The sequence below is a fragment of the Adiantum capillus-veneris genome, chromosome 2 (assembly GCF_014529385.1).
Source record: "Adiantum capillus-veneris isolate H3 chromosome 2, ASM1452938v2, whole genome shotgun sequence".
NCBI classification, from domain to species: domain Eukaryota; kingdom Viridiplantae; phylum Streptophyta; class Polypodiopsida; order Polypodiales; family Pteridaceae; genus Adiantum; species Adiantum capillus-veneris.
The window spans coordinates 140,701,544-140,817,460 of NC_140932.1; the positions used below are offsets into that span (position 1 = coordinate 140,701,544).

Sequence of the window (115,917 nt, forward strand, 5' to 3'; positions counted from 1 at the left end):
TGATCCATGTACCCTACAATATTAGACAGTGGTAAAATTAGCCCACAATTAGATATCTCCTTGGAGGTAGTACCCTATAAATTTTAGAGAAAATGGACATAGAATCACCCCAAAACCATGGTAAAACAAAACAATTAGTTTGCAAATGGTCATTTTGACTTAAAAAGTGAAAAAATGATCCAAATTCAAAAATATGGTGACCAATACTTTGGAAAAAATCCAGGACCCATCCCACTAAATTTTGGTCACATACGGTTGTAAAACATGGATCGCAATCCATGTACCTCAAGAGCAGAGTTGTGTAAGCTGAGTGAAAAGTCATTGCACATGTCAAATATGAAATTACATAGCAGATTTTCAATGTTTTAATGCTCAAAATGGTTCATATTGTAAGGTCATGCAGTTTCAGAGTGCATATGTTTAAGTCAAAGTATCTAGTAAATCCAATGGAATGAACGATTTGGTATGTTCAATGTCGTCCAAAATAAGGCAAAAAATGCTTTTCAAAGGGGCCAAACTTGCCAGCAGGGTTAAGATGGTTAAGCAATTCCCAAATACTTTGAGAGACAGCTACATGATGGAGGGATCTTCTTTTTTCACAGTAGTGCCTCTTGCTTCATCAGTGGCATGGGGATAATCTTGTTGCTGAAGTTCTTGACCATTTCATCTGGCTTGATCATTAAAGGTTCCACTGACTCCAGTTATTTGATCTCATAGCTTAAACTCTTTGTGAGAGTGATCGGGATGTCTTCTATCCATTTCTTGAGCTCTTCTCTTGCATCTACAATTTTTGTATCTTCTTCAAAATCATGTAGCCCAACCCTTGTCAATGTGCTCGGTATGTCCAAGGGGGTAGGTCTACTCTTTCAAAATCTACTAGTGGTGGTACAATTTGTTGGTCTGCCACACCACTAACTATTTACCTTGTAGGGAACTGATTATTTGATCTTTAATTTGCACCTCATGAGCGTGCTTCACCTCTTGGCTTTCTAGATCAGCCTTTGCCTTTGCCTTGGCCAGCTACTCTTGAAGCTCCTTGATTTTGTGATCTTTCTGGTTTTGGATGGCCATTTGGTTGGCTCCCATCATCTGTCTTTGGTACTTCTCTTGTGTGAGCTCTGCTTTTAAATCTTTGAGTTCCTCCATGATAGAATTTTTTGTCTGAGAGGTGGAGGCTACAACTAGTACATCTTGCATGGATAGGAGACTCGAGAGTGTATGTCTCACTACATCATAAGATTCACTTAACTTTGTGTACCTTTGTTTCTCTCTTGCTACCTTTTTCTCCAATGCTTGTTGCTCCACCTTAAGTTCACTATTAGCCGCAATTTGATCTTCAAGGTCTTGAAAAAGACTTACCACATCTTTTTTTCTCGTTCTAATGTAGCTTGTAGACTTTTCTTGTCATCCTTGAGACAGTCAATCTGTTGTCATAGCCTTGCTTTCTCTCTATTTTCTACATTTGCCTCTTCTTTAGCATCTTGGTCATCCAATTCCCTCAACTGGGACATAGCTCTTTGGCATGGGAATTAGATCCTTATGCATTCCAGATGATCCACCAACTCAAATTCTCTGATAAGCTTTTTGGCTTCTTCAATGGTGGCTCTAGAATGGGATGGAACTTGGCCGTCCACTTGCATGATTGGTTGTCGTGAAGTTCTCGGGCACTGACTCTCCTTTTTCTTCTCTTTTCTATGGCTGGTCCATTGTCTGTTCTTGTTTCCCTTTTCTATTGTCTTGTGCACTTGTCTCCTTTAGATTTTTTTCAACCTTTGTTTAGTTTTCTTGGTCTTTTAGCTTCCTCTTTTTCTTCATCTGTAGTTGAAGAGGAGATGTCATAGGTTTTGGAGAGATCTATTGTTGTTCAGTTTCTACCTCGATCTCTTGATGTTGGACATTGGCATCTTCATCTCTTGGTGGTTCTTCATGTGAGGACTGTTGGATCTTTGGTGAATCATCAAGGATCCCAAATCATTTATTTTTTTCCTTTTAGAATCCTGCTCTTCTCTTTGTTCCACTTTCCTTTTGAGTACATCATGTATATGTTGTCTAAAAGAGCCCGCTAATTCCACCTCCTCTTCAACTTTCTAGCGTCAATTTTGCTTGATCTTTTCCAATTGTTCGGCCTTGATCTTATTGGGATTTTTGTCAATATCAAGGTCACCTTCCCCATCACTACATCAAAACCTGCTTCTTCCTCTTTTTTCTTGTCCTTCTCTATCTTTGCCAATCGCTCCTCTCGCAATCGTTGAGCTTCCTCCATAGACCTTTGAACTTGTGTTTTTGGAATCTGCTCAATTGGTTGGTTCCTTTTATGGATAAGTGGAAAATGATGTCAAAACCCTCTTCATCTTCTTCTGTTGATTGGTACTTTGATATTCTGTCATGGTTTCTAGGCTTTATCTCTCCACTTAGGTCAATATCCAATTCCATTGCTTTGCTTTCTGGAGTTTTAGCTCGGGAACTCTATCCTTTGGTCCGTCTCTTAGTGGGTGTAGTGGAAGGACTTCCCACAGACCAGACAACATGCTTTTCTATGTGACATAATTCTATATGGGATTTCGTTTTTGGAAGCTGGTCGATCATCCAAAGGGCTTGGTAGGCTATCCAAGTGAGGACCAAGAATGCATTCATATTTGTCTTTTTTCTTTCACTACCCTTGAGATTGGCTTCTATTAGGTTTTCCAGTATATAAATTGCCAAGGTCACATTTGATGACTTTGCTTTCAACTAATCTCATGGCCATGACTGGCACTATGTGTAAATTAGGCTTTGTGTAGCAAGGTGTCTTTGGACTTTAAGGTGTTGGAATATCAACCGTAATGGCAGCTCGCTCTCTGAATAGATCAGATCCTTGTAAGTAAACTTATGGCCTTTCTACTTGATGCATGACTTGTCTTTGTCAATTGCTTTGTTTTTGTGCATGAGATTGTGGTTTCGTACTGGGATATGGAGTGCTTGGTTGATCAACTCATTTGTGATCTGCACTTCAATCATTGCACCATCGTGGTTTGTCAAAGTTTCCTCCCCATTGTATTATATGGAGCTCATAAGCTCATGGGATCTTTGAAGATCTGTCCCCCATGGTGGGAGTCTAGAAAATCTATTAAGCTATAGACACCTTGAACCACATCAATATCTTCCCTTTGTTGGTGAAGTGTCCATAGGTCTCTTGGGAATTAGTTGTCTTTACTTTTGTTCCATCAGCTGCTTGGAACTTCCCAATAAACACATTGGTTGGAATCTTTGACAACTCTCCGTCAAGTGAGCTTTCTCATTGGAAGAAATATATACTACCTTGTACGGAGCAGCTTTCCACTCCTTTTGAGCGTTCCTGTGAGGCATTCTGTACCAATTTAGCTTTGAAATTTGGTTAAAAAGTTGTCAGAATGCTGAAAAACGTAAACTTGACCATAAAATAAAGAATGAGCATAACTTCATCAAAACAACTCCAAATTTATCCAAACTTTGCCAATGCAGCTAGAACAACTATGGACACTAGGTCATGTGGTTTGGATCACGATCCATGTTTGGTAGCCTAAAACTTGGCATGCATGTCCCTATAGCCTATCCTAGCACGTTGGTAAAATCTTTTCAAATTTGAATAAATTTTTCCTAAGTTTACCCAAATTTTCAATTTATGGCCCAATTTAGTCTGACTTTGCCATATTGGAATTTGAATGCCAACTTTGATGGATCCTTATGGCTAGACTCTTTCAGATTTTAAAGATTTTATGACTAGAAGTTGAAGTCCACTCCCCTAGCCGAATCCAAAGGGAGATTATGAATATGTGCCAATCAATGCAGATCAAGTGCTTCTAATACTATAGAGACAACCACTCTAGAGAAAAAAGTGGTTTGAGAAGCAATCACAGGATGAAACTACATACAACAATGATCCACACCATGTCAAGATCGACCCAACCTTCTATCCGATTCCTTAACAGTGATCTTGGGACCTTTCTGGATAGTTATGTTGTAGTTTTCATGACTTGGACCATGATTGATTGGGGTGCCAACACTCTTAAAATTAATTTCCTTAGTGAGTACAAAACTAGCATGCTCTCTAGCATTTTGTCCATCAAAGGGAACCTATTACTCATAGTTTTATCAAAGGTATCCCAAACCTTGAGCAAGGTAGTGAGTAAAAATATTTATTTGAAAGGATCTATGTTCGTTAGAACTCTTTATGCAAGTCAATGATTAAAGATCAAATCGAACTTAGTTAAAACAATTTGAGACCACTCTTCCTTGCCACATTTGACAATCCACAAGATACTTTAGCCAATAAACTTGAGATGCAACAATCCACTCATCATGAAGATTGCACAATTTCCCCAATGTGGATGAACATCCATCTACATCTTTGACATTAAAATTTACCAATTTTGACAAAAAAGTATTAATAAAGAACTTTGCTAGCTCTTGCTAATCATCTTACAATAGATCTTCTCATGTTTCTTGATCCAGCTTGATCCACTTAAGTTTTTCTTATAATGAATCTACAAAACCTACACTTACATACATGTTCATAGTTTGCTTAAAGGAATCTTGCCTATAAGTGGGAGGTCATTGAAAGTAAAGAGTCATGTGCCTAGCTCAATGGCCATGTTTGAACAATTGCCCACACTTATTGACTAATTAGCTCACATACATCTCTTGATATACATTAGGAAAAGTTTGGACTCAAAAATGGGCCTTGTAAGAATTGTTGATGTGGCATAGCTTTCAAAAAGTGGGGATCAGTAAATTTTTTGCAAATAAGATCCAAACTTGTCAGAGGTTGGATATTTAGAATCTACTCTTCAAATGCTATCTATTGATATATAGCATGCATGTATCGGACATTGCCTTCATATAGATCTAGAAAAAGGTGATTTTAGACAACTTTGATGATGTGGCACTTTTAAAAGGCCCAAAAATGAGTTCAAAATTTTCCTAATGAAGGAAGTACAAGGAGTAAATCCTTCTTTGTTGATCACCCATTTATAGCAAGAACCCAGCAAATGGGTGTTGGCTAGCATGCCCATTGTTCTATGTCTACGATAAGAACTTGCAGTGCTCAACTTTTATAGACTTTGGTGAACAATCCACTTGACTTTCTAGAATAATTAGGATGATGTTTGAGAAACTTTCCAAATTTATTAATGTGGAATTTACCTAGGCAGTTTAATGATATAAAAAGTCTAGTAGTATAACATCTACTTTGGACACTGACCATGATCACTTCATGAGAAAGTTCTTTGACCTACTTATTTTCCCATGAGAGGTTGACTTTGAACTTTATACTGAAGGAAGTTCTGAAAAATCATAGGCCTATAAGAAGCATTAGTTTTTATTTCAAAACCATGAGAAGATGCTTTTTAGTCTTGTTAGTTTACAAGATTATGTTAAGAATTGATGATGGAGTTTTCTCACATCTAAAGGGTTCTAGTTTTTCATCATTCTTGCCTTTGTTGTTTCTAGTTTTAGGAGGTGTCCACTTGTTTTCACGAGATAGAATTTTGATATTTTCAAGTGTATAGGCTCACTCCTAGAGAAGAGAGTCCTTGAAGTGATGGGACAAGGCTTTTCCGTCATTCCCAAGGTTCTTGTACACTTTTGGTTTTTTTAAGCTTCCTAAATCCTCTAAATATATGTTTTTTGCTACCATTTTTTCTCTCCTCCCAAAGTTGTTTTGTATGTAGGCTTAGTGATTGAGTGTGTGACATATTTTTAATAAGTAGAGATGGTTCCTTTAAGCTATTGCAAATTAGTGTTAGGGTTTTATGCAAGGACTTGGGATTGAGTAGTATAGTATTAGGGTAGAAGGAGTGCTATATCATTACTTTAATGGGGGAGAATGCAATGCGTGTCGTTATACTAGATTGGGCTTGTTTAAAAAGGATAGTGATGAGAATGTACAAGGTTGCATGATGCAATTGACAATGGTTTGTGTAAGGTCTTTGGCATCTTCCTTGGTGGAAGAGAGTTTTCCCAAGTTTTGCATATTTCTTGGTTATGTATGTTATTGTAATGAACACACATAAGAACACCAAGGCACTTGTTTCCCTTGTTTAGGAGGTTTTTGTTGAGAGAGAGAGAGAGAGAGAGAGAGAGAGAGAGAGAGAGAGAAGACAAGAGATACACCATGTATGCTCCCAAAAATTGATTCATATTGAGGACAAGATACATATATATAGGTGAGATTGAGCTGATTAGAGTGAGCCATATATAGCTCCAACACTCCCACTAAAACAAAGGTCTCTAGCTTTGGATGAAGAAACCCTTGGGGAGTACAAGGGAAAAACCCAAGCCCCTGTACAAATGTGAAAATATGAACCTTCAATGATGATGTGATAGTGCATTGTGTATCTATGTATAAATATACAAGTGATCAAGAGGTCACAATGGAAATGTGGAGTATGCATAGTGCATCATACCTATATGATTACAATGTCATATGTACAAAGCTACCATAATAGTAGGGAGGCTAATCTAGAAAGAGTGAGGTTGAAGAAACTCCAAGCTCCGAGCACAAGAGGATAAAGCGTGACATTTTGAGGCATTTGGTAAGGATATCTGCAATCATCTAGTCACTTGGACAATGTTCAATCATGCAAAGTCTTTGTGTAATTCATATTGGACATAATGATAATGCCCAACAATATGCTTTGACTTGTTGTGTTGAACATAGTCGTTTGCAAGACTAATAGCACTCTATTATCACATCACAAGGACGTACTAGAAAGAAGAGAATGACCAATATCAACCAGCATTTGTCAAAGCCAAATCAACTCACGAGCTACAGGTGATGTGGCAACATATTCAGACTCGGTGATAGAAACTGCAACACAACGTTGTTTCTTCTTGGTCTAACAAACAAGACAACCATTAATAAAGAAGCAATCACCACTAGTAGATTGCATAGATAAATGTGAGCTTGCCCAACCTGTATCTGTGTACCAAAAGAGAGAGAGATTTCATAGAGTCCAATGTCAATTGTTGTTGGTAGACCAAACCAAAATATGTAGTGCCTTTTAAGTATTTCAACGCACGCTTTGCTACATACCAATGCTTAAGAGAATGATGAGCAAGATGTTGGCCAAGATAATTAGCAACAAATAAAATATCAGGTGAGTGTTCATGCCAACAAATAAAATATTAGGTGAGTGTTCATGCCAACAAACTGAAGACATCCAATCAAGTTAGCATAACGTTGATTTGTGACAAGATGACCACCACTTTCAAAAGTGTTTTTCATAGAACTCGCAAGACAAGGAGTGTTGTCCCAATGTGCAAATTCCAAACCAAATTTTTGAATAGTGTCTGCAATAGACTTTGACTATCAAAGTAACAAAATATGTTTTGTGCGGCTCCTTTGAATTTGAATGCCAAGATATGAGTGAAGCTCTTCAAGATCCACCACATTACATGCTCAAGACAACTTCTTGACTTGCTGAAGAAATCCCAAATCATTAAAAACAAGGATGGTATCATCCATATAAAGAGCAAGAATCACAAAATTACCTTGGCATTTTATATATAATTTGGGGTATAAAAAGAAAGAGATAAATCTTTTAGAAGTGAGAAAAAGATCAAAATTTATATACCAGGCCCATAAAGCTTGTTTGAGACCATATAATGCCAAGTATGAATTTGAGCAACAAGTTCTTCCTTGCCTGGAATAACAAATCCTTTTGGCTACTCCATATAAATTTCCTCATTCAAATCACCATTCAGAAAAGAAATTTGCACGTCCATTTGGTGAGTCTCTAAATTAAAATCCAATAGAAAATGTCAATGAGACTTGAACACTTGTAATATGAAGAGTCGATGAAAAAGTCACTTGATAATCAACATTAGCAATTTGACAATAGCCTTTGGTAACTAAACATGCTTTGAATTTATCAAAAGATCTATCTGCTTTTACTTTTGGTCTTATACACCCACTTACACTTGATAGTTGTACGATTAGGAGACAGTTCAATTAGTATCCATGTACCTTTAGAGATAAGAGAATCGTAATGTGCTTCCATAGCCTCTTGCCATTGATCTTTTTTTTTAGAAGAGATAGCTTCATTATAAGTGATAGGATCTTCATAAGTAGAGAAAACATTATTAACAATATCATCAACATAAACATAACAAGAACCATGTTTGAAATCAATAGGCAGATCAACAAATATGTCAACAAAAGAAAAGCTGCTCTTTAGGAAGAGATTCATAATCTAAAAGAAATGGAAAATCTTGAAGCAAAGGTTCAGTATCATCAGCATCATCCATGGATCATGAGTTTTCCATAGGTTGTTCATTAAAGTAGCATCACGATTCATGATTACTTTCTTGAAGGAGGAGTCATAGAATTTGTAGCCTTTAGAAGTGTTAGAATATCCAATAAAAACAACTTTAAGACGAGGAGCATCAAGCTTTGTTCATGTTTCTTTGAACATGAATTTAAGCAATACATGCAAAGGCTAAAAAAATGAAATACATAAGGAAATTCACATGTCCATGTTGTGATGGATATCTTACTATAAGGAGTAGCAGTAGGAAGATGACTCTAAATAAATACTATTGTCAAAGTAACATCAGCCCAAAAAACACAAGATAGTCCACAATGAGTCATCATACATATTATAGCATTGAGAATATTGCAATTATTTCATTCAGCAATACCATTCTATTGAGGTGAATATGGAATAATATGCCTCATTATGAATATCACTGTCAGCACAGTAACTAGTAAACTCTCAAGAAACATATTCACCTCCATTGTCACTGCAAAGTTTCTTGAGGTGACGACCAATTTGAAGTTCTACAGCCTTGTGAAATTGTTCGAAAATAGATAAGACCTCAATTTTTGTCTAAGCAAGAAAAATAGTGGTATACCGTGAGTAACCATTAAAAAACATAATGAAATAACAATGTTGTGATATCGATAAAGGTAGAGATCCACATATATCAGTATGAACAAGATTCAATATATCATGATAATGAGTTTTATTTGAGAGAGGAAAGGGTTTGCAATTGTGTTTCCCATTGAGAGCACAAAACTCATGGTTTCCCATCGGGGATGAGCTTGAAGATCATTACCATGAACAAAATCACGACAATGAAGTCCAAGGAGATTTGAGAAATCAGCATGAATAAAGCGATGATTCCATGCCTTGCAATCATGATCACCTGGGGAGAAGTGACAACATTTTCTACAACATCATTGAGAGAGAGTTCAAACAAATTACCATTTTGAGAAGAAGTCACAATAGTCTGTCCATCTTACTCAATATGGCATTTAATAACATTAAATCCAACAAATAGACCAAGATCGATAAGTCTATCAACTGAAAGAAGATTACTTTGAAGATCTAAAACATGTAGCACCCCTCTCAACACTCGAGTGGAAGAAGATAAGGTAACAAGATATAGATCTCCAATACCCTTTACTTGACAAGTTGCATCATCAGCAAGATAAACAACATGCTGAACAAGTAGTGGACGATAGTTATGTAGCCACTTAGATTGATATGTCATAATTCATGTAGCACCAGGAGTTGATAATTAAAAGTGAGCCATCACGTACATGAAGTATTCTATCTAGAGGAACTGATCATAAAACACAGCTTATTTTTTGTACAGTATTAGGATGATGTTCATCAACAAATTGGTGCTTGAAGCACATGTGAGTGGGATGATCAAACCATCCACAATAATCACAAGAAGAAGAAGAATCTCTAGATAAATGCGGTTGTTTAGTGGTAATATTGTGTTCTTCATCATATTGACGTGGCTAACAATCATCTTCAGTATAGCCATTTTTGTTGCAATAAGAAGAATGCTTGTTAGAAAATTTAAGATGAGAGAAATTATTACCACGACGACCACCTATGCGGTTTCGTCGTTAAAATGGACACCTTCAAACATAAAAAACATATTCCAGCTATTGTGACTCGGTCTCTTCTTGTGAAATCATAGTTGCATCATGACCAACATTACAACGTTCTTGACATTGAGAGTATTCAATTAAATATATGCAAGTTTGATCAAAATCCAAAGTGTCCTTATTAGAAAGAATGGTAACAATGTTATCATAGGAAGAGTCCTTCACCGTATCAAGGAGAAATGTAATAAACTATTTTTGTAGAATAGAATCACCGATAGTAGCAAGTTGATTGATAATAGATTTGAAAGACTCAATATGTCTCGTCATAGTAGTATCAATTTTTGTAACTTGTAACTTGGTAAATAAACCTCTCAAATAAAGTATTTATGTAATAGATTTCTTCTAAAAGTTTACAATAAGGTACTTTCATATGTCGTGGGAAGTAGGAAGTTCATACGCATCAAGCAAAAGAGAATTAGTAAGAGCATACCGATGAGATGCTTTATCATGCCATTGCCAATCCATATACGTAGTACCAAAATCATATTGTAACTCGGTAAGAAAACCTCTCAAATAAAGTATTTCTGTAAGAGATTTCTTTTAAAAGTTTGCAATAAGGTACTTTCATATGTCATGGAAAGTAGGGAATTCATACACATCAAGCAAAAGAGAATCAGTAAGAGTAGAAAGAATATATCGATGAGTTGCTTTATCACGTCATTACCAATCCATATTTACAAGATGTCAGTCTTCAAATACAGGTCCTTCAGTGATAAGAACGTTGTCATGATTCGGATCAATAGGTTGAGACGGACGTAGATGATTTCCAAGATCAACATCAGAGAGTTCATCGCCTTCAAGAATTAACATATTTTCTTTCCAACCAAAAAATCATTGGCCTTGAAAAGGAGAAATAGAATCATGGTCAGAAGGAAAACCATTGACAAGAATAGTCATAGCCATATCCAATTGTAATAAGTCGCATAAGATAAGATCGCAAAATCTACACACCATATATGAGGAAGGCCGTAAGTTAGGACAAGAGAAATATCACGATCGTACTTTGCCAATAATAAATAAAAGAAGTATGCTAGAAAAATGTTGATGAACGTTCAAATATGGTGAGAAATGGCACCCAAAAAAGGAGATAAAAGGAATGTCAATAATAAAAGAGTCCTAAAAAAAAAACTGACGTGAGACTCAACATTGGCAGCCACAATATGATTAATAAAATTCTAAATTTTCTTTAAAAAGTTGATGTTAAAAATAGCAAAACAATCATAGATGCTTCATGAAAACAAAACTTGCATCAAGCTCGATTGTACTAAAAACAACATAACTTTTTGCTACAAACTTAGGACTCAAATTGAAGAGCGCAAGTAGGCAAAAATGTTTTGTCTTCCCGTTTGTCCGAGCAAAAGACCCTAAAAATTTGAGATAGAATTGAGGGTGTCAAAACAAAAATTGATAAGTAAACATATTTAAGAATTTACCACATCAATGACCAATAAATGCTACATAAAACACTAATTATATTCCTCTAAACACAAAAAAATCACTATGAACAAGAATCAATCCTCAAAAATAAAATTTGCACGAATTATGAATCTTAAAAGAAAACCACATATATATGCTATGTTTCTTCACCATGAGTCAAATCGCGCGTGATCGTTACTGCTCTGATACCATGTTGAGATGTAGAGAGAAAGAGAGAGAGGGACGGAGAGAGATAAGACGAGAGACACACCATGTACGCTCCCAAAGACTGATTCATATTGAGAACAAAGATACATATATATCGGTGAGACCAAGTTGAGTAGAGTGAGCCATATATAGCCCCAAAAAAACTTGCCCCTTGACTTATCTATATGCCTATCACTATAGGGAAAGCTTATCTTTGTATTGACACACTCATCAATGCTACTTCTTATGCTTTGTGCTTTTGAGCTTCCCCTTTATCTACTTCATCTTCAAGTGTACTCTAGAAATTGTGTTTCCAATAATTGGTTCAGAGTAAGCTTTGACATCCAAGATAGCATTGCCAACACCCTTTTGGCTTACATTCTTCAATTGAGGTTATTTTTTGGTGAGGGTTTATAGGGTGACATAATCTTTTGGTAAGATATTTCATTCAAGGGCTATCAAAATTTTGATTCAAGCTCACTTTGAGCTCTTTTTCCACTATAGGCCCTTTGTGTAGCTTTTTTGACAATGCATTTTATTGCAAAATAAACACTTTGTAGTATGATGTGGGTTGTGGTATATAGCACATGTAAGCTTTGTGTAGTTTTTCTTTGAAATAGGAAATTCTTGCATCAAAATGTAGTCACAGACCATGAACGATGACAATGATGTTTTTTGTATGTTGTCTATTGAGGAGAAACTAGATGGAGACAACAACCCACTTTGGGCATACATGATGCGACATCTACTTGTTATAAAAGACATTTGGAACATTGTAGGGATATTATGTAAGAAAAGTTCTTGTTAAAGTTTAAAGCATCTTAAGTGAATAGCCCCATGTGATCCCGATATTTATTTTGAATGTAGGTATTTTTCTTACTTATTTGTCAAATCTTGGGTAGGACAATTTTCTAAGGTGACTATATAAGCACACCTAGCCCCATTTGAAAAACATAATAATTCATTGCCAAGGTTGGTTGGTTCAAAACTCTCTCTCTCTCTCTCTCTCTCTCTCTCTCTCTCTCTCTCTCTCTCTCTCTCTCTCTCGTACTTGCTTGTCCTCCTTGGTTCATCGCTTCGACATTGTCAACTTTGAGATTTTATCAAAGGCTTAGAGGAGTCTAGCATGTGTTGAGAAGATCCGGAGCCCTTTCGTCCTCCCCTCATCCCTTGGCATTTCTACCCCCTCACTGGCTACATTTTAAAATGTTGGGGTTTTCTTGGCATTTTTTCTTAATGCTATCAATGTCCCCTTCCTTGGAGGACCTTGGCACTACACCCCCTGACGGTAACCAATTCCCCCCCATTGCTAGCATTTTAAAATGATCCCAGTTGAGCTCCTTGGTGGCAATGACATTTCTTTCCCCCCTATATGTAGTGTTTCAGAATGTTGCATCTTCTACCCCCTCACTGTCAATGGCATTTTAAAATACCTTCTTCTTTCCTCCTTGTGGTCCCCCTATTACTTGATTTGAGCGTTTTCAAAATGCTGTAGAGTTGCCTACTTTGGGAGCTGGAGTTCAGAGAGGAGCATCAAAGGAGTTTTTAATTGGCTTCAAGATTAAGAAGGTGTCTTGCAAGGGGGAAAAAAGCGTTTTGAGGAGCATCTTGGGATATTCTTTGAGGCCTCTTTGAAGTGCAAGAAGGGACAATATTTATTTGAAGTGCAGGAAGGGAGAATATTTATTTCTAGGTCTTGCACTTGCAACACGACGTCCCCTTGCTTGAGCACCAGTGACAAACTGAACGGTGATAATTATGCTCATTATAATTTGATCATGCGACTCTATTTCATGTAGAAAGGCTTATGGGATATAGCTGATGTCTCATAGCCTTTTCCTATGAGGGATACCAACAGTATACCCGCCTTCAGGATGAGAAGCATCTAAATCATGTGTTGATTGGGATGCAAGCAATGCAAAGGCAATGTAGGCCATTGCACAATTTCTTACGAAGGAAATTTCTCTAGCCATACAAACTTTGAAGGCTGCCAATGATATGTGGTTCAAGCTTGTCAAAAAATTTTGATCAAGATTCTACTATGCAAGAGGTCACCCTTCTTGGACGGTTATTTTCCATCAAGTTTCCAACCCGGAGTTCCATGCACTCTTTTCTTATGAAGGCTAAGGTTATTCATGATCAACTATTGGCTATGAAAAACGCAATGATTATTACTCAATTAGTTGCTTGGTACTCACGAAATTTATTGAGGAGTACAAAATGGTGTCTAGGACACCGACTACAAATCACAAAGGAAAAGCTACAATTGGATGATCTTATCTCTTTTCTCATTGAGAAGGAAGACATGTTGATCACTCAAGGCAAAATTCAAGTTGTTGACAAAGGTGGCGAAGCACTTGCTGCTTTGAATTCTGGAAAGAAGTCCACTAGCCATCGTTACAATTGTGGGAAGCGTGGTCATATACTTAAAGATTGTAGATTAAAAGGCAAAGACAAAGGAAAAGGAAATCATGATGAGGAAAGCAGTGATAATGACTCAGGGAAGGATACCAAGGGGTCTGCTGGTATGGTAGAGAATACACATGCAAGAGCTTGAGCCTTCTAGTCAAGTGGATGTCATTGCCACCACTAGCTTCAGTCGGGGAGAGGCTTGTGAGTGGTAGAGAAGGGCCAAAGAGTGCTTCCTACAAATAATTTGGACCCATGTGTTGGACTTTACCATGTTTGAGCCTGTGGGTTGAAGTTCAATGCTTATGCATCTAGCAAGGAATTAATTTGACGTATCTAAAACACTATGGGTGTGCGTGTCAATCCATTGTTGTTGGCTGGATTCTGGACATGATGTGTTTCAAAATTTATTATCTACGAAATTTTGGTCGCAATGTGTTCACAGTTTATGAATGGGGATTCTTGCACATTGTGTGGTCTACATTTCAATTTTCTATGAGACAACTAGTGTTCAAGATGGCATTCTTCTTAGGTGACACATTGATAATAGCAAATAGCTGTTGTTGAAGTGTCCATGGTAGCTTCTTCATTGACTTGGTCTCACCATTTATGTCCACTATGAGCTACAAAGAGGGTGTTAAAGTTTATAGCATCTCAAGTGAATAGCCCAATGTGATCCCAATATTTATTTTGGCTTTAGGTGTTTATTTTATTTATTTGTCAATTCTTGGGTAGGGCAATTTTCTAAGGTGAGTATATAAGCACACCTAGCCCCAATTGTAAAATATACTAATTCATTGCCAAGGTTGGTTGGTGTAGAAGTCTCTCTCTCTCTCTCTCTCTCTCTCTCTCTCTCTCTCTCTCTCTCTCTCTCTCTCTCTCTCTCTCTCTCCCCCCCCCCCCCCCCTTGGTTCATCGCTTTCGCATCATCAACTTTGATAGTTCTTTGGATGATGGTGCAAGTCTTAACAGTTCTATTGCTAGAGTTGTTTTGCCTACTACTGAACAGGCATGCTAGGATGCTAGGGATATCTAGGATCATGCATTGATTGTGTTTTCTGCTAAGCTATTTCTCCACACATTCACTCAGCACGAATAACAAAACATGCATGGGATAGGCTAGCTTCCTTGGATGCACGTGTGCAAATTTGTCAAATGTTGCTTACTTGGGGGATGCAATGGAGCAAGTCACCCCCCCCCCCCCCCAAAAAAAAAAAAAAAAAACCCCACCTCCACTACCAGGTTTCCACCAACCTTGAGCTCCTCTCACCCCCTTCCGCCATTGCCAGCCAAACTCCCCTACCACCACCCCCTCTTCACCTATAGTCGCCAACCCCCTCCCCCCCAAACAAAAACAAATTTAATCGTGTAGGGATATGATGTAAGACAAGGTTTTGTGGATGATGGTGCAAGTTCTAGCAATTCTAATGCTGGAATTATTTTGCCTACTACTAAGAAGGCATGTTGGGATATACAGGATAATGAATTGATTGTGCTTTTTGTTAAGCAATCCATTCTCTACACATTCACTTAGCACAAATTATACAACATGCATGGGATAGGCTAGCTTCCTTGCTACTTGGGTTATTGCAATTGAGTGAGTCCCCACCCCTCCACAACCAAGTTTCCACCAACCTCCAGCTCCTCTCATCTCCTATCGCCATCATGAACCAACCTCCCTTGCCACCATCCCCCCCGCCCGGTGTGTCGTCTACCTGTAGCATCTATCTACTCCTTGATCCCATACACAATTATTTGTTTCCCTTGCCAACATTAGGTCATACACTTCAAAAGTGGTACATTGTGCACAATTTTTAGTGAGAGAGACCCCACCCACTCTTGGTCTCTCTTACCCCCTCTCGCCAACCTCACTAACACACACATTCTCACTTCCCTTTTCCTCTACTCACACCTCCCTCACTCTCGGTCTCACTCACCCTCTCTCCCCTCCCCCATAGGATTCGGCAAAGACCCATTCAAAGTGTACATAATTATGGGCATTGAAAACATATAATGATAAAAGAAAACCTTGATTATTGAACTAGAGAAAAACCATGCAAAAGATCTCAATTTATAGCCTAGAGCTTGGCATATAAGTAGGTGCAAAGAGGATACGGTAGCATCCCATGGAAGAGGCCAAAAGCCACGTGAGAAGGCTCCTAGGAAAATGGGTCAACCCTAAAAATGGGGAAAGGATTTGGAAGCTAGCACAAATGTGCATGCATCCACATTTTTATTTCATTGCATGTATTGAAGTGTCATGCCATGTAATTGTTACTAAGCAAGGATCAATCTAAGCTAGGGTGGATGGATTCTAAACTCTACCATGATGTATGAGTGAGAGAGGTGTGTAAACAAGTAGTGTGACTCAAGCGAATTAGGTTCAAAGATAGATTAGCTTGGACTCATAAACACGATCTTGAGTTAAGTGCAAGAAATCACAAGTTCATAAGAAGCATTTTACTTCATATACACAAACTTGAATGAATTTTCATTGAGGAATTGGTCCTCTCTTTTTTGCAATTTGTAGAATTGCATGAGTAATTTGGTCTTTGAGCTCTTGGATGCCATACCAAATTCTTTTTTTGGAACATCCCAAGCTTCCTTGATGCCAGCAATATATGAAATAACATCGTCGCCAAGTGACTGTGCTATTAGTCCTAGTGCTTTTTTATTTTCAACCACACTAACTGTGGAAAATGCATCCTCATGTGGCTCTATTAAGTGCCAAAGCCCTTTGCGCATTAGCAAATACATTCTTTTGCTCTGCCAAGTGAAAAACTTATCGCCATTAAAGGTGGTCATGGTGGTCATGGTGGCAATTTTTTGTTCCATGAGGTGGTCTTACTTGGCAGCTTGCATAAGCAGTGTCTAGCCTCTATAGTAAGCGTTAGAATGCTGGAAAACTTCAAATGATGGATCCAGTCTTATCTTTTTCATATTGAGCTACAAGGTCAATGTCACAATTTCCCACTAGGTAAGTGATTATGCTAATAAAATTTTGTTTTGTTTTTTGTTTTTTTTTCTAAAATTATTTCTAATATGCTATATGAGCAATATTATTTCTGAGTTTCTGCTTGAGGATTGCTTTTGTGCCAAGATAATGATGCATGAGCCTTGTAAGTTGAGTGAGCTTCTTGCTGTCCTAATGTCCCTATGAGCTGTCTGCACTGGGTAAGGGCCCTCGTCACTTTGATGGTTGTTGTGGTTTTTAGCTCCCCAAAAACACCTTGCCAACTTCTCCCCTTAAACCTAACACCGTTTCATACAGAGCGGACGCACAATGCATTCAAGTATACAAAGAAAATCAGGCTCAATCAATAAGTTGATTGCCTCCAGTCAATGCATTTTTTATTTCTAATGAAGGCTCTTGGAGAGATTTCTTTACACACACTTAATGTCGAATAAGCACATACATAACACAAGCACTTGAGAGGATGAAAATAACACATTTTATGAAGGTTGAAAGCTTCCAATACTTTTCCTATTACTCAATTAGTTGTCCGAATAGCTAATTAAGCAAGAGAGGGATATGGTCACATACTTAGGCACATGATCAAGGAGGCATTCTCAACTAAAAACACATATAACTAGCCTCTAATCATCCTAATGAGGAAAGTGGCTCACATAAGAACATAACGTTAATCAAGATAACAAGGACTAGTTTAAGAAACCCCAAAATTTTCTATTGCTAACCCTAGCTCAACTCCTAGGCTGCTCTAATACCATGTTACTAAACAAGGATCAATTTGAGCTAGGGTGGATGGATTCTAACCTCTACCATGATGCATGTGGTCATATTGACATCCCATTCTATATCCTCCACAACTTTTGATGAATTTTCATTGGAAAATTCATTTGCAATAGATGCATTTGCCTTGTTCTTTCGAAACTCTTTAGTCATAAGCTTAGAGCATTCCTTGATGAGATGATCATTTTCCCTACAATAATAATGTTTCAACTTCTTCTTGGCTTTATCACTAGACTTCTCATACATATTGTTGTTTGAAGAAGCGGTTGTTGTGAGGACATGCCCGCTAACTAAGAATCAGTAGAAGTGAAAACAACGGCATTCTTCTTTTGTTGTGAAACCACAAATGCCTATTCAATAGCATGTTGCTTATCTCTATTTCTTCTGGATTGGGCCTCTTGTAACAATATAGGGACAAGACCATCAAACAATATAGGGACAAATCAAACTTCACTTCATCAAGTTTACTCTTTGTTACAAGCCTAAATGTGGATGCAAAAGTCTGATAAGAATATAGCGAAGCATGAAGAACTATTTGCGCAAGAGTACTATCAAGAATGATCTCACCAATCGCAATTGATTGCTCATTGAGATCTTTGACCCTCATGAGAAATACTTCCATAACAATCTCCTCATGCATCACCTTGGACTCTAGCTCCTTATGCAAGTTAGCAAGTTAGGAAATGGAGCAAGTTCTTTGGAGCAAGTTGTGTTTTTTATTTATGCTTATCCACCAAGTTGCCACCAACTTCCAACTCCTCATGCATCCTTCTCGCACTATCAGCTAACCTTCCTGGGCGCCACCAGCCCAACCATCCCCCTCTACTTCTACCGACCAAACACCCTTGGTGTCACCCACACCTCCCAAACCTACCCCTATCCCCCTCCCTTCCCCCCCTCTCCCATGGGAAAGGTTGAGCATCTACAGCTTACAACATCAACTGGAACTTAATTTCTACCCTACCTCACCCCGCTTGGCTCTCTGACCAAACATCACTCCCCTCTTCCTTTGCTCCATCCACTGGGTGACCTCACCATGTAAGCCCCCTCTTCTCCTCTCTCTCTCTCTCTCTCTCTCTCTCTCTCTCTCTCTCTATATATATATATATATATATATATATATATATATATATAATTTATTTATTTTTATTTATTTTTATTTATTTATATTTATATATATATGATTGTTATGCCCCTTTGTCTTTGATACCTTTGTCTCTCTTGTCTCTATATTTATTGAAGCGAGTATATATTGCCCATACTTAGGCAAATGCAATACTCATTAAGGCTCCTTTGCTGCTATCTCCAACCATAATCCAATTATAACCTTATTATGGATATCTTTTTCTCTCTTTGTCAAGCCTCCTCATCCCTACTTTTTTTCTTCCTCTTTGTCCTCTGTCTCTCTCTTGCTTCCACTATCTCTAAATCAAGGTCGCTTTTCTACGCTTTTAATATCTCTCTCTCTCTCTCTCTCTCTCTCTCTCTCTCTCTCTCTCTCTCTCTCTCTCTCTCTCTCTCTCTCTCTCTAGCTACTTGTGTATACCACTGCAGCCCTATTGTCCATGCATGCAAGGAATGTGCCATTATGTAGGTGTATGTTGACAGCCCTACACTCCCTCCTCATCTCTCCCTTAATAGGCACACACAAGTCCAAAAAGACAAAAAATGAAAAAGAGAACCTCCCTAGGCAAACTCTCCCCAAAACTCTCTCTCTCTCTCACTCTCCCCCTCCCCCTCTTCTCTTACATGCAGGCACACACACACACACACACATGCACACAAACACAGAGGCACGCCCACATGCACGTACACAGACACATTATGAGCATCGTAGGATCTAGTCAAAGAGACCTCAAAGATCTATCCAATGAATCTTGAGCTTAAGACCTATTACTCTGGAGGAAATGGGTGTTAAGACGAGGCATTTGTTGTATCTCGTATGAATCCACTCTCTGTGCTTATGTGTAAGCCATGTAGATATAACATATGTGATATGTACTATGTGGATTGTGATTGGAAAGCCTAGTCAAACCTAAGAGGTAGAATGCTTAGAATGTGCCACATTTCTTGTGTTGTGATTATGTGACACCTGATTTACTCTCTCTAGCTCTACAAAAAAGTGTGCAGAGAATACTTTTATAGTTACTTGTTGGCTCATAACAAGACTAATTTCTAGTTCGATTTGATTTGTATGTATTTCTAGATTGATTAATCTTCGAAATCAAATTTCTTTTCAATTGCAAAGCTTTCTCTATCAAGTTTAATTTGAGCCTTTATGCTCTAGAAAAGATTAAAGCAAGTAATTGCATATCAAACTTGGGTGTTTGTGCGATTGTAAATGTGGGAACCCGCCAATTTTTTGAAGGCAAAGGAAAAGTAAACAAAGGGTTGGTGTGTGTGTGTGTGTGTGTGTGTGTGTGTGTGTGTGTGTGTGTGTGTGTGTGTGTGTGTGTGTGTGTGTGTGTGTGTGTGTGTGAGAGAGAGAGAGAGAGAGAGAGAGAGAGAGAGAGGAAGAAGAAGAGGATTTTAACGTCATACGAAAATATTCCAAGAGACCTTAAAGATCTATCCTACGAGAGTTGAACTCAATACCTGTTATTCAAGAGGGAAAAGTCATAACCAATCTACCACACTTGGGTGATAGAAAGATTATACCATTTTTCTCTTTTTACTCTCTCTCTCACACATGCACACACGTCTAGATCTTTGAGGTCTCTTGGGACAGTTCCTACGACATTATGACACCTCTTCTTCTTCCTCTCTCTCTCTCTCTCTCTCTCTCTCTCTCTCTCTCTCTCTAATTGAAAGATAATGCCACATCTACCTGCAGACAACTTGCCTTTTTTTTGTGTCTTATGTTGCTTTTTCTACTATGTACGGTGCCTTCGTTTCTTATTTCTTGCATGGTTGCATGTTTGTTAGGTTTTACGATGTGCCTATGTTTTGTTGTATGTTTTGCAACCTCTTCTATGTGGTTATGCGCGTTTACATATAGGATGCCTATGCTTGTGAGGTGTGAACTCGACATGCTTGTGTAATGAGGAGTTTTCTCCTTGTTGATTCCTCCTGCTTTTTGGGATTGTTTTGGTTTCAAAAAGAGTAGTGGTATTGGTGGTGTCCCTTAAGTATTAGTTTCTTCTCTCAAGCAATCAAGATCAAGCCGTCTTCTCAACGTATATAGTGAATCAATTAGATCAAACTCTTCCAATGATTTGACCATTGATTAGTTTTGAGTCTTCTAGAGTTGTTTTTATGGGTGCTACATCCTTTGGAGAAGCTAATTTTTCCAAATTAACAAATTGTTTTTGTACTAACATACGTTTTACACACTTTGATACCGTTGGTTTTATGGGTGCATTGAGTCCTACCACTCTCAGAAATGATGAGATCTCCTTAAATGTTGGTACTTTTAGCTACCCATATACACATAACTTTTTAATGCAAGTTGTTAAATAGCTAATCAACGTTGGAATTAATTTTGATATTAGTTTTACCTCTCAATGAGTAATGCGCCTGATGTTCATGGATAATTGTCGAATGTCTATAAACAAGGACATCAACGTGCTCCTCAAGACATCATGGAATCGATGCCTCCTATTTTAGGTCTATATTTTTTTCTTAACAACACACCAGAGGGCCCACAGGGGGAGGTGCTTATCCCTTCCAAATATTAGCCATGAAACATAAGTCAAGCAAGTGCCAAGTATTATCGGACAACAGCCACATGCAAGTATCACCATGGCCGCCTAATTCTGACCAAATAAGCTACAAATTGTTCTTTGGAATTGTAATTTTGTGCTTAACATAATATATATATTTTGTTTAGTGATTACGATTACTTGTGTGTACAAATCCTCTTGGTACATAGCAAGATAACTATGCTTACGTCAAAACAAAAGTTATAGTCTATAAGAGGTAGTATGATCGGATCCAATGATAGAAGTATTTCATTGAACCTTTTTGGACCAGAAAGAAACATTATACGTTGTTAAAAGTGTATTTTACGGCTAATCAAACATACATTAATTCTAATAGATCGTACAGAGTGAAAGCGTTAGAAACTATCATCATGTGGATTATTCATCTACGATAACTCTAGTAGATGCACCACATGTATTGGAACAACGAAGAGAACTCGTAACAAGAAGCTAAAAACCTCCTCCTCGGGTAACCCACCCCTGGAGGCAGATACACTAGGGCAAGAGCCCTAGCAACATGAATACCAAGTGAGCACAAGGAGTCCCTCTAGAGGGGACCCAACGGGGGCGTTGAACCCACACCCCCAAGGTGAGAGGCCAAAGCCTTACCATCATACCAACTCTATTGGGGTATACTCATATTCCTTTTATGGATCAATTCCTTTCATCCCTCATCTTTGTAACTGGGTTTACCTTTCGAAATTCGTTAAATCGTATACTGTTAATTAGCAATTGCCTTTATGTAATACAAAAGGGTACAAATTCTGGAGAGAGAGAGAGAGAGAGCTTACACTCATTGTGCTTGAAAATCCAAAGGTGTTTTTTTTGCTCATGGTTCTAATCTGAGTAGCATAATGTGATGTCTTGAAAAGATGTTGAAAACATGTAAGAACAAGGCTTAGTAATTAACATTAATTTCAACAGTATGACAGTTGTTCCTCAATTATTAAAGAATGATGTGGTATTAGGAAGATGGTGATAGCATGGCTTAGTACTTGAAAACAGACAAAATGCTCAAAAAAATGGGAAGCTTATCTTTTGATCCTTTCTGACCTGAGTTCAAGATAGTTCAAAGCTGCCTAACATTTACATCATGGCCTTACCTTAGGTTGTAAGTCCCTCAGCAATGTACAATATAAATTATCGTGATCTTTTACAAGCCTTTGAAGCATTCAAGTGAAATAGAATCAACCTTTACACCACCTCAAAAGGCAAGTAATAAAATCAGTATCTGAATCAAATGCCCACAATGGCAATATCCAGCTGTAAACAAGGTCAGTTAGCAGGGAATGAGTGAAGATTGTCCGTCATTGAGCCCTCCATTGGAACCTCCATGCGTGAAACAGTCCCTTGAATGTATGGATATATACATCCCGCTACAGCATGTCACCGAAAATCACGCAACGATTGCCATTGTCCCAGGATAAAAACTACTACCTTGGTAATTTACAAAGCATCTGCAAAAAACAACTTCTCAGGATTAGCATGATGAACATCCAATCATTCAAACTTTTTGAACCTCTATCATCAAACCTCAGCTACTCGGTCCTCTCGAATTCGACAAGCGTGTTGTCAACTCAACAAATGAAAGCCACAGCTGGTGCATCTTAACTATCTGTAGAAAAACAAAGCAAAGCCAGAAATTTATCCTCTTCAATTAAATGTGACTACTGTCATCATTAGAAAGAAACTTTCACACCTTTTATTGATGTCAGAAATGTATAGTCTCAGACCTGCCCTTGGCTTTGTTTGGGTTTGTCGCATTCGAGGGGAGTGGGCGGAGTGTTTCGCCTAAAATCAGAAAGCCCGAAAGCTCAGCCATGCAGATCGAGTGAGTTTTCTCCCCTACTAGCTATTTTCTTGGTGAAGGGCTCTTCTCCTTATTTGTAGGGAAAGGCAGCCAATGGAAATAACCAATTCAGAAAAAAAATTCTGCCTGTTTTGCTATGAGATTCCACCTTCCTTAGACTGCGACCTGATGGTAAGGTGACCTGCAGATAATCCCACTGCCCCTGGGGCGACCCAGCTTTAACAGCCCATATCTTTTGGCCCTTGTTTGTAGGCTGGAAAGTTTCCAACCTTTCTAATATGTTCCATTATTAGGGCTTTTTTTGGACACGTTATCCATGTCCTGTCCTAACCATGTCATGTCATTATTTGTCCACACCATGCCACAAATCATGTTTCAATCTCTCTAAGATTGCTTCTTATATAGCTTCAGCACCCGGGTTTCATCTGCCTCGAGATACCACCCATCTCCCCTAGCTGTGGACAGTGGATCCCCTCGTTTATCCCTATGTTACATAGTCCCAACACACTGCTTGTTCCATAACGTATGAACAGAATAGGCCTAGTATTTTATTGATCTGCCGATGATAAAAATAAAAGTGCTGTTACTCTTCTTGATAGCTTCTTTGCTGAAATCTTTTTCATTTTCATCACACTTAAACCTATGGAGATGGTCAAATTGTAAAATGGGCTCACAGGATTCCATATAGCTTTGATTTGTCTTTTGCAGTGCCTCCAATTACCCAGCTTTTGAGATATTTAATACATACATACATACATAAACAGAGTGAAACCGGCTTGTGAGACCATCAAAGGCAGATAAAACACCAAATGGAACCACAATAGTGAAGTTAGATTTCCTTGCAGCTTATTGACACAAAGATAGCGTGTCCTGTAGCCTGTGAAAGGAATCCAGCACTTCACAGGAAATGAGAAAGGGAGCTGCAGTGCTCCTAAACAGCAAATCAGCCCCTATTTACCATGTGGTAGTATGTGTTGTTGCAAGTAAAATATGTGATGCGAGTACACATTTGGTAACATGGGAGCCCCTCTTACAGATGGTGACCTGGCTTTGCCTCACCTTACAGAGGAGACTGGAAAGAGAGTGAACCACGGGACCTACTGACATGGCAGTGATGATGTGACGGCTGACGCGGTAGCCAGGGCCTACAACAGCTTTTACTGAGACCCCTACATGGTTTATTTGAGTCAAGTTGGTTTCTTGTAAGCCACAATTGTTAGTGGATGCTTATGATTTGCTTTTGGGACCCAGGATGTACTAATCTGGACGTCCAATTGTAACTCAAAGTTTTTGAGTGGGTTCAAAGAGTGTTTGTGCACAATCAATTGTTCATTAATATAAATGAAAATACAGGAAGGGCTGCCTGTTTAGAGGCAAGTGCTTCTGAGAGGGGACCTCCGCCCCTCGCTCTCTCTCGAGTAAACTGTACTTTCCATGAAGAGGAATGCAAGGAGGTGGAAGAGGACGTTACAAAGGAGGCAGATACTGATGAAGAGACAGCAGAGAAAATATGAGACTTGGCATTCCACTCCACCTATTGTAGAGGCTCAAGAGGCTGAGGTCAACATGCTCCTGGATTATATTCTCATCCATTCCAAGGACCCTCATTATGCAAAGTATAATGAGGCTGAGGTCAACATGCTCATGGATTATCTTCTTATCCTTATAAGGACGCTCGTTATGCAAAGTATATGCAGATCAAGTCGCTGTTATCCGACAGTTAAAGTGTGCAGGTTCAGCCAAGGTGAAGGTAAAGGCAACAAAATCTTCCGGCAACAAGAAGGGATCCAATTATTTTGCCAATTGGTGATAGTGACAGCAGCAGCAGTAGAAGCATGCCTTAGCTCTGTACAAATACGGAATTGCCCGTCACTCGACGAGGAATAAGAAATTGTTATGTGAAAACATCACATCAGGAGATAAGTTTCGACCTAAGCTTCAAAAGATAAGGGCGAACAGGCCATCTCATCTCAAGATCTACACCTTCCACGAACCAACAGATGCAAAAAAAAAGGTGCCTCCTTCTATTAAGATGGCCTGATCACACAACAGTTTGATACAAGTTCCTTTGGGATGACTTTACAAAGGCCTCCGAGGTCAGAAAAGTAGCCTCTTTTCTCAAGAGGACTGCTCAATGGTGGTGGTGTCATGTGTGCCACGTGACATGCTTCATCAACTTCCAGAGCCAGTTTTGCACAAATCTCTAGATAGGAGTGTCTAGAATCCTAGGACGATTAGTACCGGCAATTTTGTGAGCTTGTTCGCAGGACCTGCATGTCCGTACAAAGTCCATTAGATTAGGTTTTCCAAATTTGGAACCCTCTTGCACAAATGGATTGTACAAGCATTTTGACAAATGTTATTACACTTCATAGGGCATTTGACATGACATGCACGTAGGCCTAGGTTAGAGGAACGTGTCGATCCAATCCGTTCGTCAAATGATCGTCAAAAAACTCCCATGTGCGCACATTTTTCCCGACTTGACCTAAAATTCCCGACCTCGCACTCAAAAATCAATGTAAAAGGAGCACATTGGCCAACGTTTTTGCATAAGTTTGGGAGCACCATATCAGCCCAGCGTTTTTGCATCTGCATGCCTGCTTACTACCGCTACTTGCCCTGCTCAGCACGGACCTTCGGAAGCCCATTGAGCCTCTTCTCGGCCATTCCCTCGCCGCATCGAGGGTGCTCCAATTGCTGCCCATCATTGGCTCCATCATCATCTGTGTTTTCAGCCCTACTTTACGTGACAGATCGACTGCGTTTGTGTAGCCAGCTTTCAACCCTTGATTCCTCTTGCATCATGAGCGCAAATCAGCCCCAGATCTACCCCTTGGTGGTCATCAGCAACCCTCATCAAGACGGATCCAAAGGTGCATCAAATCAGGCCCGGAGGTGCTTCATCTTGAAGAGTTACCGCAACGACATTCCCCATTCAAGTCAGTAGAGTCTGCATTGAGGTATTGCATGTGTGTACATTCCATTTATGAAATCAAAAGCAAATACCACATCGGCAACGGTGTGGGGGGCCCTTGAGAGGGTTGGTTGGGAGCCCATCAAGTCTCTCTCTCTCTCTCTCTCTCTCTCTCTCTCTCTCTCTCTCTCTCTAAGAAACCATCATTGCTAAGTAGCACCCATTCAAGCAAGGAAAGAAGTAAAGATCTGTGGAAGTGTAAAGTCTAGATCTTGTCAACATTTCAATTTCGTTGCACCTGATAGGTGGTCCACCTTATCGATGCATGGGCAAGCACCTCGGGCATGGATTGGATTCAACCTATTGTTTGCTTCCCTATGGTTGACTCCATCTCAATAATGCTCTTGTAACCGTTGACAGGATAATGCTTGTGGTAGCAATATGGGAATAGTACTAAAGCATGTTGGCCACGTGGTTGCTTTCGAGAGTCTATTACAACCTCATGACATGGCGTAGCACTAACCGACTGACCGCACACACACACGATCATCCTCAGTGGGGTGCATTTGAAATCAAAGGACCTATGGCACTATTTGGATGTTGGGTTTCTTTCTGGGTGACAATTGACTTAGCATAAGTTTTTAAAGTGCTTTTAAAAGCAGTTGTATAAACAACCAGTGGTTTTTAGATTGCTTTTGGTCAAGTGCCTATAAATTAATTGACAAGTTCCAGTTGTAAAACAGAATCAGTGAGAGGTCTCACAAAACACGCGTCACTCGAGAGTTTGCTGATTAATAAATAAATACCACCGAGGACGCTCAGCTTGAGCAACACTACTCTCCGAAGGAGAACTACTGCTCCTTACATGTAGACTCAGAATTCACGTGTGAAGTTGTTTTCTCATCTTTTTCAGTTGTTTTAGTCTGTTTCAGCTGGCATGTGGTGCCAACCAGTTCCGGTGGTATCAAAGTGTCACAAACTGCCGACGTGTCAAGCCACTAAAGACCCGGCGGGTTCGGTTTCTTAGACCCAACCCTAGCCGACTTGTAGATCCCGGCCGGGGGGCCTAAACCCTAGAAGAAGAAGAGGCAGCAGAAGATTTTACCAACTTACAGATCTCCACCGAGTGGGGGTAAACCTTAAGGAAGTCCTTACCAACTTATGGGACCCCGTCCGATTGGGCCCCGAGTCCCTAGAATTAAAGCCAGCACTTACACACACAAAAATCTTGCGTAGAAACGCGATGATATGACAACTCCACTTGCAGATGGTGACGTGACAGATTGTAAGGACAGTCCTCTGCGCAAGCTTTTGGAGACCAGATGCTTTTAAAACGTGATGCTTTTCATGTACTACTTTTGGATAGGGCCAGGGCCTTTAAATATGTGCTGTGTATCAGCGTTGTACTGTGTTGAAGCAATATAAAGAAATACCGGAAGGGGCGCCAGGGTTTGGGACCAGTGTTCTTTTGGGGTGGAACTCCGCCGCTCCCCGTCTTGTGTGTTGTGCACACTCTCTCAGTTCCGTTGTTATTTGAAGTATTTAAAGTTGTCTCGTCTGTTCTTTTGTGTTGGCATGTGGTGCCCTCCTGTTACAATGGTATCAGAGCTCCAGTCGTGTGCTTTTTTGAAAGCATACCAGTCCTTCCAAAGAGCAGACAGAATGGAAGCTATGGAGTTGGCTGAAGAAGAAAAGACACTCAAGAAAGAACCTAAAGAACCTCTTCCCAGATTTTTATCAAACCATCTTCGTGCCTTGCCCCGGAATTACTAGGCACTTCCACCCTTAGTCCATCGCCCATTGGACGCACTCCCGTCTTCATCGCTCCGTCTTGAGGGGCATAAGGCATAAAGAATCCAAGACCATTTGCAAGAGAAGGAGGAGTTCGTCTCAACGAACCCTACTCATTGATGAGAGCAGATTTTGATTCCGACAGCTTCTGGCAGAGTGGGTTATCCTAAAATGCTTGCCACAGAAACCCTAGCAAATTCCAACTTGAAATTATTGGACATCTCTCAACGGGTGTCCCTTCTCGAGCTAATAACCTTGGAGGCCCAGAGTAATTACTATATCTTTAGGCTACCATCACCATTACAGAAACACTATCTGACCAAGCCAATTTTGACCTTATGGACCATGCTGCGGTCGACTACAAATTTCTTCAAGAAACCTAATCCTAATTTTTGGTGCAGGTCTTAGAATGGAAAGCTAGCCGTTTTTTCGAGCTTGACTGATGTCGAGAATGCTTTTTCAGTTTGATTTAGCAGTTTTTCAAATTTTGTTTGAGAACTTTTTGGTGATCCTGTTTTGAATTTGTTTGAAATGGATGGTATCTATTTTAAACCTCTCTTGGTGCCGATTTCAATTGTTTGACTCTGGTTTTAATACTGGTTTCAACGATTGGTGATTTACCCTTGGGCGGGATATTGATGGGAATTGATGCTTGAGAATTATTGCACATACTCATGGTTCCTTCTAGTTATTTACGGGGGTAGTATTGTTTGTGTTGTTGTTACTCATGGCGCGGACCTGGATGGTTATTCACGGGGGAAGTATTAAGAAGTTTGAGCAGTGGTTACTCTGTTTTGAACCTGTCTTGGTGCCGATTTGAATTGTTTGACGCTGGTTTTAATACTGGTTCCAACGATTGGTGATTTACCCCTGGGAGGGGTATTGACGGGAATTGATGCTTGAGAAATTCTTGCCCATACTCATGGTCCCGTCTGGTTATTTACGGAGGTAGTATTGTTTCTGTTGTTACTCGTGGCGCGGACCTGGATGGTTATTTACGAGGGAAGTATTAAGAAGTTTGAGCAGTGGTTACTCTCAGCACCTCCAAGTGAAGCAGGCTACCGTCTGGGGAGCGTTTGGTTATAAAAGGCCTCTATATCTCATGGCCTGGACCAAGATGGTTATTTGCAGGGGGAGTGTTCATTGGCAGCTATATGTTTATGTCTTATAACATGCATATGTGAGCATTCATGTTGCATTGTGATGTGCCAACCCTAAATATTCCTATAATTGGGTGAGATTGCTTGGGTATGTAATTATTAGTGCATCCAGACACCCGTTACAGATCAGCGCGGTCTGAGTGTGATGGCTAATTTTGCTACACTGGAATATCAAGAGCTCCAATCTGGAATAAGAACAGATTGTCCCTCGGAAATTTTTAAGCTAACTTGAGTAGTTTTGCAGATATACGGTAATCGCGGTCAATTACCCTTCTTTCAAGAAGGAGCGATGTCACAAACTGCTTACGTGTCAAGCCACTAAAGACCCGGCGGGTTGGGGTTTCTCATACCCAACCCTAACTGACCTACAGATTCAAGCCGAAGGGCCTAAACCCTAGAAGAAGAAGAGGCAGCATAAGTTTTACCAACTTACAGATCCTCGCGAGTGGGAGAAAACCTTACGAAAGTCTTTACCAACTTATGGAACCCCGCCCCGATGGGGGCCGAGTCTCTAGAATTAAAGCCAACACCCACACACACAAAAATCTTGCGTAGAAACGTGATGACGTGGCAAGCTGCACGGACTTCTGCAAATTGCATTGGGAGATGGTGACATGACAGATTGTACGGACAACCATCTGCGCAAGCTTTTGGAGACCAGATGCTTTTAAAACTTGATGTACTACTTTTGGATAGGCCAAGAGTCTTTAAATATGTGTTATGGCCTCATTCTTTGGCATGCTCCCACGTGGAGGTGCAGAGGATGGAGTATCAACGTTGTACTGTGTTGAAGCAATATAAAGAAATATTGAAAGGGCGACAAGGTTTAAGGCCAATGTTCTCTTGGGGTGGAACTCCGCCACTCTCCGTCTCATGTGTTGTGCGCTCTCTCTCTTAGTTTAGTTGTTATTTGAAGTACTTAAAGTTGTCTCATCTGTTCTTTTCCGTTGGCACGTGGTGCCCTCCCGTTACACAAAGCTCAACAATTTGCTTTTTCAACAAGCAAACGGGTCATCCTCCTACAGACTTGAAACTCGTACTACAACGGGGTCAAAAGCTTGCACAAGATTTCTCGCCCACAAATTACAGAAGCTTTTTTTTTCCCGAGAAAAAGATCCTTCTATTAGTTAATGAACCTGCCCAGGCCCCATAGAGCTACAACCACATCTACTAGAGAGGGCTACAACAATCATAAGGGGGAGACTCTCCCAATGAAAAACAGCATATGTACAATGAGGCTAAATCAAGAAATGGGAGGAGGGAAAAGCCACACAGGTAGACGGTAGTGCCATCTGAGCACAGCCTAGACCATGGTCCTCAAACTCAGAGCCTTGGCAAGAATTTTGTAGGCTGAGTTGAGGAAGGTGATGGGCCGCCACTGTCGAATCTCATCCAAGGAGCCATCCTCCTTGGGAATGAGGTAAATCAAACCCTCACTCATGCTGTCAGGCATCTCTCCTGTGTGCAGGATATACTAAAAAGCGCTGCAAAAATTTGAGCCAAGCAAGTCTCAGTACTCTAAGAAAAAGCTAGGAGTCAAACCATCCTCACCTAGACAGCTACCACGGGGAAGTGCTCTAAGGGCCACGTGGAGCTCCTCTAGCTGAAGAGGCAGCTCAAGCCTTTGGCGCATCTCCTCAGTCACAAGACAAGGCATCTGTGCCCAAACCACTCTCTGCATGCATCCTGACGCTCTGACTGAGGCTCTGTTGACAGCAGGTCACGGTAAAAGTTAGTGGCAACTGCTCGCATGTCCTCAGGCTCTGAAGCAACTGACCCGTCAAACCTCCTCAACTAGCTGACCCTAGCATGCGTATGTCGGGGTCTCAATGTAAGGTGCAATGGAAGCGAATGTTGAACTTTGCTCAAGATGAGTGCTCCGAACTATGCTCAAGGGTTCCTTTTACTTACGGAAGGGAGAGCCTTCCGTTCCTTTAGTGAGAGAGTGCAAATGATCACAAACAAAGTGAATGACACTGTGAATGAAGGTGTTGAGACTCAGAGAGAGAGAGAGAGAGAGAGAGAGAGAGAGAGAGAAGAATACGATACCAGACGGTTGTCAAACTCTCCTCCAAGGGCCCCCCTCTCTATGGCGAGAGAGCACGACATCATTGTTATCATCATTGTCGACGACAATGATGACGATGACGAGACGGGCTGAAATCTGAAAACGCTAGGGGCTGAAATCTGCAAATCTGCTAACTACAGAATTCTAACACTGTGTCGACGAGGACGGCGATGGCGACGACGCGACGACGATGCACTGAAAATGCAGATGCTGAAATCTGCGGACAGTGGGCTGAAACTGAAAACGCTGATTAATCTGACCGTGCGGCGAGGATCTGCTACGGGTAGGTGAGATTTGCGAGGTTTGGGGCTGATCTCGCGGAGTCTAAGTGCTGAAAATTGGAAACGCTAATGGCTGGGGCTGATCTGTCGCCGGGAATCTGCAAAATGCTGATGCTATCTGCAAAAACGCTACGCCTGATCTGGGATCTGCAAAACGCCAGGGCTGATCTACTTTACTGCTGAAAACGCTAGGCTGAATCTGAGCCAAAACGATCTCCTGTTGGCCCGGAAACGCTAGGTCACTTGCCAGTCTAGCTGAAAAGGTGCACTGTAAGTTGGTGAACTTCTGCTGCCTCTTCTACCAGAAAGTGCTAGCGCTAGGTTTCTTTTATAGAGCTTAGCAAATTTGCCCTACCCAGTTTCCCAACAGTCACTTATTAATAGTAAGTGAAAAATGGATAAAATAGGGAAAATGGGTTCTATACACTGTAAAATGCTCATGATGGGTACTGACTGAAATGCTGATCATCATGTTATGTGCAACCAAAGGATATGCAACTACTCTAAGTGCCTGGACATGCACGGCCTACGCACAGGCTCACAAAGGTGCCAAAATACTTCCTAAGTTGACATGAACCCTAGACCTAAAGTAGCTTGTCCACATGCACATAGGGTTAGATGTGCACGTGACATCCCCTCCTTTCAAAGTGAGGTACTGGTACTGAGCTGCATGGTTTCCTTGTAGTCTGCCAACAACTCTGGGTAATCTTTGAAAAACTCTTCATCGACCCACACTACCTCGTGGGTTCCTCGATCCTTGAACTTCAAAAAGTATTGTCTGACTTGCTTCTTTGAGCCATGACGAAACCGATGCAACAACACTTGCTCCGGCTCCATGACTTCAGCTTCATCGATAATCTCGGGCTCTTCTTCTTCGGAAATGTCCTTCGGAGGTGTTCCCTAAAACACTTTCAACCAAGAAACATGAAAAACGTTGTGCATTGACCATGAGTTAGGCAATTGCAATTTCATAGAAACCTCATTTATCTTTTTAATGACAGGAAATGGACCATACATTCTAAAAGACAACTTAGGACATTTCTTTCTAACTTGCTTAAGACGTTGCTTCATGATTCGTAAATAAACCCAATCCCCTTCCTTGATAGAAACATCCTGACGATGCTTGTTAGCCCGTCGTGAGTAAGACTCCTAAGCCTTGCTTAGCCGAAGCTTCACACTCTCAGAAATCTCATCCAACGAATGACTTTCAGCATTGGCATCAGACATTTGACTGATCAAGCGAGTCAAAGCCCAAAAGCTACCTCATACAGAGTTCAACCAATGGCAGAGGAAAAAGAGTCATTCAAAATAGTCTGAACCAATGGGAGAGAGAGCTCCCAATGAGACTGCTTATCATGCACATATGACTTTAAAACATCAAAAGCCGACCGATCGTAAATCTCTGTTTGACAATCTGATTGTGGATGAAAAGCCGATGAAAAATTTAACTTAGTGCGAAAAATTTTCAAAGAGTGCAACATCCCTATTTGAAACAATCGATTTTGCCAAACCACAGAGGAGGTACCAATGCTTAATGAGCAATTGTGCTACATCTTGCACGATGACTGTGGTCTTACAAGAAATCAACATGCAAAACTTGTTGAAACGGTCAACAATTGTCAAACATTGAGAGTTCCTTGAAAGCAAACTAAGTGGAAGGTTAGTCACAAAATCCATAGAAATATTCTGAAAAGCTCCATCGGGAATAGGCAGCGGAAGCAAGAGGCCTTGCTGCTTACCCCGAGGAGCTTTTACCTTTTGACAAATAGTGCACTGTGTGACATAACGAAACACATCCTTTCGCATTTTACGCCAATAAAAGAATCTTTCTATGTTTTCCAGAGTGGTGTTCATTCCCCTGTGCCCACCTGTGAGAGTCATGTGCATTGTGCAATATGGTTGTCCTAAGAGAGGGAAACACACATAGACGGTGACAAAAATACAACAAACCATCACGAATGAGATAGTTGCTAGGCCCTTGGGAAGCAAGAGCCTGCAACCATTGCTTACCAAACTCGGAATCTGCATACTGGTTCTTCATGCTGTCGAAAGACACACCCTGAAGAGAAACTGTGGATCTTGACTCAAGAGCCAGGATATGTCCTTTGCGACTTAACACATCTGCAAAACAGGGTTAGCTTTTCAAGGCACATACTCAATCAAACCTCCAAATTGCTCAAAAAATTGTGACTACCGTGCTTGGCGATCACTCCAATGTGCACTAGGCATAAACTAGAGCAACTTAAGGGCTTGGTGATCTTTGCGAACTGTGAACTCTCTAACATACAGAAAATGCTTCCAATGCTTAAGAGAGTGAATGACAGACAAAAGTTCTTTATCATAAACTGAGTAGTTCTTTTCTGCACTATTGAGCTTCCAACTAAGGAATGCAATTGGACGGCCATAATGCTGAAGCACAACACCTATGGCGACATTGCTCGCATTAGTCCAAACCTCAAAGGGATCATCCCAAGAGGCAAGGATAAGACACGGCGCTTCTGTAACCGCACTTGAGAGCTGCGAAAGCCTCAATGGCTGCCTCGGGCAAATCCACGCGCTGTCAACGAGTCTTTACCCCTTTCAAAACATCTGTCATAGGTGCGGCAATGCGTGCAAAATTCTCTATGTGCGAACTATATGCTTGACATAAACCAAGAAAAGAGCGTACATCATATGCAGTTTTGGGCAAATCCCAATTACGTACATGTTCCACCTTCGTGGGATCTAGCTTGACGCCTTCTGCAGAAATAATATAACCCAGATAAGTAACTTTAGTGAGAAAAAACTCAGATTTCTTAGCTGCAATGTACAGCTGACACTCATCCAAACTGGTTAATACCCTTTCTACATCCTTTTCATGTTGTTCCCACGACGCAGAAAAAATGAGAATATCATCAAGAAAGATGAACACACAAACACCAACCACATCGCCAAAAGGGCCTACCATGAGACGGTTAAATGTACCCACGCCACCTGTCAATCCAGAAGGCATGACCACATACTCCGATTACCCTCGCTCTGTGCCAAAAGCGGTATTGTAGATGTCGCCTTTGAATACCCTTACCTGATGGTATCCACTTTTGAGGTTGACCTTACTAAAAATCTTTGCCCTATTGAGCCTATCGAGGATATACTCAATGCAAGACATCGGAAACTTGTTCTTGACAGTCATCTTGTTCAATGCCCTGTAATCAACACACAAACGAGACGAACCATCCTTCTTGCGGACAAACAAAATAGGAGCAGCAAAAGGACTTACACTAGGACGTATGAATCCTCTGGCCACCAACTCCGTGAGTTGCCGCTCTAACTCTTCTTCCTGAGTCTTGTTCAAAAGGTAGGGAGCCATATGGACTAGCTGTGCCCCCTCCGTGAGTTCGATGCGATGGTCCTCCAGCCGCTCAGGAGGGAGACAGGGTGGAAGATTATCCTGCAAAAAGAGATGCTTAAAGTTGGTAAACAAAGCTAAATACCTGTCTGGAGCCTGAATGCTCTGGGTAATTGGAGAGGCATAGATGAAAGCCGTTTTTGCTCCTCTTCGTAATTCACGTTTCGCCTGCACATGGGAAATGAGAGGCAAAGAATGTAGACCCTCATCACCACGAATGATCATGGGAGAGTCACTTTTGGCATTTAGAGTGAGAGTATTTGTCCGCCCAATCAATGAGAGGGTTATGCTCACGAAACCATCTAATGCCCAAAAGCATATCACATCCTGAGAGAGGAGACATGATAAATTTTCTACGGAAGGCAGATTGTTGAACTATAAACAACACATCAAGGCACTCTTGCGTAATGAGAGAGTCCATATCAGGAGCAAAGCCCGACACCTCGAGAGGAGATGTCTGACTAACCTCTAGGCGGGCTCTCTCTACAAGAGAGGCACTAATCATATCATGCATACTGCATGAATCAAACAATATGACAAAACGCTGACCCTTCACATGACCATAACACTTAAAGAGAGACTCATTAATGTGTGTGTCAGAAACATGTACAGACTCAGATTGGTTTATTAAAGTACTTGTGGTAGTTGTTGGTGCTTTGGGTTCTTTAGGTGGGGCTGTCTCAGGACAAGCCGCCTTAATGTGACCCTTGGCGAGACATTGATAACAACGACCGTCCTTAGCATAACTGACTTGTCCTTCTGCCATTATATATCCTCCTATAATTCCTTTTGCGGCTTTTTCATCCGTGGATAGCTTAGGTTCAGCAAATGTTTTAGCTTTACCCTTAGATTCATTTTGTGAGTTCTTTTCCGAAGGATTAGAGGAAGATTGGCTAGAAGAGTTAACCATTCTTACCGTTCTGTGGGTTCTGAGGAGTCTGAGAGGTACTGTGAGAAGGCTTGTTCTCCTTAGGCTTTCCCTTCTTGTGCTTCATCTCCTGTGCGAGAGCAATCGCTACCGCCTTGTTGAGATCTACTGGATCGAGTACTTCGACGTCACAAGATGGGCACCACGTGCCAATAGAAAAGAACAGACTGAACAGACCTTTAGCACTTCAATAACAACTGAATTGAAAGAGAGAGAGACGACACGCGACACGGAGTGGCGGAATTCCACCCCAGAGAGTATTGGCCCCAAACCTTGGCGCCTCTTTCGGTATTTCTTTATATTGCATCAACACAGTACAAGCCGGTACTCCAGACTCTGCACCTTCTCTAGGAAGCATGCCTGAGAATGAGCCCTAACCTCATATTTAAAGGCCCTTGGCCTAAAAAGCAATTACACTGAAAAGCCTTCAAAACTCAAAAGCTCCTGGTCCAAAAAGCAATGCCAAAAGCTGCCAGCGTAAATCACGGAAATCTCCCTGCTGCCCTTAGGGTTAGGGTTAGGGTTTTTGCAGTTTTAGGGTTAGGGTTTTCAGAATTAGGGTTTGCAAGTTTTAGGGTTTGGGTTTCCAGAATTAGGGTTTGCAAGTTTTAGGGTTAGGGTTTTCAGAATTAGGGTTTGCAGGTTTTAGGGTTAGGGTTTCCAGAATTAGGGTTTCAGCACTTAGGGTTTTTGGCAAAAATTAGGGTTAGGGTTTCTGCTCTCGGGCAACCATGTCATCACTTTGTGACACTTCTTCTGTTACTTGTTCTTCTTAGGGTTTAGGCCCCTCGGCCGGTAGCTCCGTTCTTCAGTAGGTCGACACGCCAGCAGTTTGTTACATCGACATCATACTTGATATACTCGTCCACTCCATAAAGGAATGCCTCTTTGCGCTCATCATCCGTTTTGCGTAATTGGGTGCCGAGCTGCAAAACACAATTATAGAAAGACATAATTGGCATACCATTTCGCTTGAGACTGCGCCAATTGTCTTTCAACCGTGCGAGGTACTGAGATGGCAAAAACCGCGCCTTGAGCTTGTCTTGGAAGTCGGCCCAATTGAAGGAAAGGGGCGCGCCTTCTTCGGCTTCCTCAGGTGCGCAATCAATTGTGCCTCTTGCCATGCGTGGTACCAATTAATGGCATCACTGGCAAGGTACATGGCTGCCCCGTCAAAACCTTGCTATTTCCTGTTTTCTTAGTTGTCTCAAGGTAAGCATTAAGTTGATGCAACCAAGAATGAATAATAGTAGCATCCATCTTACCGTCATACTTACTGAACCTCAACTTCTCAATGACGGGGTTCTTGGAGTCCGAATCTTTGCTTGTGCTACTTGATGAACTACCAACATCTTTGACCGGCTCCGGCTTCGAGGTGAGTACTTGTAGGACCAACTCTTGCATGCATTGGTCTCGCTGCGCCTCACGCTCTAACTCCAAGGCTGCTCGTCTTTCTTCGGCCGCCAAGCGTGCTTGCTCACGCTCACGCTCCAAGGCTACCCTTCTGTCTTCGACCGCCAAGCACACTTGCTCAACACGCTCCAAAGCTAACCGTCTTTCTTCGCGCTCGCGATCCAATTATGCCTTTCTTTCCTCGGCCGCCAAGCGCGCTTGATCACGCTCACGATCCAAGTTAGCATCATGTCCATCATTGTCTTGACCAAAGCCTCCATAGGATTTGGTGCAAACCGTGGCGTAGATGGGAAAGGGGGAGGGTAAGAAAAACCTCCTGGTGGGGAAAATTCTTCTTCACCACCTCCATGCTCATCACCTTCACGCAAAGTATCCATTCCGCTTCGGGTGATGACGAAACACTGAGATCTTGGGTACTTAAGTCCACGAGGAACTTGGGTTCTTGTGGTTCTTGGGTTCTTGAGGTTCTTGAGTCCTTGAGTTTTTAAGGTTCCTGAGGTTCTTGAGTTCTTTCTTTAGCTTGCAATCTATGTTAGAGAAGGCTTTTCTCTTACCCGAGCTCTACTCTTCCTTGCGGGCACACCCCTTGGCGGCCTTGCGCTCACACCAAGGTTGCTTTTTACCACCTCACGTCGATTGGCCGGCCGCTAAGTGCACGGTCCGCTCTCAATGAGTGAAAAGAGGAACAAGGGAGGCCGGACAAGACCTTCTTTCTTGGGTTACTTGTCACTCTTCAAAAACACGATTAGGAATCGACACTCCCAAGTGGACTTGGGTTACATGTGACCGCAACAAGCAAAAGAATTTTTTTGGTTCTATCCTTGAGTGATACAGAACACTGCCAAAGCTCTAATACCAATGTAAGGTGCAGCGGAAGTGAATGTTGAACTTTGCTCAAGATGAGTGCTCCGAACTGTGCTCAAGGTTTCCTTTTACTTACGGAAGGGAGAGCCTTCCGTTCCTTTAGTGAGAGAGTGCAAATGATCACAAGCAAAGTGAATGACACTGTGAATGAAGGTGTTGAGACTGAGAGAGAGAGAGAGAGAGAGAGAGAGAGAGAGAGAGAAGAATATGACACCAGACGGTTGTCAAACGCTCCTCCAAGGGTCCCCCCTCTCTATGGCGAGAGAGGTCTATGCTATTGATTGCACAAATCTGGTACAATGGTTAAGATGCAATGGACTTGCAGATGATGTCGACGACAATGATGACGACGACGGGACGGGCTGAAATCTGAAAACGCTAGGGGCTGAAATCTACAAATCTGCTAACTGCAAAATTCTGACACTGTGTTGGCGAGGATGGCGATGGTGACGATGCGACGATGATGCGCTGTAAACGCAGATGCTGAAATCTGCGGACAGCGGGCTGAAACTGAAAACACTGGTTGATCTGACCGTGCGGCGAGGATCTGCTACAGGTAGGTGAGATCTGCGAGGTTTGGGGCTTATCTTGTGGAGTCTAAGTGTTGAAAACTGGAAACGCTAATGACGGGCGGATCTATCGCCGGGAATTTGCAAAATGCTGATGCTATCTGCAAAAACGCTAGGCTTGATCTGGGATCTGTAAAACGCCAGGGCTGATCCGGGATCTACAAAACGCCAGGGTTGATCTGCTACTGCTGAAAACGCTAGGCTGAATCTGAGCCAAAACACTGGTCTTGATCTGCTATTGGCTGGAAACGCTAGGTCACCTGCCGGTCTTGCTGAGAAGGTGCACTATAAGTTGGTGAACTTCTGCTACCTCTTCTGCCAGAAAGTGCTAGCGCTAGGTTTCTTTTATAGAGCTTAGCAAATTTTCCCTACCAAGTTTCCCAACAAAGTCAATTATTAATAATAAGTGAAAAATGGATAAAATAGGGAAAATGGATTCTGTGCACTGTAAAATGCTCATGATGGGTACTGACTGTAATGTTGATCATCATGTTGTGTGCAATCAGAGGATATGCAACTACTCTAAGTGCCTGGACATGCACGGCCTGCGCACACGCTCACAAAGGTGCCATAACACTTCCTAAGCTTACCTGAACCCTAGACCTGAAGTAGCTTGTCCACATGCACATAGGGTTAGATGCGCACGTGACACTTAAAGAAAGCCCCTATCACTCTATCACCCACCTAATGCCTGTCGATGGAAAGCAAACTCATGGCGCCTCTCCTCTGTGCTGGCAAGCTCCTGACGAGCCTACTGCAACTGCTCCTCCAACCAAGGACTGTTTGGATGTTGCTCCTGCATCCTCTGCAAGGAAGCAACGCCCCATCGGAGATGCTACTCCTCTCTCGCTGCAGCCAAGCGGGCCATGGACTCCTGAAGAAATAGCCGACTAAGCTAAGCAAGTCCAGAGGCCACTCTGTGAGCAGGTCCTGCATGGCTAAGCCCTCTGTCCCAAGAGCCATTACTCGCTCTATGAGCGCAGAGTCCAGCAAAACCCTTTCAGGGATACATAGCAATGTGCTCCCCCTCCTCTGTCTATCTGTCATTGTGAGGCATAGTCACAGGGGACGCCCATTTTTGGGCTTCCCGTCCCCACTTTTCCGTCCGCCCTCTTTTTTACACAAAATCCATTTGAGCCCCATCCTCTGTACCTCGTCCCTACTCCTCGTGATGCGTCCCTTGTGACTATGCTGTGAGGATCACTGGTGCATGGTCCGAAAAAGAAGTCCCAGCCAGAATGCAAATTGCCCCACCCAAGTCACAGAAGTGGTCACTAGTGTAGAAGTAATCTATCCAAGATAGATTCACTCCTCCCACTCTGCGCTCCAAACGAGAGAAGGCCACGTTGTCTGGGGGCCTCACAAAGCTAGAATGTTGCCACACATCTGAAACCCGCAGTCATACATAACCTCTCCCAAGTTGCCAACTCAACTCCATGCACAGTAGTATGGCTACCTCCAATCTTGTCAGAGAGGTCCTCCAATCCTCCAACATATTCAAGTTGCACCATTGCTCTGCCTACGGCCTGCGGCAGAGACTCGACAATATGAGACCAAAACTTTGCACGTGCACTCGCCACATTGGGCGCATAGATGTTCAAGAAGCCCACGAGGCAACCCTAAACCTGCATAGTGATCCACTAAGCCTTGCCTGGGACAATAATCCCTCTACCCACAACGGCCTGCTGCAAAGAATCCGCAATAGTCATACATACCCCTCCCTGGATGCCTTCAGATCCAAATGGAGCTGACCAAAACGTCTCATAGAAACCACGCAAAATCTGACCACACTGTCTAATGCGGCTCTCACAAAGATGATGCTCCTGTAGCATAAGAATGTCAATCTCACCACCCACAAGGCATCTCTGAAGCTCCTGACGCAGTCGACCCCTCTGACACTAAAACTAGGGCCCTCCTAATCTCTGCACATTCCATGAGATGATCCTCATGGAGTCGGTGAGAGAAAACAGATGCTGCCACAACAGCCAGCCTCGCTATCTTTGAGGCCGGTTTGGATGGGGAGTAATCGGCATCCGAACAACCTCTAGACAAGCGCGAAAGGCGTGACTGTCCCATCCAGGCCCAAGCCGAGCATGCAGCCCCATTGGCTACATCCTCTGTCCAAGAATCCTCATGTACAAATACATAACAAGGAGGGCTACATCCTCTGAGTGTCAGCAAACAAATGCACCACAATGTGCCTGCAACCCGCTGCATCCGGAGGCGTCACGCCGAACTTGGCAAGAGACCAAAGTGTCTGCACCAAATCTGTCACCCCTAAGTCCCCTATGTGGTGTGAGAACTCAGTAGCCTCAATCTGGAGCCAGTCAAGAACTGTGTGCTGGGTCCACTCTGTGGAATCCCTACTGCACAACAGAAAGGACAAACCCACCACTGTGTCCAAAGCCTCAATGCCTCTAGCTGCAAGAAAGAGGATGTGGATCGAAAGCAAGCCTCGTCAGGAGAAGAGTCACCCAGGAACCGTGTGAAGCTGTAGTCAAAGAAGTCCCAACGTCTACGAATGTCAAAGCTAGTCAAACCTCTAGGGACTGCTGCAAAAGGAGAAGTCTGCACCAAAAAAAGCGGCCTCAGGTGGGGCTGTCCCTCTCGAGCCACACGGCTCGTAGCGAGAGCACTACCAAGAGATTGCCTCGCGGCAGACGTATGTCCAATCCCCTACGTCTGAGGAGGAGTGGAGGGGGGGTCGGGGGATGAGGTTGTGGGCCCCACCGAGGAGAGAGGAGGGACAGGAGACGGAGACGGAGACGGAGGCGGAGGTGGGGGCGGGGGGGAGGAGGCGAGGGAGGCGGAGCGGCAACGTTTGAGGGAGGAGGAGGTGGAGGTGGAGGAACTCAAGTGGACGGGGCCTCCTCAAGCGGGTCCTACTGAAGGGGGTCAAAACAGTTCCCAGTCAGAACCCACTGCTGCTAAGCTGCAGAAGGTCGGCCACCAAGGGAGCAATGGGGCGAGTCCGCCCCTGTCGACGGCGGCCAGGCACCCACTGCCAACCGTGAGCTGTCTGATCGCTGGTCGCAGTCGAGGTACCAGCCTATGCGTCTTGTGTGTCTGGCTGCTGGGCATACTCAGCCTTGGGAGGCTGCGCAGGCGCTGTGGGTTGAGGTCTCCTGCGAGGACAGGCCTTTGCCAAATGGCCCATCTGTCTACAAATTAAACACTGATTCGGGAGGCCTGTCCACTCACCCGAAGTAGTAGGATGACCTTCGGGAGAGTGTGGGTGTCCCGAACCAGAACACCTATTGTGGAGATGCCGGTCGCCTTGGCAGCTACAGAGGCTGCCGTGCAAAGTGTCTCCAGGACAGTCCCAATCTTTGAGCCTATCCTGGACAAGAGTGGCAGGTACTCCCTCCTCAAACGGGGAAAACAGACGGAGATGGGAATGTCTGCCTCCTCGACCAGAACATCTGTAGCTGGATCGAAACCATGCCTCCACTGTCGAAAGTGGGCTCGAACTGCTCGGATGGCCAAGGGGCTCATCACGATGACCTTGGACGCCATCTCGGAGGTCTCGAAGTCTATTTAATAGTAGTCGCGTCCGAGGAACTAAACATCCAAGATCTTGCCCACCTCTGCAAGAAGGCGCGCCTGGAGAAGATCACGCACCTCTCCTCTGTTGGGTTTGGTGCCGAGAATCTTGCAGATGACGGAAGTCGCCTGAAGGCGTTCCACCTCTGCTGCGAGGCTCGCTTGCTCTGTCAGCGAAAGAGCAAGTCGGATGGTGGGCTCTGCGGGGTCAGGTGAGGGGGACTTCTTCCGAGTCCCTCTGAGGTGGAGCATGAGCCTCCATCAGTGTCTGCTGCTGTGGAGAAGGGGCGAAGTGACGTCGATGAACGATGGCCTTCTGCTGGATTGAGCACGTCGAAGGTGCTCACGAAATCAGTCGAGCAAGACCCGGGGGTGGGGGGGGGGGGGGGGCGATGCGGAAAGAGCGGGAACGTGAGGGTGGGGCGGGCGGGCTGAGGCGCAGCAGGAGGGCTGAGGCGCAGCGGGCTGGGGCGGGCGCGCTGAAGACGGGCTGCGCGCTGGGTTGACAGCAGGCAGCGGGCTGGGCAGCGCGAGGGGGGATTGGGGGGGGAGAGCGATGGCGAGAGAGGGGGATGCGTGCACACGGGAGGTGGGCGAGGGCAGCAGCGAGCGCTCGCATTTGCAGAAGAAATTAATCATGCTATGCTTTCTGTTACCAAATTACAAAAGCTTTCCAAGCATCCTCTAGGAAGGTTGCCCCACATGCAAAACTTTTCATACTTTTTGAATTACATGATTTCACCATTTGTGCAACTCCAATTGCCACCTAATCCACCCGACAATCCTAGAGCTTCGACACAAAATCCAAGAGATTCTCCTATTATTCCACTAGGCAATGTTTTTCATCCTACAGTTATAGGATCTCCACTTGCACCACCTCTCCCCTTGTTACCTCCTCCACCTCCAATGCTACACTTGCACAATCAGAACAACTCCAAAAAAATACCCACATTACTAACTGCAGATGGTCCCTCCTCCTCCACCAAAGACTTTCAAGGATGGTGGGTCCACAATCAACTTCTTTACTTTGTTTGCTGTTCGAGACAAAAGAAAGGTCTTCAGTCCCTACAACACTTTGACAACATTTACTCTCTCAGCAATCACAAAGAGGAATGCAAATTTCTTTGTGCTACAACTTTTCTCAAGGACAATGCTAGGCAGTGTTGCTGCTCTTTAGCTACAAAATCTCATGGTCCGATGGCGTGGCAAGCCTTTAAGGCGCTTTTTGAGTTACCTCACAGCTCTCTTTGAAGTACAACTTCTTGCAGATTGGGACAATTTGAAGATGTTCTTCGACGACACTTTAGAAGAAGACTACAATCAAGTTCTGGGATGTGTAACTCCAAGTTTCTTTCTTCAAATAATCAGCTTTGGAAGAGATACACTATTGATTTACCTTCACCACTATAACAGTATTTTAACCGGACTTGTGACAAAGAGGCATCAACCAGCAGAAGAGGCATTACCACCGCACATCCACTCTGCATAAAAACTTCGGGATGGTACCAGCCTCAACCCATCCCAGGCAGCAATCAACAAGGCTATGACACTCTTCAACCTACGAAACATCAACATAAAGAGGTGCAAGCCAAAGACAAGACTAAAGCCACCACTGTCACAAAATGATGGCATGGCATGACCACCGATTGGTAGGACAGAGCCCAACATACGGCCACCCGGAAAACGCCATGGAATTCAAGCTATGATTCACAGCAGGCTAACGTGGCAAATCGTATGGCAGCTGACGTGGCAACTTTACGACATCAGTTATGAAAGCAATTGCCATTGAGAGCTTTTGGGTGCCTTGCTTTTAGCAGAGTTTGCTTTTGGGCCCCATGCTTTTGGGCCACACTGCCTTAAAACATTTTAAGTGCCTTGGGGGCTGACTCTAGAAGATTCAATGTTTGGTGGCACATCTGCAGAGCTTGCTCCCAAACACTTGTACTCTATGGATTACTATTATAGAAAGAAGTACCCAAAGGGGTGCCAGACTTTGGTGCCAATGCATCTATAATTGGAACTCCGCTACTTCGTGTCTTGACTACAGTTTGTTTCAAGTTCAATGTGTTATCAGCTCTCAAGTCTATCCGTGTGTCTGCTGCGGATTCACCCCTCGCCATTGGCTTGTCGGCTGCAGTGGTATCAGAGCTTCACTCAATTCTTCTTCTATGAAGGGTTTGGTCCGACTTTTTGCAGCACACAACATGGATTCTAAAGTGACTCCGAGAAAGAGCAAGGAAGTAAGTCGGTGACAGTGGAGAAGGATATTGTTCCTAAAGTCAACAACAACTCAGACGAAGCAAGGTAGGCTTGGAAGATGAGTAGGAGGCTCAACTTGATTGGTTTCTGACATAGGTCCAAGTTAAATCTTGTGCCAATCGACTTCTCAAGTATACAAAGGATCCTCGGTATGTGGAAAACATACAAGATCAACCGCTGACCGAAGTTTACGAGAGGCGGCAGAAGGTTGCTAATCCCAACCTCAAGTCGACAATGAAAGTTCAAAGCACGTCTAGCAGGAGAAAAGAAATCTACCTTTTCTACTGAGGAGTTCGAGTAAGCAGTAGAGCGCCAAGTCAACAAGTTGATGAAGCAAAAGAAGCATTCACACAAAGGACAGAAGTCCAAGCCGATAGCCCACTTTCACAAAACTTGCAAGAATGGGTCTAAAAGGAAATACTGTCGATATGTTCACTTTTAGCAGAGTTTTGCTTTCGGGCCCCATGCTTTTGGGCCACACTGCCTTAAAACATTTTAAGTGCCTTGGGGGCTGACTCTAGTAGATTCAATGTTTGGTGGCACATCTGCAGAGCTTGCTCCCGAACACTTGTACTCTATGGATTACTATTATAGAAAGAAGTATCCAAAGGGGTGCGAGACTTTGGTGCCAGTGCATCTATAATTGGAACTCCGCTACTTCGTGTCTTGACTACAGTTGTTTTCAAGTTCAATGTGTTATCAGCTCTCAAGTCTATCTGTGTGTCTGCTGCGGATTCACCACCTCGCCATTGGCTTGTCAGTTACAGTGGTATCAGAGCTTCACTCGATTCTTCTTCTATGAAGGGTTTGGTCCGACTTTTTGCAGCACACAACATGGATTCTAAAAGTGAATCCGAGAAAGAACAAGGAAGACAGTGGAGAAGGATATTGTTCCTAAAGTCAACAACAATTCAGACAAAGCAAGGTAGGCTCGGAAGATGAGTAGGAGGCTCAACTTGATTGGTCTCTGACATACGTCCAAGTTAAATCTTGTGCCAATCAACTTCTCAAGTATACAAAGGATCCTCGGTATGTGGAACACATACAAGATCAACCGCTGACCGAATTTTACGAGAGGCGGCAGCAGAAGATTGCTAGTCCCAACCTCAAGTCGACAATGAAAGTTCAAAGCAAGTCTAACAGCAGAAAAGAAATCTACCTTTTCTACTGAGGAGTTCGAGTAAGTAGTAGAGCGCCAAGTCAACAAGTTGATGAAGCAAAAGAAGCATTCACGCAAAGGACGGAAGTCCAAGCCTTTTCCTCGTTATTTGGGCCGATAGCCCACTTTCACAAAACTCGCAAGAATGGGTCTAAAAGAAAATACTGTTGATATGTTCACTTTGAGGACTCCTTCAATTCCAGCTCTAGTTCTAGTGATGAATAAAAGCGGACATCAAGGAAAAGAAAGCATCAAAAAAGCAAATCTCAAAAGTATTACAAGCATTCTAGCAGTTCAAATGAGAATGATCTGACTACTTTACAAAATAAGCAAAGCTCAACAAGAAGAAATCATGAGCCAAGTGAAGGACCTATTGGAAAAAGGTTTGATCGAGCAGAGTACTTCACCTTTTTTTTCTCCAGTATTACTTGTGCAAAAGAAAGATAGATCTTGTAGGATGTGTATCGACTGCAAGGCTCTTAATACGACTACCATCAAGAACAAATTTCCAAAACCCAAAATCGATGATATCCTCCATAGATTACATGGTTGATCTTAAAAGTGGCTATCGCACATCACGATCCCTCTTGGAGATGTATACAAGACCACATTCAAGACATCCTTCGGATTGTACGAGTATTTGGTGATTCCTTTTGGTCTCACAAATGCTCCTGAAAGATTCAAGAGGATGATGCATAGGATCTTTCGAGAGCATAGGCAGTTTGTTGACACATTCTTTGATGCCATCTCTAAATCTAAAGCTCAGGAAAGTGATCAGTAAGTGCTCAAGGTCCCTTTTACTCACGGGAAGGAGAGCCTTCCTTACTTAGAGAGAGATTGTGGAATGACCAAAACAAGAGTGGAATGCTAACTGTGGGTGAGAGTGCTAGAGAGAGAGAGAGAGAGAGAGAGAGAGAGAGAGAGAGACGACACCAAATGGGGTCCCAAAACCCCCTCCAAGGGGCCCCCTCTCTATTGCTAGAGAGGTATTTGCTTTAAATTGCACAAATGTCTGGTACAATGCTTCTTGATGTTGTGGTACTTACTCGTTCCATAACAAATCCTGGGTAGAAAACTGAAAAAGATACTGATGTGTTGATAGTATTTTTTCTTTATGACTTTATGAACGAATAATTCCCGAAGATGACTTTGATTTGTGTATAAAATTAATGTTTTCTCAAAGATCCTACTATTTATTTGTGTACAAATAACAGGTGAAATCGAGAATGAGATGATAATGAATTGGAAGCAATGACAACTTCAAAATGAACCCGATCATGACTCGAGATAAGAATCATGAATTTTGAATGATGACGATGACTGATCATGAATGATTGAATGAAACTGTGGTAAGCGCATCAAGAGTTCTCGAGGGATGAGATGGCTACACAGCGATAAGATGACTAGAACTGAATGATTGAAACACTCTGTTCAGTATGAACTCAGTGTCTGATTGATGAACTGGATTTTTCATATAGTTCTTATCAACCATGTGTTAAGAACTATATGAAAATTGTTGTTCCTATGACTAACCAATTGAAAGCCAAGGGCAATTGGGAAATGATCAACAACAAATTTTTGAAGCACGTAAGGTCCCTCTAGCTATTGCACCTGTATTAGCTAGCGCGGATCCAAGGAAATCTTTTGTGCTTGAGACAAATGCCATTAATTGAGCCATTGGAGCCGTTCTTCTTCAAGAGGCAAGGCCAAATGCTTTTGAGAGCAAGAAACTTGATTCTATCCAGCACAATTATTCTACTTGTGGAAGAGAACTATATGCAATAGTGTACGCTTTGAAAAAGTGGCGATATTATTTGTATGGTGCTCAGTTTGATATAGTGTTTGACCATGAGAGTATCAAATGGTTTACACAACATTCCGATTTGAAGGGTCAAGAGGCTAGGTGGTGGGTTGAGATTCTTCAGGTGGGTTGAGATTCTTCAGGAGTAGTATGACGCAAAGCTCCAGTATAGTATAGGATGAAACAGTGTGGTAGTTGATGCTCTCAGTCGTATGAAAAAGATCAAATCTCTTCTATTCAAGGAGTTTAAAAGTGAGTTTTTTTTTTTCGAGAAAAAGATTCTTCTATTAGTTAATAAAACTGCCCATAGGGCTACAACCACCTCTACTAGAGAGGGCTACATCAACCATAAAGGGAGACTCTCCCCTTATGGTTTCATTAAAAGACTCTCCCAATGAAAAACAGCATATGTACAATGAGGGCTAAATCAAGAGATGGGAGGAGGAAAAAGCCACACAGGTGGATGGTAGTGCCATCTGAGCTCACCCAGGACCATGGTGAAGAAAGGCCCAGGGCGCCAGAGTCAAAAGAACTCCTCTCTACACTCCCGCATGCGGTCGGAGCTGCCCTAGAGTCTCTCAAACTGGCCCCTGAGAGTATGGATCGACTCCAGCCAAAAATCTCGAGCGGTCTCCGCTGGTGGCACAAGGCGATCCTTGAAGATGCGGAAGTAGCGGGCCCACCAAATGAACCAAAGTGTCAGGTCACAGACGAGCTCCCAACACACCTCTCGAAAGAAATCCTCTCTACGCTCCCGCATGCGGTCGGAGCTGCCCTTAAGTCTCTCAAACTGGCCCCTGAGAGAATGGATCAACTCCAGCCAGAAATCTCGAACAGTCTCCGCTGGTGGCACAAGGCGAGCCTCGAAGATGCAGAAGTAGCCGGCCCGCCAAATGAACCACAGTGAGACGAGCTCCCAACACACCTCTCTCTCACTGCACCACTCTTGTGGGGTAAGCGTTGTAGCAGGTACCCCCCTATATCACTATCATCATGCTGGTGGAGGATAGCTCAAACTGTAGTGCAGGGCTCATGAGAGTGGACCAAGCAGCTGCCCCCCAAGTGTATTGTCGTGTTGTGGAAAGAGCTGGATCAGCCGAAGGACCCGAAGCCAAACCTGTTGTGCCATAGGGCAGTCCCACAAACAGTGACACTGACTCTCCAAAGGATGGTCACAAGCTGCGCATGCTACCAAAGGGCCACTATATACTAGCTAGCTCCCTACTGTTGTAGCTCAATGTGCAACTAGCCACTGGAACATAGTGACTCGCCGCGGCTATCTGGTGTCCCACCACCTCGCCCAAAAGGCTGACAAGAACTTAGCTGTGAGACCCTCCTCCTGCCAATGAGGTGCTGTAGCGGGACGAGCATCTCTCGGTGCTGCCAGTATGTGACGTCCTAGTCGAACACTGTATTGAAAGAAAGGGACCCTTGGATGGTTGGCTGAGGAGAAAAGATCCCTCCAAAACCACTCTCCACGATCCCACTACACTCGTGCCAGTGGACAGCTCTTCCAAGCCCAAAGCCTCCAATGGCCTGTCCCAATAGCTGCTGGGTCAGGATCGATGACACGAGTTTTCCCGCAGATGCCCTCTTCTCGGATCCTCTGAAAACAACACTCTACAACCTGTGGAGCCTCTACTGAGACTCCGTGTAGTCAACCCTCGCCATGTACCTCAAAGAACATGGAGAGTACAGTCTCTGAGCAAGCATGAACAGCGATGAGAACCTCCTGTCGCGTGAAGGCCTCCATCCATCTGGGAGTTGCTGTCTCTACAGGTGTGAGCCACTCAGTTGGTACTGCCTCTGTGATGTCCTAACACATGCTCTGCACCCCTCTCATGCCCTGCAGCTAGATACTCGGTAACTCCTCTGACAAACCTGAGAGCTGAAGCCAATCACCTAGAGTGCGTGCTGGACCCTCTGCCATGGCACCCCAAGAAACATGAGGCCTACTACCAACCAAGTGGCCTCTCTGAGTGCTGACCATGGGTTCCAAACAAGGGGCAGTCTCAAGCGCTCCTCCCTGCAGATCGGCTAGTGCTGCTCCAAGCCTCTCTGCAACTGCTCCCAAGTGCAAAGCAGACTCACAGCAAAACAGTCCTTCAGTCTCCTGCTAAGACCAACTCTGCGCATCTCTGTAAAGATCCATCTAATGGAAGGTCTCCAAGGGCCTCCTGCCTGAGGCACTCGAGCTCTAAGCCGCTAAAGCAAAAACTCCTTCCAGGGCTCCTCCCCTGGAAATAGTTCTCTGACAACAAAGAAAGTTCCTGATCAGCCTCTCTACCTGGCTGATGCAGAAACTCGAAAAGATCCAACAAGATGTAATGTACCACATAGTAGCCAACAACACCTGGTTGGCCACTACAACTCTAACTGCGAAAGAGAGTCGTGCCGAACTCCAATGTAGCAACTTTGTCCTGATGGACACGAGGAGGAGAGCAATCTGCTTCTCAAGAGACAAGGAAATCCATCTAAAACCCTCACCTTGCAGCCAATCAAGCATAGAAGCATTGCCAACCCAGAAAGCCATCGTCTTCCTCCAAATGATGAGTATGCCTCATGCACAATAAAAGGTCCCTACAGTCTGCTCACACCTGTGCAGGTTGGCCTCGTCGCCCTCCAAGTACAAAGTTGAGTCATCTTCAAACTCAACATCCAGTAGCTCATCGCCCCGAATAGGGAGCACTAAGCCACACAGACCAACCTGCTGTGAAACCAAGAATCTAGTCATCGCCTCAACATAGAACAGAAAGAGGAAGGGGGCTAGAGGACAACCCTGTCTGATTAAGCGTATGAGCATTAAACGGTCTACTCTACCTCCTGTCAAAAGCACGTTCGTGATGTGACACGTACATAGTGGGAACGAATGCTATAAAATCTATCTTGTGACTTTTTAAATACATAAGTATATTTCCTATAATGTACATATGCATACCTAAGTATAATAATAAGTTTTTTATCTCATCCTATTATTTATCTCAAGAATAACATATTCTTACTTTACCGTCAAAAAGTATTATTGGGAAAGTGTCAATAGCTCCGCCTCTTTAACTTGGGGCAAAAAGCATTGGTTCTTTCTTTCTACTATGTCATTATCATCTTACACCCTAGCTACATCCTATATCTATGGTAAATTTCAATATATATTTTTTTTTCAAATTTTTCTTATATTTCTTTTTAATAGCTACTACGAAGGAATCAAATCCTAGTGAGACACTAGCTTGCATGATTCTCAAAGATACCTCTATTTTAACGCATTATTGCAAACATGATTACAAAACTTTGTCAAGGAGCAATGTAATGCTTTCATATTGCATGAGGTGTCCATTGGAGTCAAATAAAAGTCTACGCTAAGAGGACCACAGAAGCCTTTTGCTGCCAAAACTGTACCCTATTATGATGATTTTTTTACACAAGGTTCCAATCCGAACTGGAAAAAGTATATAAAATAAGAAGCTAATGAGCTGAATTTTCTGCTCCTATTTTTTTTTCTTTATTTAGAGCCACGTTGAGGAGATATGATCAAAACATTGGATCCCATTCTGCCCACATCATGCAGAGACAGCTCATTTCAAACTTTTTTGGTTTCTGTTCACACTGGCTCTTCTCTTCTTGTGTAAACCCTTGGGGGTTCCCTTCACCTATAAAAGGGGACCTCTTCTTTCTTGAAAACTATTCAAGCCATTCATGAGATGAATTCATGAGGAAGTGAGAGTAGTAATGTCTAATTATACTTAGCCATAAACATAAGCCTAAGCCTACACTTACTCTTAGAGGAAGACTAGCCAATCTTGTAAGCTATCCTTGGAATATAAACTCTAATCAAAGAAGGACTTGAACTTGGTGCATCAATCAAGGTTTGAAGTCTTCCCTCTTCTTCTCTCTCCCCATAAAAAATGGTGAATAACTCCCGAAAGGTTTGTCAAGTAAGATGTGTTCTACTTTGATATTTTGTTGATTTCTTGTTGTTTTTTTTTTTCATCTCTAACCCAACATATATGTCTAATTTCATCTCCTACTCTAACTAAACCTATCTCTCTCACTCTAGAAATTCATTCTCTCTACAAATTCTAGATTCTCCTTGCTACAGATACATCTCTCCCCGCAGTATCCTTATTGCATGCGGACAAAAATAGGGCTTGAGAGGGAAACTTCTGATCTCTTCACTTCCTCTCTCATATCTACATTTCTCACATACTATCATAAATTAATAATCCAAATGATGTGAATTTCTATCGCTTCCACTCTGTGCAATCTATTAGAATTAACGTATGGATTAGCCGTAAAATACACTTTTAACAACGTATAGTGTTTCTCTTTGGCCTAGAAAGGCTCAATGAAATACTTCTTTCACCGAATCCCATCATTCTACCTCTTATAAACTATAACTTTTCTTTTGACGTAAGTGTAATTATCTTGCTATGAACCAAGAGCATTTATACACACAATTAATCACAATCACTAAACAAAACATATATATTATAATAAGCACAAAATTACAATTCCAAAGAACAATTCGTAGCCTGTTTGGCTGACAAAGATTGAACGTCATTAACTCATCTATTAACCCTTTCATATTACCCATGATACGATATGATCATAGCCTTGATGTTTTCATCTTTGTGTTGTTTTGATACTCTTTTGTGTTCTTTCATTGTGTGTGTGTGTGAGTACAAGAGAAAAAGAGTAGGGCTTCTTTAATTGTACTTCCTTCCAAACCCTAAACTTCATGGCATCTATGGTTTAACTCCTTCATATAGTTTTTGGAGTTCTCTTACAAACTCTCACAGCCAAAAGCCCGGTGCTTTCCTGGCAAGACCGCAAATTTCTTGACATATTTTTTGTGAACCCGATGCAAATCTGCAAGGGTAAGAGTTTTTGGGTAACCATGGGTGATCATGTTAAGCAACAGGGTATACATTTTGATCCAACAACAATGCAATGTTTCAAGCGTTTGCAATGTCCATGCAACAACATGCCACTGAAAGAAGGGAGATTTTAGCAATCAAGGCCATACAAGCGGTTGTCGATAGAACGGATCTTCAATGGCAAAGATGTAACCAAGTACTTACGCGAGTATGTGAAGGAGATGGACTTGCATTGTGTGTTAGAAGGTGAGATGATTCAAGCTTTGAGCTGGTTGTTGCTCCAGAAATTAGGGAATATGTTATGGGAATTAAAGATGGGCATGGGAGAAATTGGAAAGAACTCAAAGTAGCTTTAAAGGAGGAATATTTCATGGAGGACTCTGAAAGAGTGACCAAAAGGACATTCTTAGAATGGGTAGTCAAGCCAAAGCAGGAACCATCAATAATAGAGCTACTTAGGGAATTTGAGCGGCGCTATGCACAACTCACCAGGACAGAAAGGGCCACACTAGATGAAAACAGATCTTTTCTTACAAGCTGCAGGTAAAGAGTTTCAAGAAAATTTGGAGCTTCTTCTTGAAGATAAAGATGCTGAGCAAGGACTAAAGACCGATTTGAATGAGGTTGAAGGTGCTGTCTCACTTGCTAAACGACAAAGAAGAAGGGACAAAATGATGGTAAACACTACAAGTCCTTCCACCTGAACTTCTGACAAAATGGTAAAACCTACTTTTATAGCTCCCAAGTTTGATGATTCTATGCTAAACGAGCTTGCAAAGGAAATGCGTGACTTGAAGGTCAAGCTTCCAAAGCTTGAAGAAAAAGGCCAACCATCAGGGCAACTTCCTAGGCAAAGACAATAGCCCAAAGAAGGTTTTGTTAATAGATGTATTTGGTGTGATAGTACAGACCATGTAAGAAGGGATTGTGATAGTCTCACTGATGCTTTGACAAAAGATGTTGTCTTTTTCAAGGATGGTAAAATTCACTTAAAAGAGACAGGTTTACCCTTGAGAACTTTGAGAAGGGGAGAATGCAAACCTTAGTTGAAGATATGGCAACTAACCATGCCACCTCTTCAGTTGAGGCAGCTACTTATAGAGTAAAAATTGATCATCTTAGTGATGAAGAGGTGAGTGACCATCATGGTTAAATTTAGCCAAACGTCATGCAATTAGCTAAAAAGGGAAAGCTTACGAACGAGATTCTACATGAAGCAGGTGATTGCATACGTCTAGGAACAGGATGGAATGATCCAGTGGACTCATTGTCAGTGCATGCCTACATTACAAAATGCCAACAAAACGAGGCTATTGTAGAAGAGAAGCGCAGACGTGAGAATGATAATGAAGGACCATCAAGAGCTTCTAGAAGTAGGGGAAGAAGCGACTCAATGTCTTCCCAAACAACCCCGACACAAGGAGCATCTCCACCTGAAGTGTTCATAGAGGAGTCTACAATAGGAAAGAAGAAAGAGCCAACAAAAGGTAAGACAAAACACCCAACTTATAAACTACAATTTGATATCGAGGTTGCTACAGATTTAAAGAAAGTCTTAAAGGATCGGATTTTGAATAGCAAGATTAAGTTTACTCTAGGAGAAGTCCTTGGCATTCCAAAGCATGAATTCCATGAGGAAATTCTTGACATCATCAAGAGAAAGAGGCAAACTCTTTCTGAGGTTTCTCATCCACAGGTTGAAGGAGAAACCTTGAAGACACAAGGGATGCAGTTGTGAAATAAGGAGAATGATGGAGGTGTGGTAGGATGCTACCAATCTAATGGGAGAGTGAAGAAAGTGCATTTCTCAAATGATGATGAAGAAGTTGAAGATATTCCTAAGATCTACTATTCATGAAGTCACTGCGCAAGGGCTACTACAAAAACTTTGGTCAAAATAGGTAATCTTGAAGAGCCATTTGTTGCCTTGATTGACCATGGTTCAAAAATAAACAGAGTCTCTACAACAAGTACAAATGACCGATAAACACAGATCATAGTTGGATGGTGAAAGTAGCAAACAATTCATCTGGTGAATTGTATACAGCATGTCCAGATGTGAAGGTGATAATAGGTGATGTAAAAATTGACCAAAACTTCTTTATACAGTATACATCTTCATAACATCTCATCCTTGGACAGCCCTACATTGTGGGAGTTCGAATGGAAACAAAGGTAATGGATGATGGTTCAACTTATGCCAAGATAAGCAAAGATCGTAACCGTGCTGTTCAATTTCTCATAGTTTGTGTAAACCATGAAAGAAATCGTGACAACCTCAGAGAACATCCTCTACCAAAGGTGAGCAAAGAGTTTCATGATCATAGGGAAATGTTTGGTTTTAGCCAAGTACCATTGTAAAGCGGGATTGCAATGGTACAGAAAGAAAAAGGATCTCGCTTAATCCAAAAACAGGTGAAACTTTCTCAACGGGCTCCTTGGTAACAAGGAATGGATCAGTATGTTTTACAAAACTTGAAGATTTAAAGAGATATGAGAGGCAATATGTACATAATATACAAATGGGTATAAAAGAGAGTGGGTTGCTAGAGCCTACTAAAAATGTTTTGGGTTTGTGTGAACAAGTTTCTTTTGTAGATACTATGGGTGAGCTTGATGCTATACTGGAGTTTAATTTGCATCTTGAAAATCAATATGTGGAAGCATGCTCTATGGAAATGTATCAAGTCATAGAAGCCTTTAAAGAAAACCAAACAGTTTGCCCAGAAGTCCATATTGAAACTAAATACAAGAGTGTAACAAAGAAGGTAAAACCAGTAGCTTCACCCTTACCACCCAACAGTAGCTTCACCCTTATCACCCAACAACAAGGAAAAGATTGAGCAGACTTCTTTGCAACCAAGTTTGAGGAATCCTAAAAAGATTGGGCACACCTTCACAAAGGAGTCTTTCCAAGAGTTGCAGATTGGTTGCGAGGAGTTTCTAGCACAGGAGAAGACAAAGTGCTATAAAGAAATGCTTTTAAAGCATGGTAAGGCTTTTACATTTGAGCCATATGAGATAGGATGTGTTGATCCTTCTATTGTAGCTCCCATGGTAATTTTTACAATACCTCATGTGCCTTGGAATCTACGACCTATTCCAGTTCCAAAGGTTCATTTGCCCAAGTTAGTAGAGCTATTGAATGAAAAGATCAAAATGGGGAATTTGGAGCCTTCTTGTGCTCCATACTCAAATAGGTGCTTCACAGTTCCGAAGAAGAATGGTGCTCTACGCTTTATCCAAGATATGCAACCAGTGAACAAAGTGACAATTAGAAATGTAGATACAGGACCGATTGTGGATGAGTTTGCAGAGGCGTTTGCAGGGAGGGCAATCTACTCAATGGGAAATCTCTACTCAAGCTATGATCAATTTCAGCTTGCAATTGAAAGCAGAGACTTGACAACCATGAGGACACCTTTGGGTTCGGTAAGGATGTGTACCTTGCCGCACGGAGCAACCAACTCGGCTGCACATCTGATGAATGGGATGAATAAGGTCTTACGTGACTTTATTCTTCAAATCACGATGCCTTTCATTGATGATTTGCCTATCAAAGGATGTGAAGAAAGTGAGAAAGGCATGGATCTCAAGGGATGTCACAGGTTTGTGGCAAATCACATAAATGATTGTGATAAAATTTTGTATAGGTTGGAAGAAGTGAATCTTACATTGTCGGGGAAAAAGTCTCTGTTTGGTGTCAATGAAGTGCTCATTGTGGGACACATATACGAGCCATATGGTAGGAAACCTTGTCAACAAAGGTAGATGCCATCCAAAGAATGAAGGAAATATGCACTAGCATCACTGAGATTAGAAGGTTTCTGGGAGCATGTGTCTTTTATGTTATTTGGATTGGACATTATGCTCATGTAGCTGATCTTCTTTATCTATTGCTTAGAAAGAATCAAAGGTTTAAATGGACAGAAGCACATGTAAAATCTATAAAAAAGCTAAAGGAGTTGCTCCAGTCAGCACCAACTTTAAGAAAGGTAGACTATGAATATCAAAGGCCAGTAATTGTGACAGTAGACACCAATCCTACAGGGATTGGATGGACAATAGGGCAAGATGAGGAAGAAGGACACAGGTATCTGATACTGAGTGCTCGCCAAAGAAACTATCCACAGATAAAGAGAGAGTTATGGGGTATGGTTACAACCTTGAAAAATGGGAAAGAGTACCTAATTGGTGCATGTGTGGTTGTAGAAACAGATTGTCTACCACTTCTTGGGATGATTACAAGCTGCTCAACGTCAGACATTGCTATGTTGTGGTGGATTGCCTACATTAAGTCATTAAATCCCGAGTTTAAGCACATTGCAGGTAAAGACAATATGGTGGCAAATATGCTATCAAGGGCAAGGTATGAAGATGAGTCACAAATGATTGATGAGGGAGATGATGTAGGCACAAAGTTCTATGCTATCTCTCATGTCAAAGGTAACAATGTCTGCATGACTAATCCACTTGATTTTTTCTTGAAAGAGCTTTATGAAGGTGATTGGCTTCTTATTGGAAGCTACTTGAATACTCTAGCAAACAGGATGATTGGTCTGAACAAGAATTAAAGAGGATACGCAGGAAAGCATATGGGTACTTTTTGAGGGATAGTTACTTGTGGAAGCATCCTAAACAAAAAGGTGCTATACCACAAAGGATTATATGTAAAAAAGAAACTCAAGTAACGCTATTGCAAGAGTTTCATGAGAGTCTATGGGCTGGACACAGGGGTGTGTGGGCAACCTTCTCCAAGTTGAAAGAAAAATATTGGTGGAAGGGTATGTATAAAGATGTATCTCAATTTGTAGAATCATGTGTAACTTGTCAAATGTATTCAAATGTTCGACATCGTGATGGATTGCACCCTATATATCTACTAACCATGCACTATAATGGGTTGTGGATCTAGTCACAATGCCTTTAGGACTCTAGAAAATAAGATACTTAGTTCTTGCACGAGAAGACCTAACTAACCAGGTTGAAGAGAGAGCATTAAGAGCTAAAACCACAGAAGCTATGTACAAATTCCTTCTTGATGAGGTAATTTGCCATTATGGTTGTGTGGGAAAGATGGCACACAGAGGTGAGTTGGATGCCGAAGAAGCAAGGGAGTTCTTTTCCAGATTAAGAATCAAGCTTTCTCTTACTACAGCTTACAACCCTGAAGGCAATGGAAAGAGTGAAAGAGGACATCCTCCTATCATCAAAGCTTTGGCCAAGGCTTGCAAAGGAAGAGTTGGTGAGTGGCCAAAATTGTTACCATATGCTTTAAGGGTTGATCGTACAACACATTGCTCAGTAACTGGCTATATGCCTGCGGAGCTGATGTATGGCCAAAAGCCAGTGATGCCGATTGAAGATACAATTCCCACAGGAAATGTACTACCTTGGCAAGAGGAGCTTAGCAGGGAAAGTCTCCTTGCATTGCGCATAAGGGAACTAGAGAGAAGACCTGGAGACATTGAGGCTGCAAAAGAACGACTCAAACATGCAAGGTTGAAAAACAAGGACTACTTTGATAAGCGACATCGGCTCAGGAGCAAAGCAATTGACAAAGGTGATTGGGTTTTAGTGTATGATAGTAGTCTTGATAACCAACACACAGTCATGCATAAGTTTTCAAAAAGATGGTTTGGACCGTATATTGTAAAATGTGCATCAAAATGCTACTTACAGCTTGTATGAACTAGATGGTACAGAAGTAAAGATTCCCATTACAGGAAAATTTAAGAGAAGATGAAGCTTTGGAATCATCCAGTGAAGAAGAAAGTAAGGAAGATATACAAGAGGGCTGATCTTACAAAGAGAAAATGTGGCACATACCGGAGGATGCATGTGGCACATACCGGAGGATGTGCACATTTAGAGGGGGTGGATGTTGTGCTGTGACACGTACATAGTGGGAACGAATGCTACAAGATCTATCTTGTGACTTTTTAGATGCATAAGTATATTTCCTATAATGTACATATGCATATCTAAGTATAATAATAAGCTTTCTATCTCATCATATTATTTATTACAAGGGTAACATATTCTTACTTTACCGTCCGAAAGTATTATGAGAAAAGCGTAAATAGCTCCGCCTCTTTAACTTGGGAAAAAAACATTGGTTCTTTCTTTCTACTATGTCATTATCATCTTACACCCTAGTTAGATCCTATATCTAAGGTAAATTTCTATATATATATATATATTCATATATTCTATGTATTTTTTATATTTTTCTTATATTTCTTTTTAATAGCTACTATGAAGGAATCAAATCCTAGTGAGACACTATCTTGCATGATTCTCAAATGCATTATTGCAAGCATGATTACAAAACTTTGTCAAGCATCAATGTCATGTTTTCATATTGTATGAGGTGTCCATTGGAATCAAATAAAAGTCTAAGCTAAGGGGACCATAAAAAGGCTTTTGCTGTCAAAATTGTACCCTATTTTCATGATTTTTTGTAACACAAGGTTCTAATCCGAATTGGAGAAAGTATATAAAATGGGAGTCGTAGCGAATGAGCTGAATTTTTTGCTCCTATTTTTTTTTCTTTATTTGAAGCCACAGTTGAGGAGATATGATCAAAACATTGGACCCCAATCTGCCCACATCATGCAGGGACAGCTCATTTCAAACTTTTCCATTTTCAGTTCACACTGGCTCTTCTCTTCTTGCGTAAACCCTTGGGGGTTCCCTTCACCTATAAAAGGGGACTTCTTCTTTCTTGAAAACTATTCAAGCCATTCATGAGATGAATTCATGAAGGAGTGAGAGTAGTAATGCCTAATTGTACTTAGCCATAAACATAAGCTTAAGCTTACACTTACTCCTAGAGGAAGACTAACCAATCTTGTAAGATATCCTTGAAATATAAGCTCTAATCAAAGAAGGATTTGAACTTGGTGCATCAATCAAGGCTTAAAATCTTCCCTCTTCTTCTCTCTCCATCAAAAATGGTGAGTAACTCCCGAAGGGTTTGTCAAGTACGATGTGTTCTACTTTGATATTTTGTTGATTTCTTGTTGTTTTCTTTTTCATCTCTAATCCAACATATATGTCTAATTTATCTCCGTCTCTAACTAAACCTATCTCTCACTCTAGAAATTCATTCTCTCTACAAATTCTAGGTTCTCCTTGCTACAGATACATCTCTCCCTACAGTATCCTTATTGCTTACGGGCAAGAATACAGCTTGGGAGGAAAACTTTTCATCTCTTCACATCTCCCATATCTACATTTCTCACATACTATCCAAAATGAATAATCCAAATGATGTGAATTTCTATCGCTTCCACTCTGTGTGATCTATTAAAATTAACGTATGGATTAGCCGTAAAATACACTTTCAACAACATATAGTGTTTCTCTTTGGCACAGAAAGTCTCAATGATATACTTCTTTCATCGGATCTATCATACTACCTCTTATAGACTATAACCTTTCTTTTAACTTAAGTATAGTTATCTTGCTATGAACCAAGAGGATTTGTACACACAATTAATCCTAATCAACAGACAAAACATATATATTATGGTAAGCACAAAATTATAATTCCAAAAAACAATTCGTAGCCTATTTGGCCAACAAAGATTGAACGCCATTAACTCATCTATTAATCCTTTCATATTACCAATGATACAATATGATCATAGCCTTGATGTTTTCATCTTTGTGTTGTTTTGATACTCTTTTGTGTTCTTTCATTGTGTGTGTGAGTGCAAGAGAGAAAGAGTAGGGCTTCTTTGATTGTACTTTCTTCCAAACCCTAGACTTCAAGGCATCTATGGTTTAACTCCTTTATATAGTTTTTGAAGTTCTCTTACAAACTCTCACAGCCAAAAGCCCCTTGTCTCATGGGATACGATGTGCTATTGGCCAGATATTCAAATCTTCACACCAACTGCGGATCGAGACTGGGAGATACAGTGGAGTACCGACAGAGGCCAGGACATGCCTCCTGTGTGACATGGAGCCTGAGACAGAGTTACACTATACATGCCACTGTCCCGTCTACTACGAGATACATAGCCGCTTCCACTGCTTTTTTAGAGAGGGCTTCGGACCACTCTCCAAAGTCATGCGGTACAAGGATCAGAGATGCTTGGGTCTGTTTTTGCTCGACAACATGACTGTGTCCACATCTATAGAGAGCTGACACACCTCTAATCCAAGCATCTGAGAAGCCCATCCTACGTAGAGTACCCTCTAAGAGGTCCCAGTCAATTCTGTCGTAGGCCTTCTCAAAATCGAGAAGGAGTATCACTAGATCCTCACCTCGGAGGTGCACGAGGACGGACGCCTCCCAAAACGTGAAGATGTTGTCAAGGATACTGTGCTCCTTAACAAAACCTGTCTAGGTTCCATGTATAATGCTCTCTAGAAGTGGGTAAATCCTCAGACTCAGAGCCTTGGCTAGAATTTTGTAGACTGAATTGAGCATGGTGTTGGGCCGCCACTGCCGAATCTCATCCAAGGAGCCACCCTCCTTGGGAATGAGGTAGATCGAGCCCTCACTCATGCTGTCAGGCATCTCTCTTGTGTGCAAGATGTACTGACAAGCACTGCAAAGGTCTGAGCCAAGAAAGTCCAGTACTCCAATAAAAAACTTGGAGGCAAACCATCCTCACCGAGACAACTACCTTGGGGAAGTGCTCCGAGGGCCGCATGGAGCTCCTCTAGATGAAGAGGCAGCTCAAGCCTCTGGCGTATCTCAATCAGTCACAAGACAAGGCATCTATGCCCAAACCTGCTCTCTCCATGCATCCTCACGCTCTGACTGAGGCTCTGCTGACAGCAGGTCACGGTAAAAGTCAGTAGCAACTGCACGCATATCCTCTATCTCTGAAGCAATTGACCCGTCAGGTCTTCTCAAATGGCTGACATTAGTGTGCGCATGACGGGGTCCCATTGCCTCAAAGAACGCCCAAGTCACTCTGTCACCCACCTGGGTCCAATGAGATGCTTGTTGATGGAAAGCAAACTCATGACGCCTCTCCTCAATGCTAGCAAGCTTCTGGCGAGCCTGCTACTACCGCTCCTCCTCCAGCCAAGGACTATCTAGGAGCTGCTCCTGCATCCTCTGCAAGGAAGCAACGCCCCGTCGGAGACATTGCTCCTCCTCCCTCGCTGCAGCAAGGCAGACTGTAGACTCCTCGAGAAAGAAATGACTAAGATGAGCAAGTCCAGAGGCCACTCTGTCAGCAGGAGAGTCCTGCATGTCCAAGCCCTCTGTCCAAAGAGCCACCAGTTGCTCTTTGAGCTCTAAGTCCAACAAGATCCTCTCAGGGATGCGTAGCATCGTGCTCCCCCTCCTTTGTCTATCTGTAGGATCACTAGTGCATGGTCCAAAAAAGATGTCCCGACCAAAATGCAAACTGACCTACCCAAGTCACAGATGTGGTCACTAGCGTAGAAGCGATCTATCCGAGATAGATTCACTCCTCCCACTCTGCGATCCGAGCGAGAGAAGGCCAAGCTGTCTGGGGGCCTCACAAAGCCAAAGTGCTGCCAAACATCTAAAACCCTCAAAGTCATACATAGCCTCTCCCAAGCTGCCAACTCAACTCCGTGCACAATAGCATGGCTATCTCCAATCCTGTCAAAGGGGTCCTCCAGCATGTTGACATCACCCCCAATGCACCATTGCTCTGCATGCGGCAGAGACTCTACAATGTGAGACCAAAACTCTGCACGTGCACTTGCCACATTGGGCGCATAGATGTTTAGGAAGCCCAAGAGGCAGCCCTAAACCTGCATAGTAATCCATTGAGCCCTGCCAGGCACAATAATACCTCTACCCACAATGGAATGCTGCCAAAGAGTCCGCAATAATCATACATACCCCTCCCTGGATACCACAAGGTCCAAATGCAGCTGACCAAAATGACTCATATCACCCACGCAAAAGCTAACCACATCGTCTAATGCGGCTCTCACAAAGATGATGCTCCTGCATCATAAGAAGATCAATCTCTCCCTCCACAAGGTATCGCAAAACCTACTGACAAAATCGACCCCGCTGACGCTGAAATTGGGGCCCACCTAATCCCTGCACGTTCCATGAGACAATCCTCATGGAGAACAAGAAAGAACTGATGCTACAGCAGCAGCTAACCACGCTATCTTCGAGGCTGGCTTGGATGGGGAATAATCCGCATCCGAGCGTCCCCGGGATAGACGTGACTGCAAAGAATGTCTAGCCCAGGTGCAAGAAGAGCATGTCGTGCGCAAGGCAACCTCCTCTGTCCGGGAGTCCTCATGTATGTATACATAGCATGGTGGGCTCTGCGTGTCAGCAAAGAAATATACCACAATGTGTCTACATCCTGCCGAGTCTAGAGGTGTCACCGAGAACTTGGCCAACGGCCACAAAGTCTGTACCAGATCTGTAACCCCCAGGTCTCCCATGTGGTGACAGAACTCGAGGGCCTGTGTCTGTAGCCACTCCATTATTGAGTCCAGAGTCCACTCAGACTCGTCCCTGCCACATAAGGGAAAAGAGAAGCCAACCACTGAGTCCAAGGCCTCTATCCCTCTAGCTACAAGGAACAATACATGAACTCCGAAACAAGCTGCCTCAAAGTCTGGTGAAGGGTCGCCGAGAAACCGTGAGAAGTCATAGGCGAAGAAGTCCCACCTACGACGAATGTCGAAGCTCGTCAATCCACAAGGGACTGCTGCAAAGGGAGACGTTTGTACCAGAAGGGGGGTTCGCAAGAAAGGTTGTCCCTCTCTTGCCAAGCGACTCGTGGAAAAAGCGCTACGAAGAGATCTCTTACAGCTTGCCTTCGTCGACCCCTCCTTATGGCTCATGATTGAAGCTCATTGGACTCTAGGCTTAGCCAATCACATGTACAATGCATTTCAAGCAACATGGGTAGTCTTTGGACAAGTGTCCTCCTTACCCCTTTGACAGAGAGGGCTTTATTATACTTAGACAACTAATAAATTCAACTAAATTCTCATTGGACCTCTCTCAAAGCCATGCAATAGGCTTTAGGCACACTATGAAGGCAACCTAGCTAAGGGCTTGACATGTGTCCTATTTGCCTGTTTGAGTAAGGGGTGTCCCTTGGGTGAGGGAAAGACTATTCAACCCCACCCCCTACTCTTGGGGCTCGCCCCCTCCTTAGTTGGCCATGGATTGACTTCAAGCACCTCAAGCTTCTTGGCCCCCAAGTACCTTAAGCACTTCAAGCACCTTTATCATCAAGCATGACAAGCACCTCAAGCACCTTAGTCAACAAGCACGACAAACACCTCAAGCACCTTAGTTAGCAAGCACGACAAGCACCTCAAGCTTGGGCCGGGTTCCCACCTCAAGCTCAGCCCTGCCTAAGGTCTTAGGTCTAAGGACTTTTAACACTAATCCTTGGAGGTCTTTAATGAAGCTAACCCTAAGGTCTCTCAAGCTCCATTAGCTAGCATTGCTCTTTGACAGACCATCTCCCATTTGGACCCATTGACTTTGGTCGCGTGCTGAGATAGATCCATAAGCACATGTCTATATTCCAACTCTTGTTCCCGTTTATTCTCCCACATTAAATGATCAGTTTAATATCAAAAATCATTTGGGTTAGTTAGATATTAGATTTTATGACATGGGGTTTTTATCTAGGTCGCTCAAGTTGATTGGACATCTTTTAAGGTATCCAAGGTCCCTATGAAAGGACTATTGTCCCTCCCGCCCATGTATTTCATTTTGTTGAGTGAGTTGCACACTACCAGCGTTTTAGGATCACTCTCTCTCTCTAGCGTTTTCTAGCACTAACGGTTGCAAATAGGCAACAATCTCTCCCTCTGTCCCGGTAGATCCGAGATCCATTGGTTGCCCATGTTCGAGAGGAGGTTTGCTCGTAGTTGCAGATCCGAGAAGTATCCGGCCAATTCACTTTTCCGTTGCACCTTTGACAAATGGAGCTTCATTATAGGTGTACTATGCATTGATGTCCTCAGTGGCAAAGGATAGAGAATCTTTTACAGTTGATGAGGCCCTTTCACAACCAAAGTGGAAGGAGGCCATGCAAGCAATGTTTGATTTCATCAAAAGGAGTCATAGATGGGAGTTGGTTCCGTAGCCACCAAAACGGAAAGTCATTGGTGTCAAGTGGGTCTACAACACGAAGTACAATCGTGGGTCTACAACACGTAGTACAAAGCAAATGGGTCTTTGGATAAGCACAAGGCCCTCCTTGTTGCCAGGAATGGACTATGAGGAGACCCTTGCACCGACTGCAATGATGGCGACTATTCGGACCATTTTTCCTCTAGCGGCTCATCAACAATGGTCCATGTTTCAAATGGATGTAAAGTCCGCCTTTCTCAATAGCGACTTAGAGGAGGTGTATGCAGAGCAACCTCCAGGATTCTCAGTTCCAGGATCGAGCAATAATGTTTACACGTTGTAGAAGGGCTCTTTATGGCCTGATGCAAGGTCCTTGAGCGTGGTACCAAAAAATTGCTTCTTTCTTCCTACGACATTTCTTTCGTCGTTCTACTGCAGACCCAGATTTATATATTTTCAGATAGGGAGGATTGGTGACACTTGTTATCCTCTATGTGGACAATCTTGTAATTGCAAGTAGCTTGTTTGGAGCGTTTTAAAAGTTCATTCTCAACAAATTTTAAAAGGAGAGCCTTTCTCTATTACAGATAGCTGGCTATGATATAGCCTGAGCTCATCCATGCTCTTTTGCAGCATTTTATACTACAAGTTCTTGAGCGCAACTAAGCAGGGTCCATTTTCTCCACCCCTAGGGGCAGACCCCGTATTTTTCAGACTAGTTACACAGCCAGACTGGAGTCATGCTACTTAATACAAGACTGGTTCATAGCACACTCCTCATATCAGCCCCATTAGTGTACTTTTCCCTGGTAGCTCTCAGCTTTGTACTGTATGATTATGTCACACTGATCTCATGACATGTGGGTCAATATTGTACATTTAATTACAACTCTGTTTTCCTTTGTTAAAGTTTTGACAGGTTAAAAAAACCCTGTGTATGGATAAGCAAAGCTTAATAAACTAAAAGCCAGAAACCCCTACCAGTGATTTGACGATGAAAAAAGCTGGTCAAGATCAAAAGCAAGAAACCATCCTTCAGGTGTGAGAAGTTACAGCACAATCTTAAGACTCTTGAATGAGCAGAAAAACGCTCAAAATCAAAATGCAGCCTGGCAAACATGCTTAAATGGTACGTTTCAGAGAAAATGAGAATTGATCATGACAAAATGAGAGAGCATTTCAAAAGTACAAGACTTGCAAAAGAACCTTTCAGATTACTTAATCAAGTGTGTTGAAGAATTACCTCTGAATAAGGGGTGAGTGTTTCCGAACAGAGACTTTGAATAGGTGGCTTCAGAACAGGAGGAGGCAAGAATTTGCCAAGGAAAGCAGAAGCAAGATTTCCAAAGAAAAAAAAGGGAAGCAGCCAAGAGGCTTGAGGGAATGCATTTTCTGATAGATAGGCAGCTGCATGATCTTCAACAACCTGCCTTGCTGAATATCTCTCAACAGCAAGTGACAAGTCTGGCTCGTTTCTTAGAGCCTCAGATAAAACAAGTACATCCTGGCAACAATAAATTCCACCTTCATTTGAAGCTTCCAAATGAATCTTTAGCCACTTGATAACATACTCTGACCACACCAAACCTGCAAAGAAGAATTGCATCCTTGACCAAGAGCATTTGACATTGCATGAGCTGCATCACCAACCAACACAGCCCTTCCCGCGATATCAAAAAATCTGTTACACTTCACCTGCAATTCACAATGTTAGAGCAATGAGCATCATTAGGAACCAGATAATAAGACAGAATACTGTATGGAGCCTTCGACTGTGGAAGACCAATGACGTGGACCGTTGCTGATGAAACTTTCAGGAATATATAGAGCAGTAAAAAAACCACAAGCCTCTTAATGCATAAGTTGACATGATTGGAGAACTTTTATTGAGAAAAAGTGACAGTATGCTTGCCCAGTAAAACTTCAACTATCACTGCCTGTTACCATGTAAAGGATATTTGACTCCTCTTATGTTTTCCTGGGCCTACTCCTCCATTGTAATGTGAGAAATCACCTTTGGTCTAAGACACAAAAACCTTGACCAGGTTCAATTGGTTACCCTCATTGAAGACGTTGGCCGTTGTCCAAGAAAAGCTTCAGCAGCTTCTAAGGAGACTTCCAATGGAGGCATGTATTTTTCAACATAAGCCTTGAACTGTCATAAAACAATGTAGTAAAATCATTAACATAATGTGTAATTGCCAGGCAAGAACATTACAGTCACTGCCGTGTTTACGGCCTGGCAAGTCCCAAAAGTTGCATATTCAAAATTGAGAATAAGATTGTAGAAAATTTAAACAACAGCTCCTTATAAGTAAATAACCTCTGATGGTGAAGTGATAGCAAGTAAATCTTTCGGCTGAGAATCCTGTGTCCACTCGATAAGAACTGACATTCCATCATTCGGTGTGGGAAAGCAACCATATCTGACGGTAGAACCACCCTTCTTGGACAAAAGTGACACAAAGCTTGAAAAAGGTATCCAGCTTTCCTTTTTCTCAGCATCTTCTGTTGACCTTCTGAAAGTATGCACAGCATTTGAGGACAAATCAGGAGGCCTTGCCACATGGAGAACTTTGAAAGTATAAGGCATGTTTATCTGGTGAAAATCAAAGCCCCTCTGTCGAATAAATTCTTCACGAACTGTTGAACGGACTCCATCCGCTCCAACCAATAGGTGGTAAGGAACTGGGGTGTTGTGTGCATCAAATGCTACTGTGTGGTTATTAAAATTTGCTGACAAGCATCGCTGTTGGAAGTGTACCTGCAAAAGCATGATGACAATGAGGACCCATCATCCAGTATTTGTTTTTATTGCTTATCAGTGATGGTGAGGTAAAGGTCACTAACTTCAGCCTACTCTAGACTTAAGGCCATTAAGCAATGAGGGCATAGATCAGCACCATGTGCACATAAATATTGGGTGTGTACTGGCAAAAAAGGAGCTTCATAATCATAGATTCTAGTGCATTTGAGAATTTGAAAACTTTTTACAAATAAGCTTGGTGACTTGAGCATAAATCTGAAGTTTGATTTCTTCTTACTTTCAACTCTTGTGAAAGTTTCAATCCACTTATCTTCCCAATCTTCTTGTAAGGGGAAGAGATTTTGTAAAATGCAACGTACCTCTACTTCATCTTTTGAATATCGCTTTCTGAGCTCTGAAACAAGTATTGCAGCTAATGATCTTTGATTGATTAAGAGAGAGGGTTTGTCAGGATTTCTTTTCAAAGGAAAGCTTTTTGATCCTGTGTGCACAACAAACTGAGAGGTAGGAACTCCAGCTTCTTGCACTGCTTCCCACAATCCCTCCACCTTACTTATGGCATCTCGGCCACGTGCGCTAAGGCCAACACAGTACTGTCTGCTTTTATACCTACATCAGAAGTGAGAAGAAATGTTATACTAACGTCTTCGAAAGGCCAAATGGCAAAATGGCCTATGAGACCAAAAGTTACAACCGTATTAAATGTGATACAATGATCTGAGATAAAAGCATAAGAATAAACAGCCTAGATCCTAAAACAATCCCAGTAGGAAAAGTAACAAAGCTAGTAGGCAAGTAGGATACAACCTCATGTTACAAATTGTCGAATGGGGGCATGGCAATGAGGAGGACACACTAATGGTGGGGAAAGAGTGGCAACTTGGACTACATAATAATTCCAGTCATATCCCACCCATACCTAATCAGAAAGTTAGCATTGCTCTGACCTTTTCCAACATCAACACTAAAATCTCACAAATCACATGATAATTACTACGTAATTCATACAGAAAAAAGAGGTCTTATTACTCTCTTCAAACTCTTAGCCTCTCAAACACTTCTGAATATTGTTTGGAATCAGTTCCAATATTCTTACATCCAAACTTGATGAGTTTGAAGCCGAATCAATACAAAATGGTAAAGAATGTGAACACAACCACACATGGAATTATCTCAGCATATTAACCATCGTCAGGTAGGAAAATCCATAGTCAATTATGTGTGGGTGATGAAGTGTAATGGGTGTTTAGCTTACCATCACCTTATCACATACATAAGCTTCAGTCTGCTGTCCTATATATATATACTAGTCTACCGTAACCTTATCACATACGTGATATTCATCCTGCAATCTTCACAAAAAGGAAAGAGCCATTGGCATCTACAAAGAACAAACAAAAGCTAGGTGCCCCTATTGCACAGGGATGTTGCTATTTTCTGTTAATGGATTTAATTTCCCCAGCTTTTAGCCATTTCCCTACATACTCTTGCGTTTCAAGTGTTTTGTTTTTGGCACTCCAGCATTTGCTTCTATGCGCCCAGATATTCTTGGTGCCTTAATGTTGCAAAACAACGTGCTTATTATGAAAAGCAATAGTCTAAATCGGTAAGAACAATACAAGAAACGATTCAAGAATCGTTTCAAAAGGAAGACCAGCACGGGGTGAACTCCTTCACTGGCAAAAAAGCGATGGCACAAAAGGAAACAAAAGACAAGGGTGGAGATAACAGTAAAAGTTGATCTCCACATGGTTGTGGGTGGAACCAATGGATGAAAAACTAGCTTAGATACACACTCTCTCTCTCTCTCTCACACACACACACACAACGCCCTCCATATCGAACTTGATTGAATGTTCCAAGCACTCTATTACTACCCTAGGTCCAATCCCCTTTGAAAAAGTTTCAAAAAGTTGAATTTTCAAGGCAGGAGATAATAAGCACGCTTATTATCTCTCGAGTCAGAATCCATTTTTTTAATTTGTATTGGATATTCACACTATGAACAAGTCACTCATCAAATTTCATGGAGTTTGGTTTAGTTTACAAGTTTCTAGGCCAATTTTTATGTCTACAATTGGATCTTAATAAAATTTACGCCTAACTGACAACTTACAACTCCAAATGTCACCAAACGTGAACCACTGTCTTATTACACTATGTCCTAGGATAATAAGCGCGCTTAATAATTAGGTGCCCAAATTTGTCAATTTTTTCCACTTTTTCAACTCTCACAATTAAAACAAGGTGTCTTGAGACCTGTCAAGAGGTCTCAATGAGAAATGCTTCCGACCTCTCTGGATTTTTCGTCTTCAATGGCCCGCACTTGGTTAGCAAAAGACATAAAAGGGGTACTTGAAAGGCGCTTCACTAGCCACCTTATGAACAACCTTTTTTTTTTCCATCCACTCCTTTCAATAAAAGGCATCACCGAAAAGATGCATAGAGGCAAGGAGAACCTTATTATTTTCAAGCTTTATAGCAGCTTCGAAATAGGCATTGAGCTAATGCAACCAAGAATAAGTGACAATAGCATCCATCTTGCCATCATACTTACTGAACTAGATCTTTTCTAGAATTGATGCGGATATGCTTGAAGAAACTTTTGTAGTTGCCTTCGTGATGTCTTGGCAACCTGCAAGCTTCTCGTAGTGACACTCCAGATGTTGATAATATACCCCTATAGTCGGCTAAAACTGCAATGAGATATCACATGGTCTTGCCGCACATAGCCTCCTTTTCGGTCTTCAAAGCAAGCCTTTGCACTTGCTTTTCATCGTCAAGAGCTTAGGACCAATCTTTTCGCTCCATAGCCTTGCCGCTCCTTGCGACCCAAACCCTCTTTCCACATCATCGTATATGTAACAAACTTGGACACCTAAGTCAAGATTCTGTCGCGACACAGCAAAGATTCACTTCAAATTAACTCACAGAACAAAAGAGAGACGACACGGCCCGGCGTAGTTCCGTGCCAAGAGGTATTGGCCCCAAAGACTGGCGCCTCTTTCGGTATTTATTTTTATATTAATCTTTGTGCAAAGTACAACTGAGCCCGCCAATGCTCACTCTCAATCTCTGCGTCCAGATGCTCTGTAGAGTGAGACCCTTAGGCCACTTATCAAGATTACATAGGGTTGCTAAAAGCAGAGCCCCCAAAAGCTTCTAAAATTAAAAGCAAGAGTTCCAAAAACCTGCCCACCAAAAGCTGTCAGCACGTTTTGCGGAAAATCCGTATTGTCCGTACAGTCAGAGTAAAACGCAGAGGTCTGTACAGCCAGTGTAATCCGTGGAAGTCTGTACAGCAACCACGTCAGCAGCCGCTTCGCTTGGTTTTAATATCCCTAGTGTCGCTTTGGGTCCCTCGACAATAATCCATAAAGTCGGGACAACTTTATTAGGGTGTGTGTATGTGTCCAGGCACTACCACGTCATCAGTTTGTGACATACCCCCCTCTTGAAAGAATTGTAATCGCCCTCGATTACGCCTGCAAAACAGACAGAGGCCATAAACTGTCTTAGTAGACACTGACTGTTAGTACCGACGCACTAGACACGACACATCTAGCACTTGTACAAAAACGACAGTCACATCACAGGACATCACTCGACATCATAGGACATCACATGAAAAATCACAGACAAATTCATTCCAAAAATCTCACACAATGACCATCGGCAACGTATTTAGTAATCGCATCTAGATCCAATCCGGACCTCACGGATGCCCTATTAACTAATCCTTATTGCAATCATGTCTATAAAGATTTATGAGAGCGAAATGCTGCAGTCATTTCGTCTTTCAGTTCCTGTACTCAAACAAGTCAAGTACAAATCAACCATATTCATTTTCAGGAATTCTTGTCATAAAGTCATACAACAGAATACTACTCAGCCCATTAGTATCCCTGAAACCCAAAGGGGACATCAGTGACTCTATTCAAAATCGGAGTAATCCGTTGACAAAGGAGCGGAGTGACTCTCCTCTTGTGCAAACCCGCTGCACTAGATTCACCCTCGCTAAATTTGGGGTTATATCGGAGTAGACTATGCTAAACCGAATGCTTCAAGGTAAAGTTTTAAAATCTGAGGAGAATCTGCTAGTCCTCCTCCTCCATCCACTTCGCATCCAATGCAGGATAGTTCTTGAATTTAACCAAGAACCGCCTAATCACTTTACCTTTTGTCTTTCTGTCTTTGTGTGCCAAAATTTGTTCTGGAACGAGTATCTCCTCGCTTTCCTCCAATTTAGGTTGCTCAACAGGCTCCCCATCAACAGGCACATCGCCTTTAAAAGGCTTCAATAGACTCACATGAAATGCATTGTGAATCTTCCAAGTATCAAGCAGCTTGAGTCTAAAGGAGACATCATTTATCCTTTCTTTTATCTAGAAAGGGCCATAATACCTCATGCTAAGCTTTCGAAAAAGCCGCTCCTTTCCCTTTTTCTTTCTTAGGAGTGCCTTCTCAAAACGTAAGAGCACCCAATCGTCTTCCTTTAATTTCAAATCTCGTCGATGTCGATCTGTTGCCTTTTTATGTCGTTCTTGAGATTTCGCTAAAGCCTCCCGGACCTTGGCAAAAGCAGTGTCCAAGTCCCTCGTGTACTGATCAGCTTCAAAAATATTATCTTTAGTGCTACGGAAGGGTGGAACCTTCGGAGCACCTTCAAAGATCTCAAATGGCGCCTTTCCCATTGAAGAGTGGATCATGTTATTGTAGGCAAATTCCACCAAGGACAAAAAAAATTCCCATTGAGCCCATCTGTCTGCGGGTAAAATGATGATGAGAACTGCAACCGTGTGCCAATGTTCTCCCAAATAGGCTCCAAAACGAACTCGTGAATCGGGGATCTTTGTCGAAGACTATTGTCGCGGAAAATCTGTGCAATGAACAGTTTCGCTAAATGATCCGACTTGACTGTCTTCTTCACTGGAATGAAGTGAGCTTGCTTGCTAAATCTGTCGATGACAGTCCAAATGCCATCATGCCCACTCTGTGTCTTCGGGAGATCAAAAATGAAATCCATTGCAATACTTTCCGAGGGGCGGGTGGGAATGGGTAAAGGGTGTAACAACCCCTGTGCCTTATGCCTGTCAAACTTGACCTTCTGGCATACTAAACCACTACATACAAATTCGTCCACATCTTTCTTGAGACTCAGCCAAAAGAAGTAAGGCTCCACACCTTTCAAGGTGGTGTCGATGCCGCGATGACCCGTAAAAGATGGACAATGGCATTCAGTTAGAACCTTTTCCCTCAACGGCTGTGTAACGCAAACAAAGTTTTCTTCATCAAGTAGCCATCCCGTATGGAATATCCTGCTACTACCTCCCTATTCTATATTCAAGTGAATACGTTGGAAAAATCCGGATTTGTGGCGTACTGATCAACCGTGTCCTCAAAGCTTCTATAATGAATCGCGGAAATAACCAAGACTAGGGGCTTCCAAGACAAAGCATCTGCCACCAAGTTTTTCTGTCCCTAAACATGGACAATCTGGAAGTGAAACTGTGACAAGATGTTAGCCCACTGCAATTGCCTTTCCTAAAGCTACTTCTGTGACAAGAAGTAGCGTAAACTCTAACGATCACTGAAGACCGTGAAATCGGCTCCGCGTAGGTAATGTCGCCACTGAGTAAGAGCGTGGATCACTATCAAAAGCTCTTTCTCATAAATCTGTGTTGTCAATTCTGGCCTTGAAAAAAATCGGCTTTCATAGGCAATCACATGGCCTTCTTGCATTAAGACCGCTCCCAGACTATGACCACAAGCATCACAATATACTTCAAATGACTTTTGCAAGCCCGGCAAAGTCAACACCTTTGTCAGTTTTTCTTTAAGTGTCTGAAAGGCAATCACCTTTGTCGATCCCCACAAGAAAGGGACTCCTTTCTGTGTCAATACGTGCAAAGGGGAAGCTACCTCTGCAAACTTTCGAATGAACCGCCAGTAGTAAGAACATAAGCCCAAGAAGCTTCTAACTTCATGAACATTCTTCAAATTTGACCGGTCACGTATAGTCTCAATCTTTGCCGGGTCCATATGTACTCCTACTGCTGAGACGATGTATCCCAAAACGTGTATCTCCGGCAAGAAAAATTCGCTCTTTTTGGCATTGATAACTAATTTGTGATCCCGCAATGCTTGAAAGACCTGTAGCAAATGATATCAATCTTTTGCTTCATCCTTGGAGAAGACTATAATGTCATCAAAGAAAGTGTCGACAAATCATCTTTACTCTCGGAAAATCCTATCCATCATTCGGTTGAAAGTCGTTGGAGCATTGGTAAGGCCAAAAAGCATCACCAAAAATTCATATAAACCAAAGCTTGTCTGTAAGGCTGTGTAACAAACTTGGACACTCCAAGTCAAGATTCTACCGCGACACAGCAGAGATTCACTTCAAAACAGTTCACAATTCACAATTAATTCGACACGACCCGGCGGAGTTCCGTGCCTAGAGATATTGGCCCCAAATACTGGCGCCCCTTTCGGTATTTCTTTTTGTATTAATCTGCAACTCAAAGTACAAGGAGTGAGAGGGGTCTCACTCTCACACTCTGCGACCAGATGCTCTGAGAAGTGGGAGCAGGAGCCCTGCCCATCTATTTATTGATTACAAGGGATGCCAAAAGCAGAGCCCCAAAAGTTGCCCTTTTAAAAGCATTAAAATAAAGCAAGTTTCCCCCAAAAGCTTCTCAACCATTGCGTAGGATGTTCAGCTGCTTTTTTCCCAGCACAAAACGCGGAATTCCGTACAGCTGCCGCTTTTTTCCGACGTGATCTGCAGAGACTATCATACGGTACTGCCGCCTTTCAAGGGCCTGCAAGCCGGGGGTGTGTGTGGGTGCTCTGCTACCCCCATGTCCAGGCCATGCCATGTCACCAGTTTGTGACATACCCCCCTCTTGAAAGTATTGTAATCGTTGCTCATCAAGCTCTCCATCATCTAGCACATCGCCTTTAAAAGGCTTCAGGAGACTCACATGAAAAGCATTGTGAATCCTCCAAGTATCAAACAGCTTCAATCTAAAGGAGACATCATTTATCTTTTCAGAAATCTGGAAAGGTCCATAGTATCTCATGCTAAGCTTTGGAAAAAGCCGCTCCTTTCCCTTTTTCTTTCTCAGGCGTGCCTTCTCAAAACGTAAGAGCACCCAGTCGTTCTCCTTTAATTTCAAATCGTGACGATGACGATCTGCTGGCTTTTTGTGTCTTTCTTGAGATTTTTGCAAAGGCTCCCGGACCTTGGCAAAAGCCATGTCTAAGTCGTGCGTATAGTCGTCGGCTTCAAAAATCTTATCTTTCGTGCTTAGGAAGGGTGGAACCTTCGTAGCACCTTCAATAATCTCAAATGGCGCCTTCCCCGTTGAAGAGTGAATCGTGTTATTGTAGGCAGATTCCACCAAAGGTAAATACTTTTCCGGACTGTTATTGACAGGTTTAGCAAGCAAGCTCATTTCATTCCAGTGAAGAAAACAGTAAAGCCGGATCACTTAGCGAGACTGTTTGTGGCCCAGATCTTCAGATTACATGGCATGCTTGAGACAATTGTCTCCGACAGAGACCCCAGATTCACGAGTTTGTTTTAAAAGGCTATTTGACAGAACATTGGCGCGCGGTTGCATTCCTCGTCATCTTTCCACCCGCAGATAATGGGCAATCGGAAATTGCAATCAGTCGTACTGGATTTATTGAAGTCTTACATCTCGGATCAGAAGACTAGATACCATCGTACACACTTTGTGTTCTCGTGAGATCAAAAATGAAATCCATTGCAATACTTTCCTGTAACAATCCCTGTGCTTTATGCCTGTCAAACTTGACCTCCTGGCATACCAAGCAACTGCGTACAAAATCGTCCACATCCTTCTTGAGCCTCGGCCAAAAGAAGTATCTCCCCACACCTTTCAAGGCGGTAGCAATGCCGTCATGACCCGTAAATGGTGGACAGTGGCATTCGGTCAAAACCTTTTCCCTCAACGCCTGTGTAACGCACAACATCGTTTTCTTCATCAAGTAGCCATCCCGAATGGAATATCCCGCTACTACCTCCCCATTCCGTATCCGAGTGAAAATATCTGCAAAATCTGTATCTGTGGCATACTGATCGACCATATCCTCGAAGCTCCTATGGTGTATCGCGGAAAGAAGTCGAAGCAATAGCGGGTTCATTTTTTTATTCTTTCTTAGGACAATCCTTTTTCATGTGACCTACTGTGTGACAACCATGTTCCTTTGCATACAATGCCTATTCTTCTTTACTTAATTGACCACCGACAATTCCTTGAGCAACTTTCTCATTAGGTGTGAGTTTAGGTTTATCAGATTTTCCTTTACTCTTATCCTTATCTTTGTCACTCTTAGATTGAGAAGAAGAATTGGAGAGTTCTTTTTATTGTTACCATTCCTACTATAATTTTTGTCCTTGTGTTTAGAGGAGTCGTGAGAGGAAGAGTTAACCATTACAGTAGGCCGTCTTGAGCTTACACTTGTTGTGCTTCATTTCTTGATGTTGAGCCAAGCGTATCGCCTCTTGTAATGTCTTTGGATTATCAACCTCCACATCAAACTAGTGGTCCAATCCAAAGAGAATCGCCTCCAACCTTTCCTCATTCAAAATTGAAACACACAGTTAGCATACAACATCACAGGTTTACCTTTGTTGAGACAGCCCGAAAATCCTCCTTCAATCGCTTCAAGTACTATGGAGGCAAGAAACGAGTCCTTAGATCCTCCTTGAACTCCTCTCAACTAAGCTCGAGGCGAGAACGAGGAGAGACTCGGCATGGGCCGTCTTACGGGCATCTTCCTCCTTTTCCATCCACTCATCCTTCCAGGTGATGGCATCACCTGCAAGATGCATGGAAGCCAAGAGAACTTTGTTATTATCAAACTTTTTAGCAACAGCAAAATACGATGTAAATTGATGCAACCAAGAATAGATGACAATAGCATCCATTTTACCGTCATACTTACTGAACGTAATCTTCTCGGGAATTGGTTCGTGTAGCATTGGTCACCTCCAAGATGGTCTTGGCAAGCTTTTATTAATCTGGCTTTGAAGAGGAGGAATTGGTTTGAATGAGAGAGGTAGAGATGTGTGTGTGTGTGTGTGGGGGGGGGGGGGGGGGGGGGGGGGGGGGGGGGGGGGGGGGGGGGGGGGGGGGGGGGAGAGAGAGAGAGAGAGAGAATGAAACCCAATGAAGTCCCAACCAACCCTCTCAAGGGCCCCCCACATCATTCTCGATGTGGTATTTGCTTTTGATTGCGTAAATGGAATATATAGGGAGTTTGCGTCAGCAAACGTGATGCCGGTTCGGCGAGAATAAGGCTGCAAATTCCAAAATGATGGGGCTGTTGGGCTGATCCAGTACTTGCTCGTGATAGAGAGCCCAAAACTCTAAGTGTTGCAGATGCAAAACACTAGGGCTGATCTCTACTGCTGGCTGAATATGATGGAAAACATTGGCTGATCTGCTTCAATTATAGTGGATTTTAAAGTGTCAAATCAGGAAAATGTGCACACAATGGAGTTTTTTGACGATAACTCACTGTTCTATGACCCATTTGACGAATGGATTGGACCGACACGTTCTTCTAACCTAGACTTACATGCATGTCATGTCAGATGCCCACCGAAGTGTAATAACATCTGTCAAAACACTTGTTGAAACCATTTATGCAAGAGGGTTCCAAAACTGGAAAACCTAATCTAATGGACTCATCCGGTCATGTAGGTCCTGCAAGCAGGCTCACAAAATTGCCAATACTAATCCTCCTAGGATTCTAGGCACTCCTACCTAGGGATATGTACAGAATTGGCTCTCGAAGTCGATGAAGCATGTCGTGCATGTGACATCTTTTGTTCCTTGTCCTACAGCTTCTCCTTAATGTCCTCGTCCTTCAGTGTCAATGACCTTGTCAGCAAAGCATAGCCGCCCAATGTATGGCCATCATACTCTGAATGTTAAAGGCCTTCTGCTTTAGGAAGTACCTCTAAAGTCAAGACGGAACCCCAGCACTACCTCTCCGTCTCTCTGTCTACTCCTCAAGGAGTACCATCCTGAAGAATGTGGTAAAAAAGGCATCTGAAAACCGTCGGTTGCAAGCCAATAGAGTCTTCTTCACCCACAGAAGATGGTTCCAAGCTGTAAGAATGTGTGCCTCGTACGCAAGTGTCAACCAAAGGGAAGCAAATAATTGTTTGAATCCCACCCAAGTACATGGTACTTGTCCATGAAGCGATAAGGCCACCACCATTGTTATGCATTCCCTTTAGGAAAGCGGCTCCTTTCGTGATCTAAAAAGAGATTGCTTTCTTGATCCCTGCTCTGAAAGGGCCAAAAGCACATGTGCCATATGGCGCAAAAGCTCTTGTTCTTATGTCATGAAGTCCAAAAGCACCGACACCTGAGCCATATGGTCCAAATCCACCTGTAGGCATTGCCATCTCTACCCGCCATATTTGAGAACATAGGATTCCTGTTCAAAAGGACTGGAAAGGGTAGCATTTGTTGTTGCAAATCCTGCATATACTGCACAACAACTTTGTAGCAAAATCAACTAAGGGAATTTATATTATCATGAAACTTTGACAAGGGCAAAAAGGAGCCATTGCCACGTCATCAACCAGTGTTCAAGTACATACCAATCTGCCACATCATCGTTCAGTCTGTGCAATTCCATGAATCGCGCTGCAATTCACGCACTAACACAGGGCAATGACCAGTTTCGTCCAGTCTATGTGTTTGTGATAGAGATTAGCCAGCAAGGAATTATGCCATGTCAAGAATTGTGACACCCTTGTAATTCATATGTGAGTGCTTCTTGATGATTATATAAACAAATGTGAACAAGATAAGAATATGTACTCTGAATTGTTTCAAACATATGATCAATCGAAGGAACACATGAGAATATTTAAATATGGCTTCAACTCTACTAACATGTGGCGCTTCCCTAGGTTTTGTGGTTAAAATATCAGAGGAGGGATGCCCTTTTTCAAACCATCCCCCCCCCCCAAAGGCATCTGTCCCAAGTACCTAATTGTCTCACAATATAAGACAAAAGACGAGTAGCTAAGTCATACAGAGTATAGTACTACAAGCACTTGAGCTACTAGCCAAAATGTTAACAGCCAAAAGGAAATTGGACGGGGCCAATGCTGCACCTTGCAACAAGTTTTTTCCCACTTGCATACCTACTCTCTTGTTCACAACATGATTGCTCCTATCTCATGCGGCAGCAGGCAGTATTTTGCTCTCGCTCTCTCTCTCTCTCTCTCTCTCTCTCTCTCTCTCTCTCTCTCACACACACACACACAAAACAGAGGCTTACATGGGAATAGGAATGCAAGGATCGGGGCGAGACTCAAAAATGCGCACGGGAAGGAGCTGTGGCCGGGGTTGAGCAAGAATGAGGTGAGCAAGCAGCAAGCCAGCAGGGCCGCCACCCACAATCACCACGCCACTATCTGCCATGGCGAACCCGGCAAAAGCTTGCTACGACGTACGTGGCTGCATTTTAACGAAAGTTCTGGGTGATTTATCATTTGTTGCGATTTCAATTGGAAGATTTGAGAGCTGCCTTCGGTGCTCTTAGGCCCGGGTGGCGCGCCCCACCACTTTTTTGGACTGTAGCATATCGCTTCTTCAATGTTTTCCTGCCGCTTTCATCGGAAAGTGACTCACCTCCCCTAGCCGTTTGCAACTATGGCTAAGCGGTGGCACACTAAGGTTGGGTTCACATTGAGGCGGCGGAAGAGAGCCTCCAAAAGTAGCTTTTTCGGGTGGCAGAGTTCCATAATGCACACTTCCGCCACCCATTTGTTCACATAGAGGGTGGAAGAAAAAGTCACTCAATTTTCTTCCGTCGACTTGTGTGAACATTGGGCGGCGACGGAACAAAGAGTGAAAGGTAAACGGATTTAGCATTTGCATCAATAAAGCATAATACAAACCATAGCATAAAATTTATTAAATTGAATGCATTTGTTACAAAAGCTCTAACTTGAAGATGATGATGAATCTACTTCCTCGAAAGCCTCATTTCCAAAAAATTCTTGGACATTCATCCGTGCATGTTTTTTGTACATTGCCTTTGCAATACTGTCCCTCCTCTCGGAGCCTACTCCAAGGTCATTGGAACCTCCTTCATCGTTGCCTTGTGCATGCTCCATAGCCTCCTCTATTTCGACATCCCGTGTTGCCATAAGCTCCATCATGGATGTGGCACCTACTCTTTGATCCTCAGTTGCACGTCCACCGTGACGCGCCAGTTCTGCTTCTGTCTCCCTCACCCACTTTATATCAAAAGATTCTCCATGGAAAATACAAAGGTTGTGAAGCACAAGACAAGCTGCTACAAGATCTGGCACATAGCGTAGATTCATGTCACATCTTTTTAACAAAATTCTAAACCTTGCCTTCAACATTCCAAAAGCTCTCTCAACTGGCATCCTTGTACTTGATTGAATGAAATTTCAGTAGTACTTGAGACGTGACAGCCCTTCCTTGCACCCTTTGAAAGGCACTAGCATATATGGCCGTGTCGGATAAGCGCAATCACCAACTATACAGTAGTTGCCTAGTTCCCCTTTTGCACATCTTTGACCTAGCTCACTTATAGTGAAATTCAATGAGTCATGCACTGATCCGGCCCATCCAACATCAAAATTCCATATTGAACAATTAGCAGATACGGTTAGTTGCAGCAAAATAGAGTAGAAACCTTTTCGATTGAAGTAGTCGACATGGTTGTCCCTTGGTGCAATGATGGGAATGTGCGAACCATCTATCGCACCAACAACAAAGGGGATTCCTCTTGCTGCTTCAAACTCACGCGCCAATGTCGCAAGTCGAGAGCTTGAAGGCCATCTGATGTACATATCCCTAAGGCTAGATTTCATGGTTGCCTTGCAAAAATCAAGTACAATTCCACAAGATGTACTTTTGGCACATCCATAAGTGTCACCAAGGCGGCCCAAGAGTCCATCGCCAGTAGCAAGTCTGGTAAGAGCGATTGCTACTCTATCTTCTATAGGCACAGTCTTGCGAAAGTTTGTGGATTTCTTCTGCATGAAAGGTGCAAGCTTCCCACAAAGGTAATTGAAGGTTTCTTTGCTTACCCTTAGATAGCGCTTGAACATGCTAGCATTGTAAGCACTTAGGAGATAGCATCGGACAAAGCCTTGTGGACGTGGGTATGCCCACGCTCGCCGTCATCATGGTCCCTCCTTCGGTTGGAAATCTTCTTCAGGCTTACAGATCGTGCCATGCTCTCGCAAACATGCAACCAAGTTTGCCCTATGGACTCATCATTGCGAAAGCTGGGCTCCTTTAGCAATTCACAAATGGCTAAAGAACACAACCATGCACAATAGAGAGCCATTTCCTTGGATATAGCCATTGAATCCTGCAATCGTTGAAAGGGTACAAGATATTTAGTTCACGGTCTACTATAATTTATTGGAGTTTTTTCAGACTTTGAAACCTTGAAACATTTTCATACACTTCGGAAGCACAACAATAAAAGGCAAGCTTTGGACGCTTTGACAAATTACAACAAAACTCTAAAAAAACATAGAAGTTGTGAAACATGGAAAGCTTAAAACTACTTGTCACCCCCCCTAGAGTCCTTCAAAAAATCACTCATAGTCATGCGCATAGCATCTAGTATATTGAGCCTCTCCTTCTCCAAGGCAATATTCTGGCTAAGCGTTATCCTTGAGATGCTCCAAGAGAAGTTTCCCTGTACCAGCCATCTCGGCCAAGGACTCCTCGTACTTTTCGGCTTGAGGACATGGTGGGTTGGGTCTTCTCTTGATGTGGGGAAGGGTTTTCTTCTAAGGTGTCACCAGTTGTTGGGGTAACATCCTCCATTGTTGATGAAGAAGCGTGGCTAACAGGAGTAATAGTGGCTCTGGCGTGGTAGTATTCATCCACTATGTCATACCATTTGCATGTATGCCTCCTATCATTACCAGAAATTGAGTTATGGGCTTTGTCCTGACGGTATTGTTGCAATACTGCTTGCCACTTTTTGTGGCAACTTTCACTATCTTTATCAAAGTCAAGGTAGGTGGCGGCTAGTTTAGTAGCCACCTTTGCCCATAAATTAATCCCTTGCTTCCCGGGATTATTGAACTCCTCATTCATGCCCCCCCGGATATGAATGAGTTGGTCCACCCACCAATCTTTCCACTTGCTTTTCTTGTTGTCGTCGTCATCATCATCTTCCAAGTCGATGGTGCTCTTCTTCTTCGAGGCTTTGGGCTTCTTTGTTGCAGTTTGGTTTTGTAGCACAACCTCCTCGTTGGTGACTTCTTTCCTCTTCGACTATTTGGCACATCTTGCCTTGGGTTGAGAAGCTCGCATGGGATTAGGGGTCGGGTTGGGTGATGGAGTGGATGCCACATGATCGGGGGCACACTCCATATTGGAGTTAGGACTAGTGGCACTCAAAGGGGGCGAGGGATGAGAAGGGTTTGTAGCCATAGGAGAATGTGAGCTATGAGCATTTAGAGAAGGAGAGGGATGAGGTGGTGGAATTTGAGATCCATAATTCGGGGGTCTAAACATAAAGGGAGAATTAGGAGAGATGGAGGGAGAGTTCATCATGGCTTGGTAGCCATGAGGTGGCATATGGAAAGAAGGGTGGGGAAATGGATAGAAAGTGGATTGAGAAAATGGAGGTTGGGAGAGAGTAGGGTCGTCATCTTCCCGTTGGGAGTCGAAAAATTGATTTGGGTTGGAGTCCATGGTACCTACAACGCCAAAAAAAAAAAAAAAGAATGTTAAAGATGTGTACACAAAGTTGAGATCAATGCATGAAAGTGCCAATCGCAAAACTCATAGCGACCTTAATGAATTGATTGCACCGCCGTCGGTCTCTTAACGCTTCAACCCTACAAGAACACCATTTAAAAAATGTTGGTACATCATAGAGCATAAGAAATAAACAGCATGTGAAATAAACTTGGAATTTTAAGATAACTCATTATCGCCATTGTCAATGTTTATTGCAATGTTTTAATACTTAATTTGTATGTGGTCTTTGCTCGAAATGTTGCAGGCTACTATCTCAAAAGTTCTTAACCTCAAACAACGCCTTTCCTACATCAAGAGATGAAGAATGAAGTGAAAAGATGTTGAACAAGCTCGGGCAAGCTCGGGCTCGATGACAACACCATATACACATGTCCCAATGATTGTATTTTGTATAGAAATGAATACGAAAATGAAAATTCATGTCCAAAATGTAAAACATCTTGTTATAAAGATACGAGCGGACAAATCCCTCGTAAGATGTTTTGACATTTTTTGTTGGCACCCCGTATACAATACATATTTTGAACCCCAAATTTAGCAAGACTTATGGATTGGGGAGCAAAGAATGCAAGTACGGATAGGATTATGATAATTTCCTTGGATTTCCTTGCTTTCAAACATATCAATAAAAAATGGGCTGAGTTTGAAACAGAACCATGACATATTAAGATGGACATTGGTGTGAATCCATTCTCCATGTGCTCAAGTAAATGGTCTACTTGGTCAGTAGTTCTAGTTAACTACAATATTCCACCCTTTATTTGTTTTAAAAAAGAACATTTACTTTTGTCTCTCATAATTCGAGAAAAACGTCAAGCTAAAAACATTAACGTATACTTGACACCTCTAATTGGTGATCTCCAAGAGTTGTGGAGAGGCATAGACGTGCTTGATATGTCAAAATAAAAAAACGAAACTTAGATTTAGAGTGCAAGAAATTTTAGCATGGACTATACATGACTTTCTCGGCTACGGATTCTATGTCAGTACTGATTTCATTTTAAGTAATACATACATAGATGCCTTCTCATTTCATTCTACTTTTTATTATCATACTACATATTTCACTATGGATGTAAGGTGCTCAATCAAAGGTTATAAAGCTTAACCCTCATGTGACAATTGGTTGAAATCTACACATAGTAAGCAACTCAATAAAAGCATATACCTTCGACACAGATGATTCTTACCCAAAGATCATTTGCTATGTAGAAGCACACAAACTAGACATTTCAATGGAAAGGTCGAGAGTGGACGATGTCCAACATGGATGACATCCGAAGATATGTATCTTAAAAAATGGACCAAAAGACCCATTATCAATCGAGAGTCAGAGCTTACAAACGACGAAGATGATGACCGATCTCGAGGCGATCCTCTCTAACTCCCTCTATCTTTGTATGGTTTTCTTGAAGTATTCAAAGGATTTGAAGATCGCTCATTTTTCTTGATCATATGCATATATTAAAAAATGTAGGCCATTATTTGTGGAAACATCTTATTGGTTTGAAAGACACCGTAAGCAGCTCAAAACGACTTAAAAGATCAAAATTACAAACGTAACTTGTGGCTCCATGTTGATGAAAAGATGAGTCAAAAAGAATATGCACCTGCACCATGGGTACTTACCTCCAAAGAGATTGACACAATTAATCAAAGAATACTATCTATCCACACACCTACAATATATGGTGCCTCATTGAAGAATATATTCATTGTGGATGACACGAGTCTTTTGAACTTGAAGACACATGATTGACATATTTTCATCAAGATAAGCCAATATTTTTTTAATCGTAACAACTCTTTTCTCCAGCCAAGAGGTACTAATTTGATTGTAAATTGATACATGTAGCATGTTCTCCCCCTTGTTATTGATGATTATTTAACGAGTGGTATCTGAGATGTTATCTATCATTTAGAGAAGCTAGCAAGGTATGTGTATAGCTTGCAGATGTTTGTATATGTACCTTTAATAAACATATTTCACATCGTTTTCCTTTTTTTTTATAGATGGATCACGTCTAAGGAGATTGATATAAAGTCAATACCGCAAAAGCAAAGGGAATGCATTAAGCTTTTTTGTTTGGCAGAGAAAGAGCTACCAACATCCTTTTTTGATATCCAAGTCCACGTGCTCATTCATCTCGTGGATGAGATAGAGATTGTAGGTGTTGTTAGTACTCGTTGGATATTTTGGATTGAAATATTTATGGGAGTTTTAAGGGGCTTGTTCGCCAAAGATCACAACTAGAGGGTTTAATGGTCGTTGGAGAGTGCATGTATTACCTTTTAGAGTACCTTGAGAATGTTAGCATAGTTGTTCCTCGGAGATGGACAATGGAATCGTATCCTACATTGTCAGATGAGGTGTTATGTGGTTAGGGCATCCCTTGCAAGCTCACAACTATCGAACGCTTGTACATATCCACGTTTGTTATTTACAACTCACAGTGTATGGAAAGATTTTTCGAAGAGTACCAGGAAGTTTACAACTCACAAAAAAGGAAAAGAGCTCGCAAATCTACCAAGATTGAACCTGCATCCATTCTTCATGGTTATCTAAACGTATCAGAGATGGAATTATGGAAGGAGAAGACATCACTGATGATCAAAGAGAGATTGGATTTGACTGCGATAGGGAAGTGATAATTCTTTTTTGAATGTATATTTATGAAGTTGTTTGAATTTCTCTTTGAATGTATTTTACAAAGTTGTTTGAATTTCTAATATTCTTACTTGGAGTTTATGTACTCTGCTCTGTACTTTTAGGTTTTCACGTATAGCAACATGTGGGCCTATGGACAACATCTTCGAATCAACAAAATTGATCAGTGATGCATTACTCAAGATTCTTGCATTGTTTCATCTTTTAGGCAGCAATCACGTGCAAGTGCAAGAGATTCAAACCCTATTGATGAGGATCTTGGCTATGTGGGAACGGTAATTGGTATTTATGAACTCAACTTTTGTGTTTGCAAACAGGTTATAAGAATTTATAGATACACAAATATGGATGCTATTAACTTTGAAGTTTCTTCTAAGGCTTATTTAATATTTTATGTTGAACAAATTGTATTGGAGATAAGTTGGTTCTGTCTTGATTATAAAGGGACTAGAGCCACAATGAGACAAAAGCCATCTAGTTTTTGGGTAGTTGACTCTTCAAAACTATTATGGACAACACGAGAACCATATATTTTTTGGCACATTGTGAGCAAGATTTCTTCTAGTGGAAGTTGGCAGCATTGCTTCTTCATGCACTTTTAGTTTTGCGTTATTTGGATTCATCTCCTCTGGAACAATTGTTGTTGATTCTTCAAGTATGTCATGATGACATCTCCATTTTGTCACTTTGTTCCTATGATTTGCTTCATGATCTGTGACGTAGTTGTTCGTCCCAATTTTTTTGATGTCAAACTCAAAGTTCTCATTAGCTCCTTTCAAAACACTTATCATAAAATAAGGAACTAGGTTGTAACCTTGTTTGTTGCAAAACTTTGTCTTAGACAGATCTCTTATGGAAATCTTGTCTCTCAATTGTATGCATACAGTTTTGTTTTCAATACATCTTCCTTTGTTGTCATTCAGACTCTCTTGAACTATCTGCACCATTTGTAGGGAAACTATATTGTACCCATCCTCATCACAAACCTAAGTAGGAATTGCCTCATTTAATTCTCCATATTCTCTTAGTCCATGGAGGCAAGTCGTGCCTCTTAATCCTTGAGGACGTCAAATCTTTGACACCACCAACTCAGATGGAATCTCATATGATATAACTCAAGAGAATGACAGGACTTCTACACATTCCCATCTCCTAACAGCATTAGCACATGACAACTACTCCAACAAAGAAGAGAACGACACTAATACAATGGATGATGACATGGAAGATCTGGTCTTAGAGTTAGATATTGATCCTTCATGTGAACCTAATCCATCCTTGATTGGTTTGCCAGACACTCTTTCTCTTGATGCAAACTTGACAACAACTGAAGAGCTTCAAGAAGTAATGAAGGACAATAAAGAGATTGAATTGATCATTAACCTCTTTCCGAGCTTGATTGAACCCTAAAGAATAGAGTACCACAGAAGATAATAGCATATTCTCAGCAATTCATCCAATGTTTTTGGAGCAATTCAGATTCACTCAACAATGTTTTCTTAGCAATTCAGCCATCATTTTTGGAGCTTGAAGCATCAGTGTTTTCAGACTTCATCAGCATTTTCATTTTAGCCAAAGCCTCGTTGGATCCACTCCCCAACAGTAGCAGATCCTCGTGAGGCTTTGCAAGTACCACCAGCAACCCTTTGCAAGTACCACCAGCAACCCTTGCATTCAGGTTTCAACCATAAAGTTCAGTAGCACTTTCAAATTTTAGCAATCACAACACATTCACCTTGAAGACTCCCATCAATTCTGCTCTCTGCAGCCTTGCCACGGCCATCAGGCTAGATGGTTCTAGTTTTGTGAGAAATTGGATGGTTTGAGTGCTTGTATGTCTAGTAGTACTAACTCGATTGCAGATATGATTAGTCAAGAAGGACCGATCTTGACTCTCAAGTTGAGTCAAAAGTATCGATTCAAGATGTACCCTTTTCTTTCATGATTAGTCAATGTGCGTTGTTAGAGTGTCTTATTCTTTACAGTTTCTTGTATGTTTGGCACTGTCTATGTGTGTGGCCTTTTCACAAGGAAACCATATTGTACGCTCTATAGGATTCACTCATGGATGAGCGCAGATGCATGAAAAGCACTTTAGGAAAGATAGATAGCTTCTCTTCAAGGAATCTGCAGTGTTGCACAATTTTACGTCATGTTTGCATGCTCATTCCTTGGCATGACACAATCATAGCAAACACATTAGCACGATTGTCCAACGAGCATTGGTATTCATGTTGGGGTTTGCCATAGTGGATAGAATAAGGTCGCAAAGTTAAGTCTAGGATGCAGTTTTTGTATCAAACAGATGCGTTTATGGTCTTGTGTTTTAAGTGTTTTTAGGAAGATCCCTCAACGGAGATCCTGGAAGAAGATGGACTTGAGATCGTAGACCAAGTTGAAGACATGAACCAGAAGCAGATGAAGTGGAGTTTCTTTCAGTGCAACCCAAAGAAGCAAGCATTGTAGACATTTATGAAATTCAAACACTAGCACACATAGCTCGGTACTAGTACCTCAACTTGAAAAGGAGGGGATGTCACGTGCACATATAATCCTATGTGCATGTGGTCATAGTATTTCTACTTCTAGGGTTTAGGACAACTTAGGAAGTGTTCTGGCACCTTGTGAGCTTGTTCCCAAGCTGTGCATATTCAAGCACTTAGATTAGTTGCATACCTTTGATTGCACAACCATTAGTACCCTGCATCAAGAACAATAGATTTTTTCACATCCAGTCATATCAACTTAGCATTTTGTGTTTTAAGCCCATGCCCAGTACAACAGTTGCTTATCAGCTTTGTACCGGCACGATAGAACCAGATCCCCACAGATTAGCATAGCATTGCCAGATTTCAGCATTCAAATTTCAAATTTCAAATTTCAGCCTCGTCATTGTCATCATCGTCGTCGTTGACATAGTCCATCCTCTAGCATCATAACATTTACAACCATTGTACCAAACTTGTGCAATCTAAAGCAAATACCTCTCTAGAAATAGAGAGGGGGGACCCTTGGAAGGGGGTTTGGGACCCCATCTAGTGTCATATCTTCTCTCTCTCTCTCTCTCTCTCTCTCTCTCTCTCTCTCTCTCTCTCTCTCTCTCTCTCTCTCTCTCTCTCTCTCTCTCTCTCTCTCTCTCTCTCTCTCTCTCTCTCCTTAGCACTCTCATGCACAGTTTTTTCCCACTTTGTTTGTCATTTCTCTCCCTTCCGTCAGTTAAAGGAACCCTTGAGTATCACTCTTCACTCATCACAAGCCATAAACCATCAGTCACTTCCACTACACATTACACTGACAGTTGCACATCAGTCTTGTGGCAGTGCGATAGTTGTTGCAGATCCATTGCAAAAAATGTATTTTTGTTTTTGTAACCAGACATTGTATTTTTATTTAAATGTACCCAAACATTGTATTAGATCCACCAAGATTATATCAGTTTGGTCTCATAGGTCATTTTTGCCCTTTGAATTCAATATAGCATTTCATCTCTCTCTCTCTCTCTCTCTCTCTCTCTCTCTCTCTCTCTCTCTCTCTCTCTCTCTCTCTCTGTGTGTGTGTGTGTGTGTGTGTGTGTGTGTGTGTGTGTGTGTGTGTGTGTGTGTGTGTGTGTGTGTGTGTGTGTGTGTGTGTGTGTGTAGTTTCTAACCGTGCATTGTCGTGCCTGTGTCGTAAGCTTGGTCATTTCGCAGGTGACTCCATAAGTGTCGACACACGTTTGAAAAGGTCCCTAGTGGTCAGAACTGGGTCTTGGTGAGGACGTCGCAAATGTGTGGGACCTCAATCAGAGGGCGTTGGAGTTGGAGAAGGTCTCGAGATTGTAGAGGTGTGCCGTTATGTGACCTCGCCACCAGGTGGCCACTGGTACATATATATACATACATGGATACTGTATAATTGTGTGCTACTCCTGATAAAGGGTCTTGAGAAGAGCCCTCATCTAGGCATACGGATCCCAAGACCTCCTGTAGTTGGCATATGGTAGCCTCCAACTCCTCATTGGGGAGCTGCTGGTACTCTAGGATGTCCTCTGCTATCTGCTCCCTCGGATCGCCACAGTAGCTCGTAACATGCTCTTCAACGCCATTATAGTCCTACTCGACCTAAGGTGGGAGCCATTGAAATGATTTGTTTGAAACTTTTAGGTATTAATCGAAGGTAAAAGGATACACTTAGCTTCTCTAAAGAAGTTTTGTTTCTTATCAAAGAAAAAGAGAGAGACTTTACACTTCTACAAATCTTTACTTCTTTTCTTGCTTCAATGATTGCTTTTAGCATGAATGATGGTTCCTTTTACTTTTTGTGAAGAGACAGAATGAGAGAGGGGAAGAGATGTTTCCCCTGCTCCAGATTGAAGGCAATTGATTGCAAAGAAGATGCAAATAATGTAGACTTGATGTGCTTCCAAGGATGTGTATAGATTGAGGATGATGCAATGCCTCCTTGGGAATAATGGACTTCTCCAAGCATATGGGAGAGATGTTTCTTCAAACAATGCCAAGATGCTATTTATCCTTCTGATGTTGACTGCTTTGGATGCTTGTGAATGCATCAACCAATGGAAAATCCTCTAAATGGGTGGGTGCTACAGATGTCTGTCTGCTACACTGTAAACACCAACCAACCGAGTTACTAGGTCCCCTTACTCCTATCGTAAAAGACCAACCTTTGTGATGACTCCACCTTGCAAGAAAGTACAACCACTCAAATAGGCCTGCCGTGAAAACATTGCATGTCACATGCACATCTAACCATATGTGCATGTGGACATAGTATTCTACTTCTAGGGTTTAGCACAACTTAGGAATTGTTCTAGCACCTTTGTGAGCTTGTTCCCAAGCCGTGCATGTTCAGGCACTTGGTGTAATTGCATACCCTCTAATCACAACCATTAGTATCCAGCATGATTCCTTTTTTCCCAGTTTTGCACCCATTCCTTCTTCTTTGGTTCTTTCCTTGAGTCTACAAAGCTAGAGCACACACAGAGCTCTCATACCAATGTTAGGGGTAGTGCACATAAGCTCTTATACCAATGTTAGGTGCAATGGAATATCAATGGTGAACAAAAAGTACACACATTGCAATAACTCAATGCAGACTCTATGGACTTGATGGATTATGGTAGCCATGGTAACTCCTCCAAAAGAGGCACCTTCGGGGCTGATTTGATGCACCTAAGATCCTCCTCAATGTGGGCAATGTGGATGGCCACCACGGGTTGAATAGAACTCCCGTGTGAGAGGGATGAAGAGATGATCTCAACAATGCCAATGATGAACAACAACTCAATGCCGGCAAGGGAATCGCCAAGGTGAGGCTTGATGGGTTGTGCCTACATACTGGATTGCAATAGGAAACTTTCAAGGTGGTATGCCACGATGACCCAAGAAAGGCAAACAATGGCATTCTATCATAACCTTTTCCGCAACATCATTTTCCACATTAAATAGCTGTCTCGTATGGAATAGCCTGTATCTATCTCCCCACTTTGTAGTTGGGAGAAGAAATCGAAGAATCTGAGTATGTGGTGTACTGGTCTACCATATCCTTGAAGCTTCTATGATGTATCATGGAAATCGCTAAAACCAAGGGCTTGCGAGACAGCCGTCTGCCACCACATTTTTTTTGTCCCTGTACATGGACTATCTGAAAGTGAAACTGTGACATAGTATTTGCCCATCTCATTTGCTTTTTTGATAGCTTCTTATGTGACAAGAAGTAGAGTAAATTCTAATGGTCAGTGAAAACCGTAAAGTCAACTCTGAGTAGAAAATGGCACCACTAAGTAAGAGCATGGATCAGTGCCAAAAGTTCTTTCTCATGAATCTGTGCAACACGCTAAGGACATGAAAACATTATGCTCTCATAAGCTATCACATATCTCCTACTCTATTTGGTATGTATGTTGATGAGGCATTTGATTACAGTGAGACAGAGAGGGTGATAGAGGTGCCCAACTAGCACAAATGTGGATACCATTGTTGTTATATGACTCACCAGAGGGTATGCAGTGACATTTGGATGCACTACATAGTTTTGGAGAGGATAGTGGATTGTCGGTAAACCTTGGTAAAACCAAGGTTATGGTGTTTAATACCACACCGAATGGATTAAGAGATCAACACCTACTTTCACATACACTAGACTGAGCAGCAAAGAGCTTATGCGGCTTTGGGAGGCTTTGAGAGGATGTGTTCACTGGTTTATTTCCAGGAACCTCGGACAACGTTATGGCTCTTTGATACTATGGTGGCATCAGCTATGTTGTATGGGGTGCATGTTTGGGGACCATTTGTAGGCAAGGATGGTTGGAAAAGTATGGAGAGGCCCTTGGTATATATCATCTCTAGATTTACGGTAATTAATTGCAAAGAAAATGCAAATGGCGGAGACCCAATGTGCTTCCAAGGATGTGTACAGATTGAGGATGATGCAATGCCTCCTTGGGAATAATGGACTTCTCCAAGCAGATTGGAGAGATGTTTCTTCAAACAATGCCAAGATGCTATTTATCCTTCTGTTGTTGACTGCTTTGGATGCTTGTGAATGTATCAACCAATGGAAACTCCTCCAAACGAGTGGGTGCTACAGATGTCTGTCTGCTACACTGTAAACACCAACCAACCGAGTCACTAGGTCCCCTTACTCCTATCGTAAAAGACCAACCTTTGTGCTGACTCCACCTTGCAACAAAGTACAACCACTCAAATAGGCCTGCCGTGAAAACATTGCATGTCACATGCACATCTAACCATATGTGCATGTGGACATAGTATTCTACTTCTAGGGTTTAGCACAGCTTAGGAATTGTTCTGGCACCCTTGTGAGCTTGTTCCCAAGCCGTGCATGTCCAGGCACTTAGTGTACTTGCATACACTCTAATTACACAACCATTAGTATCCATCATGATTCCTTTTTTCCCAGTTTTGCACCCATTCCTTCTTCTTTGGTTCTTTCCTTGAGTCCACAAAGCTAGAGCACGCACAGAGCTCTCATACCAATGTTAGGTGCAGTGCACATAGAGTTCTTATACCAATGTCAAGTGCAGCGGAATATCAATGGTGAACAAAAAGTACACACACTGCAATATCTCAATGCAGACTCTATGGACTTGATATATTATGGTAGCCATGGGTAACTCCTCCAAAAGAGGCACCTTCGGGGCTGATTTGATGCACCTAAGATCCTCCTCAATGTGGGCAATGTGGATGGCCGCCACGGGCTGAATTGAACTCCCAATTTGAGAGGGATGAAGAGATGATCTCGACAATGCCAATGATGAACAACAATGGAGCACTCAATGCCGGCAAGGGAATCACCAAGGTGATGCTCGATGGGCTGTGCCTACATACTAGATTGTGATAGGAAACTTTCAAGGTGGTATCAATGCCACGATGACCCGAGAAAGGCAGACAAAGGCATTCTATCATAACCTTTTCCGCAACATCATTTTCCACATTAAATAGCTGCCCCGTATGGAATAGCCTGTATCTGTCTCCCCACTTCATAGTTGGGAGAAGAAATCGAAGAATTTGAGTATGTGGTGTATTGGTCTACCATATCCTTGAAGCTTCTATGCTGTATCATGGAAATCGCTAAAACCAAGGGCTTGCAAGACAGCACGTCTGCCACCACATTTTTTTGTCCCTGTATATGGACTATCTGAAAGTGAAACTGTGACAGAATATTTGCCCATCTCGTTTGATTTTTCGATAGCTGCTTATGTGACAAGAAGTAGAGTAAACTCTAATGGTCGGTGAAAACAGTAAAGTCAGCTCCGAGTAGAAAATGGCACCACTAAGTAAGAGCGTGGATCACTGCCAAAACTTCTTTCTCATGAATTTGTGCAACACGCTAAGGACATGAAAACATCATGCTCTCATAAGCTCTCACCTATCTCCTACTCTATTTGGTATGTATGTTGATGAGGCGTTTGATTACATTGACAGAGAGGGTGATAGAGGTGCCCAACTAGCAAGAACGTGGATCCCATTGTTGTTATACGTTGATGATATTGTGTTGATCTCTGACTCACCAGAGGGTATGCAGTGACATTTGGATGCACTACATAGTTTTGGAGAGGATAGTGGATTATCGGTAAACCTTGGTAAAACCAAGGTTATGGTGTTTAATACCACACCGCAATGGATCAAGAGATCAACACCTACTTTCACATATGGTTAGGAGATTGTGAAGTAATTAGATGCATACACTTACCTTGGGGTAGTCTTCACTGGACCGAGATATTCTCTGCGGAGAGCAACAAACACTAGACTGAGTAGCAAAGAGCTTATGCGGCTTTGGGAGGCTTGGAGAGGATGTGTTCACTGGTTTAGTTCCGGGCAACTCAGACAAAGTTATGGATCTTTGACACTCTGGTGGCATCAGCTATATTGTATGGGGTGCAGGTTTGGGGACCTTTTGTAGGCAAGGATGGTTGGAAAAGTATGGAGAGCCCCTTGGTATATCTATTATCTCTAGATTGATTGGATCCAAGGCCCCTGTACCACACAATATCAATCGAGGAGCTAGCTACTCCCCCCTATGGAGATCAAGGTGCTTACCAGACCAGTCTCCTTTGTACACATCCTATGGGATACTACTAGAGATAGATATGCTAGATTGGCCCTTGACTCTTCTAGACTGTTTTTCTATAGGGGGATACATCATGTTGGTATGCACAGATGACATCATGGTTTCAAACAAAGGGCTTCACCATGGATAGGCTGCTTTTTTGAAAGTTGCTTCTATGACAAGAAGTAGCGTAGAGTCTGATGATCAGTAAAGACCATGAAATTGACTCTAGTAGATAATGTTGCCACTGTGAATGGCACTGCCAATAGCTCTTTCTCATAAATTTGTGCTACCAATTCTGGCCTTGAAAACATTCTACTTTCACATGGCTTTATTGCATCAAGACTGCTCCCAGACTACGACCACAAGCATCACAATAAACTTCAAATGGCTTTTGCAAGTCTGGCAAATCCAACACTGGTCCAGTAGTCAATTTTTCCTTCAGTGTCTAAAAAGCAGTCACCTAAGAAAGGGACTCCTTTCTAAGTCAATAAGTGCAAAGGCGAAGCTATCTCTGCAAACTTTTAAATGAACCGCCGAAAGTAACACAAGCCCAAAACGCTTCTAGCTTCATGAACATTCTTCAAGTCAGGCCAATCGTGGATAGCCTCAATTTTGAGACCGGGTCCATCTATACTCTTACTACTACTGAGACGATGTGTCCCAAGAAATGTATCTTCGGCAAGAAAAACTTGCCCTTTTTGGCATTGATAACCAAGCTGTGAGCACGCAATGCTTGAAAGATCTATAGTAGATGGTGTCGATGTTCTGCTTCATCCTTGGAGAAAACTATAATATCATCAAAGAAAGTGCCCACACAAGATCGATGTTCTAAAAAATCCTATCCATCATCGGTTGAAAGTAGCTGGAGCATTGGTAAGTCCGAAAGGCATCACCAAAAATTTGAATAAACCAAAGCTTGTCTGAAAGGCTGTCTTGTAGACATCTCTTGGAGTGATTCTTATATGATGATATCCGCTTTCCAAATCAATCATGCTAAAAAAAGAGGATCCCTGAAGTCTGTCAAGAATATCATCGATCCTTGGAATCGGGAATCTATTCTTGATGGTGATTTTATTGAGAGCTCTATAGTCAATGCACATTCTCCAAGATCTGTCTTTCTTTAGTACCAATAAAATTGGAGAACATTAAGGTGAAGTACTAGGCTAGATGAGACCCTTTTGAAGAAGGTCTTTCAGTTGGTTCATGTTTTCTTCATTCTAGGCTCGGCTAAACGATAAGGTCGGTTCAATGGTGGGGTTCTAGGAATCAAATCAATAGTGTGGTCCTCAGGACGAGATGGAGGTATCTCGCGTGGCAGACCTTTTGAGAAACAATCAGCATGTGTGTGCATAAATTCTTATCGTTCTTTGTCCAATTCAGACATGCTCACTCGTTGTTCATCATTCAATTATTTCAAATAGATCGAGTAAACAAAGAAACTGGATTTCATTAATTTTGAAATGGTCGAAGCTGATACAATAGGGACGGACTTGCCCTTCAATTTTACATCAAGTACAAATTTTCTGCCCTTCTCATTGGTCAAGGTCACTTTCTTGGCCTGATAGTCCGACCAAAGTGTTATTCTTATGGTACCAAGGGATTCTTAGCAGGACGTCACTCCCTTCCAAAGGCATGATGTAAAAGTCCTCATGCCCTAAATACCCTTGATAAGGCAAACGAAGCTTGCCAATGATAGGTGTAATGGCTACATCCCATTTGGGTGCCGCTAGAACTGGCTCTATTGGTGGCCCCATCCTGTTGGGCATAATCTCAAGTCAATCTGCCAATTCAGGTGAGATGAAGATGGCCTTGGCTCCTCCATCAAAGAATATGAGGGCTTCTTGATCTTTTACTTTGTCCCATGCATGGCAAAGTTCCGTATTTCATCCACCCAAAATAAAATGTCATGGTCTTCTTTCTTTACCTGCAAGATTAATCCTTTTGAGATACAAAAATTAAATCTAAAATTTAGGTACAATAGAGAGCTTGCTAGAGCTGCAAAATTGGAAATAGCTGGATTCCCTGAAATGCACCAAGCCACTATATGTTTGTTTCTCATTGAACACTGAAGTATGAAGGGTCATCGGTGGGACATTTGGAAAGATCCCTATTCATTAATGTGATTGTAACTCGCTCTAGCTTCTTCTCTTTAAGAATCTCACACTCATCTAGCTTCAAAACAAAATGTAGAACACCACCTATCTCTTCAAATGTGATATTGTAGAACTCTACAGTTCTAGTTTGCAAAAAGTCAGGTCCATGAAGATATTGTTGTACTCATCCTAAGTGACAGTAGTTCACTGTGAGCTATAAATATCTTGATTATGAAATGGACATCCAATGAAGTCGGTCTGTTCATTATTGGGCTGGAGTCTTTCCTTCCAAACACTTGCAGCTTTTGGTAAAAGCTTAGACTTTATTCCCTTCTTCACAAACATGGAAGAGATAGACTATTGAATAGCTGAGTAACCTCTTTTACTAATGCCAAGGGAGTCCAATGTACCCTGTATTTGCTTGGCAGGCACTGCATTCTTTGAAATGAATCTGTAAAACGATATCCCGTTGCAAAACCATAAACATTTTGTCATGCATTATATCCTTTGCAAGACCACTAGTTATCAATGGCTTTAATTGCTTTCCTACATTGGCCTTCGAGTCTATGTTTTCTTTGTCTGGATAGATAGAATCTCTACAAGGAAGCATAACTAACATAAGCAAAAACTTAGATTAGTTTAAATTAATTAGACAGTTTACAATGCTCATCTCAATGCTTGGATTATTTTCTTAAGGCCGCCAGAGCCTACCTTAAACGTTTCAAGATTCCATAGTTTCTTCTTTCGCACATGAGTGCCTAACATTGTCTCTTTGTTTTGTAATGACCTTACCTTTGTTCACAAGACCTGTGATTCTTGTGTGTGCTGCATTACAGTCTTTTGGTCCTCATAATGCAAGTTTGAAAGTCTCTAAATCTCATTTTCTTGGTGCTTCACCATGTCTTTATAAGTTTCTAATTTATTGTTTAGCGCTTTACAGAAGCCAAGCAATCCAATTTCTCCATTACCTGCAAAGGTCAATAAGCTAGTGGGCTTTGAAAATACAGGGAAAGCATTGTTCATGGGATTCAATGGATAGAGTGAGACTTTTGTCCAAATATCTAAGTGTTTTGCTCCCTCTGCTTTGAGTCTCTCTATCGTGATCGGTGTTGCTTTGATGTTAGTTTTGCCTCGCTTACACAATGGAGTATATTGGGGATCCAGGTCAATGTGTAGATGATAGAAGGATCTTTTAAGGAGGAAATTTGTGGGCGTGGAAGAAGAAGCCATGTATGCAAGAGTGCAAGAAAGGGAGGATTTATTTGAGATTAGTGCACAAACAGTGAGAGAGTAAGGAGAGAGTAGGTTTGGAAGGATACGTCCCGTTTCCTTTAGTCATACATTCCACGTATAGAAAACTCCCTCCAATTATAGGACGTTCATTAAATGCAACTGAAAATGATTTATTCTTCAATCATCACAATCATTATGATGCTATGGCAAGAATCTAGTTGTAAGTGTACTTTTTGGTTATTCCAAGTTTACAATTGCTTTTACCACACTTGTTTTCTAGAGAGAGAAATTCAAAATTCTATTTTTCTTAGAAGGCCCTCTAAATGACCTTCGAAATTTCCTAATGATGATTACGCTATTGATCTAGATTTTAGAAATGTGATTTCAGCCCTGGCATTAGGGAAGAAAGAGGAACCATTTACTTTACAAGATGGTTATCTTCTCTATGGCAATAGACTATGCGTTACTAACTCACTACGTGAGAAAGTAATGCATGAATCTCATGCTCCTCGTTATGTAGGGCATAGAGGGATTTAGTCTACCCTAAAAGGGATTGAAACATATTTCTATTGGCCTGCCATGAAAGCAAACATACAAGAGTATGTTTCTAAATGTGTAGTATGCCAAAAGACGAAGTTTGATAGATGATAGCAATTTGGATTGCTTCAACCATTGCCAATCCCTAATTCACCATGGGAGAGCATATCCATGGATTTTATCTTTGGATTGCCAAAGTCTATCCATGGGAATACGGGGATATGAACGATAGTAAACAAGTTCAGCAAACAAGCTCATTTTATACCTCTCAAAAAGACTATTAAAGCCCATCAAATGGCAACCCTCTTCATCTCACAAATCTTCAAGTACCATGGCTTGCAGATGTCCATAGTGTCGAATAGAGATCCTAGAATGACCAATAATTTTTGGAAGGGTCTCTTTGAGAATTTAGGGACAAGGCTAAACTTCTCTTCGGCCTATCACCCGCAAGCGGATGGGCAAAGTGAAATAGCTAACCTAACAATTCTTGATCTACTAAAAGCCTACGTAGCGAAAGTAGATCAAAGGTCCCAATGGGAGAAGTACTTACCCTTAGTGGAGTATGCCTACAATAACACTGTACATACTCCACTAAGGAAGAGGGGGACGTTGAAGTGGAAATGGGGGAAGGATGGCGCGGGAGGCACGAGGAAGTAAATCCACTAATCCTGTGAGCTCCCCAACCTGCCAATCCCAAGATCAAGATGGGATCCTTGACAGGTCTCTAGGCCTAATAAAAATCGCAGTCTCTAAACAAGAAAAATCCAAGAAATAGACCTTTACAGTTGACAATGGCTTTGGTCTATAGCCCTAGACGAATACCCAGTCCTGTCTCACAGCGGAAACATGACAACCTCTTAAAAAGTCCAAAACTATTTTGGCCCTATAACTTCCACAAGTTGGGCTAAGGTATCCTCAACCAACGCTTTTTGTTCCCTAACATTTGTGAGGGCATAGCTGCTGGTGGACTCCTCTTCCAAGTGAAGAAGTTTTTTAAACGTTTTTAGTGCACGGGGATGGATAGTTACCTGACTAATCAGGTCCACCCGTCTATGATTGACAACCTTAGTCACTCCCCACTTACCACCCCATACTCACACATTATTCTTTTGTCTTTTAATTACTATCACATTGTTTTAACATTTAAAATAATGGTTTCTTTTAACTTTCTGTCACAGTGATTCCTTCAATCAAATATTAAAGACAACATTAAAAACCATTCTTTTAGCAAACAAACATCTTCAAACTTAAGACAGGGTACTGTCAATCAAAACATTGTTCATAATAACCATGACTAGTACTCTTCTTGTCGCAAGACCACTTAAGGGTGAAAAACGGCACCCATTCCTTGTTCACAATCCGGGGTGGATAAGCCCCCACCCAAGGTTCGGGGTGCCCATACACCAAACCAGTTGCCCATACAAACCGGCGGCTCCCCTAAGATAAAAGTGATATCCTAACTTATGTAGAAACATCAAGACATGACACGGAGTAGAAAATCATCGTTCATGGGGGTAACCGACTTATCTGTGTGGCTGGAAAGCCATCATTATTCATCAAAATATACCAAGGAGTCGGAGGTGTCTTGAGACAAGCTGTCGTAAGGATAATCAATCATTTCTTTCTTAATTTAACCAATTTTAATTCAAACAATTGATTCCTAATTTTACAAGCAAATGCACGTTAGTTTCTTGGAGATGTCTTCTATTTCAACCAGTTTTACTTTTCCTAATTTCTTACTCCCTCTTTACGTAGGCAATGTTAATAGTTAAAGAACTTGAATTAACTAAACTTAATTATAACCAAGACCCACCTTGGACTGATCTGGCATTTGTTGTAGCACTCGGGCCTCTACACTCTCATCACTAGGCCTAATACTAGGCCCGGCTTCGTCGCCGTGCGACGTTCTAGTTCTTTTTGGAGTTCCGTCCTCATCATTAGATATAGGATTTTCGTCGGTCCTTTTAGGTGCCTTAACTTCTTATCCTTTTGAAAAAGGACATCTAATCATTAGGTAAATTATCCAAAAGCTAAACTCAACCTTTGTATTCAATCTGAACCCAATCAAGGTTAAATTAGTAGTTTTAATTGGTAAATTATTGACCTAGTAATTTCTTATTTGCCTATATAGATATAATAACTTTTCCCAGAGCTTCCCTAAGGGTTTCTAAGCTCTCCTAATTTTCTTATAATTTTCTATATCTTTTTCTAATTTTCCCATCAAATTTTAAGCTTGGAATTTGTTTATTTTGAGCTTAATATTTATTCCATTTATTTTCTCGTAAAGATTTCATTTCCTCAACTTTATATCACTCATTTACACATACTCTAATTTTCCTAGAAACTTTTGACCGCAAAGCGTATTTATTTGAATTAATATTTAGCTAAAAATAGAACTTTTGGTGATTAATAATTTCCTAACTAACTAATTAACTATGGTATAATTATCACAAGTAGATAATGATATTTTTGACCCTCGATAATTATCTTATAGTTCTCCAACTTGATTGTCTAATTTTCCTCTTTCTTTTTCAGCTATAATTGATATAGTTTGACTTTGATAAATATCTAAATTAATTTTCTAATGTTAAGATACTTATCACGGCTTCTTTATCATGTAATCTAACTTTGATAAATAGAATCTAGTTATCTAACATGATTTACTAGTTTTCCAATCTAATTTTTAGTTAGAATTAGTATAATTTTAATTTGATAAATATTTTATATAAATGTAATAACCTTAAGATAATTATCACAGCTTTTTTATCATGTAATTTAACTCTAATAAATAGCATGTAATTTTCTAACATAATTTACTAATTTTCACATTTAATTTTTAGCTAAAATTAGTATAATTTGAGTTAGATAAATAACTATATTAATTTTCTAGCCTTAAGATACTTATCATAGCTTCTTTATTATTTAATCTAGCTCTCATAAATAGCATGTAATTATCTAACATGATTTACTAATTTTCAAGTTTTAGCTAGAATTAGTATAATTTGACTTAAATAAATATCTATATTGATTTTCTAACCTTAAGATAATTATCATGGCTTCTTTATTATGTATTCTAACTCTGATAAATAGCATGTAATTATCTAGCATGATTTATTAATTTCTCCCTTTAATATTTTAGCTAAAATTAGTATAATTTAACCTAGAAAAATATCAATATTCATTTTCTAATCTTAAAATAATTATCATGGCTTATTCATCATGTAATTTAACTGTGATAATTAGCACCTAATTATCTAACATGATTTACTAATTTTTCCATTTAATATATGCTTAAAAATAGATAATTTTAGCCTTATTAATTAGCTACACTAATTTTTTATTCATGTCCTAATTTTCTCGGCTTTCTAATAATGATGTCTAGCTATGATAGTTAGTGTATAATTATCTAAGTGATTTAGCTAATTTCCCCCTTGAATATATGCTTAAAAATAGATATTTTTAGCCTAATTAATTAGCTCAACTAATTTTTTGTGCATTGTCTAACTATCCCAACTTTCTAACAAGGTTTTCTAGCTCTGATAATTATTGTGTAATTATCTAAGTGTATTAACTATTTTTAACTTCATTTTATGTTTAAAAATAGTTAATTTTTATCTAATTTTCTAGATAGATTACTCAAAAAAATTAAGATCTAATTTCCTTGGGTTCTAGACATCATAACCAAGCTCAAATAATTATGCTATAATTATTTAGGCTTAAAAACTAATTTTTGCTCATAAATCATTTTCAGCTTAGTATACATTAATTAATTAATTAGATTACTGATCAAGCTTAAGAGATTAGTGATCAGTAGCCTAATGAAAATTTAGACAGTAGTTAATAATAGAAAATGCTTTATCTCCTTAATGAAAAGTTTAATTAAGAAAATTAGTCAAAACTTAAGATATTTTCTTAATTAATTATTAAACTAATTAGCTTGATTAATTACAAAGATTTTTTGCTCTCTAAGAAATTTATGTGAGGTATTCTCTTATTCGCAAGAGAATTGTGCCAGGACTCTGAGTCTGAATGAAATTGTGAAGCAAAGGGTTCTATTTATAGGTTTCTGGGCACTCACATGCTGGAATGGCAGTAGCTTGCATCCCAAGGCAGCCCTACAGCTCCCCTAGCACCCTCTACTACTTTTCCTGTCCCTGGTAGGTCAGTCATGAACCCTCCCATCACCTACCAGCTTTAAAAGTCAAATCTGCTAAATTTTGACCTATTTTTTGCTTAATTGATAAATATCTGTAAAATATCTAGGAGGCATCTAGTAAAGTCTATGCTTAAATCATTTCTGCAACCATTGAATTTTTATTAATAATTTAATTTACATTGAATCTTTCGAAAGGACTAGCGGGGTCAGTTTTTGTCCAAATTTAAATGTGAAAATTTCTAGCCCAGGGTTTCTTGTGCTTAAGATTCCAAAAATACCATTTTTATTTGCTTTTGAGATAGTGCTTTACCTGTTTGTATGTCCAATGCTTTCCCCCTAAAGCTTTGAGTTCATCCCTCTGCAGCTAGAAAGGTGGAGACATTACAACTCCATCGCTCCGTCGCTGCTTGTTGCTCTGTCTGTGAAATGTCGTGGGAGCAAAAATGGCTCCCGCGACCAATTTGGGTTTTTTTATTGAAGTTTTTGCATCGCCTATGCGACACAATTTAGCTTGTAGACATCGCTATGCGCGTCGCAATTTGCGACGCACATAGCGATGCTATAGCAATTTTTTGGGGCAAAAAATTTGGTGTCGCTTCGTAAGTTTCCTAGGCATCCCTATTTACAAAGCATCCTTGTAGTGATATAACGCGACACATTCAATGAGGGGTGGTGAGGGGATCCACGGTCTGTAAGTGCACGCACAAAAAACATAGAAATTGTAGCCACAGACATCACATTATAACTAAACATGGCCACGAATTTAACCTCCTAAACCCGAGTAGTGCATGTTGGCTTACAATAAAGAGTCATAAAAACTTGGAGAGGTACATCATGTGTACGCGTGTGAGATGGTTAGCCCATGTGACCCAAAACGTGGACCATGAGGTTGTGGGTTCAAAATTGGGTGGCGAAGCCCTAAATTTTTGTGCTGCCTTGATTCTCATTTGCCTCATCTTTTTCACTTATCAGGTTTAGTCTACCTCGAGATCTCGCCTTGGCCGTCGATCTCCTCACCACCCTTCATTGAATGCCTTGCATGTGTTACTTAAACTCATGGCTCTCCCTCACTCATGTGATCCACAATTCCAATATCCTATTCTTTTTTATCTCTCTAGAATTGATCAAGTGTTTGGGAAAAATGTTTGTCTCTGCTTTGAATCATGCCACTGAAAATTTCAGCATATTATACCAGTTCAAATTGAAAGGAAAAGCAATGTTTACCCAAAATTTGAACAAAATAGTGTGAAAATATTCAAATGTTGCTAAACTTTCAAAAATATTTCTTTGAAAAACCCAAAAAGGAATAGTAGTATATATTCCCAAGCATACGAGGACTTAAATTTGGAGCCTGATTTGGGCTTCATTGGGTGCAATTGACACCCCAGTTGTTTGTTTTGCAATAAGATGTCATTTGATGGCCTATAGATGTACTGAGGATGTGCTAGGGTGTCATCTGGGTGTGTCATATTTATATTTGTTTATTGATATCCCTTGGAAACCCACAAAAAGGAAAATTAGCATATATTGTTAGGGTGATGATTACTCCCACAATGATTGTTTAAAGAGGCCTTAAATTGGGAGCCTATTTTGGGCTTCATTTAAAACTTGGGTGTCAAATGACGTGCAAGTTGTTAGACAAAGATTTCAATGTGGAACCCTCTCTTTTGCAATAAGGCATCGTTTGATGGCCTATTTAAATGTGCTAGGGTCTCTCTCTCTCTCTCTCTCTCTCTCTCTCTCTCTCACACACACACACACACACACACACACACATTTGTGTGTGTGTGTCCTCTCTCTCTCTCTCTCCCCCCCCCCCCCAACACACACACACACATATTTATATGTGTGTGTGTGTGTGTGTTTTTTGGGAAACTAATGGAATAATGCTACATGATGGCAAAGATAGTGTCAACCTCCTCATTGCCTAGGTCCTCAACATACATGAAGTCTCTACTGAGTTGACTCTTGTTTATGTGTTTGGAAAAAGTGTGTCTAAGCTTAGAATTGTGTTGCTTTTGAAATCCAAAAATGCCGATGGGCGGAAGAGGAAAATAGTAAAAATCGCTCCTAGAGTTTGAGGGAAATAGTATGAAATTAGTAAAATCTAACGCACTCAAATTTTCCAAATTTCCTCTGAAGAAATTTACGAAAAGGAAATGTGTATGGTAACAAAAATGATTTTTCAAGTACACTACTCCAATCAACACTTCAAAATACTCACCTACCATTAGTAATGCCACCTTCAAAATTTCACAACTTTCAAAGTTTACTCCTTGGGTTGACACGAGTGAATGGTGGCAAAGTTAAAGTTGAGAGGAAAAGCACTTGTCAAACATGTTTGTGAAGGCTATATTTTGGGTTAGATGCAGCGTACAAAGTTTTCAAAGGATGGTTCAGTTAGGGACACATGCAACTTGCAACTTGTGCATAGTGATGTTTGAGGGCCCATGCAAACTCTATCCTTGGGCAATTACCTTTACTTCGTGACTTTCATTGATGATTACTTGAAGCATGCATGTATATATCTGCTTAAAGCGAAGTATGAAGTATTTTTGTGCTTCCGAAATAATTTTTGGCTATGGTTGAAAATGTCCAAAATGTACTATGGGCACCCTCCATTTCGATCAAGGAGGGGAGTATATGTCTCAGGAATTTAATATTTCTGGCTAGTCATGGGATAAAACACCAATGTACAATTCCTTATACACCTCAGCAAAATGGTATTGTTGAGAGGAAAAACAAGTCACTTATGGAAATGGCACGATGTATGGTCAAAATTCAAGCTTTGCCGCGTTTGTTTTGACTTGAGGCCATCATGTGTGCCACTTATGTACTGAACATGTGTCTTACAAAAGCTTTGCAGCTTATGACTCCATATGAAGCATGCCATGATCAAAAGCCTTCTATCGAGGACATGCGTTTTTTCGATGGTTTGACATATGCTTTGGCGCCACAAACACAGCTTAGAAAATTGGATGATAAGGCTGTCAAATGTATTTTTTGTTGGTTATAGTGCTGAAAGCAAAGGTTACAGGTTGTATTATCCGCAAAAAAAGTGTATCTTGGTCTCACAGGATGTTGTGTTTGTGGAAGATTTTGTTCAACCCTTGCTATCATGTACTAGAGACATAATGTAAGCTCATAGGACATTTATGACGCTTTGTTGTCTCTTTTTAGTAATGGAAGTTCGAATGTAAATTCCAATGAGGCAAATTTACAACCTATGGGGGTTTCAAAAAATGTTATAGATCACCCTATTACTGATGCAGATGTACTTGATGAGGAAAGGGATGAGAGTGAACAGGCTAAAGGTATGCCAAAATGGCTGGTTCATACTTTGCGTGACAGTAAATTGGATGCACCTTTGTCTAGTCGTACTAATTCAGGTTCTTTCCATGCATCTTATGCATCAAATTGTCATGCTTTGGTTGTGTCTAGCTTACATGATGTTGAGAAACCTCTATCTTTTGATGAAGCACATAATTCAAAAAATTGGATGGCTGCCATGCAATTAGATATGATGCACTCATAGAAAATGACACATGAACTTTATGTGATTTGCCACCTGGCAAAAAGGCCATTGGTATGAAGTGGGTTTACAAGTTTAAACACAAGCCAAATGGTGAGATTGATTGTTGTAAGGCTTGACTTGTTGCAAAAAGGTTATGCACAAATAGAAAGGCATAGATTGTAAAGAGATTTTTGCTCCCACTTGTCATATGACTACTGTGCATTTTCTATGTGCATTGGCAGCTCATTTTGGTTGGGATGTACATCAGTCACACATTGGTACTGCTTTGTTGAATGGTGTATTTGAGGAAGTTTATGTAGCACAGCCTCATGGTTTTGTCTAGAAAGGAATGAGGGTAGGGAAGAGGAAGAAGAAGTATTCCATAGGAGAAAGAAATAATTCCTCACTTATCATCACTCTTCTTGCTTAGCATACATAATAGCATAGTAATGAAGATGGAGAAGATGGAAAGCTTAAGCATTGAAGCATAGCTCTTGGTTGGATTTGCATTCCATAGCCAAGAGTGTTGGTGTAGGCTCTCAACTTCTCAAGGATCTTGGAGAAGGAGATGGAGCTCTTGCACCTTGCCTAGCACACCATGAGAGTGTTTGTGAGTGTGTGTTGGTGAGTATACCCCCTAAGAAACCCCCTAGCTTGCTTGGGTCGACCCCCCCTTGTAGCTCATGCTTGAAGCTCATTGGACCCCTCCATGCCTAGCCAATCATAAGCAGGAGGAATTACAAGCAGCAAGGGTAGCCTTGAGACAAGTGTCCCCCTTTCCCCTTTGAGAGAGAGGACTTGATAAATGAAAAATCAATTAATTAAATCCCCTAAATTATCATTGGACCCCTTGGGTGGCCAACCAATAGGCTTTAGGCACACCATGAGGGCAACATGAGGAGGAACTTCACAAGTGTCCCTTTTGCTTTCTTTGTACCATGCATGCCTTGTGTGAGTGTGTGGGTGTTCTCTCTCATCCCCCCTCATGTAGGGATCGCCCCCTCCTTGTAGGGATTGAATCTTTGACTTTTTGACACCTCAACCCCTCATGCATAGGCCCAGTTCCCACCACAAGCTTGGCCCTTAAGCACTTTAAGCTTGGGCTGGGTGCTCACCTCAAGTGCAACCCTAACATCTGAAGCATGTCAAGCACATCAAGCATCTCAATCATTAAGCACATCAAGCATCTCAAGCACCTCAATCATCAAGCATGACAAGCAGGACAAGCACCTCGATCTGGGTCGGGTTCTTGCGCCTCAAGCTCAGCCCTAGCTTACCTAAGGTCAAAGGACTTTTACACACATTATTGGAGGTCTTCAATGAAGCTAACCCTAAAGTCTTATGCTCCATTGGTTAGCCTTGCTCTTTGATAGACCATCTCTCATTTGGGATCCTTTACCATTGGCCCCGTGTTGCGATAGATCTATAAGCACATGTCTATATCTTAACCCTTGTTTCCGTTTATTCTCCCACATTAAGTGATCAGTTTAATATGAGAAAATCATTTGGGTTGGTTAGATATTAGTTTTTATGACACATGTGCTTATGGATTTATCTCAACACGGGGCCAAGGTTAAAGGGGTCCAAATGAGAGATGGTCCGTCAAAGAGCAAGGCTAGTTAATGGAGCTTAAAGACATCAGCGTTAGCTTCATTAAAGACCTCCAAAGGTTAGTGTTAAAATTCATTTGACCTTAGGCAACAAGCTAGGGCTGTGCTTGAGTTGGGAACCCGACCCAAGCTTGAGGTGCTTGTCATGCTTGCTTACTAAGGTGCTTAAGGGGTTCACGGTGTTCCCAAATTTCAACATGATCCCTATTCAAGGGGGGTGAGCCCTCATTGTAGGAGCATGAGAGAGAAAGACGATAAAGTGTACATATGTAAGAAATCTTTGTATGGGTTGAAGCAATCTCCTCGTGCGTGGTATGAGAAAGCTGATATTCATTTAATCAAACGAGGCTTTTGTAATAGTCCCACGGAAAACACATTGTATGTAAAGCATGAGGGTGATGTACTTCTCATTGTCGTTCTCTATGTGGATGATTTGTTGATCACTGCACCAAATGAGAGAAATATTTCTGAATGATGGCTGATTTGAATGCTACTTTCAAGATGAAACATTGTTGCATCATTACCTTGGTATACAGTTTAAGCAGTGTGATGGTGGTATTGCATTGTGTTAGACAAGTTACATAGAGACATTGCTATGTAAGTTTGGACTTGAGGATTGCAAACCTATTGCCACTCCCATGCAAACATTTTTGAAATTGAGTCTTCATGATGCTGGTGATCCTACCAATGTCACTCCTTGGCTACCTTATTTATGTATGAAACACGAGGCCAGATATTCAATTTGCAGTCTCACAGGTTAGCAAATTCATGCATAGCCTAGGGTCTAGCCCAGGAAGACTGTCAATTGGCACTTTACATCTTGGCAAGGGGGGATCATTGCCGCCAGACTTACATGCTTTTTCGGACTCAGATTGGGCTGGTTGTTTTTACATGCAAGAGTCCACAAATGGTTTTTGTTTCATGCTTGGCAGTTCATGTATCTCATGGTTGAGCAAGAAGCAACCTACTGTTGCCACTTCTAGTTGTGAGGCTAAGTACATGGCAGTCTTCATAGCTACGGTACTTTTTGTGCATGGGATCAAGAAGAATCTTTTGTCTACTTTTGCATTAGCAAGACTTGGTCTTGTTGTAAAGTTTGTGGATGTCAGATGCATTGCTTATGATCTTACTTCTAGTGATACTATGATGGAATTAGGTACCTTGTCTCAATGGCTAAAGAAGCTTAATTCTTATGAAAAGTGTGTGGAAAAATTTGCAAATGTAGTTGCAAATCCTAAATCTATTTCAAATGCAAAATTCTAGCATGCACATTTTGGATATCTTATTTTTTCCAATTTGATGTGTTTACAAAAATCTAATATGGTTTCCTCATTGCCCCCTTTGAAGGAACCATCTAAGCATGTTTGTGAATGCTGTATATTGAAAAAAATATAGCGTTCTAAGTTTTTGAAAGATGGTTTGGTGCGGGCTACTTGTAAGTTGCAACTTGTTCACAGTGATGTTTGTGGCCCGATGCACACTCCTTCTTTTAGTAACAATTTATGCTTCATGACTTTCATTGATGATTACTCATGACATACATGGGTATATCCGCTTAAGGCTAAGTCCAAAGTATTTATGTGCTTCAAACAATTTTTGTTGTTGATTGAAAAAGTATTTGATTGCACTATGGGCACCCTCCATTTTCATTAAGAGGGGAGTATATGTCAAAAGAATTTGATGCATTTGTGGCTAGTCATGGGATAAAACACCAATGTGGCAATGCCTTATACACCTCAAAAAATGGCGTTTCTAAAAGAGAAAATAGGTCACTTAAGGAGATGGCACGATGTATACTCAAAAGCCAAGCTTTTCCACATGCTTTTTGGTTGGAGGATATCATGTGTGCTGCCTACATACTTAGCATGTGTCCCACCAAATCTTTGCAATATATGACTCCATATGAGGCATGACATGATAAGAAGCCATCTATTGGTCACTTGTGTGTTTTTGATTGCTTGGTGAATGCTCTAGTGCCGCAACAACAATGCAAGAAATTGGATGATAAGGCTATCAAATGTATCTTTGTTGGTTACCATGCTAAAAGCAAGGGTCAAGATTATATCAACCACAATCAAAATGTATCTTAATATCTCGAGATGTTGTTTTTGTGAAAGATGCAATTGAGTCCTTGTTGTTATGTACTAAAGAGAGGTGTAAACTCATAGTAAATTTTTGATACCTTGTTGCCTCTGGTGGGAATATAAATGTAAGTCCTAATGAGGCAACAAATATTTAACCTGCATAGGTTTCAAGTAATGTCAATTTAGCCTTGATGTAGATGTAAGTGATGCACTTGATGAGGACATCGTTGAAAATGTGGAAGCTAGAGGCATCCCAAAATGGCTAATGCATGCTTTGTATGACACTAAATTGGATGCACCTTTGTCCAATCGTACTTATTTGCGTTCTCATCATGATTCTTGTGCATCAAATTGCTATGCTTTGACTGTGTCAAGTATGTGTTACAAGGTTGAATGTATGATGAAGCACAAAATTCAGAGAATTGGGTGATTGCTATACAAGATATATTTGATGTATTTGTGAAGAATGATACTTGGTATTTATGTGATATTAATTCTTAGAAAAAGGGCAATGATTATGAAGAAACTACTCCCACTTGTCGTATGACTACTGGTCATTTCATTTGTGCATTGGTAGTTTAATTTGGACAGGATATACATCAATCGGACTGTTAAAACTGCTTTCATAAATGGTGATTTGTATGAGGAAGTGTATGTAATGCAGGCTCATGGTTTTGTCAAGAAAGGATACAAAAAGAAAGTGTGCAGATGTAATAAAGCACTGTATGGTTTAAAGCAATCTTCTCGTACTTGGTATGAGAAAATGGATAACCATTTGACTACACATGGCTTTCAAAATAGTCAAATTGACAGCACTTTGTATGTAAAAAATGTGGATGATGTATATCTTATCATTTTTGTGTATGTGGATGATTTACTATTTACTAGTTCAAATGCAACACATATTGCTGAATTTAAGGCTGATTTGAATGCCACATTTGAGTCATCAGATGTTTCCCTTTACTAGTTGCCTCATCATGTATGTATTACAAGGCCGGACATTCAGTTTGCAGTCTCACAAATGAGCAAATTTATGCATAGCTGAGAGTCTAAGAATTTGCAAGCAGTTAAGAGGATCTTTTGCTACTTGAGTGGAACTATACATCAATCATGGGTTGTTTTATCCCAAGGGGGGGTCATTGCCGTCTTACATGCTTTTGTTGACTCGGACTGGTCTGGTTGCTATGACACACGAGTGTCCATGAGTGGCACGCTTACTAGTTCATGCATATCTTGGTTGAGCAAGGAGCAACCTAATGTGGCTACCTTTAGTTGTGAGGCTCAGTAAATGGCAACATTCATAGCTATGGTTGAGCGTGTGGCTCAGACACCTTGTGATTGATTTGGAAGTTGGACAAGAGTTTGTGGTCAAGAGTTTGGCACTTGGTGCTTTGGCAGTTGCAAGGAACCATGTATTTTATGCTTGCAAAAAGCACATTGAGGTGCATTATCACTTTGTCATGGAGAGACTCTTAGCTGGAGAGACCAGTTTGGCTTTTGTACCGACACAAGAGAACCTTATAGATCTTTTCATAAAGGCATTGCCTCGTGGGAATCTTTGAAGCTTTTCGCAAAGCTTTGGGCTAGCTACCCTTTGTGTATTGATGATGTCCATAGGACATGGCACTTCCCTACAATTTTTGTTTCTCTCTTATGCTCAACCCTTAACATAGTTTTTTTTGTTTTGGTTTAGAATTATAGATAAAGAACAAATAAAAGCCTTCTGCTATTTTACTCTTGGTTGAGCTATGTTATAGATACTTGAATCTTGGGGGGGAAAAATGTTCACTACATAGCACTAGTTTTTGAGGTTTGGAAACATTGGACCAATTTCTATGGTCTTTTTTCCAAAAAGAGATAGAAGAAAGTGTTTACTCTATTTGTAGTTTTTGTACATAGACGGTTTTGACTATGTTCAAGAAACAAAAGTCTTCTTTCTTAAGATACTCAAGGATTTGTATAGGCTGATTTTGGATTTTTTTAAAAACGACATACCAATCTCAGGATTTGTATCCGTTGATTTTGGATTTTTTTAAAAAAGACATACCAATCTCTGTTTAAAAAATTTGAATTATACAAGAATCAAGAGATTGAATATAAATGAACAAAAATATTGAATCGTCTTTAGCTTAACCACTTATAGCCATGCCCATCAAAAGGAACAATGAACTTTTCATGGAAACTAACATTGATTTTTTTTTTAATAAAAGGGAAGAAATTGATATACTCGGATTTTGAAAGGAACACAATTTAGAATCTCTAAGGATGTCTCCATGTATTTCACCCTTTTTTTTCAAGACCAATGTTTTGACAAAAGATTTTAGCTAGATATTAAACTTTTGACATAGATTACAACTGATAGGCTCTTTGACACCTGCCGTACGTATCCAAAGCTAACAAAATCTGTTGTCTTATATATATGGATGCAAGTGAGCATCCTATCCTTGCTTACAAATGTTTAGGTTTGTTGCACTCTGACCTTGAAGATGAAGGCCTCGTTCATCCATCTATATACTTCTTGTCTTGATATATAGGATAATTGGAATGGGTATTCATTTTGACTAAATTGTACAAAAATTCTATGAATACAAAAATGTTCCTGTATAAATAATTTCTTGTTATCTGGAGCTAGTTGTCTTTTGAACAATGTGTTCTTTTGTGTCTAGGTAGTTTACGTAAAATAACAACACACACAAACAAACAGAGTTTACATAACCATGGATACTTACATGGCTTCAGTGAGGTCATGCATGCACCAAATGTGTGCGTGTGTGTCCACAGAGAGAGAGAGAGAGAGAGAGAGAGAGAGAGAGAGAGAGAGAGAGAGAGAGAGAACATAGTGTGTTGTGGAGCATCGTGTGATCACTTCAACTCACAATGTAGCTCGCTTATTCTTGTATTTACAAAATTTATGTGGATCGGTTACAATATGAGGATTCATACAAGGACTTGCAAATATGTAAACATCTCATACACATAGCATGTGATCTCAAGAGAGGGGGGTATTTAGCCCCATAATTTTTTACACCTTTAACATACATTATGGTACCAATTAAAGGAGACATACCTAAAATGAACTAGAAAAGGGTGTGCCATGTTCATGAAAATTCCACAAACATGGTTTTTTTTATATATTCCTTGAATACACATGATTTGAAGGGTTTGCATATAGTGAACCTCCCAAGACATGAGGTCACTAGGTGGTTTGTTAACCAATGGCATACATGAGGGTTTACTTATAGTGAACCTCTCAAGATATGAGGTTGTTAAGTGGGTTGTCAACTAAGGGCGCACATGTTCTTTAGCTCCAACAAGCTCCCGTGTAAAGATTGATGTGCCTTCAAGCAATCTATGGACATACATACAAGATATGTAGAATCCGAATCTCTACCCAATACCCATAAGCACTCAAAATTGTACAATATCTTTGAAGGGTAGAACTTTGATTGTTAGATCTCTACAGGGTTGTCCTCAGTGTCAATCTTTCCAAGCTCAATGCACTACCGTCTAGCACCTCGCAAAGGAATACACATCAATGTGCATCATCTTTGCATATAACACTAGATTTTGTGCCAACTAGATAGCACTCTATCACAATGTAAATTCAGAATCTTCACATTATGGCTCAAATTCTCCCACTAGCTATATAGCTTCCTTGACGAAATATGACATACTCTACGTTTGTCGACTCAAACATCTAGTCTTGTAGAGAAGAGCACGATGAGTGTGTACCACCAAAAAAATGTAAAGACAAAATGAGATATAGACCTTTTGTTGTCCACAATAACTGCCTACTCAACATTCATGTAGCAAACTACACATGCATCTTTGCCTCACACAAGGAAACACACAAGATTGTTGTACCATTCAAATATCTCATCACACGCTTCACATCCTCTTCCTATTGTCAAGAATTCCTATATATTTGTTAATTACTCCCACTACAAATTCCTTGTCTCTCAATCATTGTGTACATCCAAGAACCAGCAACAAATCCATTTGGAATCTCATTCCTCATGAAATTTTAAGGCAAACTTCTTGGCTAAGTTTCATGTATGGAGATGACTAGAAATCAGTTTTCCTTGTATATATAAAATGCTATAACATAAAACAAATGAACTCTTTCTATGACAAGTAAAGATCCTTCTTTGACTCATCCTTGACTCGTCCTAATGTGTATGCTAAAAAGGATGGTTTGTTTCTCCCAAATCCTTCATACCAAGTTTATGATGTAGCTTCACCTTTACTAAATCTACCCCAAGGGTGTCCTTCCCAACTTTGTGCATATCATCCCAGGATCAAAATCAAAATACTATTGTCTTTACACATTTAAGTAGAAACACCTCTAAATTCTTCTCTACTAGGAGTTTGATGTTAAGGTCGTTGTGCATCAAGGTATGAAGCTCCAAAGGGCATATCACAAACCATATCACTAGTTTTCTTGTATCACTAGGTTTATTCAATAGATAGGGCAATGCTTGATGATCCAAAAAAACATAAATTTGTTTGCCCAAAGGTAGTGTGACTACATAAATCATAGACAATTTCTTTTTCTATTGTGGTGCACTCCTACTCCACTTGGTCCATTGCCTACTTGCATAAGCAATTGGGAAGTCTATATCTTGGTTGTTGAGACAAGATACATCAATTAGCATATTGACTGACCTCATTCTATACAAAGACAACGGAAGGGGCACTTTGATTTGGGTAGGTGAGTTGTATGGTATAGTTTTTCCTTTGGTTTTTGGTTGGTTTTAGTTTTCTGTCCTCCTTCATCTTGCACCATCTTCTCATGGGATGGGTGGTGTTACTCACCTTTGCATTTTGGATACCGATACTTATCCTTCATGCGGTGTGTGATGAACACTCCACTAGTCTACCATTGAAAGATGTGGTTATGAGCTATTCTTTTGTTTTGACATGTTTTGTTTTTCCCTTTCAACCTTTTGCGCCATCATTTGGAATAACCACTATATAATGATATGTATCCTTGGTGTAGGATGTGTTGCAAAATAGTTACCAATCTAATGTTGGATGAGGTGTAGGAGGGATTTTTTCCTTTTGGTTTTGTTTCGCTAGTGGCTATCACCTACCCTTTGCATCACATATTGATCCCTATCCCATTGCATAAGAGTCATTGGTTAAACGTTGATAATGTGATAATGATATGTCATTTTTGTCTTTTTTTTTGTGTTACTTTTTTGGGGTAGGATATCTCTCTACCAAATTCATTACTAAAGTCCCTTTTAGCAATTTTCCTCCTTGATTCTTGCCGATTGGCCACACACACATAATCATCCTCTGTGGGGGGACTCATAAAATGAAAGGAAATATCTCTCAACCCTCTCACCCCCAAAACATGGTGGAAAACCAAAAATCATACAAGTGAATGGCCTATGTTGGTGAGGCATTGTATGACCATAGTTGCCCTATAGAATCATGGCATCGGCCTCGGCTTTGGGCATTGGCAACTATGAATTTAGCGAGTGCTTCCGTCCGAGCGACGGAAGGCGACATCGACCTTCTTTTCTCGGCTTCGACATAGCGAGAGTGAGAGGTAGCGGTTGGGCTCTCCTCCAGTGTAGCTTTGCCAGCAACTTCCCTCCCACCCCCATTTCGGAGCGGGTTTGCTCCCACAAACATTCCTGGCTATCCTGACCCCCCTCGACGGCATTTTGGCTTTGACGAGTCTCGATTTCGAGCTTCAACAGCACACCCCGATGCATAGCGATGCGGAGGTCCATTCCGAAGCACTTTCTCTCGTGACCGCGGCTCTCGAACAGTTTGGACCACATGCAACTGGTTGATCGAGTTTTGCGTTTGGTTTTTGGTCAACGTGTTTTTCGATTGATGAGGTAGTGTGCCAGATTCCCGACCATTTTGCTCACAGTTTGCGCTTTCTTGCAGTGCAGACTATGTATGATTGTGTAAGGCATTCTAGAGAGCAGTTTTAAGCACAATTTTGTGTAGTTTCATGCTATGTATGCATTTTTGGATACAGGTTGTGCTAGGTATAGCTCCCAGGTACCAGGTTCATAGGTTTACAACATTTTTTGATAGGTACAGGTCCATAGAGCCGCTCATTTAGGAGTGATCTTGTTTGCCTGGGTTTTGGCATTTTATGTATACCATTTGTGGACCTATTTACTGGGACATTGAGTGTCTAGATGCTTTGTGCGGTATTGGTGAAATTTTTTGCGTCACTCAATTTTCAGGGGAAACTCTGTTGGATTTTTCCAGATTCTTACCATATAATATGTGTATTTGTAGGTTTACTCTCTAATGGTTTAGTGGGCAAGTTTGACTCCCACATTGACAGTGATCAAGTGTTCATTCTCACTTTAACAAGTTTGTCAACTTTGGACATAGTTTAGTGTTCATGTACCCACTCTCGCAGGAGTGAGGATTGCATATGTTTGTGTGGCTACAAACTTTGGAAGTCACAGGTTTCACATGTATTTTTGTAGATTTTTGCAGGCAGTTTCTCTTGTGGGATGTGTTTTGAGCTAGTTTGCTCACTACTTGCATATATGGTTATGCGCTTTACGCTCAATTAAGCTCTTTGTCCCAAATTGTATGCTTACATTTTGCAGATTGTGCAGTTGATTTGATGCATATGTGAGCATCGGTTTTGATGTGTTTGATCATGGTTTCCATGATTGTGTAGTGGTCAAGTTGTCTCGCACTTTGTCGCCAATTTGGCATGGTTTATGGTAGAGATTGTACTTGAGGTTTATCTCGATTTACTGGGGAGACTCTACCAGATTTCTCCCAGGTTTTCTCGCCATAGTTTCTTGAGATTCACTTATGGTTGTAGATATGTGTGATAATTTAGAGTCTATAATAATGACACAAGAGAGACGGCGGTCTTGTAGTTGCCAATACATGCATTGTTGGCATTGTGGTCACATATGGCACATTAGGCGTCGTTGTTTCATACGTATGAGGTAGCAACGAAGATCGATGTGTGGTGCAGATGAGGTTTTGACACATGCTAGAGTGGTTGCTTCATATGCCAATGACAATGATGTCACGTTTGTCTTTAGCGTTCCTCTTGCTTACATGTCTTTGAGAGGTGACACTTCTCCACGTTGGTTGCTAGATGAGGATGCAGTCTTTCATGTCGTCACACCACACCGTGACTGGTTTAGCACCTTCTATAGTGGGAGCTTTGGTTCTGTGCACTTGGCCAATGGTTTGGTGTTTGACATTGCAAGTGCAGGAGATGTTTGCTTTTCATTGCCCAGTGGTGCATCATATACGCTATGACATGTGTGTTACGTTCCTCAGCTGACACAAAGTTTGATCTGAGTGAGACAATTATCAGATTGTGGGTGTCAAATACTGCTTAGAGAGCCGTCTTTCCTAGTGCATTATGGCTCATTAGTGATCGCTAGAGGAGCTCGGAGTGGCTTGGTATATCCTATGCATGTGTCTGAGGTTCAAGATGGCATGGTCTCGATTTTGTTGATGGCATGCTTTGAGCAAGAGATGAGATGTGTCTCCTTTGTAGGTGAGTTCTACCATACTCACAAGACATAGCATTTAGTTGTGC

General features: G+C 41.4%; 1 protein-coding gene and 1 pseudogene across 2 annotated transcripts; both read right to left on the reverse strand.

Annotated features, from left to right (window-relative positions):
• Nucleotides 1–22,417: 22,417 nt before the first annotated feature.
• On the reverse strand, nt 22,418–78,733 carry LOC147463744 (uncharacterized). 2 transcript variants are annotated; one of them, XR_015185330.1, is made up of 9 exons: nt 78,403–78,733; nt 67,422–67,671; nt 66,619–67,059; nt 66,355–66,450; nt 65,883–65,990; nt 65,539–65,799; nt 23,140–23,197; nt 22,940–23,021; nt 22,418–22,863 (listed from the first exon to the last, which is right to left on the reverse strand). XR_015185330.1 is itself a non-coding variant. In XM_086490602.1 (8 exons), exons 1-7 carry the CDS (start codon nt 78,543–78,545, stop codon nt 22,941–22,943), a joined length of 1,380 nt encoding a protein of 459 aa, XP_086346728.1. In that variant the 5' UTR covers nt 78,546–78,733; the 3' UTR covers nt 22,418–22,863; nt 22,940. The 2 variants fall into 2 exon arrangements, 1 of the variants encoding a protein (XP_086346728.1); XM_086490602.1 differs by lacking the exon at nt 23,140–23,197.
• A 2,050-nt stretch (nt 78,734–80,783) lies between these two features.
• LOC147463745 (uncharacterized) lies at nt 80,784–81,824 on the reverse strand (annotated as a pseudogene).
• Nucleotides 81,825–115,917: the final 34,093 nt, after the last annotated feature.

Bases quoted from the DNA above. Each gene is read 5' to 3' on its own strand.
- LOC147463744 (XM_086490602.1), bottom strand. From the start codon at position 78,545: ATGGCAGATAGTGGCGTGGTGATTGTGGGTGGCGGCCCTGCTGGCTTG. The intron at 65,991-66,354 runs GTAACCAATTGA...TGTGAATTGCAG, and splicing joins GGCCAACGTCTTCAATGAGG to GTGAAGTGTAACAGATTTTT. The intron at 23,022-65,538 runs GTAATTCTTCAA...GTTTTTCTACAG, and splicing joins CACTCACCCCTTATTCAGAG to ATAGTTAAGATGCACCAGCT.